Source organism: Cyprinodon tularosa, unplaced genomic scaffold, assembly GCF_016077235.1.
Source record: "Cyprinodon tularosa strain WSP-4 unplaced genomic scaffold, ASM1607723v1 ctg283, whole genome shotgun sequence".
Taxonomy (NCBI): Eukaryota; Metazoa; Chordata; class Actinopteri; order Cyprinodontiformes; family Cyprinodontidae; genus Cyprinodon; species Cyprinodon tularosa.
The window spans coordinates 898,365-1,042,543 of record NW_024038989.1 but is presented as its reverse complement, the minus strand read 5'-3'; the positions used below and the strand labels follow the sequence as shown (position 1 = coordinate 1,042,543).

Here is a 144,179-nt window from a genome sequence, read left to right as displayed (position 1 = left end):
GACCTGGTTTACTCTAACATGAAAGATGCATTAAGAGCAGCTCCCCGCCCCCACCTCGGGTCATCAGATCACCTCTCTGCCATGCTAAATCCTGCATACAGGCCCTAGCTGTTTAGAGCTAAGCCAACAGTTAAAGAGGTGCAAGTGTGGTCTGATGGTGTCATGGAGAAACTCTGATGGGAATATCTTCAAGGCTAAATCAGGTTATGACAATATAACAAATATAGATGAGTATGCAATGACTGTGTCAGCCTACGTCAACAAATGCACTAAGGACATCAGCATCACAAAGAACATCACCATCTGAGCAAACCAACAACCCTGGATGAATGGGGAGGTTCATAGATCGCTAAAAGCACGGAACTCAGCTTTCAAGTCTGGTGATAAAGAGGCATCGAGGAGAGCGTGTGCCAACTTAAACCATGCCATCAGAAACAGAACTACAACCAGAAAATCCAGGATCTTTTCCACAACACCAGCAACACCAGATGGATGTGGCAAGGCATACGGGTGATCCCCCCAGTAGATGCAGCTAACGCTGACTTCCTAAATGAATTTAAGAAATTCTTTGGAAGGTTTGAGGTACTAAACAGCACAGCACCATTGAAAGCCATTACACACCGGGGGAGGAGGCACTCAACCTTGACATAGCTGAAGTGAGAAAAACTCAGGGGGGAAGTCAACCCCAGAAAGACCCCAGGTAATGATAATATACCTGGGCGGTTGTACAAGGAGTCTGCAGGTGAGTTGGCTGGTGTTCTCGCAGACATTTTCACCACCTCGCTGGACCAATCTATAGTGCCAGCATGCTTCAAGTCTGCCACCATAATTCTGGTCCCAAAAAAGCCTCAGGTCACCTCACTCAATAACTAGTGGCCTTTCACACTGATTCCTTATCATGATGAATTGCTGGTTAAAGATTACATCATCTCCAGTCTCCCCCCAACATTCGATCCCATTCAAGTTCGCCTACCGACGAAACTGCTCCAATGAAGATGCCATTTCCTCTGCTGACATGACCCTAGCACACCTTGAGGAGAAAAACACCAACCCGCAAATGCTCTACCTCGACTTCAATTCCGCTTTCAAAAACACCATCCCACAGCATCTGATAGGAAAACTGGAACAGCTGGGCTTCAGTGCACCCCTCTGCAATTGGCTATTAGACAACCTCACAAACCGATCGCCATCAGTCCGAGTCGGACAGGCACCTCTGTTGTCATCACCCTAAACACAGGCTCCCCACAGGGCTGCATTCTGAGCCCCTTGCTGTTCACCCTGATGACACATGACTGCCTCCCAGCTTCACCACCAATCCCTTTGTGAAGTTCGCCGATGACACCACTGTGAATGTTGAAAAAAAAACTGTAAATCATGTCACAGTCTCTGCATCAAACTGACCATATCAATGCATTTTTTGCACCATTTTTCCCCGTTTTGTATACACTCTGTCTATACAAAATGAAAAAGTTTTTCTAAGTCTAAGTTATACTGTGTAAATGTGAGAAAAATATTTTATGTTGCTGCACTGTAAAGCTAAAATTTGCAGAACCAAATAACAATTCACACATGATCTCAGAGAAAATACCATTTACTTTAGTTACATTGGCAGTTTTTTACAGTTCTATATACCATCTATAAAATATTGAATGAAACATAATCAGACTGTATCTTCACTTCAGCAATTACTAAATGGAGTCTTTGGGTTAAAGTTTTCACTTTCTTTAGTCTTGAATAATTTTTTTTTTGTTCCCTGAAGATGAGTCACTTTGAGTCCCTTGCCTCATATTTTATCAAATATTTCTGTTTGATCTCATTTTTATTTTGCACCTCCTGTGCTCCTGGCTTACCCACCATATGCAAATACAGATCTGTGGGAATAGTCTTCAAACAGAATCTTTCCTGTTTGTACCTTCATTTCCTATTGTGACATGAAATGCACTCCTTTATCTACCCTGCATTAAAGTACAAGCTCAGTCTTCTACTTAGTGGAAGTTTTCTTGTTAACTGATCTTCATAACAAAAATATCCAGCTTTAAAATAACTATCTTCAGAAACTAGCAGTTGAGAACCTAGAAGTACATGTATAATACAGTACTTTAGTGTTTGATGTGTGAATAAATTACATAATTAGTTTTTTTTTAACAACAAAAAAATATAAGAACATGTGATAACATTATATTTGCTATTCAAACAACACTCTCAAAGTATCTCATCTGATAATCTCCAATGTAATCTTAAATGGTGCTTCACTTCTGAATAAAAATATATTTTGATCTTATAAAGTTTGTATGTTTTGGTTGAAATGTACATTCAACGTTCAAATTAAAACTTATATAATTTGCGTACTTACTAGAAGAGTATACGGCACTAATTTCACAGGCAAAATCCTTGAAAGGAAAATATAAAATCAAATATAAATGGCTGGACAATCATCAGTGAAACTAAACAATTGCAAGAAACAAAGCAAATACCTCTGGTGTCACAAGTGTTATCTATAAATATTCTGCAAGCAAATCAAATGATAGATTTACTAGGAAAAGGAGGAGTTAACAAGAAGCAGGTGAATGGTCATTACTTTTTACTAATCTTAGTATTTTCCCAAATATTAAAAAAAAACTTCTCAGGTATTTTATAAAAGACTATCCATTTAATTATTGTTGGGGAATATGCAGCAAAATCAGTGCTAAGATTACAGTTTTCTGTGCTAAAAGTAGAAATGTCTCTCTTTTAGCATCCTCTTAGAAAAATAATTAATATTCCTTAAAATTTTAGTCAGGTTGATTTGCAGCTTTTTTTTCACTCATTAGTTTTGCCTTGATTGATTTTCCCTTTAAAACGAACAGTGATGCACTATTAAATATTGAAGAATTTCACAAATAATGATTTTCTTATTAGTAGAGGTGATCTTTATTTGCTGGACAACATGGAAAAATAGAATATCCTAATTGCATTTTAGGCTATGCTCTCTGTGATATAGTCACTTTTATATTTGTTGGAAAGAAGTTGACCAAGTAAACATCTGTAGTATATTCAGTAATAGAATGAACAATACCCGAAGTGGCACTAACATTGCACATGGGTTACTATTATTCTGAAAGCCAAAGTGTTGTAAGAAACTGTTTACGTGTCTTGATCATTTTACCTAAACGGTCTGTATGTTAATACCAGGGGATCTGGTTATGAGTCTATAGACACATATTTAAGTGAGGTTTGTAAATGGCTCACAATATTTGAATTCCTGGACATTTTAGAATTAAATAAATATTGTAAGCCAATTGTGACAGATGGGCTTTTTTTATGTTTTGCCCTTTCACCTTTAAGTTTTACCTACTCCATTACAAACAACTATTCATTTACTCTTCGGCTGTATCTATCTGTATCTGCTCTGCTTGACTGACAGCTGACTGACAGCTACAGAAACAAAGGGAGGGGTTAAAGGGCTTGGCTCTCTTCAGCTGAGAGCTGAACCCTTACCTAAATATTTCATCATCACGGCCAAAAATCTAAAAAATGTATTATAACCAAGCAGTTTGGTGATAGAGCCACTCTCAAAGTTAATAACACTTGACAGCGCCTTTATCGTGCAGTATGCATGCCTAATAATAGTGTATGCACATTTTCCACACTGCACATGAATTTATACTTAACGAGGGTCCATAATTTAATGTATCATAACGTGTAAATTATATCTCAAATCATAGCTGAGAAAATTATGCATAATTCTATAGTACATTTTTTTTTCTTAGGTGAATTAACCAAAGCTAACTTGTTACACTTCTTTCAAAATATGAAGGCCAAGTTGTGCTAAATCAGTTGTGCTAAATCAGTCAGATGTTCAGTATGTTTAATGATTTAAAGTAACATCTTCTAGACACAAAATAAACTATGCAAACTACAACATTAAATTTATTCATAGATAGGTTTTTTTATATATTCTATTCCATTTTGCTTTTGCTGTTTTTCCACATCTGCACCCTCATTCCCCTCTGCTAGTCAGTCCTATTTTCTGTAGCTCAAAATTCTTACTTGCCATCTTGCACCTCAAATGGTGCAAAGACCTTTCTTCATCTACTCCGCCTCCCCACAGAACAGACAGTTATGTGCCCTCACAGCGCACAGTACAGAGGAGCGTTTATGTGTAAGTTCAGCACACACAGGGATACACACACAGAGCTTTCTATAACTGTGTGAAAAATATTTTCCTCACAAAATGCCCAGTTGTGAGCTATATAGTCAGCCAGCATAGTGTGCATAAAAGTACACACACACAAACCAATGAGTCATTTATATGAGCAGCCAAATGGACTAGAGGGTGCTGCTTCACCTCCCATAAAGCTGCGATAAACTCTCCATGCCTCTGAGAGCTGACTGATTGGTGTTATAACAAGGCAGGTATGTGTGTGAATGTGGTGGTTTATCTGTGTGGCTATTTACAAATATTGAGGAAAACGACCAACATCACTGCCCTACTATATTAACAGACATTATGTGGGTCATACACCACAATGAAAACATAAAATATGACATCATACTACATATTTAGATCTTTAGTAAGAAATATTCACGTCACTTAGAGAAAAAAACGTTTAATTTTATTCATCACATCACCGGTTCTTTGATTCGGGAGGAAATGTTCTCAGAGTATGCAAAAAAGGGAATAAACATGGTTAAGTATTAATAAAATTTATTCTCGTCATGTTTAACAAAATAATTCATATAAGCACAAATTACAGAGGAAGTTTTACGTGCTTTGTTTTAGGCATCCCACCACTGCTAGTAAAACAGCAGAATAGCCTAACCTAACCTAAAGGCAAGGCAAGGCAAGGCAAGGCAAATTTATTTGTATAGCACAATTCAGTACAAAGACAATGCAAAGTGCTTTACATGATTAAAATACAGGAAGATAAAACAGAATCAAAGCAAGTAGGAAAAAATAAAAAACAAATAAAATAAAATAAACAAAAAAAGAATATTAAAAACAGTTGGAATAAAGAAAACATGTTTTTGTTGGATTGTTTAACTAGAACAGTCGAAGGCAATCCTAAACAAATGTGTTTTTAGTCTTGATTTACACCCTCTACACCCTCTATGGATATACGTCTCTGAAAGAGTCAAGATGCAGCTTCCTGCATCAACCCCCACCCCACAGACTATGCAAATTCACAGATCATCTTGCCCCAAACCACACCAGTCCAAAACAGATAACAAGGAATTTCACAACCCTTCTTACATCTAACAGAGCACACAGTTAGCATTACTAACTTCTATCTCTAAGAACACAAACTAAAAGTTAGAGCACCTTACCTCATTCTAGTTACTTTTGCCCCATTGGATTGAAACGGCTACAGTGAGATACTTCTAGTAGCCAGCCAGCCTTCAACATCATCCTCAGGAAGTTGGACCTACTCCTATTTGCTGTCAGTTATTTGAAAACTGCTGCTTCTGTCTCCTTAAACCCCAGTCAGCCTCGGCAGATGGCCGCTCACACTGAGCCTGGTTTTGGTGGAGGTTTCTTCCTATTAAAAAGGATTTTTCCTCTCCACTGTCGCTACATGTATGCTTGGTGTGAGGGATTGCACACAATCAATGATTCCTTGAAATCATCTGGTTTCCCTTAGATTGAAAAATTTTGAACAATTTGTCTGTGTTACCTGTACAAATAAATTGAATTGAATAAACTTTTCTAATGGAAGCTATTCTCTGTCTCAGTCGCTCCAGGTTGAATTGTTTTATTTATAAATGTTTTTTAAGAATTTAAAAACAAAATGTTTGGTTTGGAAGATACTTTGAAACAATACAAGCTAGATAAAGCCCATACTGTTTATAAATACCTAAGGAAACCTTTTTGACTGATATAGTGTGGATATTTTTTCATGCCCAGTGCCCATTTCTTATATTCTTGCAAATCATTATGCTGTAATGTTAAAATCCAAATAAATTAAAAAATATATATATACACTGGTATTATTTCTTCATGATCATCTTTATTCTAAAGTAATTATTTTTACTTTAAAGGTTGGAAAAAACTTCAAAAATGTATTATCTACTCATTAAGTGAGAAACTCCATAATCTAAAAAGTGCAAGAGAGAACATGTTACCCCCAGATCCCACATCCCCCATAACTGTTCTGCAGTGGTCACGGACGTCAGGCGTTTGATGTCATTATCCACGCATGTTTTCTCCATCCTTCATAGTCAAAATATGGAGCAAAGCTATTTTGCTCTGCTTTGGTCTGTTTGGCAATAACCCAGGTCAAGATCCAGAATTGGAATTGTATTAAAACCGGAAAAATGTTGACAAGATACGGTTTGCAGGTCTTTAACTGTACCTATTCCTCTCACCATCAACAACAAATCCTGTGGGTTTGGTCATATTTACTCTTTATTTGCAAAAATTAAAGGAGGGGAACCATATATTTCAGCTTACTGAAATAATCTGTTGTTGGTGGTGAGAGGAATAAACACAGTTAAAGACTTGCAGGTGATTTAATTTCTTCCCATGTTATGGAGGGGAACAGATTATTTCAGTAAACTGTAAACTATAATAATCTGTTCCTCCCCTTTAATTTTGCAAATAAAGAGTAAATATGACCAAATCCACAAGATTTGTTGTTGATGGTGAGAGGAATAAGCACAGTTAAAGACCTGCAGGTACATTTACTTCTTCCCATGTTATGGAGGGGAACAGATTATTTCAGTCAACTGAATCATCCATTCTCTCCTCTCCTCCTCCCACATCTTTGGGAAATAAAGAGCAACTGTTTCCAATTTCTCTAAAATTGATATGTGTGATATGTTATACTAGAAATGTCCTTAATCCAGTAATATTTCATATTATACATTAGAGGGGGATTAAAAAGAAATTCTAATTTGTGTGCCCTGCTATCAGCCAGTTCCCATCCTCTTATATCAGCAATATCAGTATATTTCTGTCGGGCTGAAGGGACAAAAGTTAGAGAAATACCGATTCTCTTGGCGTTTAAAAAAACACAAAACAGCTTAAGAAGACCTCGTTAATGTATTTATTTTACACATTTGTAAAAAGAGCAACCGATTAAACTGTATGTTACAAATTTGACATGATTATATGAGCTGTTTTCCCCGAAAAATGATCAGGAGCGCCTTGAAAATGGTCAGATCCGCCTCTCTGGCTGCAATGCGCGCTCCCGACCCAGGGGGAAAAGATTTTCTAAGGGAAAAAGAATTTTGCACAAGACATCTATCATTCAGTTTGCTTTTCAGAGACCTCAAGCTGATGTGTACATCATGTAAACATGACATCATGTCTACGATTACAGCGTACGAGTGACCCTCATTAAAATAATGTATGCACTGCTGCAGCATATCTGGTTCTTCCGTCTGTTCTGTACCATTTAAAAACTCCAAGGACTGACCACAGGAAAAACAAAACCGCGTTAAACTGCTCATATGAGTGCCGCAGAACGGGCAAAACGCAACTAGATTAGCTTCCATCTTGGGTCATCATGAACGCTCCGGTTATCACTTCCGGGTAAGCTTCGAAGACAGTCCCTCCCTTTCCGTCAGATTTTGTCAGTTGTAAGTGTTTTCTGAAATGTAAATTTGTTTTATGATTTGTAAAAGGGTTTCGTTTGTTGTAATTTTGTTTTCTGAAATGTAAATTTGTTTTCTGATTTGTAAAAGTGTTTCGTTTGTTGTAAATTTGTTTTCTCAAATGTAAAGTTGTTTCAAGATTTGCAAAAGTGTTTCAGATTTTTTATTATTGGTTTGCACTTCCCGCCCACTGTATGAAAGGCTTAAATAAAAAAAAAACTTCCAAGAGCACACCTCACAACTTAAAGTGCAACTTCTTTTCACAGGCATGACAGGAAGAGACGCTGACATTGGAAGCTGAGAAAAAAAACAGTTTGTATGAGCCTAAGCGTCTTTATTACAAAGAACCACAATGAAAAGAAAAGATTTGGGCTGAAACTGAATGTGTGCTGGATGCCAGTAGTGAGTTTTAATTATGTCAAAGTTCTATCCATGTAATTTGCCATCATCAGTGTGTATGGGTGTGCATGAATGGGAGAATGACTGAATGTAATGTAAAGTGCTTTGGTCAAGTGTCCTGACTTGAAAAAGCACTATATATGAACATTTACCATTTATTAAATTAAAAATTCATAACCTGGTATTTTGCTCCTATGAATTAACAATAATGATAATATTGTATGTGCTCTCCTTGAGCTTTGATTCTTTTGAAATCTAAATTGCTCATCCACTGTGCTAGAAATAAATTGAAAAAGGTTTTTGAAGTTATTTCTGTCTTTTTCAGCAATAAAATTCACTTTGAAGTAGTGAAATACCTTAGGAAGAAGTTGGCCTTTCTTGCTCATAAAGAAGCAGCTAAGAGGTCAAGATTGCTATTGAAGCAGCCCTAGTCCCGCCTACTGAGTAATTAGGGAAAGGTTTTCAGTTTAAATAATTTCAAGATGAGTCTGCTGCACAGACATCTTGAAAAAGATGTACAGAGTTAAATATTGAAATATATATGAACATCAATTTATTAAAACAGAAAGAAGCATAATAATCTTATGTCACCATTTGAAATGTACAACTACCAGTTACCATGGCAGTGCTCCAAGGCAGCTGACAAGAACAGCTCCTCTCAACAATTTCATAAAATATGCCACTTAAAATGATATAAACTAGACATAAAACCTGCATCTATGATTGCCAACGCCTGCTGGATCTACGGTCACAAAATGTTTTAAATATTGACATTTTTGGGTGTTTTTTGTTGTTTTTTTTTTTTTAGTTTTTTTTTTTTTTTTTTTTTTAGAAAGAGACGGAATGAGCAACTGACATCTCGCGAGGGCTGTGCGTAAGTAAAATGCAGACATTCATGTAGTTCAAAACAAATCCACTCAGGTAAATACAAGGCAATATTTGTAAATTAAACAAAGTCAGATTTTTCGAGGGAAAAAAACTGGACGATGAGACCTTGACGAGCCTGGAGAGCTACCTGGATGAGTGTTTTTTACAACATCGTAATGGGGAAGCCTAGGAATCCCGCATCCTCAGCAACACCTTCTACCAAACTTTATTGGTCTAGCTCAACCAGTGCTGCTTCTTCTACTTTTTCTCCAGAGAGGAGCTACAGTCATGTCCTGGAATCCATTGACATAAAAGCTAACCTGCCTAGATGCAGGGAGGGAAAACAGGTGAAAGGAATGACTAATTAAGGGAGAGCAAACAGGCCAGATCGTGACATTTCTCAATTCACTGTCCTCCTTTATCTTATTTGTCTGCTTCTTCCATGTGGTCCAGACAATCACAAGCACGCTGTTTGATGCCACGCGGGTGTAAGTATAACTATTTATTCAGAGGCATGTACTTTTCAGCTTCTCACTCACACCTACGGTGAATGTAGGGTTTGTGACATGGAATGCACATGGAGTTTGCAAAGCATTTTAACCAGCTTAAAATATTAAAGGCAGATGATGTCTTATTGCAAGAAACCCATAAATCAGCAACAACTTTAAGTGATCTTAACTCACCTGGGTTCCCTGATGTGTTTGCAGCCTGCTAAAACTCTAGACAGAGAGGAGTAGCAATTTTAATCCACAAAAACATCAGTTTTACAATATTAGACAGAATTATAGATCCCTAAGGCAGATTCATCACAATTAAAATATCTATTCATAACCTAAAGCTATGTATTGTTAACATATATGATCCAAATATTGACGACCCCTCATTCTTCCACAAACTTTTCCTTGCCCTTTCAAATCATGGGGACTGTTCTCTAATTATTGGGGGTGACCTCAACTTTGGTCTAAATGGAGAAATAGGTTAAATACAACAGGGACTCAGAGCAGTTGACAATCATTAAATATAGTCAAACAATACATGAGTGATTTTGGACTTTGTGATGCATGGCGATCTCTTCATCCTAACAGTAAGGAATACACTTTCTTTTCTAATGTCCATCATTCCTATTCTCGTTTGGACTATTCCTTAATAATCTAGCTGCTAACTGACATCTCGGATGCTGTAATCCATCCTATTGCTGTCAGCGATCATGCTCCTGTTACTTTAACCCTAATAAATAAAAAATAGCCCTACAAAACAAGAGCTGGAGATTCAATACATCACTGCTAAAGATGAAGATTTTTTTTTTTTTTTTTCAAGGAAGAATGGGCCTCATACTTGTAGTGCAATGATTTACCAGGAACATCAGCATCTATACTATGGGAAGCAGCAAAAGCAGTGATGAGAGATGAAATAATTTCATTCTCATCTCATAAAAGAAGTTAGAACAAAAACGATCCAGGAATTACAGGGAAAAATGTAGTTACTAGAAAGCTCCCAAGATGAGGAAAAATTGGATAAAATCCATAAAATAAAACTAGAATTAAAGGGATGTATTGAAAAACAAAACAATTTTCTAATACAAAGACTTTGAATAGAAAACTTTGAACATAGCAATAAGTCAGGAAGTATCTTAGCTAATCAGCTAAAAAAAAAAAAAAAAAAACGGCTATATTTGCAGTTACAGACTCAACTGGTAATACATTACAGGATCAGGAGGGTATTAACAACGTCTCCGAGATTTCTATAAATCTGTATACACATCACAGTTCAGTGTTCATTATCAGCTAATATGAATTCTGCCACCATTAGTCTCCTGCTTAAGCCAGGCAAATATCTTATGTTTCCACCAGCTATCGTGCCATATCCTTAATAAATGTGGATATTAAAATAATCTGTAAAGCTTTAGCAAAACGATTAGAAAAAGTCACTCCTCTTCTAATCCATCCTGATCAAACTGGTTTCATTAAAGGAAGGCAGTCAGCTGCTAACACACGCGGACTGCTGAATTTAATAGATTATTCCTACAGTACAAATATAAAATCCAACATATTGTCTTTAGATGCAGAAAAGTCTTTGATAGAATAAATTGGAATTTTGTACTCACTACTCTACATAAATTTGGTTTTGGCAATTTCTCTATAAATTGGTTAAAAATCTTATACAGCTTCCCAACACCCTGTGTTACGACAAATAATCAAATATCTACCAGCTTTTGTCTCCAGAGGGGCACTAGGCAGGGATGCCCGCTCTCCCCCTCACTTTTTGCCATTTTCATTGAGCCTCTAGCTGCAACATTTAGATATACTAATGTGATTAAAGGTTTAAAATACTTGAAAACAGAGCATACAATTAGTCTTTATGCAGATGATGTATTACTTTATCTCCAGCACTCAAACACTTCCCTTTCTCATTAGATTACTAGAATCTTTCCCAAAAGTCTCAGATTACTCTATAAATCAGTCTAAATCTAGAGTACTATCAATAAATTGATCTCTACAGAATCCCCTAGGTTTACAACTGCACATTTACAACTGTAAGACCCTTAACCCCACACTGCTCCCCGGACGCCCCACGATGGCAGCCCACTGCTCCCCAAGGGGATTGGTTAAATGCAGAGGTAAATGTCTCCAATGTGAGATCAATAAAGTTCAGTTATTATTATTATCATGTTGATCATCGTATGGTTTCTGTTGCTTAGTGGGAAGAGAAGTTGATGGTTTAACTACCAATTTCTCTTGTCACATGATAAGCTGCCCATTTGAATAGAATAGAATAGAAAACCCTATTATTGTCCCATATTGGGGAAATTCTAGTGTTTATAGCAGCAAAAAGATTACTGAAAAAAATTGTTACACAGATATGGACCTTGAAAAAACGTATAAGGATAACATAATAGTGAAGAGTTAAAAGATAAACAATAAAATACTGTACTGTGAAGTGTTTAAAACCGTGCGCCTTGAGAATAAATAACCATTATACAGATATGGACAATTTTACAGTAATGGATATTTGAAAAATGACATCAACAACAGAGATGTGCCAAATGACAGAGGCATGTTTATTAACTTACTAAGATAGAAAGTGTGCAAAAACAGAATGAATGTAACATCATATTGAGGTTGTTGGGAACAGTGGTGGTTATAGAGTCTTGCAGCTGTCCAGAAGGCATCGAATCACAGAGCTGGCCTTCCCGATTAGCTCATCCAAACACTTTTTCTCAGCTACAGTTAAGCCACAGCTCAAAGGGACATCTCCAAAGATGGCTGATGCCACAACAGAGTCATAGGATGTCTTTAGGAGAGACCCCTGCCCTCCAAAAGTTCCAAGGCACTAGCAACCAATCAAGGCAAAATTAATTCCTATTGAAACATTACTGGTGTATACGTGATTACATTTGTGAGTGCAATGCAATGTCACAAAAATCCTAAGTTTGTGAATAACTTTATATTTATTTTCTATGTTTGTCCTTTACTGGCTTCAATCATTCATTAAGAGTTTTTACTCATATCTTTGTTTCTCAAGGTTGAAAATTTTGTATTTTTTCTCTGTTCTGGGTTCAGGCAATTAATTTTTAGTTTCTGTCACTGAACACATACTCTATTCACTCTGCCTGAAAATTCATCCTCTATTTATTATGACAACAAGAAAGGACAGTCCTTAATTTTAAAACAACCTTTTCCAAATTATCAAAAAACATATATAGGTAATAGTGAATAGTCCAAATTTTTGTCCAAGGATGTTCTGTTTTCTAATGGGCTACATAACCACATTTGAAGGCAGCTGGTAACAAAGTCCACAAAAAAATCATTTAAAAAAGGGAGAATGCAAGGCCCAATTATGTGAAGGGTTTCCTTAGGAACACAAGAAAGGAATGATATCTTCTTGGGAATTAGAAGGTCTAAAATACTTTCTTTAAAATCAATGACGAGTTCAAGAGCAGAACATTTCAGAGATAAAGAGTGATCTGAAGCAGGTTGTTCATCAAGGTGATATAATTATAATTATATAATTGAATTATAATAATACATTTTAAAATTAAACGTTTAAAACAATTACCACAAAGCACACAAGAGCTTTCCATGGGAACATTGTCACAGAAATTAGTTGAAAATATTAAGAAATTAAGGTTTGTGAAAGCAAATAAAAACATTTTTAAACAGAATATTTTATTTTGTAGCCTACACAGAGTTCTGATATTCTGGAATGAAATTCACAGGAACCATAAAATCCCCTACTTTTTCTGAGATTAAAAGATACTTGTGTCTCAGAGCACAACTGGCTTCATACAGCCAAGGTTGATGGAATGATTTAATGAGTTTCATCCTGATTTGGGCAACAGAATCATTAATACCACAGTATGTTAAATTTATATTAAGTAGTTCTTAATTTCAAACATAAGCAATACAAGCCACTATTCCAGAATGATACAGCCTTTTTTTCATTGCTACCTTTTTTTCATTGCTTTCATTGCTACACCTTTAATCATGGACTGATTTTCAAATCCATAAGTTTTATTAGGTATTTAACCAATTCAGACCCACAACATGTAGTGATGTTGAAATAATCTAGAAATAGGACATACCCAAATAATTAATACAGTTGGAAGCAGGGAGAACAGTCAATGGTGGGGGTGTGAGGGGTCATTGATGTAATGGGCTCTGTACACACAGCACTGGGATGAAATGCCTTTTATGGAGGAAAGAGCAGCCTTGATGATCGTCTCTGCAGTTTTCTCCTCATCCTCCGTTGGAAGAACATGCACTTTTGTGCCCTTTTGACAAGTGAGGTGGTATACAGTCTAGGTGAGATTTTCTGTGATGTGTACCCCCAGGAATTTCTCCACATTCAGGATCAGGTTGTTGTCTCTGCAGCAGCCCACCAGCTGCTCCACCTCCTCTCTGTAGTCCTGGTCGTGGTCTCTGACGAGGATTTCATTTTGGAAGAGGGTATACCACAGCTCTGACAATATCGGAGTGACATGAGCTCAGATGGAACAAAATATGGAGCTTATTTAACAGCAAAAAAAAATAAATTATTAAGTATATATTTAAATATTTAAGTTATCCCACCATTTGGGGGGGTAACAGCTCACACCTCTCTATGTCACATTTTAGGAATTATCTATATTTCTCATTAAACAGGGACAAAAGGGCTTACCCGGGTTCTCTGGTCTTTTGCCAAATGTCTCCTCCCCTCTCTCCCCTCCCTCTTTCCTGCCATCCGCTAGGTAAAACCTAAAAAAAAAAAAAAAAAAAAACAGGGATATATCTTGTTAAGCATTTGGTTGCCCTCCTTATGTTAGGTCCTCTCGTAAAATGAGTGTAAATTTTTATGAGAGTTGGATCTGAAATAATACCACCCATTTATCTTCTCCCATTTATCAGAGTCACGGTGGGGTTGTTGTCCATCTCCAGAAATGTAAAGGCAAAAGGGAGGGTAAACCCTGGAAAGGTTGCCAGCTTATCTTAGAGCAACACAAAAACTTGCAACCTCACTCACATCACATCTAGGGGTAATTCAGTGACACCAATTAACCTAACAGTAATGTTTCTGGACTGTAGGAAGAAGCTGGAGTACCCGGAGAAAACCCACACAGGAAGACCCTAGTCTGGGAATTAAACTCATAATCTTCTTGCTGCAAAGCAACAGTGCTAGAATCTACAGCACAATACAGCCAGCTGAATGTTTAGTTCTATGTTTTGTGTATCATAAATTTGTGAAAGCTAAACTGTCTTTAGGAAGAAAAAAATACAGAAACAAAATTAGGGGATTCATATTTTTCTTGTATTGTTTTGCTTGAAATTGTCTATTTGTTCTCGTAAATCCATTAACATGTTATCTTATCTCACGAGCTGATTGCATTCGTACAGCCCAACAGAATTTAAGTAGATTTAGAGCATATCAGAAAATAATTTTCATAGTAAATGCAGCACAATTACTATCTAATATCTCTCATAAAACTGGAAAAACAAAGAATGATTGTGATTAGGTTTGACTAAAATGTTTAGCTTAAATTTACTGGCAGTTGTTAAACCATTCTGAGCAGCAGAAAAAGCCTCACACATTTTTTTTTATTCATTATCCGGCCGCAAATGGAACAGCATTCCCTCTGGTTCATATTCTCCCTCCTATGCTCACATTTTAAATTGGTACACTCACTCTTTCCACCTCCCACTCTCTCGCTATCACACAAATGTAGAAACACTCACACAGCAATACACTTTTAGCGGCCCACAGCAGTTGTGGTGCTCTCCCAGTGCGGACAGCTCCATCCATTGTGAGTGAATAATGTCCAAGGTCAGCATGTACGCGGAGGGTGATCATAAAAACCATACCGCTGCTAACCACAGGCGAATACCTGAATTAGACAGATGCTGTTTGAAAAAGAGAGAGAGGATGGAGCACACGAAGACTGTGTAGCAGGCCACGAGAGAAGGAAGATAGAGATATGGAAACAGGTTGGAAAGCTGTAGACGGACTAAAAGCAATGATGTTTGACAACGCAAGCAAAGAAAGGTGAAGATCAGGATAGCTAACGTGAAAGAGGACTAACTTTATCATTATGCCATTAAATTCCATATTGTGCCACTGCCCAGATGTGGTAAACAGATTTGACCAAGACTCGCAAGCTGTTGTTGCTTTTTTAAATTCTGATTTCTATGTTTCCAGTGGTCTATATACCTTTTCTGTGATTAAATGAAACGTTATGGCTGAACTTCTGTATTCTTGTGTGTAAATGTTTTGTCTTTAAATTAAATGTAAAAAAACAATATGAATGTATAATGTATGTTTCATGATATATATCTATGTTTAGTATTCACAAGAATACAGTTGAAATAACTAACATTTATTTCACAAGTCCGACTGTGTAGGAAATCTGGGAGCTGACCTATAGTAGCCATACATCTGTAAGCCCAGTTAATGATAATCCTTTTCTTGTCCTATATACAAGTTTTTTTCACATCCCAGTTAAATGAAAATGGTCCTAACAATATCGGGGTGTAATTGCTAAAGATATCAGTCATACAACTGTAACTGTGAAGTGTCAGGTCAGGAGTACAGAATAACAGAATGAGGGTAACATATACTGTCATGGTTTCTGTTCTGTTTAAGTTTTCTCTTTAAGTTGTCGTTGGTTTTATTTCCATTTTGTGTTATTCTAGTTATTTTTTATTGTATATGATTGCTTATATATTTCTTTTTTGCCCTCTGTTGCCCTCTTGTGTCAGTCTCCTTCCCCTAGCACCCTTCTAGATTCCTCTGTCAATACCTGCTCCCAGTATGCTGATTAACGTGTTCATTGCTCATATGTGCACCTCCTGTTCAGTCACTGTTTGCTGGTTCCTCATGATCATTTCTTGGCTCCTCGTATGAGTTTTTCGTATATTTTTTCAAAATATACCAAAATCTCAACGATTTTGGTATATTTTGTTAGTTTGGATTTTGCTTTTGTTTCCATTTTTAAAATCAAATCTGCAAGAAACAACCTTCATCTTCAGTCTCTGCATTTGGGTCCTCTTAAAACCTCCACCCAACCTGACATACACACTTGAACAATATTTTCGGTAACCCTTGTTTATTGAAAGAAAAACACAGAAAGGTTATATAATATTACCGTATTTTCACGACTATAAGGCGCACTTAAACGTCTTTTTTTTCCCTCAAAATGTGCGGTGCGCCCTTTGGTGCGGTGCGCCCTATGTGTGTTGTAACTGCGACTTTTGAGACCACCTCATTGAGGAGATGATGAAAGAGTGGCTGAATGTAAGGAGACCAGGTGTTTTTTTTTCACTCATCACCATCGCTGTTAATATGTGACTCCATGCGTGCCCATCTCACAGCTGATGTGAAAAACATGGGGAAGCAAATTAACGCTGTGCTCGCTGTTCAACCGCTCGACATCGGTGTGAACCGGACCCAGTAGGTGCAGCAGAAGCAGCGAGTTTACATGCAAAGTCAATGGTTGACGCGCGTATAGGCGCAGCAAAAGGTCCCGCAGCGCGTTTTGAGCAGCAGGCGCTGCGTCGGGAGCGTTTAAGCATCTGACGCACCGCCAACGCGCTGCTGCTGCTCGAGATGGAAAAATTGAAGTTTTGCTGCTGGACGCGCCGCATCAACCAATCAGAGAAGCTGATCTGGGAGCTGACAGCGAGACAGACACAGCGCTCTGATGACATATGATATTAACACAAATGAAAAGGGCTGGATGGATGAGGAGATGATGAAAGCGTGGCTGAGGCAGGTGTATGTGAGGAGAACAGGTGTTTTTTTCCACGCATCACCATCGCAGTTAATCTGTGACTCCATGCGTGCCCATCTCACAGCTGATGAGAAAAACATGGTGAATCAAATGGATGCCGTGCTCGCCGTTATCCCGGGAGGTCTGACAAAGGAACTTCAACCGCTCGACATCGGTGTGAAGCGGCCGTTCAAAGTAAGGCTGCGAGCGGCGTGGGAGCGATGGATGACAGACAGAGACCACAGTTTCAGGATAAGTGGAAGGCAGCGCTGGGCAAGTTACGCCACAGTTTGCGGATGGATTGCAGATGCTTGGACTAACGTGTCTGCTGGCTCTGTTGTTCAAGCTTTCGCAAAAGCAGGCATTATTTCTGAGGAGCTGCGCTGCACGGAAAGTGACTCTGACAGCGAAGAAGGGGAAATTGGCATGTCTGATTTAGCGCAGCTGTTTAATTCAGAAACAGAGGATGATGACTTTCATGGGTTTGATCAATACTTTGTAATAAATACATTAATAAAGCACAAACATACTCAGTTTTGCTCCCGCTCTATTTTTCTACCTGAAAACTTAATTCAACAGCAGCCTCTGGGCGCGTCTCCTCCTCTTCAGCGCGGTGGCTGGCAGGTGTTTTTTCATCTAAATAATCTAAATCTTGCAGCTATATTTGCTGTGATCAGTGGGAATAAAGTAGTTTTAATATGTTTTTAAGTGTGAAAGTCCACCTGAAAACTTCATAATTGCAGTCAGTTCATCCAGATTATCTATTTCTGTCGGAGGCGCTCAGACCCCCACATACCAGCGGTGCACCGACAGCAGAAATCCCTTCAACAGCAGCCTCTAGGCTGGGCAGCCTCCAGGTTCACCGCGGCTGCTGGCAGGTGTTTTTCATCTAAATAATTTTAGCTGCACGCACCAGGATACTGGTAATAAAAGCGAACAAATTCCGTCGGCAGGTTTCAGGATTTTAAGTTAATTTAGGAGTAATCACAGCGCTGTGTCATCTGCGATGTGTCTGTCTCACGGCCAGCTGCCAGGTTTGATTAATAGTTTGTAATAAATACATGAATAAAGCACAGTCATACTCAGTTTTGCCCCCGCTGTATTTTTAAATACGCAGTAGAGGTATTTAAAGGTAGTAGAGGACATGTACCTGTATATAAAAAATGCGCCCTATAGTCCGGTAAGCCTTATGTGTTTTAAATACAGAAATGGGACACATAACTGAGAGTGCGCCTTTTAGTACGGTGAGCCTTATGGTCGTGAAAATACGGTAAATGAAATATAAACAAATTAATAATAAATAGCAATTATATGAAAATTACCAAATGAAAGCTAGACATCTCTTCAACCATGCCTCCAAAGAAAGATTTTAAGAAATAAATCACTAATACAAGGTAAGTTTATTTGTATAGCACAATCAGTACATTGGCAATTCAAGGTGCTTTAAATTAATTAGACAATAAAAGAGGAGAAACATAACAGCAGGGTAAAAGCAAACAAAGATAAAAACACAAAAAACAGGTAGTAAAACAAAAACAGTTGGAACACAACTTTCAACCAATGATACTTCAGTTAACAGTTTAATTTCAACAGGCAAAGCCAGTTCTAAACAAATGGGTTTTAACTTTGACCTTAAAGAACACAGACTTTCAGCACTTTTACAGTTTTTGGGAAATTTGTTCCAGATAAGTGGAGCATAGGACCTAAATGCTGTTTCTACATGTTTGGTTCTAGTTCTGGGTGTACAGAGTAGTGTGAAATTAAATATTAGAATGTGTCTTTTCTCGGCCAAATTGAAGTACTCTTAGGGAAATCTTGTACCAGTCTCTATGCTTGAATGTTATGCAGGGATATAAAAATGGGGATAACAGAGTGAAGTTGCCTCCTCACTCTAGACAAGGGTGAAATATAGATACATGCTATTTAAGGTGCCTAAGACTCCCTCATGAACAAAAGACAGCTGTTGTGAAATGTTTATCTGGCCAGTAAAAGACATATTAACCTAACTGGTTGTCCTTGATGAACTGAAGTTGTTTTTTCTCAAAATGTTTGTTTTGAGAATTTTTTTTTTGTATGCTGTGGTGGGTTGGTTTCCCCTAGGAGTGTATGTGTGTGTGTTGGGAGTTGTATAAATTTATGTACTGAGCTTGCCCCAATTAGAGCTCAGCTCACTCACAGAAGTGCTGGCTCTCCGGCTGCAGACGTAAAAATAAATTAAAGCCTTCCTGAATTGCGTGAAGTCTGAGTTTCTCCACAACTTCCCACATTGGCGTCAACAAAGAGGATCCATCGTTGATTCGTCCAAACGATGAGCTAAGAAGAAGACTGGCCATTGGAACCCTTTGGGTTTCTCTCCTACCTCCAGTAGGCATTATTGGGAGACGGGGGACTTCAGAACTGCACCGATGTGCTCTGCTTTCTTAGTTCTAGTGAGAACACGGGAAGCAGCATTTTTCATAAATTTTTAGGTAAACTTATGAAGACACTGTTTCAATAAACAATAACTACTAAAGATAAATGCATGAATTAGTTTTTCTAGATCCTGCTTGGACATCCTGGAAATGTTCTTAAGGTGATTAACGGCTGAACTGGTAACTGCCTTTATGTGCCTCTGAAGATTCAGGTCTTAGTCAATCATGGCAGAAAGATTTCAGCCCTAATCATAATAAGGAAAAAAAAGAAAAAATCAAACATTTATGATTTTCCTGATGAAGCAGAAGGCTGCTTTTTAGACTTGCCCTCTTTTTAGGCAGTTGAACCGTATTTGACAAATCATTTCCAGAGGCTTTCATGTGTTCATACTGTAGATAGCTTTCCCCCATCTGTCTTAGACAGTCATTCATCACTTTTGTCAGCCTTTAAAGGGGGAAGATTCTGAATTTATGGACCTAACCATTGCAATTTTTTTGCTTATGCCATACAACAGAAGAAACATGATGGACAAGGGATTATTAAAGTCCTTAGAAAGACACTCATTTCAGCCTTGCAATGCTCCTAGCAATGAGGAGGATCATGCTTTCAAATTATTGATCCTGAACAATCTCCATGACAGTATTCAATATGAGATCACTGTGTATCGCAAGTATGTCATCATGGAAAGATCAGAAGGTATTCTCAGATTGCATGTGATATGTGTGTCCATCCAAGTAGAAAAACTGATAGTGGAGATAGAATTTTGGGCTATGTCACTGTAAGAAGAAGATAGGCCTTTAATTAGAACCAGAGCTGTCAACATGATGAGGAGACTGAATAGTTTTGGTCCCCAGGATGGGGAAAAGAATGAACAGCAATAGAAATCAATCTGACAAGTCAACCAAACGTCAAACAGGTGAGCATATTCTGTCCTATTATTTCAATTCTTTCTATGGTGTACGTTTTAGGACATCCTCAGTTCTCAGGGAAAAAGTTGTCGATTCTCAGGTATCTGGAAAAACGTTGTTTCAGGAAAATAGTTGTCAGTTTTCAGGCCTATCAGAAGAAAAAACGTCAGTTCTCAGGTATAGCGAAAAAAATCTCAGTTTTCCGATATCAGGAAAAAAGTCAGTTTGCAAGTCTCAGGAAACGATTGAGCTCATTTTTTTAAAATCCAGTGAAATTGTGAAGAACCCAGCAGGTACTTGAGTTTAATAAAAAAAAATTCTAACTCAATAAAATATATTAAGGCCTATAACTACACCCATGATGAGTTAAGAGATAAGTTGCTTGTATATATGTTTTTTTTTTCTTCTTCTTCAAGACAGAAGTGAAGCAGGAACTTGGTCTGCATTGCCAGATTGCCAGTATGCTGGTGAAGATTTTCAGTCATAGTCATTGACTATGGTCATAGTTATTCCAAAAAAAGTAAAAAAAAAAAAAAAAACAACAAGGCTTTGTTTTTGTTCCACTCTATAAAGCCTCAAACTCTTCTGACATTTTGAATTGAAAAAGCTTTGTCGATGGGAAGCACAACTTCTTCAAACTTGGAAACAAAGTCCAGTGGATTTTTTTTTTTACTTTTTTGGAACAGATTACCAGTAGTAACTCTGACCTGTTTCCAGATCATGTTGGACTCTGGCAAGGCTTCCCACTGTCACCGGTCATGTTCATAACCTTAATAGACAATCTCAAAAGACTGTAGTTTAATGGAAACATCTCCAACTGCTTTTAGTCAACCGTCAGTGGGCGAGATTAGAATATATAACATTTTCGATAAAATTATTACTATTTGTCAAGGTTCGGTTGAGGTTTTGAGGTCCCAAATGCAGAGGTGACGAGGCAGAGGTGAATTCTAGTAGATTTAATGAAATATCTGAGGAAAAAAAATCCAAAAAACAAAGTACAAAATACAAGAAACCAAAAACCGGGAAAAACTGTTTCCTGAGTGCTGTATCAAGGCACCTGAGTGGGAAGTATGTGGGAAGGAAAAAGTGTGGCAGAAAACGCTGCGCAACGAAAAGAGGTATCCGGACCCTGAGGAAGATTGGGGAGAAGGGCGAATTCCAGACCTTGGGGGACCTGCAGAAGCAGTGGACTGTCTGGGTATCACAATAGATGTCTGGAGTAGAAACATCCAGAGCCACCGTGGACAGGTGTGTGCAGAACTGGGCTACAGGTGCTGCATTCCCCTGGTCTAGCCTCTGTTCAACCAGAAACAGTTGCAGAGGCACCTGACCTGGGCCTCAGAGAAGCAGCACTGGACTGTTGCCCAGTTTTGCATGTCATTTGTAAATCAAGGCACCAGAGTCTGGAGGAAGACTGGGGAGAAGGAAATGCCAAAATGGCAGAAGTCCATTGTCAAGTACCCACAATCAGTGATGGTCTGGGGTGCCATGTCAGCTGCTGGTGTTGGTCTACTGTGTTTTATCAAGGGCAAGGTCAATGCAGCTAGCTATCAGGAGATTTTGGAGCATTTCATGAGCACTTCAGAGACGCAAGACCCAACACCCTGGATGAGCTAAAGGCCACTATCGAAGCATCCTGCACCTCCACAACACCTCAGCAGTGCCACAGGCTGATTGACTCAATGACACGCCGCATTGAAGCCGTAATATTCTACAAAAGGATTCCCGAACAAGTATTGAGTGCATAACTGTACATATTTATTGAAGGTTGACTTTTTTGTATTAAGAACACTTTTCTTTTATTGGTCAGATGAAATATTCTAATTTTGTGAGATAGGAATTTTGGGTGTTCATGAGCTGTATGCTAAAATCATCCGTATTAAGACAATAAAAGATCTGAAATATTTCAATTAGAGTTGTCAAGTTTTATCATTACATTATGGAAAATTATTAACTTTATCACAATATAGCTGGAAGCAGGTCTGAACAGAGCATTCCAGAAAGGAGCATAGGGAAAAGTAGACCAATACAAGAGGGGAACAGAGGGCAATCAAGACATACCTAAAAACTCAAATACAACCAGAAAACGCCACAAAATAGAAATTAAACTAATAAAACTAAAAAACTAAGAAAAACATGGATCAAGGTGAAACTGAAAACTCATAAGAAAACGTAAAAAGAACCAAGACCGTGACAACTATGTTCTGACAACTTCATTCAGTTTTACTTGAAAAAAGATAAATATCTATGAAAAAAGAAAAAAAACACACACACATGCAGTTTCCTGGTTGTTCGTGTTAAACAGCTGGGGATATACAGATTTTTCATTTTAAGTAAATCCTTATTGTCTAAATAGTTCTTCACAAAAACGAGGAAAGCAATAATATGTGAAGAATTACAGAGTAGAAAAAAGGATAGAAAATACAAATAAAATCAATATTATCAAGCAAGAGTAACTTAATAAAAAGTGCCCTTATGTAATAATGATGAGGTTTCCAGGCAGCTAATGTCAACAGGCCACCCAGGACTGCATCAACATATTGGCTTGTGAGAGGATCTAAAAATATTGAAAGTGACCTTGTCAATAAACAAGTTATGAAAAAGAAAGCAAGAAGCAATAATGAAAACTTTTGGATTTGATTCAAAATAGGTTTACTTCTTATGTATGTGCATCTCTTTTGCATGTTATTGGTAAGAATTCTCAAACTGGGACATATTTTCTGTTGTTTGTGGTGAAATTCTGATGTTTTTATTTTAAATGGATATATAATTACAAACAAGTGTACATTTATTCATTTGTTTCTCATTTGTTTATTTATTAAGTAGCTTAGTAAGTTAACTACATAGCTTTGTCTTATTTTTGCTGGGGTGTGCAGCGATTGCGTTGTCTTTCATACTTGACCCCAAAAAGAGATGGTAATGGTGAATGTTTGGGTTGGATGTGTGTGTTGGGGGGGACGGCTGTCCCTCAGCTCCCTGTGCAACTATGTAATTGGGGCATCTTTGCAATGCAGTCTAATGGCTTTACAGGAACACTCAAACACTGATGAACATCAGTTTGGCAGAAACCCAACAGCCACATACATGATGAACCTGAAAAGAACAGGCGTGTTCAGAAATCCACTATGGCTGCATTACAGAAGACACAAAGGCAGTAAATCATATTTAGACTACCCTTAAATCCTAAAGTCACAGGGATACGGCTGCTCCAACTGTTGCATTTCCGAATTCTCATGAGTGGTGCCCGAGTTTAAACAACTGAATCACTGAATGTGAATCCTTTAGCTGCAACATACGGATCAAGATGCAATGACCGAAAAATTTTGATTGACAGATGACCATTGATATATGATTAGCCGATTTTAGGTTTACAGGCTGACATATAACTAACTGGCCTGCTTAAGATGACAGCAAAAAAAAAAAACGCTGATTTTAAGACAGGATGTTTTTTTTAATAGAAATTTTCTAACTTTTGGGACAATATTGTCCGATTAAGAGTACATTTATATAAATTTTTAAGCCAGAATGATTTGACATTTAAATATGTCTTCCCTACGACTTTAAAATATAAGAAAAAACAGAATACTTATAGTTTTTCTCTGAAACTAAACTAATACCTAAAGACATAATACCTACTTACATCCACATGCTAGAGAGTAAATGTTTGGACAGCAGTTCAAATGTGGTCCACAGAAAATAAAAAAATAAAATAAGGTCACCTGAGGCAACGTGATTATTTAAAACGTTCTGTCTGCTTTGGTTTTCTTTTTTAATGTTGGGAGCAGAAAGGATATCTATACATTAAAAATCAGATTCAGCTGCTTCTACTAGAATAGTGAATTTCTCCATTGTAAGATCAATAAAGTTGTATTTGTTTTGGATTGTGACCACATTTTTTCCAAAGGTTTTATGATGTTTCACTTGCTGTTTTGAAAAAAGGGAAAAAGTACTTAATGATTCAATAAAACAAGGTGAATCAGAGATGTGACTGTTCTTTATCTGCCATAACCAGAAATGCACCTTGAAAAAATTCTGTTATCTATGTTACAAATAAAATTAAAATTTCTTAAACCGTTGCTTTTCTAGAGACACATTTTTTTCTGTGCCAATTTCTCTTCATTCAAGATTTCAGCCGTCAGCCGTTGCATTGTCTGGTAAGATGGTAACATCATCAGGTGGAATTAAAAATGACAAGCTATATCTTAAAAAAACCAAAGCAGCGCAAACAAAAGTGTAACCTGCCCCAATCTACACTAAATTAACTCTAAAACCAGTAGGCCTATTTGGTTCAGTTTGGAATACAATGGGGGATGGTGAATTCTAGACTATCTAAAAGATAATCTTCAATATCTCTAAAATGAAAGTAGCACAAATGATCATTCGAACTACACAAACCTGCACAAATGAAGCACTAACCGTTCAATATATTTACATCCGAAATGCACAGCGGTGAAGTCCCAGCAGTGCTTATGGAGAGTACCAAAGACACTCGAAGAGTTTGTTCTACGGTAGAAGGATGACCCTTATGTATTTACTCCTTTCATTTGCCCACAAATTCTGCTCATCTTCAAAATCCCTGCTATAGAAAAACATCTGCATAGCAGATAGGGGCCATCGCCACATTTATTGGGGATGTTGTGTTCAAGGCTATGCGTAATCTTACATTTACCCACATACAAGATTTGCTTTCATGACAGATCTGATCAAAACACCTTCTTGCACATATATGTTCCCTAAATGGCCTGTAAGAAGATGCAAACTGGGAATACTTACAGGTTACTTTTAACATTGTATGTTACAATCTGTCTTATAACCTTTGAAGTAGATTAAATACCATAACAGTGATATGGTATTTAATGCTTGAAAATTCAATGTGTTGCTGTATGTATTTCAATGATTGCTGTGATCAAACTGATGTGAATGTAATCAAGTAACCTTACCATCACTGTTTCTATTTTTTCGTAAAAGCACCAATGTGCACATTCAGCCTTGAAGCCAGCATAGTCAGCTGCTTTGAGATAAATGGCATTAACGTACCAAATTTAAAACAGGTCAGTGAGAACATGGACCTTTACTTTACATGACAAAAGGTGGCATTTAATGTGGGTATCCCTGTGAGAGCTAAACAATTTGCTGCTACCACCAAGGTCAGAGAAGATCATAGTAAACAGCTGGGGAGGGAGCAGGCCTCCTTGCGAAAGTGTCATTGCTTCCCTATGTTTGCCAGCTGGCGGGGTACCAACCTGCTATCAGTATCACCTCTTCACATTGGGACAGATCCACTGCCTCGTTGGGAATATACACAGAGAATACGACTGCTCTCTCTTGCTCCCTACCTCCTCATCCTCCTCATGCCTATATTATTTCCATCACTCAAAGTTGCTGCACTTAAGTCAACTGATAAAATGTTGTGGTTAAAAACAAACGAAAAGACACACAAAAGACTAACTATGCCAATAGTGTGAGTGCACAACAGTTGTAAAATGTTCCATATTTGCCTGATTAGATAACATCATATCTAAAACCCAACCTTCAGCATCCTGAGGCGCATCCTCTGACGATTAAAAAAAAAGCTACATCTATTGTGATACCCTAAGACTGACAGCCATTTACTTCTAACTCTAACATCACGGGTGGACAGATAAGGGGACAGCGGGGGGGTTCAGTGATGAATAAGAAGAGGTACCACAAGGCGAGGGGAACCATGTGAAGACTGCAGCTTAAACAAGCTTCCTAATTGGCCACAAGAGGCTTTACAAGTTTTGGCGGTAGAACAGTTCCTCTCCCTTATAACAGCGAGTCAAGCAAAAGTGCTGCATATAATTACACATGATTGGAAAAAGCACTCCAATGATGATGAGTGAATGCAGTGAAGAACTGGTAAGAAAATTAAGTCATGAACTTGGATGTAATGAAGTGTGTTCTGAACACAAGAAGCACACTCTCACACATAAACTGCATAAACATTAAGAACAAGTAAAAATAACTCCAGGAGCTGAGGCTTTGTGTCCTCCAATGACACGTGTACAAGTGTAAGCTTTCTAACATCCAAAGACAGACACACACACAAGCTTAATATAATAGGATACTCTCAGATCCCAAAGCAGTTGCATTATTTAACAGCAGTACTAGGATAGCCTGTGGTGTCTTTGATTGTGTGTGTGAGAGAGACTCTCCTCTCCCAGCTATAAATATACCTGCATCTAAGAATCCCCTTGTTTTCTTACTGTTTTCCAATATCTTAACTTTCTTCCTTTTGTCACTTCTCATCTATACTAAACTCCTTTACAGCCAAACAATTTAGCTTTTTTTTTTATTGCTTTGTTATCTGAAATGGAAGGTAGACTTTAGTGCGTGTCTTGAATCGTGGCTACTGTTTCCATTCAAGGCCTGGAATCAGGAGGAATGTAGGGATTCTCCCACCGGGATGTGATTTCACCTCTGTTTCTCAAAAAATCGATTGTCTGTATTTTACAGACAACTGAGCTGCTTTGAGAAACCATGAATGTCATTGATAATCTTTTACATTGAGGTGCAAAAAAGAATCCCCAGACCTATGTTTTTCAGACTCAAAGATTTTAAGTCAATTCGGCATAAATTATCAGTTTTCAATGGAAAAGTACAATTATTTAATCTCTTCACCATTTCGTGCCATATCCATGTTTTTTTTTTTCATCACTATTTTGTGTACTGCTGGACATTTGATTTTGCATCTCCCCAATCATTCAGCCTGTCATTGTTGAAACATTTATGTAACACATAGATAAATGTGAACTAACATTAGTATATGCTTCTGGGCTTCCTATCACCTCTAAATAGAAAGGCTATTTTACCAATTATTGAATCTTGTTGGAATTACTAAGACTTTAGTTCAAACTTTGCCATACTATGATATTATTTATATATTTATAATATTTAGTTAATCTCAACAAGATAAATTTAAACTCAAAAGAGATTTTTCAAAACAAATTTTTAGATTTGTCATATATTTATCTCACTAGCAAATAACATTTATTTTACAGTTTTTGTTTAATTTTACTCTACAGTTTCTTACTTATTCTTAATTTAACTACCTTAAAGTTGTTGAAATAATTTCAAATATAGTTAAAGCCCAAAACTCTCATGTCACTGCTAGATTCCTGGACTGGGTTGCCAGGGATACCATGACTTCCCTTTCCCCAGACACCTCCTCCAGCTCTTCTAGGAAAAGCTGGAGATGTTCCAGGGCCAGTCAGCAGCATAGTTTATCCACGTGTCTAAGCCATTCCAAGGACCTACCGCTGTAAGTATGTGCCTGCAACATCTAATCAGGGAGGTGTGAAGAGAAAACTGAAACAGATGTCCTTACCCTATCTTTGAGGGAGTGCCTGGACGCCTACATAGGGAGCTCATTTTAGCCAATTGTATCTGGGACCCTTTACTTTTGGTTATGATGCACATGTCATGACCACAGATGAGTATACACAACATAGACCAGCCAAATAAGAGCTTAATATTGTGGCTGAGCTCCCTCTTCTTCAAAACAGGCCAGTGCAGTGATTGATACTGCAGCAGCCAAATTGATCCATCTGTCAGTAAACTGCTCCATTCTCCACTCACTGAACATGAAACCAAGACACACAAACTCCTCCACTTGTGGCAGGAGCTCTCCTCCAACCTAAAGAGGGAGAACTATGACCTCGAATTAGAGAAGCTGACCTTCATCGTGGAACTTAGCACTTAGCTTAGACCTCAGCTTGTTTCTGCTGGCTACAACCTGCTCATGCTGCAGGTCTTGGCAGGAAGGCGATAGCATAAGATCATAGTGGAAAAGCAGACATAATCCACTGGTCCCCAAACCAGACACCTTCCACACCTAGGCTGTGCCTAGAAATTGGTAAAAGGCAAAGAGCTTTTAAAACTTAAAGACTCTGCTGTCATCTCTAAAAGTGAATTGTCAAAATAACAGTGATATTGTCCAAAGCAGTTACATTACAGGTTCAGCTGCTTTAATGCACTATTCGCCTTTATTTTTGAGCGAAGATAGGAAATTGGATTTAAGAGAGGGGGAAGACTTACAGTAAATGTCAGCTGGTCAAGACTTCAACCCATGACAGCAGCGTTGAGGACTCTATACATGGGTTGCATACTTAAGACATTTTCTTTTTTTATGACTATCCTTTTACATGGTTTTATCTTTTATTAGGTTGCCTGCATTGATATGTTTTTCAGAAGCAAACTTCTTGACTAAATTATATGATGGATATAAGGGATCTAAGCAAATAATCAACTTATAATACATTATTAATGATTTAATGGTTTTAAATTTGTGCAATCCCATTAATTGATAATATCTCCTTTGGATGTGATCAACCATTAAACTGCCGTTATTAGTGATTATTAGTCCCTTAGAATGTCTTCACACTGCGCCTCCTCTACCTTCTAGTAGGTTTCTTATAGCTGATAATATGCAGCTTATCGTTGATAACGGCTGCTTAAGCCACATCTAAAACCTTAAGTATGATTTTCTATTTACCTACTTTCTATTTTTTATCTACCTTATTTACTGCCTACCTTCTAAAAAAAATTGTGTTTTAATGCTTGCCTTTAAATGAATTCCATATGTTTCAGTCACATGCATTTAATGTGTTGTTTAAAAACAACTCAGTTGACAGAATATTAGATTTTTTGGGGGGAAAGGTTGTTCGATATGAGCGACACGCCAATCAACTTTTTTTTAACGATAGAAGAACGTCTAAAATTATGTTCAGATTACTCATAAATACTTTAAAGCTATAGAGGACGATCTTGTATTTCTGGGTGGATCATCTAAATAAATGGTCCTCCTAATTGTTAATCATTCTGGTGATTGTTTACATAAGGTGGTCCTACCTGCTCATCCCTAGTTAGCTATCTTTTTCTGCGCATGTGCACTTTCAGGCATATATGTGGTGAGCTACAGTTTTAGACAGTCATTAAAGGTCAATTTTTTTCACCGTGGTTCTTTGAATGGCCAAGGGTTGTAAGAGAAAAAGTGGTTACGAAGTGTATGAGAAGAAAAGAAAGGTCTCATAAGAGGAATGTTGGGATCTGGAGGTCTGTCCACTTTCTCCACCAGAGGGCGTACGAGATCTCCTGGAGCCGGAGCTGATTGCAACCACCTGTCGCTCATCTGCTCATCAGGAGATCCGTATTTAAGGAGGCAGAGGACGTCTCTCCAGTGCCAGAGTGTTTGCCAGTAACGGTTAGCAAGCCTGAGCCAACCAGCCTGTCTGAACCTCTGACTCCCTGATAACCTGAACCTGATCTGTTCTCTCTTCTCTGCTTCCTAGATTTAACCTGCCTGAAACCTGAAATCCTGAAGAGTTTCTCTGCCAGTTACCTGCCTGTCCATTCTCAGAAGAACCCTGGAGAATAATTCCTGTCAAAGCCCTGCCTGCCCATTCTAAGAAGATTCTGGAAGGAAACTCAGATCAGTTATCTGCCAACACTCAAATTAAGCTCTGCCACTGCCTAGCCCTCAGCCTGCCAACAGCCTCTGGACCCTCAAGGTTCCCCCCTCAGCCGCTCTGCTCAACTCCAGAACAGGTACAGCCTCGCTCTCTCTCAACCTGCAAATTACCTGGATCTCCACTAACTCCTATGTCCCCCTCTGCAGTGAACCCACTCGTGACCAGTCCTGGATCTTATAACTCTGTGTGTTTTCAGAACCCACTCGTGACCAGACGAGTTCCCCTCTGGATCTGTTCATTTATTGTGTTCAATCACTTCAATAAACTGTTAAACTTTTCTCCTGCCTCTAAGTGTTCTGCATGTGGGTAAGGCACCTTAAACCAAACATGACAAGGAAGATATATCCTGGAATATTTTGCTTGGAGAGCTCTCCTCGCAAAGTATTATGGGATTGCTGTCGTTACCCAACAACGGAGACTAATAACAAAGATGCTGCAGTCACGATGCAGTGGCGTGGGAATTATGTAACCAACGGGGAGGAAAACGTAGTGATAATCTGTCCAAATGATCAGTTAACTGAATTCACTATAAAGTCCACCATATAGTCCCCACTCTATATAGTGATTGAGGGATTTAGAGGTCAGGGCGGAAGTTCTGACACTGTAAGCTTGTATAAGGTATGAGAACATCAACCTCTTAAACAGACAGTGCACGAAGAGAAATGGGCTTGTGCATGCTCTCGCATGTGTTCAATAGGTGTTCCCTCTCTAAAGCAGGGTGGTGCATGTGCATATATTTTTAAGGTGGAGAGGGCGGGTCTTTTAAAATACTCGTAAAAATCCTCCACAATACCTTTAATTGATTTTTGTGGGTAAAGGAATTACATTAGCCTTAGGATTCATTCGGTGATACTCAGTCTACTGGAAGGTAGGAGACATAATCTGAAGCAATTCTAGGGGAGTGATAACTGCTAATAACTTTCATATAGTAGAATGATAACATCCAAAGCAGCTGGCTTAAAAAGAGTAACTTTAAGTGTTATGTTACTGCCATCCACTGCATGGTGTCACAGTTCATTCCTAAGAGAAGCATAGCTGATATTCGCAAGCAAATTAAATGCCAGATTGGAGACATTGTAGCCCACAAACATAAGTTGATCCAGAGTCTGGAGTAAAGTTATTAACACTCTTAAATGCACCTTATGTAGTTTCGAAAAAATCTTTAGGTTATCAACTAAGTAGCTCCCTTAATTTCTGCTGTACTCGAAAGGTGAGATGTGCTGATATACAGTAAAAGTGGAGGACATTACAAAAAACATTTGGAACTGAGAACAATCAGAAACCCCTGTTTAAAAGCACTGTTAATTCACAAAGTCACTTCGAGCACAGAATGCTGGATTACACTAAAAAAGAGAGTTAGATCACAGTTAGTGCAACTCCATTAAAATGAAGCAGCAAGTAATCTGACAGAATTTCAGAGCAACATATCCTGTCCAGTGATAGTTTTACCTTGGAACTGGGGGGTAATCCAAAGCCAGAGTCGTAGCAGAACCAAGTTTCCAGGCCTGAAGATCTGAGAGCCAAAAAGGTGCCAGAGAGGAATCCAAGCCGAGGTCAGAAGACAGATCCAAGTTCGGTAGGCAAGCAGAATCTACGAATCAGTCCAAAACAGATCAGGCTAGCAGAGTAAAACAGGGGTAAGCAAACTCGGAATTCCAACACCAGAAAATGGCCAGGATCAGAAAATAAGAATGTAACAGAACTGCGAGAGTTACTCTCACAATCAGCTCGAGTAATCTGGCGCCGATAGCAGAAAAATGGGGAGCCTAAATAGCAGCTGAAAACAGGTGGAACAGATGAACGGTGATGAGCAACCAGGAAGAGTAGGCAGGTGAATGCAATGAGCAATTAAGCCAGCCATCAGGGCCAAGATCATGAAAGTTTATTTTTACAGTAAAAAATAAAAATAAAATAATGCCTATATATTATGATAAGCATCTCTTGATACAAGAGAAAACTTTTTAAGAAATGGCTGCTTATCAGTACAGTTTTAGTCAGTCGATGTTAGATTAATTTGCTAATCCATAACTTGCATCCCAAATATATAACATTTTCTACATCAACTTGAAGAGGAGAACAATCCTGGGCTTAACAGTTTGGGATTCTTGTCCCGTGAGCTTCATATAATAAAAGAAACTTTTGTTTTCCCTCTTTTTCACTGAAGCTTCTGTGTTAGTTCGGTATAAAGCAGGCTAGAGCATTCCCTAAATGGCTTCTCAATCTCACGTCCAGGGAGCTTGTTAAAATCATACTATATTGACTACAGAAGCTGTTTGCTGTGACAATCAGCTTTTTTCGTGTTAGGAATTGACTTGGAGCCACACATTCATCCCCTGACAGGTCTGTTCCCACAAGGAATCAAGATTTGCTATAGGCTGGCTACTCATTGGTCCGATGGGTTACAAAAAGGTTTCGCATTTTTTAAACATCTGCACCAAAATATTACAGCAATCCATCTGAAAGTTGTAACAGCAAAAACTAGCAGACACATCAAGACAGACCTCTTGGTGGTGCTAGAGGAACCCTCAAGGGATATCTAATGTCAAAAGAAATCATCATCTGTGCTTCATTAATGGCTCCAAAATAAGTTTCATAGGAATCCACTTGACAGCTGCTGAGACAAAGCCCAAAAAAGTTTATGATTGACAGTCCTCACCTCTGAAAACTATTTTTTCCTTCTAATTTGACATTGCTTATAAAATTAAGAAAATGGTTACCAAAAAAGTTACATTTTGTTTTTTGTCAGTCTTATTGTTTATATTAATTTTTAATTACTTGTTGACTTGTTACCTGTGAGCCAATATTTGTGGCTACTTACTGTCTGGAAATAGCTAAGTGCATTAGCATCATGGGCTGTTTTCCATTTCTTTGACACTTGCAAGCAAATTGATTATATTTAATCATTACACACAGACTGGTGTCTGTGACAGTGGGGCCAATTATTTTACTTCTTTCTGATGTTGTGAGTTTAAAAAGAGTAGTATAATTTCAAATTATTTTTTTAATTTGAATGAGAATGGACAAAATATTATCTAGGAAATTCAGAACAAAATCAATACTGTACATGACTTAAAAATGTATATTTTTCTATATTTCAGCATGTTAAGCAAAAAAAGAAGTGTTTGATTAGCTCCAGTCAAGCCAATATTCCGATTTTGATTCTTTGCTCCTACACACACACATTACAATGAGTTCAACATATTTTCAGAATGCAGAATTGGGACAATGGATTGAGGTAATCTCAGGGGTGTTTACTCTCCAGCTTCCAGCTGTTCTCATTGTTGTTTGTATGTGGTCACAATGGCCATAGCTAAAACCATAACAATGAGAAAACACCATCTTACATTTTCTAATGAATAATGGAAAGCAGCATGTGTAGGACTGACTACAAATCATGTCAATAAGAAAGCTGTTTAAAATATCAAAAGTAAGAATTACTACTCTTGATGTATATAGCAGCCATTATGAATGTCTATGAATGTTCTCAGGACTTTAGGGCCCTGTCACAACTTGAGAACTTAGACAGCATATGGCTGACATCCCATGATCTTCTAAAATGCTGTCATAAGCTGAACTTTCTATGTATTTTTTTATTTTTTTGGGCGGATTCATAGCGAATTCATAACTACTCCAGAGCGTATGTCCAACGACAGCCTAACTTGGGTAACGCACAGCAGCGTAATGCCCATGAGATGATGCACAAGCCAGTATCCTGAGGGGGCAGCAATGCGCCCGGAGGCACCCAGCCTGCATAAAATTAGGCCTTTAATCATGGTATTAACCTAGCTGCTGTTTAATCGTCCACCAAAACAAAAGAATAATTTTAAAAAAAGGAAAAAGAAAGAAAGGTTTGGAGTCGCAGCAGATTCAGTGTCAAGGAACGCAAGGAAGATCCATCACACTTAGCACACCCTATGATGGGGACGAACTGTGGAGAAGAACTGACGGTTTCCTCCTGTGAACCCCTTTTCACACCAAAACGCTGGCAATACACCATTAAACAGTAGCTGTAAGTTAGAAACACGTTCAACGGCCGTCTGGAACACGTCAAATTCGTTGGTATGTGTGGAGATAAGTTCTTGATAAGTTATGCATAACTTACGCGCACTTTATTCATAGGTTTTGGATAAGCTGGACACTGCAACTTATGAGTAAAGTATGTCAACTCTCAGATAACTTCCCTGTAACTTATGCCCCACATATGAGCATATGCTGGAATACGTCGGGAAATTTCTCGACGTACTTGCCGCGTGCCGCCGTCTTTCAGTGTACTTCAGCGTACTTACATCTTATACAAAACGTACCGATAACTTATCCAACATATTGCCAGCATTTTTGTCAGATTTGCCATACATCAGGCATCCGGTGGTCTAAATCATCAAGGTGTCACAAGGGCATTATAACTTTAACAATCTAATAATCAGCAGCATTTGAGTTTAAATTAGCAACTTGAAGGTTCGAAATTCAAACTTAGGTGCAGTCCTTTTGATACATAAAAAAAATTTCAATTAATTACTTCCAATCTGGAGCTGCATACAAGTTTGGATTCAGAAAAAGTTTGATTGCTAAGTAGTGTTTGCAAGTATGAAGTTGCATTCACAACGAACGTGGTGTCCACTGTGATTTCCGCAAATAGGAAGTTCACTGCTGTGCATTTCATGTGCAAAGTACTTTAAGCATGGACTACGTCATTAAATAGGAGGAGCTTGAGCTGATAACCCATCTGCATGACAAAACTAAGCAAATAGGCAAAATGGTTACTTCTTCTTTAGTGCAGGTTTTTGCAGCTAAAATTATCAAATTTTTTTTTTTTAAGTTATAATTTGTGCTACTTTGGTTTCAAATATATTGAAGATACTATTCAGTTTATCCAAAGGTCAACCCTTCCCCCCATTAAGCTCTGAATGCAACCAAAGTCATTCCTTTTTTAGTGCTAATTTAGTTCAGATCTGATTGGGAAAAACTTTTGTTTGTGATATTTTGGTTTTTTAAAGGGATAGTTAAGGTTTATGGACATGAAGTTGTGAAACCCTCCGCATCTGTAGCTGAGATGAAACAGTGTCCCTACTGTTACCAAGCCTCCTGCTCTGAGAAAGGGCCAGTAACACTAGCCTGGGTGCCATTCCGAACTTAGTCCCGCCCACAAGGTTTGAGGTCGGGAAGTTCGGTCTGGCTCTGCTCCATAGTAGCGCGAGTATGATCGCCCACTCTCTGGCGATCCAATCAAATTGTCAGGGCGGGCATTATACAATGATGGACAGATGATCAACAGTAACGTAATCAACCATGGGACCAAAGCGCGCATGGGTGACAACAACAATGGCTGCCGCTGGAGAGTTTAGGTGATTAGATTCTGCTATTAGGTCTGTTCTAGAAGATATCGACAGCAAATTAATTTTAAAAGAGGAACAGAGAAACGCAATCAAGGCTCATCTTCTTATTCTAGACGTGCAACTGCACGCTTTGATTTTTGTTGACAACAACTATGCGTCGCTTAACATACGTCAAGCACTCCGTTGCTCTTATTGGTTGTAGGTCTATCCAATTGAGTACAGAGGCATTTTTTTTCTTGGTTCGTTCAAAACACGCCCTATAATCACAGCTCTATGGAGCAGTATCAGACTCATATTCTGACTAGAATTGAGTAGGACTATGTCAGGCTACAGTAACACAGCAGAGAAAGGGGAGTTCCAGTACTATACAGAGGCACAAATAATCAAAGGTTTTTAAGCTATAAAAACTGTGCATGTGTTTTATCAGACTATTTCAACATTTATAAAACATCCCAGAGCTATGGCAGATCTGGATATCAATTAGGACTTTTTTTGGCCACTATCACTCTACCACGTTGGTATGGAAGACTATTCCTGCAAACAGATAACTGAACAGCTCATCATCAGCTGGCAGATGATCCATTAGAGACAATGAAGGGAAGGTGATACAGTATTCTGGTGCTAAGTTTGAGCGGATGTTTTACCTTCTCTATGTTGTCAGGAGTGGTTTCTTCCACCAGCCATGCGAATTGCTCTCAACACACTGAATAGTTAAAAATTGTTTATAAATGTTAGGTATTAAGCCCAAAAATAGTGATGAAAAATATGCATCAGCCATGCATACTCTATAGTATGTAATAAATACATAACATATTATGTTTATACTGTATATAACTACAGTGCAAACACCTGCTGAGGCTCAAGATACAACCTCTGTTCTCTGCTGTTATTAACAAGTAGAAAAGCTTTTTTTTATCAAAATGGAAGACAGAGGAAATAACATAACAAAGGATGAAGCCGAAAATGTGTGGCTTTTAAAGAAGCCATTTCAATTTAGCCTTAGAAGGACTGCTTCATGGTCCTACCTCCAGGAGAGACAGATGCAGCACATCTCATCTGCTCTGACTCGCTGTCTGCCCAGCAGGCTTCTACAATCTACTGCTTTTCTCCTTCATTCTCCTCCTGAACTAGCATCGGCAAAACTCTGCCCCTTGTCTGCTTGTGCTCAACTTGACCTTAAAATAAATGGAAATTGAATTTAACCTGGAGTGACTGACACAGAAAAAAGTTGCAATTAGAATAGTTTTGTTCAATTAATTTACAGTGCCAATGCACAACACGTGCCACCTGAAGGCAGAGACAACCCAACCAGATCATACAGTCAGATCAGTTCAAAGTTTTCTCACATGCAACATACAAGAAGCAACAGTGAAAAAAAACTTTCTTTTACCAAGAAGAAACCTCTAGCTGAACCTGGTACAGTGTGAGCGGCCATCTGCAGAGGCTGACTAGGGTTCAAGGAAATGGTAGCAGGCATACAGCTATAGACATAAATGAAATAAGTTCATTGGCATTTAGGCCCTATCCACTTGAATGAGTAACTTCAGGGGGGCTTTGACACTGGTGGTGGAATAAGCCAGATTTTGAACGGGAATCAATCTGAGAATAGTCTGAGAGTGAGGGAGGAGATGGGGCAGAAGATGATAAGCTAGGCCATTAGCTAAAAAGGAAGATAATCTTGAAAAATTATTGGTTTCAGAGGACAGAGGCATTCCCAATGTTGATTGGGTGAAGCTAAATGAGGGACAGGTATTGAGTCTTACAGGTACAATTTTCGCTTGAGCTTCATTGAGGAATGATGTTTTTTTGATCTGTGATTAGGAAAGGTAATTATAATCAGACATATGCATTTTAATAAATCTCCATTTTGAAATAGTATATAAAAAAAAAATCAAATGATTCTATCCTATTTAACTATTCAATTTAAAATTTGCAATTAGAAAATGTTTTTCAAATTGGATTTCAAATCACATGATTTAAATGTTAAATTTGATGTTGCTGGGTTTTTTTTTCAGTGACTCTCTACGTCCTCCACAATAAGGACACTTTACTTTTGCCATAGATAAAGAATTCAAATGTTCAGAGATCCATCATGTAACAAGCAAGCAATTGGGGTTAAAGGGAAAATAGAGTAAAAGGTTCTTTTGAGGAGCACAACAGCACTTAAGCTGTACAATCATTCTGTTTGTAGCTTATTATTAAGAGGACAGAAAACAGTGAACGAGGTTAGTTCTGTTTTTTTTGTTGTTAAGCTCAATTATAGCAAAATCAAGGAGAAGTATGTGAGGGAGAATAGAGCAAATATTATGTTTTTTTTTTGTTTTGTTTTTTGCTTTTTATGCTGTGGCAACAACTTGCCAAACAACAATTAATTTGAAAACAATTAGATTAAACTTTATTTTTCTTAATCAGAGCCATTTCACTCAATTATTGAATTCGGTTGACTGCCTCATACATTGACAAATTGACTATTCCAAAAGCAGAAAACATATAGATGCTTTAATTTTTTTTTTAATACTTAAAATTACTTTTTTTCTTTTCCATCTATAGTACCTCACCTCAATTTATTGATGTTTCATTTTATGTTCCTGTCATTAACCTTTTTTTAATCACTTTTTAACTCACTAAGGCATGGGACGAAAAAGGTGCATCATATTCACTTACAATATATGTCTTTTGTATTAATTAAAATTCCAGTTCTGGCTCCTCTTCACCTGAAGCTTTTATTTTAATGTCTGCGATAAAAAGTTTTTCCTTCTAAAGTATAATTTTGTTAAAAAGAGAGCCATATAATGAAGTGTTATTTGCAAATTGTGGTTCTTGGATCTTCTGAACAGACACTTAATAAAAAATAAAGCAGTTCATGTTTTAAAAAAATGAAATAAAATTAAAATACAACTTACTTTGCTTTGTACTAATACAAATATACAAAGTACAAATGACTGAAATGTTAATTTTATTGTTTTTTATTTTTATTTTTTTTTTTAAATAGCAAAACAATAAAACAAAAAATACACTGTCATATTCTGGCATCCATACAGCCCAAACTATTAGCATTTCCTTCACCCTGTGAATATATCACCCAAATATGGTAGGTGAATGTTTTTGACCAAAGGGAATTCCTTGAATTCACTCCTTGGTTCTGAGAGCAGCTCTCGACAATTACACACTGTCTGAAAGCTGTATAAACAAAACTTTGTTTTGTATGCAATCTATGTATACAAAATGACAAAGTTAATCTAAGTCTAAGAAATACGAAAATGAATGGATAATGGTATAGTCTCTAGGTAAGGGGAAATAAAAATAAATAACAAGGGGTGTATGATGTTTTCTCTTATATTTGGAATTTAGAATTGCACTTTTATAATTTTGGCCTGACTGATCACATATACACTAAAAATATTTTCAATAGCGTGTATGAAAACTTTTCAGTAGTATTTATGAAAGATTTTCAGTAGTGTATTTTCAGTAGTATATGAAAGCTTTTTAGTAGTGAATATAAAAAGGTAAAGCTTTTCGCCAGTTTATATGAACAGTTCTTACTACTGTGTAAGAAAGCTTTTGAGTAGGTTATGTAAGAGGTAAAAGTTTTGACTAGTTTAAGTGAGAGCTTTTCACTAGTGTTTCAGCACAATTTTCAGTACATAATATGGAAGAGTTTTATTTATTATGTGTAAATGGATGTTAATTCTGAGTTATTTCCCTGGGGGCAACCCATACCTCCCTTCCTTCTTCCCTCGCTTACTTCCTGATTACATCTTTTTCTGTTTCCTGTTTTCTCGTCTCACGTTGCCCTTACTGGATTGTCTTCCCTGCTCTTTGATATTCTGGACCACGACCCTGTGTCTAACTACTGACTACCTGCCTTAAGCCTTAGCTCTTTGGATTTATTTGCTAGAATTTACCTTCATGGTTCTGACTGTATTGTCTCTGTGAAGAGACCCAGTCTGTCTTACTTTCTCTTCACATGTGCTGATGTCATCACATTTAGTTATATATGTGAAGATCAACTGTTTTGCTAAGGTTTAACCTGGTAATATAAAGTTTTACTTAAAGGTGCTTAACTGTTATATGCTTACATTGCCAAAGTTGGAATAGACTTAATACAGGTTTCATGTATGGCCCTGTCTATAAAACCAAATATACCAACTTATTATATCAAACTTGATAATTCTACCAGGTATGCTTACAGAATAAAATTTAAAATAAAAAGTGTGGAAAGAGTATACCAGTTTAGCACCTACAGTGATATAATAGCTTAAATTTTGGAGAATTTACAGGTATGCCTTTTTATTGGTTATAACTGAAGTCAGGTACCTGACTTGCAATGGTAATTTTATTTTTTTAATATAGATTTCTTACCAGATACAGTGTTACTTTTTTAATGTTGCTTAAACAAAAGTGAATATTCTGCAATGAAACTAGAATACATTCACTTTAAGGTTTCCTTTTCAAACGAAGGTGTCATTTTCAAAGTAAAATCCTGCAATTAAGAAATGAGGTATATTTTCTGATTTATTGATGGTACTTTGATTTGAAAAGGGGGAAATTAAGATTGTTCTCAAATATAGCCGGTAACTGTTGGTATATAGATGGTTGAATAATCACAGACCATAAGATTGGTTTAAAGAAAAAGAAAACTACTTGAAAATATTTATTGTCAGAGGAAAACCTTAGAATAAAGTCCTAGTTGTGTTGCTAGAAAGGATAAAACAAGAAATATTTTGAGTATTTATCCTTATTCAAGCCTGGGAAAATGTTTAAATTGTAACCCAGAATATGAATTAAAAGCTATTAAAAAAATGTTGGGGGCCGTGGTGATGGTGCAGTGTTTGGCTCTCTAGTCCCATTGTATATCTGTCTAATATAAAAAATAAAGGCTATTAGTTCCCTTAAATTCATCTAAAAAACAATTATAAAGCTATTTCTTAAAAAAAAAAAAAAAAAAACATACAGCTACTTTAATCTAAAATCATAACCTGCAAAAGGTTGTTTTGATTATTCTGAAATCAAATTTTCATTGATTAAAGTTTCTTGTTTGTTTGTGATACCTTCGCTTTGTAAAAACTAAAACTAGAATTGTTAGTATTTACATAATTATATAGTATTAAAAACTTGGTCTTGACATGTTCATATGGACCAAATAGGACCTATCATTTCATTTAAGAGGCTAGATGCATCATTAAAATCTCAGTTGAAATACAGCTCATCGAGGATGGTGAGATGCAGGTTGCCCTCTTACTCAAAGAAATAAATTCGAAAATTTAGCAGAAAAGGAATATATGTTTTTTTTATGTCTTTATAATGAGCATTGTATAAAAGGATGGATCAATAAATGGAATAATACAAAAAAAACCTGTAAAATCAATGATAAATGGAAGGCAGTTTGCCAAAGCAGCCAGGGTTTCATTTGAAATTCAGAAGCCACAGGCATTAGGCTTTCTTACCCTAGAGCAAAAATATGTTCATGAATCTCATTTTGTTCAGGATTTTCTTAAATGAAATTTGCTGAGACTCACTGCCTGACACTTTAAGACAATTTTAGGGGAATTTCTTAATTTCTTTTTTTTAATGGCAACATAAAATGAGGGTGGGGGGGTATTGTCATGTAATACATGTTGGATGTATTACATAATTTGTAGTCTTAGAGCATTTAAAAGCTGCATGCTTTTCAACTTTTAATCTGTCTTTTGCAATGTTAAAGAAGCAACAAAAATTGAGGTTGATGTGCAATCAGGTTTAAAGATGCAGGTCTGTTCGTCATCATTGTTCCAGCTTTATGCTGGTAACCTGTTTTGGGTGTTCCACACATCTAATCCTATCCTTGCTGGAATTGTCTCAAGTTATTTGTAATGAGCTTAGAATAAAGAGGTAACTAATGACAGTGAATTATTTGGGTTTTATTGATTTAAAAAGACTTTAAACATTGACACTGTGTCTAACTGATAGAATTAATGAATTTAGAGTTTTACAATGAAACCTAATAAGATTGCATCAATGTTTAATATTTGCCCCTGCCAGCAAATATTAACAAGTCACTAAATAGAATCCCTTCTTATTTTTTTATAACTTGTACCTAGACAATACATTTTTGTAGAGATTATTAACAGAATTTCATCAGTCTGTGCTTCTGACTAGAGATAGCCCTATCTTTCCATGTATAATGAGGCAAAAAAAAATCCCTTTTAGAACTGTTTTATCAATTTAACAATTTGCTGTTGTTCAACTAATTTTATTTGCTCCATTTACTTGTAGTTTCTTTGTTGTGTCTCATAAAAAATGTCCTCCAACAGTCAGCCTGTTACTGAGCTGTTTTTCTCTATTGTTACTAATTTATTGACAAGTTTAATTGTGTGTGATTTACCAGCTTTCAGTAAAAAAGGTATGAAAAAGGAAAGTGAAAAGAAAAGCTGTCTGACTGAAAGGGCACTTTGAGGAGATGCATATCTGTCGAAAATAATTTAGAAAATTAATCAAATGAATCAGATTGAATTATTTTGGAGTCTTGAAGCATATACATGTATGTAGGCATTAATTAGTTGATAAACCACTGGTCTAGGACACTAACAAATAGGGAATTTCTACACTGATAAACATAAACTGTCTCCCAAATGTATCTGTATATAAATGAGCATTGCTTTCAAAAAATATTCAGCAAGCCAAAAATATTTAATAACCAATTTGTTCAAAATTGAGCCCCCTTTTATCTTTGCTTTTGCCACATTACCTCTGTCATCTAAGCAGCAGGCACCACATGATATTGTGTATAACCTGGTTATCACATGCACCATACATCACAGAGAGCTTGTGTTTTGTTGTTAAGTTGGTTTGTTAGCAGACCCCCTTTTGTTTTTGGGTCACTGTGTTCCATTGATGCGCAGTATGGATGAAACTAAAACAAACGTGACACTGCCAGACTAACCAAACAGAGGCTTGGCACCCTGCTGAATTATAAGGCAAGTACGAGGTCGAATAGTCCACTAGCTGAAAAAAGCTGACCCAAATGTGACTCTTTGGGTGTGTATTATAGCTGAGATATTCAATCTGTTGGACAATATGTTTGTGACTTTTCTTCGTCATGTCATTTCCGAGCATATTAATTCGTGCTTGTTAAAAATTGTCCTTTTCAAGTGACTCAAAATCACTCTGCCACCTACTACATCAAACTCAGTCAGCCCTTTTTTATTCTGTCCTCATAACACCCTTGCCTGATAATTATCTGCAAGACTGCACTTTGCTCTCCTTAGATTTGAAACAGAATGACAAAGAGCACGTTTGTTAAACAGTAAGGAAACTTTGTTAGCCAGGAAAAGGTGGGGGAAAGAAAAAAAGTGTCTGTTGGATGGGTAGGGGTGGGGAGCTTCAAGAGAGGGGGCAGGCAGTGTAGAAGACATTCGGAAGGAGGAATGATAATGATGAGTGTAGAGAGACAGACAGAATTGAATCTTTTAATCTCCCAAAGTGGCAAGAAAGCGACCACAGGCATTTGTGATTGGATTTCCTTTAGGTCCACAAATAGGTCAATATACCTAGCATTGCTCATTAGCCAAAAGGGGGGGAGAGAAAGGGAAAAGTTTTGTGTCGATATACTCTGCATCATTCAGTTGCCCTTTCTTCAGTAGGAGAGGAGGGGGAAATAGATTGTGCAAAACGAATACTATCGGATGTGTGTTTGTGAGACTTCGGCTACTGAACAGGGTAGTGGAAGCAGTAATAATAAAGCACTGTAGTGCACACAAGCACCTCAAATTTGACCTTTCTCTGACAAGAGCTACTTCCCTCTTTGGACTTAAGATCTAGATAAAATACGTTTCTCTCACCTCCTCGCATCTTAAAGTCTTACAAAATCTGTAGCATATGATATCATCGAGTAAGTTAAATCTATGTTTTTGTAAGCAATCATGTTCAACTAATTTAGAAATTCAGAAACATGTCAAATAATGCTTTATTTGCCACAAGATTAAGTATTGAATGTAACTAATGAGTGAAACCTCACATTTGAGCCACTTTTACTCAGTATAATCATTCAAAAAAATCTTATGTGAAAAAAGTATGTTATCAATTATTATGTGTGAAGAACTAGTATGATGAATTATGGTGAACCTACATGGGTCTAACTGTCAAAAGAAAGTGTTACAAAAATTAGCTGCCTAATGTGATTTATCTCTCATATTACCCGAAGTCCACTTCTGATTGTCTACTTGTGATGACTCCTCCAACTCATAAGTGCTGCATTCCATTTGTCCTTGGAAGTCGAACTTTCAAACGTCCAAGTCATAAATTTCAACTGGCACACAACAGAAAGTCAGAATTACGGGTCAGTAATAGTAACAGGAATACCGATTAGACAAGTGTTTTTGTTACTGTTATGGTCGTAACAGTGGCTGTAGTGGCTATGGAGAAATGGAGAGTCTACAAGTGGAAACTGCGACACATTTACCTCAGAGATCATGTTATTACAACTGGTTAACCTCTAGTTCTGATTAAATCTTAAATTTCAACTTTAATGCTTTGCACAACTGAGTAAAGCCAACCTAAGTAAGGCCCCAAGCCGCAACAACATACCTCGGTGGGTGTACAAGGAGTGTGCAGGTCAGCTGGCTGGTGTCCTTACAGACATTTTTAACACCCCGCTGGACCAATCCACAGCGTCAGCATGCTATCACGATGAAGTGCTTTGAAAGGCTGGTTAAAGAACACATTGTATCCATTCTGCCGCCTATATCTGACCCGTTCCAGTTTGCCTTCCTACAAAACTGCTGCACTTAAGATACCATTTCCTCTGCTCTTCGCCGGAGCCTAGCACAACTGGAAGAGAAGAACACCCACATGCAATGCTGTTCCTGGACTTCAGTCCAGCGTTCAACATCATCATCCCACAGCATCTGATAGGAAAACTGGAACAGCTTGGTTTCAATACACCCCTCTGCAATTGACTGTTAGACTTCCTCACAAACAGACCTCGGTCAGCCCGGGTCGGACAGAACACCTCTGATGTCATCAACCCAAGCATTGGCTCCCCTCAGGGCTGCATCCTGAGCCCCCTGCAGTTCACCCTGATGACACGACTGCGTCCCCAGGTTCATCACCAGTCACATCGAGAAGTTTGCAGATGACACTATGGTGGTGGGCCTCATCAGAGACGACAATCACGCTCCACTGCTCATCAACAGCTCAGCTTTAGCAGTGGTCAGCAGCACCAAATTCCTGGGGGTGCACATCACAGACACCCTCAATTGGACAGTAAACACCAACGCACTGGTCAAATGAGCACAAAAGCACATGTACTTCCTGCGGAGGATGAGAAGAGTCCACCTTTCCCCACCCAGCCTCACGACCTTCTACAGAGGCACCATAGAGAGCATTCTCACCAGCTCTCTCATTGTGTGGTGTGGAGGCTGCAGTGCCTCAGACTGGAAGAAGGTGAGAAGAGTGGTGAGGAAAGCAGAGAAGATCATTTGGGCTCTTCGCTCCATAAAAGACATTTCATCCCAGTGCTGCATGTCCCGAGCAGGAGTGGCGGCCTAGTGGTTAGGGCATAGGGCTTGGAATCTTGAGGTTGTGAGTTCCAAACCCACTCCCACAGACTGCCGCTCTGCTCCCCAAGGGGATGGGTTAAATGCAGAGTTAAATTTCTCCAATGTGAGATCAATAAAACTCTGATAAACTATTCATGGCTGGCTAGCTCAGTAAGTCACCCGTCCTGCAAACAGGAAGCCTGGGTTCGTATCCCAGCTGCAGGATGAGCTGCCACTGTGGGTCCTTAGGAAACAGCTTCATTCCTACTGCCATTAGACAGCTGAACTGTTGAGAAAACTCTAAATAATGTCACAGACTCTGCATCACACTGACAACACCAAAACACTGCATAATTGCACCATTTAATGCTCCAAACTTCCATATCAATGCATTTTTTGTACCATGGTTTTCTTCCCACACTGTTTACATTTGATCACTGCTGCACTTTAAGAAATAGAAATGTGATGAAAGCTGTACAAAATAAAATTCTTGTTTCATATAAAATATGTGTATACAAAATGACAATAACATTTGTCTAAGTCTAACTGCTCAAGGCAGAAAGACGATGGTCAGTCTTTCAAGACCTGGTGTAATATTTGTGTTTTTGCCACTTTTGTTCGGTAAAATCACAAAATGGTCTGTGAAAAAAGTCTGTTATCAATTATTATGTCTGAAGAACTAATATGATGAATTATGGAGAAACTACATGGGTCTAACTGTCAAAAGAATGTGTTAGAAAAATTAGCTGCCTAATGTGATTTATCTCTCATATAACCCAAAGTCCACTTCAGATTTTCTAACAGGTCCATTGGTCCACTTATAGTCAAACTTTCAAAATTCCAAGTCATAAATTTTAATTCTGTGTACACTCTATGTATACAAAATGATGATAAAAGTTGTCTAAGTCTAACTCTTCAAGGCAGAAATACAACTGGTCAATCTTTTAGACCTGGTGTAATATTTGTGTTTGTCCATCCATACAACCATTCAGTCATCTTCTTCTGCTTATCAGAGGTCAGGTCGCGGGGTTTCAGCTTCAGTAGGGAGGCCCAGACGTCCCTCTCCCCAGTCACTTGGGCCAGCTCCTCCGGGGAATCCTAACGTGCTTCCGAATGACTGAGCTCCTCACCCTATCTCTAAGGGAGAGCCCAAACTACGGAGAAAAAGTCATTTCAGCTGCATGTATCCGGGATCTCATTCTTTCAGTCAAGACCCAAAGCTCATGACCATAGATGAGAGTAGGAGCGTAGATCGACCGGTAAAACGAGAGCTTTGCCTCTTGGCTCAGCTCTCTCTTCACCACAACAGACCAGTACAGCATACGCCGCACCAGTCTGCCAATCAATCTCCCACTCCATCTTCCCCTCATTTATGAACAAGACCCCAAGACACTTAAACTCCTCCACTAGGGGCAGTACGTCCTCCCCAACCCAGAGAAGGCACTCTACCCTTTTCTGGCTCAAGACCATGGTCTCAGATTTGGAGGCACTGATCCTCATCCCGCCCACTTCACACTCGGCTGCGAACCACTCCATTGAGAGCTGTAGATCACGCCCCGATAAAGCCAATAGAACCAAATCATCTGAGAATAATATAGACGCAATCCTAAGGCCATTAAAACAGATCCCCTCAACACCTTGGCTGTGCCTAGAAATTCTGTCCTTTGTGGACAGAATTTCAAAAGTTATGAACAGAATCAGTGACAAGGAGCAACCTTGGCGGAGTCCAGCACTCACTGGAAACGAGTCCAACTTACTGCCAGCACTGCGGACCAGGCTCTTACACCGGTCATACAGAGACCTAAAAGCCCTTATCAAAGGTATTACATACTCCCGGAGTACCCCCACAGGATCCCCCGAGGGACACGGTCAAGTGCCTTCTCTTGTTCCACAAAACAGATGTAGACTGGTTGGACAAACGCCCATGCACCCTCCAGAATCCTGCCGAGGGTGTAGAGCGGATCCAGTGTTCCACAGCCAGGGCGAAAACCACACTGCTCCTCCTGAATCTGAGATTCGACTATTCAACGGACCCTCCTTTCCAGAATCCGGGAATAGACCTTACCAGGGAGGCTTATTTCTGTTTGTTTGCATATAAAAAAAAATGGTTTATGCTGATTCATTTTTATGCAACCTTCCAGCTAAATTTTACTTTTTTTTGCTTTGATATGCAGTGTTTATCCTGGGTACCTGAAGAAGTCCAGACAGTTGTATCGAAGTAATAAACTCCTTAATTTAGGTCAGAATAGGACACTTTTTGTCTGCTTCCATTATGATTGTAATGTAGAATTGTTCTTTATCTTTGTCATCTACAGTGGTAGCCTTCTCAGATAAGAGTTAGTTACAAGTATACTAAGAAAACTGTAAAAGAACTTTATACATTTTCAGAAAGCTATTTGGATTTCAAAGGCATCACTGAAGTTAAGGAAATCACACTCCTTCTAGAAAGGTGACCGAATGTTTCATTTATGATATGGTGAAAACATATATCTGGAAAGAAAAGTTAACCATTATCTGCTTTGGAAAACCAAATTACCAAGATACTACATTTAGAATAAACAGAAATATTTCTGCACGTTATGAAGAAAACAGTTTGGATAATCTGCATAAGAATGCATGATGGATAATGAATAATTCATCCCCCATAATCACCAAAGAGATTGCTATTTCATAAAGGGAATGATTAATCATAATCACATTTGAGAATATGTCCTAAAATAACTGTAGATGAGATACCAACATGTCATCTTTGAAAGTATGGTTTGAAGTGTGTTAACATAGCTTTGCAACCATTGAATTGCAACTGGTAGAAATCAGCAAAATATTTTTTACATCTAACCAAGCTACACCTTAAACAAGTAATAATCTACTAATAAAAGGTAATTTTTTTCATGTTTAATTGTCAAATTATGTAAAATTGAGAACACAAAGTCCATATGTCTGTCCTATGGACAGATACAAAAGACAACTGTCAAACAGCTCCACAGGCAACCCCGTGCAGAAAAGACACGGCCAGGCAGACAAGCTTCAAGCCAGCTCCCATGTCAGAGGATGAAAGAGACCAGACACAGTTTGTCGGAGTAAGAGAAACAGGACCAGACTGAAAAACAGGCCAAGCTCCAACGTCTATAAACAAAGGTGTTGATGGCAGCAGCACAGCTAAAATTTCTCACCAGGATTGAGTTACAGCCAAACAGGAACAGACCAGATGAAACTACTATTATGAAGAGGCCCTATGTCCTCCAGCGGTCTAAGCCTACAGCAGCATAACTATAGAGAAAGCTCAGGATAAACTGAGCAACTCAAACTAAAAGCTTTATCAAAAGGGAACGTTTTAAGCCTGTCATAAAAGTGGGCAGGCTGTCTGCCTCACTGACTAAAACTAGTAATTAGTTCCACTTCTACCTTTAGAAAAACCAAGTACCACCAAGGTTTTTTTTTTTTAGTTCACTATCTTAAAGTCTATATATGAATTGATTTTTATACTTTTTCAAGGACACTGAATGACCTTTAATGATAATTCATCCCAAGCAGAGAGTCAGATGGCAAAAACAAAAATCACTGACTGCTAAATTCCCACAAAAAGCTTCTTTTTCTTTTCCTATTTTGGACCAAAACTATATTCAAGTACGTTTTTGTATAAAGATGAACACAAAGCACAAATGCAAAAGCCTGATGACTATTTATACCATCTGTGGTTTCCATGCCTGTAATGTAAAATGGGTTTATGTTGATGAAGCAATGGTAGCCTTTGGGCTGAGACGGCTTGGAAGAAGCTTCGAAGCATCCAATGCAGGTCATGCAGATTCCATAACAGTTTCCCCACTGCTGACTGCTGAATGTTGTGTAAATGTTTTTATTTATAAAAAAAAAGATTAATGTTAGAACTGTAAATATACAGTCATATGTTTATATTACTATTTTTTTTTTTTTTATTATTTATTACTGCTTTCAAGGCTGTTTTAAAAGCTTTCAAAGCTGTTTTAGACAAAATTTCTTTTTGTTTACACTCGTGCATACAAAATGACAAAATAAATCTGTCTAAGTCTAAGACAGATGATGGATGGAAGGAGTTAAATGACTGTGTTGGGTGGTTTCTTGTTCCTTTTTTGTTTCCCCTCTTTCCGCCATATTCCTACAACATCCCTCTCTTTGTCTTTTGTTCCTATTATTCTTTCTTACTTTCTCCAATCTTGTTTCAAACCCACCTCAGTCTCCTTTACCTTCTCCGGAATTAGATGATGGCAGTGGGTAGGGGAAATCTCTTTCTCTCCTGCTGCTAAGGGAGTCAACATCTCCTACGTCCTCTGGTCTTTGGCCATGAACAAATTCCACAATCACTGTTGGATAGAAAAGGCAGTTGGCCAACAAGACAGAGAAACAAGCAGACATTGAGTTAGATGGTTAAAAAGGGAAAGAAATATGATGCATTGGGAGGTGGTGGAATAGACTGAGAATAAAGAAGACGAAGCCCTGGATAAATAAAAGGATTTGGTAATTAAAACTAACATTTCAAATAAATCACTGTGTGTTTTAATAGATTAAGCTTCCATCATGAGTCTGCCTCAGACTGTTCAAGTCAAACCACAGCGACACCACGGTCATAAAATGACAACTGGTTACACTGTCTAAGATGGTTATTAGGATTAGCAAAGAGTGATTAAGTGTTAATAAAATAATAAATAATGAGCTTCCACTCTGTCTCATTAGCAAGTAGTTAATAACCATACAGCGGGCCACTATCAGCCAAAACAAGCAGGAGGGGAAGAACGAAGGGTGGGAAAAAATTTTAATGAAAAATATCTCAGTTGAAAGGCTTAAGAAGCAGGCACAGGGGGCATAATGCCATTTAATTGTGATTTCTTGTTTAGTTCCCAAGATGAACATTTTAATCCAAAGTCAAACAGACTCGCCTTGGTACTTTCTGACACTTAGTATGTAGCCTCGAAAAAGACTGTTGAGCTCTGCAGCTGTTTGCTGAGCCCAAAACCTTTCTCATTTCCTCAAAAAATTCCCTGAAACCGTAAACAGCACTGATAACAAAAGTAATCTTTTAAAAAACAGGATTTTAATGGGGGGTTAGATCCTGTTTTTTACAAGCATGTACAATTTTTTTGTGTGAATAACATATTTATTCATTTCATTTTCTTCTTGCCCATTTGTCAGTTCTGGGGATGTGGGTAATTTTGTGTAACAAGAGCGCCCCCATGAGGCATTAAGTCATACCAGCTGGCTGTCCAGAGGGATGAGCACCACTTGAGGGACTGGGCTGCAGCACGCCGGAGTAGATTAAGGAGGGAAATTATTTATAAATTCCCCCTCAATAATTTATCGAGCAATTCCTTCCAGTGTTTACTCAGGGGTTATTAAATATTATGCTTCAAAAGCTGCTCAAAATACAGAATTGTCAGAGGACATGCTAGGATACTTTTAATTCGTGCACACACAGAACTTGCAGTTCGTAGAACCAGTATTCAACAAGCAATTAAAGAAGAGCCAAATTTCTCTACATTTCAACTTAATATCTGCACATCTCTTTCTTACCACTTTATTGCTCTTTAGGAATCCTTTAGCTTAGCATCAAAGTTTTTATATGTGTGTAGGAAGTGGGTGTGTGAGAGAAAGAGTATGTACTTTATACTTGTGCATGTGTGGGTGAGAAGAGGTAATGGAATAACTGCAGCTTGCCTAATCCGATATTTCTCCCCTCCATCTCAGGCCACATCCCCCTCTCTAACACAGAGGCTCAGTACAGAGAGTGACAAACCTCTGTCTCTTGGCTTAGAGACTGCAGCTAGTTTATCCATATAGTGGCAGCCAGCTTAGCTAGAGAGAAGAAATATAACCTTGAGGCTTTTGCCCCCTTGTTTTGGCTTATAGCACAACACTAACCAGATAGCTCTGCTGAACTAGGTTTAAGGTAAAAGATACATTTCTCAAATATTTTTTTCCACAAACAAAATGTTGAAAGGTGTGGCATGCATTCGTGGTCATCCATCCTTTACATAAATTACTTGTAGTAAAACCTCTTTTTGCTGCGGCTACTAGATAAAGTATTTTGGATTAATTTTGGTTTTCGATAGTCAGTTTTTCCCATACTATCTAAAATAGCTCAAAAATAATTAAACTGAATAGTAGTGGAGGGTTTTTTCACATATCCCATAACATTTTTATTTCTGAACCTTGACTGGGCTATTCTAACACTGAAAACTGTAGTTAAATTAGATAGAGCTTCATTTTGACCTTCTTTTAATTCTGAAAAGGACATCTTTTTATAGCCTCATCAAACTAACATGACATCAAATGAACATTGCAATCCCGATGCAAGCTAAATTGTACTGGCAGGCAATATGGAAATGAGGACTTCGATGGTGCAAAAAAAAAAAGAACGGCTATAGATTCATCCTTCGGAAATGTTTGTGTCTGACATTTCTTCAGCTTCTCACCCAACTTGTTGCCCTTTGTTAGGACTCCCTCCATCTGTTCTGTGTCCCCCCCCCTCCTGTGAGGAAAGAAAAAGAAAGCAGCACATGTCTTTGTGTGTGTTCGTTTGATCTGGTTCAAAGGGAGCAAAAGGGGGTAGAAACACAAACCATGGCTATCGCCGCTTTCCAGTCTCTTCCACACTCACAGCCTGTCTCCTTTGCTCTGCTATGTTATGGAGGGAATTTTTTTGAAAGTGTGTGCAGCAGGGAAAACAATTAACAAAGCAGAAAAGAAAACACCAATAAACTGCTTGAGGGAAAACAAGAGCAGGGATTAGAGTGAAGCAGAAGATTCCTCTGCATGATAGTCAAAGAAATTATAAGATTTGCTTAAAAGGCACATATATATATATATATGTCTGCAGCTCATCACCACATGATGGTTGAGGCAGATGGTGGAACATGGTTCCATGGAGCAACACTGACCCCTACAGCAAGAACCTCTAGCATCCGATTCACTGTGATGGTCAAAGAGTTTCATACATCTTAGAACACAGTGGCTTTCTCTAAAGAGCGATTTTAAGAAACATGTGTTGCCAGTAATAGCAAAGTAGTGATGTGTAACAGCCAGTTTGTCCTTGAAAGAATAAAGGAAGTTTTCAGAAAATAGTCATTTCAGAAAGATTTTTGAAGAGCTATTCATGTTCAGTAAAAAGCAAACTAATTAGAAACATCTGCAATTGTATCAAACTGATTTACCCCTAATAATTAGGTGAGGTTTGGTTAAAAGATCTGAATGCAAGAAACAGTGAAAGCACTGCTGCTATTTCCTGTCTTTTTTTTAAGGTAATAATCATCATCTTTGACTTCAAAGTTATAAAGTTTTAATCACCTCCATCTTAGCTCTATTCAAAAGTAGTGGTTTTTATGGAGCACAGTTCAATATTTCTCTCCAGCGGCTTTCAAGGAATACTGATGAGAATTTGAAATGGTAGTTTGGGCATCCAGCTGTAATCCCATGGCTGATTAAACCTCATTGTGCTTTTAAGTGTGTGGTGACAAGTGAGAACAAGGCTGAAGTCTGACAGGAAGACAGGTTTGCTAAAATACCAATAAAACTGATGTGTGAACATGCCTGCTTTATATAAAATATTCTGATATATTTTCAGTATTCATAGCACATGGCTATCCTGATTCAACTCATGCTAATTTTATGTGGCACTGAAGAAAAATATCACTAGTGTCTAAAAGCATTGTTTAATTATTGCATAGTCCAATTGAAAAAGGTGAGACTTGTGATCTTTGGATGCCAAAAAGCTCCAAGAATGTGTTAATATTAAATGAAAATAACTGTGTTGCTCCTGTTGGTTTTTCTGGATACGCTGCACAGGTTTTGATATCCTAATTACTGAAGGTACGCTTAGACATGTTTTTAATTAAACCATTTTTTGTAATTTTATTATGCTTTTACAGAGGACAGCTTCTGCATAAAATTACACAACAGGAACCTCTTGATACTAATTTCATTTGTTCAAAAAGATAACCTTTATGTTAGGAAACAAAAAGGACAAAAAAATAACTAAAAATAATGTATTTCTTCCAATGCCTCCAATGTCTACACTGCAGAGTCACTATTAAAACTGTTTTTGAACAATAGAACATTATTCCAGTTTAATTACACTACAAAATGCACTTTTGGTGAAGTATTTGTTAAATGATTTATAAAGACAACAAACATGGCATCTGGGATATTTATATGAGGAGTTTCTAGTGTTTTTTGCGCAAGACTCATAACCCAATAATAGAGGCAGTTCTCACAGCAATAGGACTGTAGACACTTGAACCCACATGTGCTTCTATTTACACTGAATGAAATAGCACATCTGTTTAGATGTCAGTGAGGGCAGAACTGTTTCTCCATGTAGCAGCATAAACATCTTTGATTCCTCTGGAAGGTGAAAACTGTATCTCCCCCCCCATCTGCTTTCTTTTTAATAGCATTTGATCTTACAGGTAATGTTGTTAAAACACAGAGGACTTACTACACATACTGTAGTGTAGCAACACTTGCAGCGCCGTGGTGAAAAAAGTTAAAATCTAAACCGGGATGATAGCATATTTTGAAGACAGTTTGTATTTTGGAATTTACTTGCATTTTTTTTTTTTTTTTTTTTTTTAAGAAAACATCTAAAATGTGCATTTTATAATCAAAAGTGTACTCATGTTTAGACTGTATCAGTGTACTTTCTATCAATAATGGTAGATCCATTGCACACCATAATAGTCAGTTTGGTGTTTATCTGTTTTGTTACCACACCTTTAGATTGGATTGTCTTGATTGGGTCATGTCGTACTCAATTGCAGGCAAGGTTGTGATTCTGGAGCTTTTTTTAGAAGTAAAAATCTAAAATGTTGCAATTTTAAACATGTGATCACAGCAGAAAACAAACAGAGGAAGCTACCACAACATTTTTGAAATAATGTAACAAAATTCAGGAGGAAAATAAAGGTCAAAGAAAAAGGATGTGAAAATAAGTTATTTGGCGAGGATGATTGCTGGAGGACTAACAGGTAAGCTAACCCCTAGCTTCCTATGAAGGGATCTTTATTTTTATTTTTATTTTTTTTTTTTTTACAGTGTCCTTTCTGGCAAGGTGGCAATAAGAATAATTGTCTTGATGCCAAAAGGAGCCCAACAGATTTTACTTTCACAAGTGTAGTGGTATGGCAATTGCCATACTGCTCCACTTGTTTGATGCATATAAATTGCTTTATTATAATTATGCAGGGAGTTTTACAGTTCATATGGACACTGCAATGTAAGTAGAGCAGAAACACAGAAGAAGAAAAAGGAAAAAGAAAAAGAAAAAAAAGGAAAAAAGATGAAAGAAAGAGGAGATAGAAAGGAGACAATGACAAAACATTTTCAGTCTGCTTCATCACCTGTAACAAGATGAAAAAAGAACAGCACAACCAAAAGACACGGTACGAGATACACAATAAAGCAACACCTTGAAACTATCGCTAAAGTAATATTATATATAGGATCTTTAAAGTAGTGAGACTAGTATAGATTACACTGATCCACTGTCTATACTTACTGCTGTGGTTATTATTGCCTTTCTTAAGAATGAGAGAAGGGGTACAACCTAGACAGGCTGCCAGTCAAATACAGTTACCTCACTAGTAGCCATGCATCCACTCACACATACATATGGACAATTTAGAATAATCATTTTACCCAAAAGTCACATTGTTGGCCTATGGATTGAAATTGGAGTAATCAACAGATTCCATGTTTGTAAAGGGAGAACATGCAAATTCAATGTGGAAAGACTCTCAAGTCAAAATTGGAAGAGCCTGAACTTATTGCTTGTAATGTTATTGCCAACTCCTGGAAATACTCAGGATAAATAGAAGAATATGGTGTTTGAACTGTGCTATGTTCGTTACGAGCTAAAACAAAGATATGTAAATAAATTAAGTAAATTATTATTAATTATGATTTATAAAAAATAAAAAAATTCAGTAAATAAAAGAAAAAAATAAGTAGATAAAGATATGAGAGTGTGCAAAATTATCACAAGTGTAAAGGACGTAGAAGATAAACAAATAGAATATAACTTCACACTGTAGCAATCTACATATTTTTTGCAACAGAAAGAGACAACATAAAACTAACTTACATGGCTTATCAATGGTATATCAAGTTGCTAAAGGAATTTAGAAACATATCAAGGTTAAAACGTCAATGAACCGTGCCTTCAAAAGGAACAAAATGCATTTTTGTATTAATATTTTTCCATATGTACACTATTTTGATAAATTACTAAAAGAGTAAGATTACTAATATTTAGCATAGGTTTTCCTGAAAATATTCTAAATTTTTGTGATTAATACCCATCATAATGAAAACTCCACCAAAAAATAAGCTACATGTTTCCAATGTTTGTAGGCATGGTTGAGAAACAAGAGTTAAATAGCAGTATGTTAAAGCTGTCTATTTAGGCATTTGGTACCATTTTTTTATTCTTTAAGTTCTATGTAAATGATGACACACAACAGCTAATTTTATCTCCATGATATGGTGACACAGAATGTAATTAGGCTGTATAATTAAACAGCTGCACTGAGTGATGATGGTGGTAACTGGAGCAGCAGCGTTTTCAGTGTGGGTGGGCATTTGCCTACAGCTAAACAAGGACAACTGTTAAATCAGTAGATGCTTTTTCTACCATTGCAACAATACCTCGCCAGGCTGTGGGTGAAGGAACATGTGGAAGGGTGATGGAAGAGGAGGCCGCAGGTCAAGAGATGAGGATTGGAAAATAAGGACAGTGGGAGGACTAAACTAATCACATGCTGAGTGTAAAGGATAGCCATATAGCCTCTGAGTCTAAAAAGTGTAACCAATGTACAAGTTGTTTATTTTTTTATTGCCAGAAGTGGAATACTTTGAACTTGTCTTTTTACCAGAGTAAACATTTTTCATACAGTTTAGAGTCTAAATAGTTGGTTTTAAGTCTTCGTAGCTCTGTATTAATTCTCAAAACATCTTCCTAATTGGGTTAGATTTTTAATAAAGTAGAATATGACTGACTTTAGCCAAAAAGTCAATAAATGATTGTATGAGTAAAATGATATATCTATATTTAACTTGTATGATTAGTTCTGAGGATAAAAAAGAGACAAAGATATACAACATGGACAATCAGATAAACAAAAGCAAAAAAAAATAAAGTTTATCTTTCTGGAACACCTGTCATTACAAGGATATGGACAGATGCACATTAGGCAGAGTTTTGATAATCACTGACAATCCCTATTTGGACTTTGAGCTCTTTGAAAAGCAACATGCAGCTCTGCAAAACAATGAACAATCAATCCTCATTTTGCCAGGGAATGATCTGTGAAAATGAAGTATCATTTTTGTGTCAGATGCCTAAAATGTGCAAATACAGTGTCCATGGCAACATGAAGAAATCAGCCTCAGTAAAAAAAACAAAAAAAACTGGATTAACAACAGCTTTATTACTGGCTTCGGAACTAATACAAAATCTCTCAAAGTCAGACAAATTTATAGACACACTTTAGAGTAATGAAAATCTTATTTTTAGTGATGAGACAAGGAATATATCCATTAAAGATACAATGTTAACTACATAGGTATGTATTCTAGCCTGGGTTATGTGTGTAAAAACAATATGAAAATGAGTTTTTTAGCTGCTGTTATGAAACAATATTTAAACTTATAGGTAAAGTGGAGGATTTTTTGTGAAAAGACCCACCCTCTTGTCATCCGTGGTCACCCTGTACCCGCTCCCGAGAGGGAATGTCTATTAAATAAGTGCGAGAGCATTCACAAGCCCATTTCTCCTTGTGCACACTCTGTTTAAAAGTTGCTGTTTGCATCGTTCATACAAGCTTACTTTCTAAAAGAAGATTTGCAATTTTTCCACTATGTCAGACTCACCTCCGGAAAGTAAAAATGTGGACGAACAGGACGCCCTTACGTAAACATATCAGCAAAATGATTACCAATTTGACGGACCACTTATTTTGATGATCCACCTGGAAAAAGAACATCCTCCACTATACCTTTAAATCCAAATTGTATATATTGTATAAATTATATATATAGCATATATATAGTAAAGAGAATTGATCCTAGCTCTGTCCCTGTGGTACTCCACAAGTAACCCCTGAGCTTAAGGAAGATTTTTCATTAAATTGAAAAAACTGATATTGATCAGATAGATAAGATTTAAACCATTCTAGTGCTGTTCCTTTAATTCTTTAAAAAACATATAAATGTTTCTAAAAGAATATTATGATCAACTGTATCAAACGCAGCACCGAGATCTAACAGGACAAGTACAGATACAAATCCATTATCTGAGGCCATGAGAATATCATTAGCGACTTTCACCAGAACTGTTTCAGTGCTATGATGAGCTCTAAAGCCAGACTGAAACTCTTCAAAAAGTTTATTATGGTGTAAGCGGTTGCACACTTGTTTGGCATCTATTTGCTCAAGAATTTTAGATAAGAAAGGAAGATTGGATATAGGTCTATAATTGACCAAGTCATCTGGGTCAAGAGTTTCTTAAGTAAAGATTTGTAGCAACCTTAAAAGCCTTTTGTACATATCCCTGTAACAGGGAGAGGTTAATCACATCTAAAGGGCAGATTAGACTACTGCACCACACACATCAAATGTTGCTTGGGTTTGGTTGCGAACCAGTTTTGCTGGTATGCTTCTGCACCATCGGTCTGGAATTTCTAGGGACGCACAGCAGTTTCCCGCCAAAGCTCAAGGGAGAGGCTAATCGAGAACTCACAAGAACTACGGCAGTTGGTCACAAGAAGTTTGTTTTGGCAGAGACCTTGGCATCTTTATGTAATTTGTCTGAGGTATCTTACAAGTGATTGTACTTCCGTATCTCTTCGATTAATCTTTTGTCATAGCTGTCCATTCTAGTTGTTCCTCGGTTTTTAAAAATGATGCGCCCCGGCACCGAATCGAGAAGGACGACCACAGAGACAGCCGGTAAGGCATACCAAGGACCAATCACAGCTGCTTTTTGTCTGCACACTGCTTGAGGTCTGCGCAAGGTTGCGACCATCCGGCGCGTAGTCAGGATTTTTTTGAGGTTCCCGGCGACGGTTGCAGAACCTCTGCACAGGGTGGGTGGTCATGCAGAGAGAACGATTTGACGTTGTAGAGGCTATGCGTCAAAAGCATAAATTGGCCTTCAAATGGAGGACGAGATCAAAGGAAACACTTCCTTAAATAACCTAGTTGGGACTTAATCTAACATATAAGTTGAAGGCTTAGATGAAGACAATAGTTTTGCTAACTCTGAAAGTCCAATTGGATCAAAGCAGACCAAACACGTATCAGATTCTATGGCTACCTCAGATACTGCGTCACCTTCCAGAGATAAACCAATCATAGTTAGAGGATTGCTAATGATCTTAGTTTTAATAAGATAAATCTTATTTATAAAGAATCCCATAAAATCATTACTGCTAAACGCAGGTGGGAGGGACGGTTCAACAGAGCTATGGCCTTAGGTGAGTTTGGCAACTGTATTAAAAAGACATCTGGGATTATTCTTATTCTCCTCCATTAATGACGAGAAATATGCTGCTCTTGCTTACCAAAGGTCCTCTTATACAGCAGTAAACTATTTTTCCAGACTAGGTAGGATTCCCGTAGGCCTGTGGGGCACAATCTTCTCTCCAGTTTCCTAGCATTTTGCTTTTGAGTGCCCAGCTCTGCATTAAACCAGGGAACCAGCTTTTGCCCTCTGCAGCACTGCTTAGTGACATAGAGGAGAGAGAAAGTGAAACAGATTCTTTAGAATTTATTACTGCATGTCATGACTTGCTGCTAAAGGAAATACTGTTATTTCTTTACATTCTATGCCATATGTCAGCACAAGGTCCAAAGTATGCAGATGAGAATGTGTGGGACTATTCACATTTTGACAGCATTAAAGACTGCACGTAAGCTATCACCTTCAATGTCAGCATGCATGTTTTCTTGCTTTCAAATTTGGATGAGGGAAACTAAGGTTTAAATTTTCTTAAAAAAGATTGTAATTATTAACTGCCTTTGCAGTAATCAGTAAGTCAGACTAAAAGATTGTTGCAGTATTTTTTTTAACCATCTTTAAAAAATCGAGGTTTTAAGATTTGGAAAGATCGCTAGATGCGCTCCAGCACTACATCCATGTTCCGTAAACACGAAGCATGCTGGCTTGTGACGTCATTGCGTCCTCTACGCATGCAGGACACTTAAGCTATGAATGCAGTGTATACAGTAGATCACATACAAGTTGCATATATTTAGAAATGTGAACGGCAACACAAAAAAATCGGATTTCACAAAAAATTCGGAACTGAGCATCAGGGCCTACAGTGTGAAGGTAGCCTTAGATATGTCCCTGGTCCAAGAGCTGAATTACCTCCTCAGCATGCAGTTAAGTTCTCCAGATTTCTACTAATGACCTGATTATTAGACTTAGGCGTGAAAGCAGAGACACATCTAAAAGTTCCAGGACACCTGCACTCTAGGACTCGACATCTGGGATTACAGCCAGAGAAGCTAGTAGATGAAACAAACCAAGCTTATTTGCCATTTAGGCACTTGTATGAAGAAGGTTCCACCAAAAAAGGGCAAATAAATTTTGCAGTGTTCATAAAGATAAACATTATATACATCTAAATATTGTTTGAGCTTTTGTTTTATTTCCATTAAACTCCTTATATTTATAATGTACCTAATGTTTGTACACTCTGAGTTCATGATATCTAACCATCAAAATGTAAAGCTTGCCTGTAGTGCCTTCACACTCAATCAGTTGTGTGTTTGTGTATTTTCTCAGAGCATTTCGGGATGATTCATAGATAGGGCCTGACCCTCTTCACTGTGTGATGTGTACTACTGGCAGATGTGTCAAGCTTAGCCCATTCAACCTCCTTCACTCCCACTCTACCTCCAAGTACACCCTTCACCTCATCTCTAACGCCCAGCCCACACAATCACAGTTGATACAGAGTCTTGTTACCAGGCGTGATAAAGTGACTGCTTTTGTTTTCCCCTTTTCAGTACCTGTGAGAGATGTTCCATGAATGCAGTAATGGATCCTTTGGCAGGTGTTTATATGCTTCTATATAAGTGCCAACCAGTTTTCTTAACACATTTTTTGAGAAGAAAAAAAACATCAGTCACTTCCAACATTTTCTATAGACAGACAGAAAGAGACACAAAAAACAAATCTGAATGGTTCACCTTCAATATCTAGTTCTTTAAGTGACTTTAAATCAGCGCTTATTGCCCACTGAAATACACTTTATTAATATTAAATCAATCTGACAGCATATTTCTGCACAAACGTTCAACCAGTTTGGTCTTTAAAATATATTGAGATTATTTTTTTTTACCATTAATTCATGATGAAAATTAACTGTATTTACTGTAAAAGTGGACAAGAGGAGTTTGTTTCTTTACTTCAATAAGGGATGTTCATGCTACATGTTATGTCAAAATGTTGGCTATTTCAGCCATTCAAAAGAAGTTTGTGTGGTTTAATCATGCCCTGTTAATAATATACTATAATTTTATATTCACAGGCATACACTATCAGGAAAAAGTTAATTATTATTTTAATAACTAAATTCAGTAAGTGAAACATCTTAATCAAATTGAGATTAATAACACAGGCTGTTGTTTTATTAAGTCTTTCTTTAAGTAATTATAATGAAACATGACTTCTAAAATTAGGAAATTACATTGCATAAATATATATAGTTCTAATAAGGAATCGTAGCCCCAACATTTGTAATGTAAATCCCTTTATTGTCCCACAATGGGGAAATTCACTCTCTGCCCTTGACCCATCCCCAGTGGGCTACCATTGTGTGGCGCCCAGGGAGCAGTGTGGGGTTAATGGTCTTTTGCTCAGAAAGCCTGAGTGGAGGCTGTGGGGATCAAACTGGGTACTTGCAACCTTCTCAGAGCACAAGCGCACTGCTCTAACCCACTGGGCCAACACTCCTCCAGTAGAGCAGGTATTAAACATCCTTTTTTTTAAATGCATTATTTCGAAGAGGTACTTTTGATCAGATATGGAGGTTCGTTTTGTGGGTGGTTTTTCACCAACCATCCATTCAGGTTTAAATAGAAAACATAAAAGAAATAAGGAAAACCTTTTATTAATATTTTCCATAACAAACAGGTATCAGTGACAGAAAATTTTTTATTTCTAATAAGACATTACTTTATGATTCTTCATAACTTGGAGGTGTCTGGAGAGAGGGAAGTCTGGGAAGATCTACTGAGACTGCTGCCCCTACAACTTGGTCCCAGATAATCAGAAGATCACGATTAAATAATTATTGTTTTGATAAACAAGATAAAGACCATACAGCTTGCATTAATTGGAAGTGGCTAACATCTATTTAAGTATGTGTGCTTGAAAAAATATTTCAGGAGATATACTTTATAAGTAACTAAATACATTTATTGTACAGCGTACTGTAGCTATTGGGCTAATTTTTCATTAATTTCAATATAAAACAAACAACCTGAGAGAAACGAAAAATACTTTTCAAACTATTGAATTTATCAATAGAAAAACAGTCACCTAGACCAACCTGAACCTATGTGTAAAATTAAAGATCCCCCAAACAGCCTGCTGAAAAGTTAATCATTGTAATGTCCAACCACCTGGGAGCAAATAAAGTCAGTTGATCATGAACATAAAAAATAAACATAAGATGACATTAAAGTAATAGTAATGTACCTGTTCCAGTGAATTAGCTGCTGAGAAATAAACTCTCCATCAAATACTGAAAGCCGAAGCGCATTGAAAACAAACAACATTTCTCAAAGAAGCCACGGGATTTGATGTTAACCTAATTTAGTGCCGTCGAGATGTGTATAACACACGCCTTTAAAAATGTCAACATATTTGGCAAGCTGGGAAACAGCGTGGCAGCAGTGTACTGTCAAAGTTAAAGAAGCAGCCAGATACTTGTTCAGAATGTCTCTGTTCATATGAAAAAACTAGCTGTAGTGTTTAAATAAAGATAAGGTCATATTTGAAAGCACATCTTTCCTTGGTTCTCTATAGTTTATGAGACTGCTAATGTACCATGTGTACAAGAGACAGAAGACACCAGAATATTACTCAGACAAAAAGTCCCTCTGCTTTTGTATCCTAACGGGCATGTTAGGAAGGATCTTGTTAATGAGAATATCTGTGTCACTTGTCGGTGCTGCGCTGGTTAGAACAGTTTGCATATCTTAATAATGGCCAGTGGCGGCCGGCCCATAGGGGGCACTGGGGCACCGCCCTCCCTGATAAGAAGAGAGAAACGTAAAATATATTTTTAGAAATTAACTCATGTCAGTTTTACTCTCTAGACTGTGTACCTATAAGCAAAACAAATTATATAAACTACATTTCCCTATCTACTGTCATTAATTTGTGGATTTCCACAGACAGACTCCTACCGTCTCTGTTCTGGGGGCGCTGATCAGACAGACCCACATTTGCAGAGAATCTGTCAATCATGTACTATTGCTAGGTGAATTTAATGGCCAATCAGCGTCTCGGAACTTTATGGTCTTGGGGCGCTGAAAATACTGCGCTTTAACAGGCTTCTGAACCCAAGCGCAGGTGCAGACAGTTAGAGGGAAGATGGCGAATGTAACGACCGAGATGCAGCTTCCACCAAATTCAGTGAGATCCTTATTTATCTACCCGTTTGCCAGAAGAATATCCCTGTTGTAGGATATGAACATTTCATGTCATGGTTATTGTGACTGTGACGAATCCACCTCGTCGCTTAAAACAACCTCTCTAACTTTGCGCGCCACACACACATTCCTGTTATACTGTGTTTGTGAGGACCAATACACTCGCGCTGAGACCAGTAGCTCCATGAACTTAAAACACACAAGCTGTTCCTGGTTACCTGCTGGCGTATTGAGGGTGCACACTTAATATTTCAGTGGGGTTAGCCGTGTGTGTGTGTGTGTGTGTGTGTGTGTGTGTGTGTGTGTGTGTGTGTGTGTGTGTGTGTGTGTGTGTGTGTGTGTGTGTGTGTGTGTGTGTGTGTGTGTGTGTGCTACGGGGACTTGTCATCTTCAGTCTGGCTGCGTCTTTGCTGGGTTCAAACCCAGTTTGGTGTAATTGAATAAGTCAATGAATCTGTGTAAAAGAATTAAGTTGTAAAAATTATTTGTTTTTGTACATCAATTGTTTGTGGAGGTAATATATGGACAAAACGGATTAATGAGAAGAAATCAGAAATAAGAGAGCCTGAGGTGAGGGGCTTAAACTATTTAATGAGGGCTGTGGGAAGAAAAGCGGCAATTTTTGTTTTCTATTTCTTTGTTACATTGCTGGTAACTGGAGGGAGGCTGAGGCCCAGAGTATCTTGTATGTTTAGTTTCTTTTGCACCCTGTTTTGAGTTTTTGAGCTCAATAAATCACCAACACCGGTAACCCGACTGAGACTGGATTCTTGGAGGCCAAAGAACCCCGTCACAGTGACCCAAATCATCACTGTTACTGTTATTATATAGTAAATTAAATCATTACTGTTAAATTGTATGTATTGTCCAATTGTTTATTTGAATTCTTATTCCGGATTAGTTGGAGACATACACTAGGCTATATCAGCCCCACCAAAAATATTTTTCACCAGCCGCCACTGATAATGGCCATAAACCTCTTAGTCTGTTCTCAGTTTTAATAATATATTGAAGCTATACAGGGTCCCCACACCTTAACATCAAATTTAAGGACGTTTCAAAGACATTTAAGGACCAATTTTCTGAAATTCAAGGACAAGTGCAGCTGCACTTTCTTAGTGCTAGTGTTTCACTAATTAACTATTTTTATACAATTGAAATTAAATAAAAAGTAAGTTGTTGGTAAAGATGAATAATAAATTGGATTGAATGCATAACTGGCAAAGATACAGATAATATTTGTAACCTAAATTTATATCGACAGTACATGAACATAGTGATGGAGAGGTGAGGCTTTGTTGAAGCTTAAAGCTTTTCAGCAAATATGTCAACATGGTTCATTTCTCAAAGCCTCATATAAGCTTTAAATGCTCATTGGGGACATGTAGGGGTGAGCAGAAATGTTCCAAGTCTAAGAGTCTCAAATGAATAAAATGGAGGAATTGATGGAAATTATCTAAACACATTAACGCACTGCTGAGAGCAAAGGTGAGTACGGAAAGTGACTGTGATAAAAAAGTAGCACTTGCCTCAGGAGCTTTTGCAACTGGGTCTCAGTTTGATAAACATCTTATTGAGAGAAATCTGACTGAAATGCCCCTGAACAGGTGTAAACATGCTTTTTGTATGTTGGTGTTTAAAGCAAAAAAAAAAAAAAAACTCTGCTTACAAAATCTTAAAAGATCCCAACCAAAAAGCCTCTGATGCATTTTGGCAAAATCAAACCCGTTTTTGAAGGATTACCTCTTCAAATAAAGTTTCAGATGCCACATTACCTTTAACACAGAGCCTTAGCTAAAGTATGTGACCTATCTGACTCAAAGGCTTCAACAAAATATGGACTTGTCTATGCAAAATGCATTAAGGATTCTTAAATAATTAGTATTTAATAATAAATTAATAGCTCGTGATGTAGATATTGGGGCTAGGTAAACTAGGTTCCAATCTTTAAGAGGCATTCAACACCATGCAATTTCTGAGTAAACCCAGTAATGTCATGGTAACAGTAGGACACTTTAAATACTTAGAAATTTAAATGTAGACCACAGATAGAAACTAACAGTAATAACAAGCTGAAAAAGTACTGAGCTAAGAAAAAAAAATGACAATATCATGTATTTTCTATGAGAAAGTAACCTGGAAGGCAGATCTATTATAGAGTTTGAGACCCTTTTAGAATACAAACTGCATACTTTAATGTTTTATGTCCATGATATTGCAATGCATGGTATAATGCAGTTAAAGTTTAAAAATACTACATTTTTGACTCTGAAAGATTTTTTTTTCTTTATAAGGATTTACTTTAAGGATTCACCATAATTATATGCTAATCATGTATGAGACAACATAGACAGGTCTGATGTGCAGCCGACAAATGCCGCAAATTAAAGAGCTACCATCATACAGGACATTATTCGTAATGTTAGCGACCTGTACAGAAGTGTTCGGTAGAGTAAAATTAAGAAAACGCATCCATGCTTTTAATTTGAAAAGCACATTTTAATGAAGAGCTGGACAATGCAGCTTCACTTTGATCAATTTTCAGCAAGCTCAGCACCTGCCATGATGTTCTCTTTGGGTCTTTTGACAACCACTCAGCTTAGTGTAGCTGTCTTTGGCATGCCATGCATCCTGAAATTTACATTTTCCATGCGTTGCATTACTTTGCATGACTGTGAGTCAAAGTGACTGGCATTTGCACACAAAGATGCATCTAGTTTGAGGCACATGGTATCTGTGCTGATTGCAAGAACACAAGAAAGCAGCGACAAACCTCAGATATTGATGACAGTGTCCGTCATCGGAAATCAAGGACTTATATATATATATATATACATGTATTAAGTATGCTTTATATATAGTATCTTTCCTCAGAATTGGTTACACTATCCTTATTAATATGAAAAGTATTTGGGTCTTTTGCAGGTATTATTTAAACTCATCAAAAATAGAAAACTAAGTAAAAACATTTAAATTAGCTTCCACAGCCTTTGTTACAAATCTTACAAGTTGAAATGTATCTATATCTTAAATAGAGTGGCAAACTCAGCTGGTTTGACATAATTAGGAGAGGCACAAGTCTATTAGACAGCCTCATAATGGGGCAATGTGTGTAGAAGAGAACATGGTATGAAACATGTGAGGATGTAGCATACCAAATTTCTTAAACCTCATCTTTGTTCAATACATAGTTAAAAACAGACAGCTGCTCACAAAGACAAGGTTCTAAACACACATCATAAACTATTTTTTAAATAAGTATAGCAAGATATTATTATGCTTTTAGGACAGCCCAAATCATAACCATAATAAAATGTGTAGATTATCAATGAAAGCTTGGGATCTATGAGGTCACCAGGCAACTTACATGAAGGCTAAAAAAGAAGAATGGTCAAGGCTAAAAAAAAAAAGTGCTCCAGATAAGATGCTAAATGACAAACTAATGGTTTAGGAATGCATGTACTTTATTTAACTTTTTCTGTATAATTTTAACACTTTGTAGAACGGAGAACGCTTATTTTGAACTCAAGCTTATGCAAACTGTTTTGGTTTTGGAAAAAAACCTTCTGAGAATGTGTGCTGTATTATCACACTGAAAAGAAATAAGGAATAAAGGTAGCATTCTGTTATTATGAAATAAGATTATCAATAAAAAAAAATACATTGTAGTTAATGTTCATTAGAAAGTTTAATAAGAACTTGTTGAAGATTCTAAAATATCTTTTGTCCACAATAGGTGGGTAAACACACAGCTTTTATGATTGCTGAGGCTTCAGCCAACTTCAAGGACAAACATGTACCTAACTGTGGGACTGGCACAGGAACAAGGCTTTCAAAGTTATTTTGAAATTTTACACACACTGATGAAAGTCGTTGACAGTGGGAGCCTCAGTGCACGCATGACTTCTTCCCTTTGTAAAAGAGAAAAAAAAAAGAAAACTTATTTCATAAGCAATTAACACCCAGTTTTATTTTTACAATGGGTCAGGAAAATGGCCTTCTGTACCAAGATACAGTGCTGAGGAAAAATTCCATCAAAACAAAAGCTCTTAGTGAAAAGAAAAAAAAAGTAATCAAAATGAAAGAAAGGATAGTACTGTTCACAGTGTTTGACAGGCTAAGAGGATGACCCTGAAAAAACATTCTAGTAATTACTTCTTTTTAACTAAATAACCAAAAACCTTCAGTGCTTTAAAAACTTTGTTCTACATGAAATGACTCATGTCAAGACGATGTCGGTTTTAGCAGTTCAATATTCTGTTTTTCAAGTGTAAGACTATCTTAACTAGCATTATGTCCCTATTTAGGTGTCATTAAACTGAAGCCAAATGCAAATTGCTTTGGCTAAGTGTGTTAAAAGTAATTGGAAATAATAATTATTATAAAAAGAAACATATTGTGATTATGTCTGATCCAACAATTAAGCAGTAACATGAAATTTGTGTAAGGCCAGACAACTGCTGCAAATTGAAAAGTGATTGGATGTCCAAATTGATCATATTATCTTAAAGTACAGATGAATGCCCCTCATTAAACATTAATTATATTTTTATTTAATATGACATTGGGGAAAAGGTCATCAGTGTGAACAGCCTTACTCGGTTAAGCTCCCCCTCCTCTCTTAGTATTTAAACCTGCCTAATCCTTTCACTTTCATGGAGCTTTTGAAATACTGGTGCAACCAGTGGATGAGGGCCTTGAGTACTATCTCCACGAGTCCCAAAAATAATTGAGTTTTCAAATGTTGCCAAAGTACCAACTTTCTACAATAAGGTTTAATCATAAAAAAAAATCTAAATTCAAATAACATAACTACAAGAAGCAACAATTTACCTTGCTTTAATTTGAACTAGAAGAAGGATTCTAGAACACCAATGAACTAAAAAAATTTAAAAAAAGATTTGTTGCCTGAGTTTTTAGATACTGCTGTTGAGATATTTTTTATGTTAACGTTTTAAATAATTATTAGAAAGCTTTAGAGTTTGACATCAAAGTCAAAAGTAGTACGTTATAAAGTATTGTGGAAACATAGCTCATTTATTATAAATTTTAGCAAGATATAAAGATCTCCAAGATGTTTATATTACAAAATTTCATGACAGAAAACCCAAAAAATTTATAAAATGAAAAACTTTGATTCCTTTTGATCTGACATCCATTAGCAATTAACCATTGATTGCATTTTAGTTCCTCAAAAAAAAGAGTTTATGGTTGTTTTTGTTCCTTTTTTTCCTTTTTGGGGTGGGTTGGGGTTGGGGTGGATTTATACAACATATAAATAGACAATTTACAGTTTCAAATATACAAAGTATGAAATTGACCACTTTTTGGTTCAGTTGACTTTTTATCCTATGTTATGCCATTTTGGGTATTAGAGATAGGCTGCTTCATTCCACAGGATTCATGACTTTTGACAATGCATGTACTTCTTCTTCTTGTCTAATAATATACAATTTGTTCATTGATACACTAGTTTTAATATCTTTTTCCACTGTGCCTCACATAGTTTTTCAAATGGATAATTGTCACCATTTCACTAAGGTTTATGGTTTTAATTTTTGCCTAGGTTTAGCTGGTGCTTCATTTGCTGGTCATTCGCAAATGACAAAAAGCTCCTTGAGAGACCAAGGATAATAAAAGACCAGCAGAAGGAAAATTTCCAAGTAGTAAAGAAAATAGACTTATAGGGCACTTCATATTTGTTCCTTTTCACTGATATTTGGGCTTGTCGTATTTATGTTTATTACCCTCTCTGCAGACCAATAAGCAAAAAGAAAAGGCAAAAGAATAAATGAGAACAAAGCCATGTAATGTAAAAGAGCAACATAGAGCATTGTCATACATTATATTTTTTATAAACATATAAATTACTTATAACCAGTGATAGCAACCTCTACAGCTCAATTTTTTTTCTTCCTTGTCAATTTTCCGGAGCAGCAAATCCTACTTTTGAAAAACAAAATTACTAGAAAAATACTTGACTCCTGGCAAAAGTAATGAAAGCAAATTAATTTCTACTACAGGTCCACTTTAATCTGATGTGCACACGTGCAAAGAATCATGACATCAATATGCAGTGAGTGTGTTAAACATTACAGGTGAATGGCAGTAGCTGTTAAGATGTGGATTTTTAAGACATCACCTTTTAAACAACTCAAGTTTGCAATAATTAGTCACTATGGCTTCTATTATTAATCATCTTTACTGTGATTAGGAGGAAAACCACTGGGAAAGTGGAATAAATGTTTGTGACTACATCTCCAAGACGAAGCAAATGCACCAACATTTAAATTTGATATTAGTTTGGGTCTGGCAATCTGAAAACATCAACAACTGTTTAGCTGGTTTAGCTGTGGCCCACTTGTAAGATGTTCAGTCACGTAACCTTCAGGGGAATGGTTGCAAAGTGCAGGGGGCATTGCACTTAAAATTCAGAGGTTCTGAGTTCAAGCCCCACTCCCATAGACTGCCACTCTGAGCAAAAAACATTAACCCCACACTGCTCCCCGGGCCCCGCACAATGGCAGCCCACTGCTCCCCAATGGGATGAGTTGAATGCAGAGAGTTCATTTCAATTCAATTCAGTTTATTTATATAGCGCCAAATTCACAACACATGTCATCTCAAGGCACTTTACAGTTCAACCAGATCATACAGTCAAATTGATTTAAAGTTTTCTATCTAAGGAAAACCAGTTGATTGCATTGACTCATTGACTCAAATACAATCCCTCACACTAAGCATGCTTGTAGCGACAGTGGAGAGGAAAAACTCCCTTTCAACAGGAAGAAACCTCCAGCAGAACCAGGCTCAGTGTGAGCGGCCATCTGCTGAGGCCCACTGGGGTTCAAGGAGACAGAAGCAGAGATACAAAAAGCAGCTGCAAAAGGCGGCCCCGTCCAGGAAACACACAACCAGGCAGACGAGCTCTGAGCCAGCTCCCATGCCAGAGGACGAAGAGAGCACATCCAGCCAGCCACAATCAGAGAAACAGGACCACACTGGAAAACAGGCTGAGCTCCAACATCTATAAACAAGGGTGTTGATGGAAGCAGCACAGCTGATGTTTCTTTCCAGGATGACGTCACAGCCAAACAGGAACAGACGAGGCAAAGCTACTCTGAGGAAAAGCAGAGAGAGCATAAAGTTAGAGATTGAACTAACAGATTCTGTAGAATAGGAGAACAGAGAGAGAATGAAGCAGAATGATGAAATAGGGGTCCCTATGTCCTCCAGAAGTCTAAGCCTATAGCAGCATAACTATAGAGATAGCTCAGGATAACCTGAGCCACCCTAACTATAAGCTTTATCAAAAAGGAAAGTTTTAATTCTAGCCTTAAAAGTAGACAGGGTGTCTGCCTCACGGACTAAAACTGGTAGTTGGTTCCACAGGAGAGGAGCCTGATAACTAAAAGATCTGCCTCCCATTCTACTTTTAGAAATTCTAGGAACCACTAGTAAACCTGCAGATTGAGAGCGAAGTGCTCTGTTAGGAACATAAGGAACAATCAGATCTCTGATATAAGATGGAGCTTAGCCATTTAAGGCTTTATATGTGAGAAGGAGGATTTTCAATTCTATTATTGACTTAACAGGAAGCCAATGAAGAGAAGCTAGGATAGGGGAGATATGATCTCTCTTTTTAATTTTCATTAGAACTCTGGCTGCAGCATTTTGGATCAGCTGAAGGCTTTTAACTACAGTTTATGGACTTCCTGATAGTAAAGTATTACAAGAGTCCAGCCTTGAAGTAACAAATGCATGGACTAGTTTCTCAGCATCACCCCTGGACAGGAGATTTCTAATTTTTGCAATATTCCTCAGATGAAAGGAGGAAATTCTAGAAACCTCTTTGATATGGGATTTAAATGACAGGTCATGATCAAAAACAACACCAAGATATTTTACTTTATTATCTGAAATCAGTTTAATTCCATCCAAATGAAGTGACTGACTAATCAGCTTCTTTTTCAAAGACTCTGGTCCAAAGACTATAACTTCTGTTTTGTTTGCATTCAGAAGCAGAAAGTTAAGAGTCATCCAGGATTTTATGTCTTCAAGACATGCCTGTAATCTATATAATGGGTTAGTTCATCTGGATTAATAGACAGATATAGCTGGGTATCATCAGCATGAGAGTGAAAATTAATCCCATGCTGTCTAATAACTTTACCGATTAGGAGCATATATAAAGTAAAGAGAATCGGTCCTAGCACTGATCCCTGTGGTACTCCACAGGTAACCTTTGAGCATGTTGAGGATCTGTCATTAACATGAACAAACTGAATTCGATCAGATAGATAAGATTTAAACCAGTCTAGTGCTGTTCCTTTAATTCCAACAAAATATTCAAGTTTTTCTAAAAGAATATTATGGTCAACTGTATCAAATGCAGCACTGAGATCCAACAGGACAAGCACAGATACAAGTCCATTATCTGAGGTCTTGATCATTGCTCTGTACGTATAATGCAACTTGTAATGTAGTGTAATGACAATAAAAGATGAAAAAAAAAATAACCTAAGGTCATTTAAGCTGATGTTAGGAGACTCATTAGGAGTTAGGAGGAGTCAGTGTGGGTGATTCAGTCATTCACCCACACTGATGGTGGTTAGCTACTGTAGCCACAGCTGTGTGGGACTCACTCTCAGTGAGAAGCAAAGCTCTGATACCCAGGGGCCAGTGGGCCCTCTGACCACCAGGCAATGCATATGAAATGACCACTGGGACAGAGAGCGGGCGTTCCTGTGGTTGCAGGACAAACTCCTGATGGCTATGCCACCGTCTCCTGTGAGACGGATGAACACATCAGCACATGTTGGAATGAAACAGTACACATGTTAAATTGGCCATTTATATAAACTCAGTATTTACATGCATTCTGTTCATTTAGCTGCGAGGAGACAGCAGTTTTACTATCGCCCTTGAACAGCAAACACAATCTTCTCTGCAGACTGCTGATTCAGCTAAGTAGCTATTTCCCCATTCTTCTTAACAGATAACTTATTCTTGTTATTGAGTTTCAACTTGAAAAGGGAAAGATAACATCCAGAACAGAAGCCCTGCTTTAATTTACCCCCTCAAACATGACCACGCACTGACAGAGTTTAGCCTCTGCTAGCTTTTTCCACATCTTGAAAATAAGATTAAAATGTTATCGTTTGTACCACCTGCACAAAGCTGCTCCGTCTCCTGACACAGATAAACCATCAGGCTTAATCCTGAGCTCAAGCAACACACACCAGATTGGGCACAAAGATTGGCAAAAAAAGCACCAAAAGATGCTTGTTACCACAAATTCTTTCGCTGATGGATTGCTTTTTCTTTTTCAAAAAGAGGCTTTGTATTTCATTATTACAGTGAAAGTTAAACAAAGAGATAAGCAATCAGCTGAGGAGCAACACTAACTTATTGTTGGATCAAATCAGCAGCAAAGGCTGACATCTAGTGTCCAAAAATAGATGGTGCAGCATAACTGAAAAACCAAGTTTAATTTAAATCTTTTCTTTAAAAATAGATTAAATTAGTCCAATCAACACTGTGAGACAACTAAGGTATTTCTGTTTTTTTCCCCCTAAGAAATGAGTGGAAATTAGACGTCACACAAAGTATACACAATGAAAACAGTCCACATGTCAAAAAAATCACAATTTGATTGTAAGAAAAATAACATTTTCAACAAAACTATAAAGTAGAATGCCTTTAGGTTATTTTCACTTTCAAATCAAACAGGAAAACATTATAACAAAACGAAAGTTAACTATAGTAATACATCTCTCGAGGCTTTTTTTTTTTTAAATAATTCGAATTGTAGCTTACAGCTACAATGGATTCATATTACAGACCGAAAATGGGAAAATAATGTGATTCAGTACAGAAATGTCATGTAGGCAGTGGTCCAGCACCATTGTTAGCGACAAAATGTCACTTCCCAAGAATGTGACATGTTAAGTAGACATTTTTCATAAACTAAGCCCAAAAACCTACAACTATTATTCCCACAAGAGGCATATTTCTTGGGTTGCCAACTCTGTTTCTCAGTATGGGGCAGTTACTTTTTTAAGAGACAGTTGGCACCTACCCATTTCCCCCAAATATTGTTCATAAATCTCTGTCTCACTGGTGTGGCATATAAAGACTGATTAAAGGACATTGTTGAACAGGCGTTCCACAAAAATAGTATTTCTCAAATACAGAAAAAACATTCAGAGTTTTGAAGAGGGGGTGTAATTTGCATGCTGACTGCAGGAATGTTCAAAAGAGCTATCGCTGCTAATGCATTAATTGCTTTGTATTCTCTATGAGTCATCTTCAGAGGCATTTTAGAGAATTTGGCAGAGGATACCTCAATGGCCTCACACTCGTAGACCTCACTAGTCGAGGACCTCCACATCCAACATCTTTGAAGATGAAATTGAAGATGTTGGACCTCCACATCCAACATCTTCAAATTCAATGATGTCTTAGACCAGCTATCCAGACAGCTGCTACAGCAAGTTAGAATAAGGAAAGAAAAAAACTAGCTGTGATAAAAACACAGTAGAGAACCTTATCTTGACACTCGTCTTTGTCGGGTTTTTACCCTGAGTGCAGTTTGCCGTCATTACCAATTAAAATGGGCTTTGAAGAGGTGCTATGAATCCTGGTTGTTGCTGTGCAGAGCAGAGGGAAGGCAGCATGTGGGGAGGGGTTTGCTGCTGTGTATTTTGAGTTGCCCATGGTTGTGGTTCATAGTGTTAGCAGCCGTATGTACTACAAAGACAGGAGCAATTTATTGATGGCATTTTGAATGCACAAAAACTGAGTTGAGGTCTTTAAGGGCATTAAAGAAGTGGAGAAATATTCCACAGGCTACACTCAGTATCCTGATCAACTTCATGTGAAGGTGACTTTTTTGCACTGCATTAGGCAAATGATAACGACACCCGATAACTGTTTTTGGAGCCAATTAAAAACATCTGAGCAGTAATCAATGTTATGCTAATTAGCATTTTGATGTCCAACACCTGTGAGGTGGATGAATTACCTAAAAAAGAATGGATCACTGACATAAATTTAAAAGGATTTGAGAGCAATGTTTGAGACAAATAGGTCTTTTAAGTACAAAGAATGTGTTTTTTAAATTTTGGGTTCAGTTCAGAAAAAAAAGGAGTAACAACGAAATGTAATGTGTTGCTCCTTTTTTTTTGTTTCATGTATTAATGAAAATTTTAATGAAAGGCTATTGGGGAAAAAAACCCAAAATGTTCACATGAAAAGAGGGGGAAACACAATCTTGACATGATTTTCCGGTAAAGTCAACACAATAGTTTGAATGAGATTCAAACGAAGTGGACTCTGGTTGGAGAAGGGTCTTTGAGAAACACCAAACAGAAATAGTTCTAGGTAAAGAGCAATAACTGTTTTCTCAGTTAAGCCACTCCTGATGTGGAGTTGATATCAGATATGTCTTATCTGGGCAAAGGAGAACATGGAGATACTGTTGTTTCCTATAATATAATATATATATTTTTTTTTGTTTAGTACCGGAAAAGTGTGAAGACACACCAGAGAGCCACAGAATCCAGATAGTTTGAAATCTGATATAGTTTCTACAATCAGAGATGAAGCCATGCCATGTAATCATGGGCCATAAATAAATAAAAAAAAATCTGAAAAACTTATATCACACAACCAAAATGCCCACAGATGCCTACCAACCATTCAATCTGACTCAAAAATGTGTTTTAGAAAATTATTTAATATTGGAGGTGCATACTTACCTACCTACATTTTAACATCTGTTTTGTTTTTTTAGCATAATTAAACAGCAAAAACATTTGAAATTAATAATACGTGTAAATTGTGTGTGTATATGTATGTATATATATATATATGTATATATATATATATATTGGCCTAATTCATTTATAATCAAAGCGAGCTGAGATTTTCTAAGGGGTGTGCAGCTACTGCACAAGTTTAACCTCTCAAATGAATTTATGTAAAAAAAAAAAAAGTTAAAACAGTCTTAAAACAAAGATACAATTGATCTGTGTTTTCCTACTTACACGGAAACTGCTTTTCAAGGCAGCCTGCCAACACAAAAACATTAGTTTATTTAATAGAAAATCAGAAAATGTGGAGCAATTGTTCAATATTTTCACTTTAATGATTAGAATTGAATAAACACATTATACTGTTAGACAGACGAAGAAACCATTTTATATCATGTAGCAATGCTGGGATTTATAATAAGGATAAAAAAAGACTCTGCTCTTTTAAATTAGTTTTTACCAAGAATAAATAAACCTGTGACAGAAACTGAGCTCGTCCTCATGACTGCTGCAGTAATGCAATGACCATGGAGATAAAAAAAAACTGTTTTTAAAAAGTTGGTTTACACTTAAGAATAACCATCATAACAATTATCTATAAATGATAAAGAGACTATTTGTCATTAACAGAATAGTTATAATGTATAAACTGCACCTTAATCATTTATAAATGTAAATAGCTCATATTGCCCTGCATTATTACCCAAACATCAGTGGCTTAAGATCTGAATCTAGCCTTTATTTTTACTTTCATTTGCCCTGTCATGTTAGACTTACCCTTACCCCAGCATCAGTGGGCTAAATACATTAATAAATGATCGTTTTACCTTGCATAAATGATTTAGATGTAGTTAATAAATGATTATCAAACATTAATAAACCATCTGTTAATCATTTATAAATGGTTTCTTATGATATATAAATGATGGTTAAGTGTAACCGCCTTTTTAAGGACTAACTTTGCATTCTTTTTTTCTGAGAACAAATTTCATTTTTTTGTTTTTTTCCCCCAACATTTTGAACAAAAGCGATTTTTCTAATAATGATTTAATGTCAGAAGGCATCAAACCTGGGCCTAAATGAACAGGTTTCACTCAAACACCACCCTTTGATGGAGATAAGCACCAATTAGTCAAAGCTGTAGTGGATCTGTAGGCCCCTCTTAATCGTGGAATTGCTTTAATATTGCTTTCAGTCAGGGTTTTTTAAAACACTGATGACCTGTTTATGTGGTAATAAAGTATCTGAGTCAGATTTGGTACAAGACTTTGATTAGGTCACCCCAAAATCCTTACTTTGCTATTTTGAGGCGTTCTGATTTGGATCTCATGGTGCATCATGGGTGATTGCCCTCCTACATGAATGCACTCTTTCTATTTTAAGGGGCAGAGTTCATAGATCCATCATGTGCAGGTTTATTGATGATAAAGCACCTGATAAAAATTTTCAGAATATTTTCCCAAAACTCTTCTTTCATACAAATGAGACGATTGTTTCTGTTCTTTTTGTCAACAACAGTTTTGGTCCTGGGATTCTCCCAATGATCATTCTCTAGTGACATGTTTCCTATGTTCTTTAATCCAACCCGTCTTTCCTCTTATATGAATTGTGTGAAATAAATGAAAATGCATTTTTTTTTCTTTTTTTAAGTGCTTAATAAACTACATCCTCAGATATTCTCTTGCGTTATTTTTGTGACGTCCAAGAATCATATCCAAACAAAAAATGTTATTCCACACTGTTTATTTTTGGATAAAGAGCCAGATGAGAAGAAGCATAGGTCTTTGAATATTTCTCTCATTGTTCTCTTTTCTATCTACTTAAATATAATGTAAAAGTTTCCTTGAATTGTCATTGAAACATTTCTTATGTTTCCTTCGAATATTTCAACATTTTAGTTAGCATATTCATTCACTATAGGTCTTTACTGCCATGGTGTTACAAGGCAATTATGTAGGGTCTCTCTGTATTTTTTTTTATATCAAGACCCTTTGAATTTAAATCTAGTTTGACCCCTGAGCAGCGGTAACTAAGGGGCAAATTCTCAGAAATAAAGCCAAAATTGCCAAAGTAGAAAGATGAATGCTTTTGTTCTTTGCTTTTTTTGAGCAACAAAGATTTTATTGATCTGTTACTGATGCATAATTCAAAGTAGATTAGGAGGTGTTTGTTTTATGTCTAAAACCTTTCCTTTATTGCACAGTTTGTTAGCTTGTCTGTCTGCTATATTAACCAATATGATGTGTTGAACTCTATCTGCTATTTTCACAATTTTTGTGAGACACTTTTTTATAAAGTAGGGCATTAATTCATAAAAAAGTTTATATGAATTCTATAAATCAAAGTTTTCTGCCCAACAGCAATGATGAACTGCACTGCAGCATTCTATACCCAGCAGTCGGAAGAGATGTCAGTCTGGTAAAGAATCTGGCTGTTATTCGAAATTGTAAAGTTTACGGGGTTTTTTGCAACATAAAGCTGACTAGAACCTTTTTAAGTTTTAGTCGACTAAAACTGATTTAAACTATCACATATCGTAATGACTGAAATGTAAATAAACTAATAATAGTTTTTATCCTGAAGACTAAGACTAAATCTAAGATGGCTGTCAAAAAAAGCAGATACATTTTGAAAATTTGTGAACATTTCTTAAAATATGTATATAGGAGGGTGATATGTTGCTTTTTGACATCCTTAAAGCTGCAGTCTGTAACATTAAGAGAAGAGCAGACTTCGACTGAAAATTTGAAGAAAAACAGGTTTCACGCCACTCCCCCACCCTCTCTGCTTCACTCATGCCCCACCTCCAAGCTCCACCCCTCTCACAGCATCTGCGCGGCTACCGCATGCGACCAAGCAGCGTACGCAGCATGGAGTGTGAACCGGTAACCCCTTGCTCACACTGGCTCCGGTGCAGTTACCGAGCCGTCGGAGACCGCAACTCCCGCACACCCCCTCTCACACCGCCCTTTTGACTACGGTGCGGTGCGGCTCTGCGGCTCCGGCAACAGGTCCGGAGATTTAACAGAAGTTCACTTGAGTTCACGTAACTTCACGCGATAACACGGCCCAAATAAAGGATTTTTGCGAGAGCTTGTTGCGGAGGGCTCCGGCACGCCGCAAGGATAGCTTTCTTGCGGAATTTTCTGCAGCGCCGGAGTGTCTCGGTAACCGCAGCCGGACAGCTCAGCAGCCGGTGAGAGAGGTTTACGTCTTTTTAATGACTTGGAATCACTGCGGCGCGCACCCACCGCACCGCAACGGTAAGACCGGAGTCGGTGTGAGCCTGGGGTAAGAGCGATGACACTCATCTCCAAGCAGCTAGATATAAGATGGTGGTTATACCGAAGTTTGCCGTGTAAGCAGTTGTCGGCAGGGGCAGTAAGGGCAGTTTCTCTTTCGCTGGTGGCTGTCGCTCCGCCATGACTTCCATGCGCGTCCTCCTGACTGCAGCAGCCGGGCGGCAGCAGCCGGTTCAGCGGTGAGAGGGAGGGGGCGGGATTCAGCGTGTGTGAGCTGTGATTGACACTCCATCAGACGCTCCTCTGGCTGTGATTGGTTGTTTTGACTCGTCCTGAATTATTCTTTCCAGATTGAAATACAGGCAGTATGCGGGACCAATTGAAGCAGTTTTTTTCACAGGTTACATATCACATGTACTGCTGTCTGGGCATAGGGACAGTTTTAGCCAATATGACAAAAAAGTGATTTTTAAAAACTTACAGACTTCAGCTTTAAGCCTACTTAATTTTAGCAGAGGACAGAATTAACAGATTGTTTAGATTGTAGAGGTCTGGCAGTAATAGAATAGAAATACCTTGTATTGCCCAATGGAAAGAAAGTGTAGGCATGTGGAAAAGCAAACCAACCAAAACCAAAGTTGTTCTGGACTGACTCACCGTCTCACCGACTCAGGCACCGTGTGGGGTAGGAGGAGTTACGTGACCAACCGGGACCAAAAAGCAGAGATCATCTGTCCGGTCAGTTAACTGAGTTCACTATAAAGTCCACTATATAGTCCCCGCTCTATATAATAATTGAGGGATTTAGCAGTTAGGGTGGATGTTCGGTCCCAGTATGCTTGCGAGTTTACGATGAGCTATGAGAACAGCAACTTTTAAAAAGAGCGTGCACGAGGAGAAATGGGCTAGCACGTGTTTAATAGGCGTTCCCTCTCAGTAGCGGGTACAGGGTTCTCTATGTAGATTTTTCTTTTAAGTGGATAGGGCGGGTCTTCTAAAACATTTGCAAAAAACCTCCACAATACCTTTAAGTGCCAATATTTTTATGAATTTTGTAAATGTATTACAGTCGACATAATAACTAAACAAAATAACTAAACGTTCACATTGATGTATAACTTACAGCTGGCCCATCAAACAGCATGATACTTACAGCAGTGTCTCTCATCCTACAGTAAGCCTTGCACAACTTTAGCAAATGAGCCTTGTAGGAATGAGACAAACTATTCAAATTCAGATATGCAGTCATCTGATGCAGCACACAAACTGTAACATAGGCCTTAAAGCCTCCTAATCTATGACACACACCCACATTTTTCTTATTCCTTTAAATTTCCACAGTCAAACATCAAGATGGATCCTCTGGTGGCGTTTCAGGTTACATTTCTGGGTGAAGCGTTTGCCACATGCCAAGCAGCAGTACGGTCTCTCCCCTGTGTGGACGCGCCGGTGGGCTTTGAGGTTGCTCAGCTTAGTAAAAGTGTGGCCACAGAGAGGACAACGGAAAGGCCGCTCGCCTGTGTGAATCTGCATGTGGGCTTTCAACCTGCTGGGATGAGGAAAGCTTTTGTCACACTCCTCACATTGTAGGAAGGGCCTGAAGGGCTGGGAATCAGAAAGGGAGGCAGCAGAGGGAAGAGACTGATTGTAGGATTTGATGCCAACCAATGAGGCATTGGATCGGTTCAGAGCTAAGGTCTGTTTGTGAACACACTGCACTGACAGTGTGGAGGGAGTGCTTTTAGATGGTGGGGAGCCTCTAGTGGGGGTTAATTAAGTGTACAACCTGAGAGTGAGCATCAGAGTGCGCTGTTGTCGTCATGTGGGACAGTTTGTGTGTGGCTTTCTTAAGGGGCCGGTGGAGGTGCTGCATAGATGTCTGTAGCCTGAGTCCTGAACCCTTGTGAGAATGAAGCTTCACTCCCTCCTGTACCAAGGATCTGTGGTAAATATGATTTGGTTTGTGTGTTTCTGAGTGCACCCTCTGTTCCTGTGACAAACAGGTGAATGGTTCTTTACCAGCCTTTGATGGTGGTTTTTCTGCAGCCCCACTTTCCTTAAACTCATCAGAATCAACCATGACCTCCTCTTTAACTGTCACCCCCAGGGTGTTGCTGGGTTGCAGTCTGGCTTTAGGAGATTTAGAGCAAGATGCTTGATCTTTAACTAAAGTAAACTGAACATCTGCTCTGACTGGGCTGGATAGCTCATGTTCCATATAATTCACAGACCCTTTATCAAATCCACCTTCTTGGGCCAGCTTGTGGTTATGCAGAAGTCCAGCTGCTGTGGCCGACAGGTCAGCCCACCTTGAATGGAGTCCAAAACCTAAAACACTGGTTTTCTCTGCAGCAATGTCCGTCTCCTCGTGGTTGTCAGGAAACACGCATACAGTAGACATCTGTGGGTCTCTCTTAACAACATTCCTCAGTAACTCTTCTGTGTTTCCCTGGGTTGGTGTTGGCTGTGCTTCTACCACCTCACCTGGGGTCTCTGATTCAGCTTCACCTGGGAGAATTTAAAAAGAGCCTCATTGTACAACCAAAGATGTGTTAACAGTCAAGGATAAAAACAAACTGCATACTTTTCTTAGATGCAATATATTAAAAATATATAAATAAATTATCATTTATTACTCTCTTAATAAGAACTCACAGCAAAACCCCACCCAGCTTTCGCTTAAAAATCCGCAAAGTCATCTGATTATATAATGCAACAGAATTGTTTTATGATTTCAATAGTTTTAATTGTTTATAAAAAAAAAAACAATGTCATGTTGTAACGATGCACTACCAGGTCTGACATCAGGACCTGTAGTGTGGGGTCCCCCCAGGGAACGATCTTAGCGCCCTTCCTTTTCACCCTCTACACTGCAGACTTCAGACACAACACGGACAGCTGCGTCCTGCAGAAGTTCTCCGATGACTCCGCCCTTATTGGCCTCATCACAGATGATGACGACGCGGAGTACAGAGGACTTATTCAGGACTTTGTGGACTGGTGTCAGCTGAACTACCTCCTCATAAATGCGGGAAAAGCCAAGGAGATGGTGGTGGACTTCAGAGGCCGTCCCACCGTCCCTCCCCCAGTGAACATCCAGGGAAAGGACATTGAGAGGGTGGACACTTACAAGTACCTGGGTGTTCATCTCAACAACAAACTGGACTGGACTCACAACACGGAGGCTCTGTACAGGAAGGGCCAGAGCCGGCTCTACCTCTTGAGGAAGCTCAGGTCTTTTGGGGTGAGATGGCCACTCGTGAAGACCTTCTACGACTCTGTGGTGGCATCAGCCATCCTGTACAGTGTGGCCTGCTGGGGCAACAGCATCACGGAGAGGGACAGAAAAAGACTAGACAAGATCATCAAGAGGTCCAGCTCAGTCCTGGGCAGTCCTCTGGACTCTGTACAGCAGGTGGGGGACAGGAGGGCCCTGTCCAAACTCATGTCTATGCTGGACCATGAGGACCACCCCCTGAAGGACACTCTCTCTGCTCTGGAGAGCAGCTTCAGTGAAAGACTGATACACCCTCGCTGTATAAAGGAGAGATTCCGCAGATCCTTTCTTCCTGCTGCTGTCAGACTGTACAACCAACAATGCTAGCTCCGTATCAACCATATGTCTACTGTCACTTTACCTGTTATTATTGCATATCTATTGTATACTTCACTCATATCTATTTAACTCTGCAATAATTTAATACAATCAATCATTTGCACAGAACTTTACTGTTGTCACTTTATACCAGTGTTGCCTTGTCTGTATATACTTAATGTATATTTTTTATATATTTTTAAATATTTCTATACTTTGTATTCTTCTTTTTTCCTACTGTACTGTTCACTGTGATGCAACGCTGCAATTTCCCCACTGTGGGACAAATAAAGGATTATCTTATCTTATCTCTTATCTTGTCTACTCTTGTTTCCCTTGGTCAACACAATAATTGAGTTATGCACTTTTGTTCATAACTTTTGTTCATAACACATTTGTTCTGACCTTTACCTGGCTATTATATATATATATATATATATATATATATATATATATATATATACACTATATTGCCAAAAGTATTTGCTCACCTGCCTTGACTCACATATGAGCTTAAGTGACATCCCGTTCCTAATCCATAGGGTTCAATATGACGTCGGTCCACCCTTTGCAGCTAGAACAGCTTCAACTCTTCTGGGAAGGCTGTCCACAAGGTTTAGGAGTGTGTTTATGGGAATTTTTGACCATTCTTCCAGAAGCGCATTTGTGAGGTTGCACACTGATGTTGGACGAGAAGGCCTGGCTCTCAGTCTCCGCTCTAATTCATCCCAAAGGTGTTCTATCGGGTTGAGGTCAGGACTCTGTGCAGGCCAGTCAAGTTCATCCACACCAGACTCTGTCATCCATGTCTTTATGGACCTTGCTTTGTGCACTGGTGCACAGTCATGTTGGAAGAGGAAGGGGCCAGCTCCAAACTGTTCCCACAAAGTTGGGAGCATGGAATTGTCCAAAATGTCTTGGTATGCTGAAGCATTCAGAGTTCCTTTCACTGGAACTAAGGGGCCAAGCCCAGCTCCTGAAAAACAACCCCACACCATAATCCCCCTCCACCAAACTTTACACTTGGCACAATGCAGTCAGACAAGTACCGTTCTCCTGGCAACCGCCAAACCCAGACCCGTCCATCAGATTGCCAGATGGAGAAGCGCGATTCGTCACTCCAGAGAACGCGTCTCCACTGCTCTAGAGTCCAGTGGCGGCGTGCTTTACACCACCGCATCCGACGCTTTGCATTGCACTTGGTGATGTATGGCTTGGATGCAGCTGCTCGACCATGGAAACCCATTCCATGAAGCTCTCTGCGCACTGTTCTTGAGCTAATCTGAAGGCCACATGAAGTTTGGAGGTCTGTAGTGATTGACTCTGCAGAAAGTTGGCGACCTCTTCGCACTATGCGCGTCAGCATCCGCTGACCCCGCTCCGTCAGTTTACGTGGCCTACCACTTCGTGGCTGAGTTGCTGTCGTTCCCAAACACTTCCATTTTCTTATAATACAGCTGACAGTTGACTGTGGAATATTTAGGAGCGAGGAAATTTCACGACTGGATTTGTTGCACAGGTGGCATCCTATCACAGTTCCACGCTGGAATTCACTGAGCTCCTGAGAGCGACCCATTCTTTCACAAATGTTTGTAAAAACAGTCTGCATGCCTAGGTGCTTGAATTTATACACCTGTGGCCATGGAAGTGATTGGAACACCTGATTCCAATAATTTGGATGGGTGAGCAAATACTTTTGGCAATATAGTGTATATATATATATATATATATATATATATATATATATATATATATATGTATATATATATATATATATATATATATATATATATATATATCTCCTGTTTGGTACCTTACCGGCTTGTTTTGTTTGTATGACCGCGATTACAGAAAACGACTTATGAAGTCAGACCAGCTAGAAGAGCAAGGTGCTCGAGAACGCTGGGACCCATTTCCACCTGGATCCCCGCTCATTTTCGCCCTCATATCCCTCCGTTGTTGGTCAAACTTGCCCCCACTTCCTCACCGCCTCGGCCTTATCTAGACCCACAGTTTGTTCCTGATTGTCCCTCTTGTGTTGGGGCGTTGAGTAACATATTGCAAACCACGCTTCAAAATTGAGCATAAATCAAAAATGTCTGCGTCATACCTGCGACAGCCTCACTGCGACACACTGCTGAGGGAGTATAACCAACCCTTTAGTCAAACAACTGGACACGGCTCACAAAAAGACATTTATCTTGACATTTACAGATTGTGTTGCTTTTCAAATGTTCTTTCCAATTGTTAAATCAGTTACTTACAATCTGGAGTCTTGCACCACTGTCTCATATGCAGGGAAGAACAAGATGGTTTCTTTACTTCTTCCTCTTTCATTTCCAAAGTTGAAATGATTTCGTTCCCTTCTGTTAACTGAACAAAGAATGACATGTGATGAGAACCAAATCACAAGGCAATCTGAATTTTATTCTGACACTCTCACTGGTGATTGAAACTAAACAAGTTGTCTAAATCTAGTTGAAGCACTAAATCAAGCTCAACTAGTTCTCCAATAGACATAAACACAACCACCTAAAAAAAAACACCTCACAGTATCATATAAATTAAATAGTAGAAGTATGATTCTATGACATTTTCACTCTCTTACATCATTGTGAAAGTTTTTTCCCCCACATTTTTTTCAAAAATTGTGACAGTTTATTCTGTTTTCTAGGGTTCTCGTCAGCTCTGTCAGGCTGAGGTGTGTTGATGTCTTGCAACACCTTGGTTTTCTTTTTTTTCTTTTGCAGTAATACTTCTATTGATTTGCTGCCGCCTTTAAAAATCACTGGTATGTATTGTGTGGTCCAGAGGAGTGTGCAGGTTGCTCAGTGATTGCAGGTTTCTTTTATGTGGTCTGTTTGACTTTCTCCAGACACGCTGCTGTCAATAAAAGCCAAACCGCACCACTTAAAAAGCCTCGTTGTGTGTTCTGAAGAAAATCTGAAAAACAGTGCTCTCATGTTGTTATCTGGAGAAGTGGCACACATATCTGTATATATAATTTCTTTTAATGCACACAGGGCAAGGACAATATGGGCCAATTGATTATTTTATGTAGTACCGGCAAGAATAAAAAACTATGTTCACCAGAGCGTACACAGTACCTGCTTCATTTTGCATATTATTTTCACTTTTTTAATTTTCACCTTTGTCTACACAGGTTGTCTCATTGAGATCTAAGATCTCATTTAGAAAGGAGACCTATGCCAGCCTTTGTTTTTTCTCTGTTGTACACCAATATTCATAGCAGGATGGATTTCCAAATAATGTTTAGAATCTTCCAGTATTCTAGCTTGAATAAAAATATCACAGTTCCAATGTTTTAACAAAGTTAAAAAATAAATAAATAAAAGAGATAGGCAATCATGAAGACAGACTACTGCTTAAATATACTGAATGTTAGAGTTTTAATAAGTGATTCTATTATGATTATTTGCAAGACTTTTGAATTAGACATGCACACCAAAGATGAAATTAGATGTTCTCTAATTTTAGAAGTTCATATTTAGTAAACAACCCTTTAGAATATTATACTTTTTAAACATTTACTTTTAGTAACTTTTAAATCATTAAAAGGCAATTTGCCTGCAGCCATAGCCTGCAGGATACTGAACGGACAGTGTTACTTTCACAAAAGCATTATGTCACTCATATTTCTATACCATGTTAGCTTGTTTTTCAAAGTTGGAAGCTTTTCTGAACACTAAAATTAGTTTTTCCTGGAAGCAAGTTGAAAGACAAAATCCTCGCTTTCAAAGCAGCTGGTCAGCACTTTCAGGTATAGTTAGAATAGAATTCAACTTAATTGTAATTACACTGTCACAAGTACAAAGCTGCCAAATGAACTCTCTGCATTTAACCCATCACTTTGAGTAGAAGTGGGCTGCCATTGTGTTTCGCCTGAGGAGCAGTGTGGGGTTAAGCGTCTCGCTCAGAGACCCAGAGTGGCAGTCTGTGGGAGTGGGGCTTAAACTCAAAAGCGCAATGTTCTAAGAACTAGGCCACACCTCCACTAAAGGACGGTTTATACTCAGAAACCAGGTCGTCTGCGTGTGTGTTGCAGTTTACGCAGGTGACCGCACAGTGCTACAGACAGGAAGCCTCTGATTGGTCAAATCTACATCCGCTCCACACTATGCCTATTTCCTGTCTGATACCTTATCGGCTTGTTTTGTATGTATGACCGCCATTGTAGAAAACGACTCGTTATGATGGACCAGCTAGAAGAGCGATGTGTGAGAGAACGCTGGGACCCTTTTTCCACCTGGATCTCAGCTCTTTTTTGCCCTCATGTCCCTCCGTTGCCCCTAGCCTTTTTCCACTTCCTCACCCCCTCGAACGTAGCTAGACCCACAGCTAGTTCCTGAGTGTCCCTCTTGTGTTGTGGCATGGAATAACATACCGTAAACCATGCTTCAAAATCGGGCATAAATCAAAAACATCTGCGTCATCCCTGCGACAAGCTCACTGCGGCACACTGCTGAGGGTGTATAACCTGCCCTTTAGTCCCCTAGGTAGAGAAAGGAGCACAACTGCTATATACTATTCTTCATACAGCAGTTCCCTCTAGCATTTTCTAGCAGTTAAAAATCCCAGGAACTATAACAGCATACATTTTAGAACTTTTAGAACAATTTTTTTAAAAACCTTTAATACGGGAACCTTGTGAGGGGTTTTAAAAAAGGGACCAGCAGGTGCCAGTGCCCCTGTAGAGCAGGTCTTGCCCCTGGTTATACCCCCCTCTATCATACACTGAAAAAAAATGTAATCTTAGTAAATTAATTGTTCTTCAATTAAATGTATTTTCCATTGATTTAAGCAGGAATACAGATTGCCTTTGGAATAAAATAATGAAAAAATAACAAATCGGTTGTATTATTTTAAGTGCATCATATCTTATCATGAGATACGATGCATCATATATTATAGGAGGAAAAATACAAATACCTTTGAGAGATTGTTTTTTCACCTGCTCGAATTAAGGTCAAATACACATTCTTACTTATTTAAATCTGTTACTGCAGTTTAATATCTATTAGAACGGTTAGTTCAGGGGTCTGCAACCTAAAATACTAAAGAATGTGCTCTTGCTTTGTTTTTCTTTATCTATATTTACATTTTTTGTGCTATTATTTTTTTCTGTATCCTGGTGGAAAATAAAACACTGCCTCGCTTGGTAAACTTCTTTCAGAACCACCACTGAGTTCCCTATCTAAACAGGGTAAGTCCTTCTGCAGGCCTATATCTGCTCTGGCAGTCATGTGACTCACCTTTGACCCTTTTAGGGGGCTCTGAAGGATTTCTGGATTTTCTGCAGACCCTGTTTTGCATTCTTGCCCTTGATTTGACAACCATTGTTCAACCACATCCCCTGGATTGGTCATGTCACCCATGGAGTCTGAAAAAAACAAACAAACAAAACTACATTACTGGAATATAGAAACAGCCATGCCCTGTTCTACAACCCATGTCATTTGTTTTTTACCATCATGTCGCTCCTCTACTTTTAAAGTTTCAGGACTCTGATCGGCGTCACTCCCCACAGACTGGTCGCTGTGTTGTGAGTCCCCTCCGTGTTTGCCCTCAGTCCACTGCAGCTGCAGCCTCAGAGACTCCACCTGCTGTTTGCTGCGCTTCACCTCCACCATGAAGACATCCTCCACCAGCCTGCTCACCTCAAACATCGCCGTTTTCAACAGAGCCTCCATCACATCAGAGAGCTGGCTCTGAAAGGTGACAATGAGGCTGTCCAGGTCCGACATGATCCACTGCACCTATAACCGTCCGCCCCTTAGTGAACTCAACACTTTCACAACTGTTTGGGGAAAATCTTCAAAGTGCCGCCAGTTTGGATCAGCGACTTTCTCTTTAGCGATACATCCATTTATAATAATCACCTGTCAGCAGTATTGTAACAACAAAGGTTATAAAAGGCTTATTGCTTACATGAGATGTCAACCTCGTGATGTTAGCATGCCGCCTAGCATCGGTAGCTAAATCTCTTCAACTGAACAGCGGTAAACCATGGAGCGCGTGCTCTGAACGCAACCAATCACAATTAATCAGATCATCGATATAAATTAACAGATATTGTGATAAAGTGGCTCAACCTAAACTTGTTTTTGTTTTGAATTATTGGTAATTAACATCTACTTTGTGGAGCTTCCTTTTTTTGCTAATGACATCATGAATGACGCAGTACGGTGGCCCCAACGGCCAGAAAATAAAGCTTTTGGTATTCTTTTTCTTTGCAATAATAATCTTGAATACGAATTTAAATGTGTTTTATGGATTGAAATAAAAATAAATATATAGTCCAGTTTATAACAGGATTACATGGTGGGTTTGGTTGTTGTTGTTTTTTACTTGACCTCTTCTTAAATGTCTTAAATCTTTTTTCAGTTTTTGAACTTTCATATTAAGTGATAAAACAACAAAAGGCAACTGATTCTTTGAATGTTAAGAACCTAATTTTGCTGTTATTTCCAGGGTCCCAGCCTTCCATATAAACAAAAACCTACTCATTTTAGGACTGAAACTGTTAATATAATTTATCTTGAGTGATTTTTAAAATAATAACCAACTAAATTAATAATCAAATATTTGGTAGCTGCAGTGTGCTCCAGTGGACTTTGAAACATTATATTTGATAAAACCAATTGAGTATGCATTGTTTCATTTATTTTCTTTGGTGCCCCTGATTACTTGATTGTTTTTTGTTGACGTTTGTTTTATTTATATTTCTTTGTTTTGTTTTGTGGTTGTTGTTTATTATGCCAGACTTGAATGTTTCTGTGCACTATCAGTGCGTCCCTGTTGTTTCTGCTTTGCAAGAAAAAGTGTAATTAAAAAAAAAGAAGGAAAAGCAAGAGCAGTTATTAATTAGGCAAAACCTGTTAAAAAAAATTATGAATAAACTTTTTATTATAAAAATCCTTTATTAATGCAAGGTGTACAGTGCAACTGCAAACCTACTTAGACAGGACCATCTACCTTAAACGGACGGCTTGGAAAAGGAGACGAGAAACAGCTAAGGAGCTGCAGGAGCAGCACAGACCAACACAGTTGAGAGAATCTGTCAACAGGAAAAATATTTTGTACTCTAAAAATTTGACCTTTAAAGGAGAGTAGCAGAAGTTACTGAAATAACCCTGTATAATTTCCAATTAGCATTTTGAAGGAGCACATTCAACATTCTGTGGGCGCAGGTAGCCAAAGTTCTGGTTTCTGTAGTTTAGATAGAACACCTTAAGTCCTTCTCAAATAGTGGTGCATGAGTGCCCCCTGGTGGTTTAAAATTATTGGATCTTTTGTTTGTAAAAAAAAAAAAAAAATTTTTAAAGTGTGTTTGTCTGATTTTGCATGATTTTACTTTATTTCCATTTATTTTAACTTTGTCCTGAAGCTTTACTCTGAAGCTCACCACACTATACAGCAACAGTTGGCAGACAAACAATGTTGGACTGCTGGATGGAGAGTAAGTCCAAAGTCCAAAGTAAGCACGCCTGAAAAGTTTAGCTCTTTGTGTTGACTTTTACAACAACGTCTATGTTAAAGAAAAGCATCTGATCCCTCAGCCTCACTAAATGTAAACACATAATAGGCTAGTGGCAAAAGATGAGCTGTCATCTTTTAAGCCAGACATTATAAATATATGGTCACCATCATGCCACCCATCTTCTTAGCTAATGATGAATAAAATATTCCTTTCTAATACATATTGAGCTGATACTATTGTTCTAATAGCTGGCAAAGACTCAATTCAAGTGCAGTTCTTATTACTACAATTACTAATATTTGTTCACTGAAGTCGTTTTCCACAGAGCAGTTCAGATTATTATGTGTAGTGCATACCGGTATGTTAAGGCCTTTTGTTCTTGTTTTTTTTCCGCTTGCAAATACTTCTATGCACAATATATACCTTAACATAAACAACATTCAAACAATATATAATAAAAGGCTTTGTCAAACATTTTTTGGGGGATGGCAGAATAGGTATAGTGAAGAAATGTATCATTCAACATTATAATGGTACTTTAAGATCCAACTTAGGTGTGAAGTGATATTCAGGTTGGGTTTGAGAACCCCTGACCTAGAGTTACAACAACACCATGGCTGCATTTGCAGACTATATAAAGACAAACAAAGCACCAATAGTTGTTGTCCTTCCCAGAGAGACGCAGTTCAAATTACAGAAATACGAAGAGGAAATAAAACTTTCTCAATAAAAAATTAAACATGGTGGCAGCATGAAAGAGACAATACTAGCATGGGAAAGGATTGCTGACTACGTAAACGCTCAAGTTACATCTCAGGGACTTAAAAAAAAAAAAAACTGCATCCACTCCCTGTACTGCATGTTAATCGTGTTTCCCACTGGAGTGAAGAGGGCTTGGGAGCTGATAAAAGTAAAAAAAAAAAAAGTTTAATCTGGATAGTTGGACATTTTAATTCCATAATATATGGGCTATAAAAAAGGTAGAAGCTGATTCCACAATTGCATAATATTAATACAGGAAATGGTTTGAGTGAAATCAGCCTATTTTTGAGATGTCAAACCTCAGTGGGACAAATGTAAAATCTGCTCTGCTTTTAAAATGGTGAAAGCCCTCAAATTCTGTCCTAAATCTAAAGCAATACCTTAATGTCTTTTCCAATGAAATGAAGCTTCATACCATTGCTGTTTCAGTCACATATAGACGCTTTTTTCTACATGGTCAATGTTCAGTTTCATAATAGGAGCCTGCTTATTATTATTTTTATTTACCTGGTGTTTTACTATTAATCCCCCATGCAGCATCAGTGGAACATTTCCCATTCTCACTTATACCGTTACATGAAAAAGAATATATATATATATATATACATATATGCCAACCTCTATATTTAACAGCCCAGTTTTCATAATGTGGTGAAGAAGACATTTTACAGAAATCCAGGTAATGACTCTTAAATCCTTACGTGTACAGCCAAGGGGCCAACACATGGTACTAGGACCTGGCATATAAAGGCCAGTCTGCCCCATGATAACCTGTATCAATCACATTTTCATAGTGATCCACAGGATCTTTTCACAATTTGCGTTTAGATTTTTATTTTCTTACTTTTTTTTTTGTTAGCTTCCTATAACAATTATACAAGAAACAAGTTAATGCCAGGGTTATATAAGGACATTACAGAGGAGAAAACAAACACAGAATAGTGAAAGACTGGTATGTCAAAAAGGAGGAAAAAGAAAACAAAATTAATAAATTGAAAACTGTCAAGAACATCTTTTGTTTAAACTGCTTTCTGTTTTTCAAGTTCCTTTATTTTGATGATGGGTTTTTGCAAGTTTTTATCTCCCCTCTGAATTAAATTAGGCCTTCAATGAAAGGACACAATTATTTTTTGAACAGCTGATTGGTTGCTGAATGGAGCATTTTCAAGAGTTCAGATCAATCCTGAAAGCTAGCCTGCTCCGGAGCAGGCTTGCTGTTCAGAGTACGTTTCCATTGTGACTAGCCTTGCTAAGAATTAATCCAGCATCATGGTACCGGAAAGTCAGGGTTAAACCTGAAACCTTGATTCGCTAACCCGGCAATTCTGCTTATAGGCATCTGCACTTCATGCAGTTTTATTTGTAATCATCTCTAGATACAGATATCCATTTCCTTCCTCTGCACAATTATGCCCCTTTTTGTTTTTGGTACCTTGTTTATGAAATTGTTATAAAATTTATCAAGGTCTTTAGTTCTGTCACAAAATGTAAAAAAAAATAGTGACAGATAATGTTACTTCAAACCGTGTATTCTGCTGGACTGATGTAGAAGCTGAATTTTTGGTCTTTTTATGCAAAATGTCACCTGAGATGAGTATTAAGTTCCACATAATACATCAAAGTCGAAAATATACATTTGCAAAGAAAGGTCAGGTTCAGTTAATCCTGATATGAAAACCCCAGCACACCTTTAAGTCATTTTTGATTGAAAACAACTAGTAGATCACCAAAAACGGCTAATCAGAAATATGTACATCTATAGCACATAAATTAAGCTTACCTAAATCAAATAATTAAAACTGTTCATCCTTCAGTTTTGCTGTCTGTACCACTGACTATTTGATGACTTTATCCTAAATTTTACAAAACAGACCCCTTATTTTGCAGAATTTTTAAAGGCTAGAAGCTATCAAAGTAACTTTGATTCCTTGCAATGAGCAAATAATCTAAATATCCCTTAAATATGTTGAACCATAACAGTAGTAAAAGCCATTAGGTTCAGAAAACACATCTGATGAGATAATAAATCTGTTGGATAAAGAAAACAGTTGCAACAAACTGATATTAACTGTAGAGAAAGCTTTGCATCATTGCCTGGTATATCTCAGTTTGTTTATTCGAATTTGGAAGGAAGAAGATGAGATTAACCACATAATAACATTAAAAGCCAATTTTATTTAGATCCTGTGAAGAAATCAAACACATTTAATCAAATACAGTGAATTAAACCTACAAAGTATGCAGATGCAATAAAGCAGATGACAATAATTTAATAACACGTAGATTTGATCAAATCTTTGTTTTCTTAATACCAAAAATATTTACATTTTTTAAATAACTGCATCAAATGTAGGCAATCAATCAAGTTAGATACTTATTCCTATCAATGTTCACTTGATACAAAGGTTATAAAAAGCCCCATTAAATAACACACTCTTTAGTCCTACAGATCTGTCACATGCTTGCGCTGATGGGACTTCAGGTGATCCAGGCGTTTGAAGCTGAGCCCACAGACTGCGCAGCAGTAGGGTCTTTCCCCTGTGTGGGTGCGCTGGTGGACCTTCAGAATATCCGCCCTGGTGAAGCTTTTGTCACACATGCTGCACCTGTGAGGTTTTTCCTGCGTGTGAATCCTTTGGTGCAGCTTCAGGTTCCACAGACGGCTGAACTTGTTCCCACAAACAGCACAGCAATAAGGTTTGTTGCCGTTTTGGCCACATTTATGTGCTTTTAAGTTTGCGATGGAAGGGAATCCTTTTCCACAGTGGCTGCAGAGATGGAGGCCCTGCTCCAGGTGGATCCTCTGATGGACTTTCAGATTACAGGCTTGAGTGAATGTCTTTCCACACTGGTTGCAGACATAGGGGGACCCTTGCGCTGTACCTTTATGGGACTGTTTGTGGGGCTTAAAAGAAGCAGAATTGGGTAAGGATGTAAAACAATGGCTGATGGTGCTGTTTCTTGCTTCATTATCTCCATTTTGATGCTGCAGCCTTTGTTCTAATTGGACTGTATCACTGTATGCAGATGAGAGTTCATATGTAGCAGTGGGGAAATTAATTCCCTGGCCTCGGAAACTGACTCTGCTCCCCATATCACTGGATACCTGATCTGTGTATCGGACGTTTGGTTCCTGAAGATATCCTTCTTCATCTATAAGCAGGCAGCTTAACTCCCCACTCACATCATTGTTTGTCCTAACAGGGGAACTCTCCTCAGGCCCCGTGTTCGGTGGAGACCCAGCCGTGTAACATTGATGCTCAGCTTCTTCAGGGAGTTTCCTGTTATAATGATCCACATAACTAAGGTCATCAGGAAGCTGGGTTGGAGAACCTTGTAGCCCATCAAAGTTACCCATTTCTCCATATCCAGATTTGCCAAAGCTACCCAACTCGTTCAAGACAAACCTGTTCTGGAAATTAGATCCAGAAATGATCTCTGATTGTCCCTCTTGGCTCAACTGTGGTCTCTGGTCAAAATCTGGGTCCCAGTTTACATGGCAAGCTGCGTTACTCTGCTCACTGAAATGCTTACTTGGTCCTGGTAGATTTGGTGCATCTGTTTCTGAGACAATGAGATAAATGGACTGTCAAGCTGGTGTCAATACCACATTAATAAAGCAACAAAAAGTTAGCCTTTAATCCATTCTATCTTGAATTTTGAATTCATAGGGCCGAAATTATCAAGATCCAATTTTGCGTGCAGTAATTTGCGCTCGCAAACTGGAATTTTGCGCGAGGGGCTAAACCATGGTTTGCGGGTGATTTAATAAGAGTGATTGCGTAACTGGTGGCAGGTGCAAAACTGTTGGAGACGCCCTATTTAAATGATGGTTTTGCGCGTCTTGTGGTTTGCGGCAAAGTAGTTTGTAGTCTGTACAAACTAGTGCATTAAGAAATTTAAATCTTACAGTGACCCCCCCCAAAAAAAAAAAAAAAAAAAAAAAAAAAAAAAAAATTAGGGATTACCACCTTATATATATATATATATATATATATATATATATATATATATAAAGAAAAAACTTTGGTAACCTTTAATCCCTAAGGTGGTATGTGGCTGAATTTCTACTTCACTGCAGTAAAAAAAAAAAAACAGGTGTTTTGTATTGGCCTGTAGAAAAATGCACATACCAAATGGCTCACAAGAACTGACTGTGGATGAGATTACTGCGCGTATGATCCCTGCAGCATTGGCATGTTGCTCCACAGGCGCAGGGGGAGAACCCCGACCCCGTCGGACAGCACTTCTGAAAAACGAGATTGGGAGATCCCAGCTCTCGCTGCAACCGTACGCTGGAATGACCCAGATGCAAAAAAGTGCAATGTTGCAAGGAGTTTTGTGATATCTGGTATTGCGTGGATCCTCCTTGTGGCTGGCTCCAAATCCATTCGGAGTTCCCCCAACAGCTCCAAAATGGCAATGCTGGATAAACGATATGTTTTGATGATCGTTTCCTCCTTCATTGCAAAAATATTCACACGGAGTGAAAAAATGCGTTCTCTGCGTCTCCTTGCTTCATTTCGATGTCTCCTTCTTGCGACAATAGCCATGTGTGCGCAATTACGCATACGGACCATTTGCACCTTCTTTTGAAACGTGTTAAATATAGAGTCAGATACCGTTAGCAAAATTGCTTTCAGGTTTGATAAATCACTTTGCGAGTGCTAAATTAATATATTTACATGTTCTCCTCCCACAAGACGCACTTTAGCGTGTAAACGCCCCATATTGCATATTCATTGCAGAAAAAGTACTAAATGGATCAGAGGCGCTATTTAGCACGTTTTAAAGACCAAATCCTTTTAGCACGCTGTTGATAGATCAGTTTGTACATTTTTTAGCGTGCGCAGTGAAATAGCTCACGTTTTTATACACGCAAACCTTTGATAGATCCGGCCCCAAATCCTTTTAGCACGCTGTTGATAGATCAGTTTGTACATTTTTTAGCGTGCGCAGTGAAATAGCTCACGTTTTTATACACGCAAACCTTTGATAGATCCGGCCCATAGTCTTTAAAACAGGTTTCTCTCAACACGTTTAGTCTTTAAAGGAATGATGAATACCCTTTCATTTCATTACCAATTGGCTTAAAAAAAAACACTGACCTTCTTTGCTGACACCCCATCCATGTGATTCGTCGTCCTGTGGTGGTTCGCTCGGAGGCGTTTCCTCTTTAAGTTGTCGGTTACATGTATTCTCTTGTACATCTTCACTCTGCAAAATAAGCAAGATCACAAAAAATTTACATTAATGGTCCTTCTTTTGTAATTTGCCAGAAGTTTGCCACCATTTCAAAATGTTTTCAAATGAACCCTTTTAAACTGTATCAAATGTACATATTTTGAAGTTTCTTTTACAATTTGTTTAGATGTATTTATGGATTAAGACAGAAACTACTACTATAAAATGGATTTTTTTTATTGTATGATGCACTGCTTTGTTGAAAGCCTCTCCAAGATGAGAACTGCATGCATTTCTCTCATAAGCGCATGATAATATGCACATATAGACAAATATGGCTACCTAACTCAAAATATTCCTATTTAACCAGATGTTTTTTACCTTTCTAAGATGTGTTTCATTTTTCTCTCCTAATTGGTGTGTTTTCTGTCTACCTATATGTTTGCCAATATCATGCCTGAATTTCCCCAGCATGTGAAATAAAAGGTATTTCCAAGCAAATAAGATATTTCGTTATATACCCAGTCCCTCCCCTTTTCACTCAGAGGAAGCAGACTTTAAAGCAGCTCGCTAAATCACATCAAACGTTGCCTTTTATCTATGGTAGAATGTTAGGATTTCACTGTGATGAGAAGTTAAATTCTCTTACATGTACCGTATTTTCACGACCATAAGGCGCACCGGACTAAAAGGCGCAGTCTCAGTTATGTGTGCCATTTCTGTATTTAACACACACATAAGGCGCACCGGACTATAGGGCGCGTTTTTTATATACAGGTACATGTCCTCTCAGGTGGATTTTCCCACTTAAAAACATATTAAAACTACTTTATTCCCACTGATCACAGCAAATAAAGCTGCAAGGTGTATTTATTACAACGTATTATTCAAACCTGGGAACCAGCCGTGAGAGACACATCGCTGATGACACAGGGCTGTGATTACTCCTCTGATACAGTTTATTGACGCATAAATTACCTTAAAACATAGGCAGGATAATAATCTGGATGAACTGACTGCAATGATTAAATTTTCAGGTGGACTTTCTCACTCAAAAAGATTTAGATTATTTAGATGAAAAAACACCTGCCGAGGTGAGTCCTGATGCGCCGCGGCCCAGAGGCAGCTGTTGAATTAAGTTTTCAGGTAGAAAAATAGAGCGGGAGCAAAACTGAGTATGATTGTGCTTTATTCAAGTATTTATTACAGAGTATTAATCAAACCCCTCAAAGTCCTCATCCTCTGTTTCTGAATTAAACAGCTGCGCTAAATCCGACATGCCAGTTTCCCCTTCTTCTTCGTTTATTGATGCATAAATTAACTTAAAACATAGGCAGGATAATAATCTGGATGAACTGACTGCAATGATTAAATTTTCAGGTGGACTTTCTCACTTAAAAAGATTTAGATTAGCCTATTTAGATGAAAAAACACCTGCCGAGGTGAGCCCTGATGCGCCGCGGCCCAGAGGCTGCTGTTGAATTAAGTTTTCAGGTAGAAAAATAGAGCGGGAGCAAAACTGAGTATGATTGTGCTTTATTCATGTATTTATTACAAAGTATTAATCAAACCCCTCAAAGTCCTCATCCTCTGTTTCTGAATTAAACAGCTGCGCTAAATCCGACATGCCAGTTTCCCCTTCTTCTTCGCTGTCAGAGTCACTTTCCGTGCCGGGCGGCTCCTTGGAAATGATGCCGGCTTTTGCGAAAGCCTCTTTAGGCAAAGTCTTTCTTTTAAAAATCACCATAGGCGGCAGTTTCTGTCCATTTGCGTGGCAGCCAAGCACAACAGTAAACGACGCCTTTTCATACCCCGTCGTGTGTATCGCTACAGTGCTGGTCCCCTTCTTCTCCACCGTGTGATTCACCGGGATGTCGAAAGTGAGCGGCACCTCGTCCATGTTGGTGATGTGGCTTGGCGGGATGACTTTGTCAGCGATGTGTTTGCTGCAGAAGGAGTGGAAGCTCACCAGCTTTTCATCATAATCCGCCGGACATCGCTGAGCAACTGTAGTCCTGGTCCGGATGGAAAAATTGCACCGTTTCATAAAACGGAAGCACCACGATGGACCTCCTTTAAAATTTTAAATTTTCATTTCTTCCGCCAGCTTTACTGCTTTTAGTCGAACAGTGACCGTTGAAACGCTGGCCCCACTCGTTCTATGCTCCACGATCCACCGCTCGAGTCTTTCCTCCAACTCGGGCCACCTCGCCTTATGTCCGCGGAAACTCTTCACCAGTCGGAGTTTGTTATCCAGCTTCCTCCACTTGCGAACCATCGATTCATTTATATTGAATTCTCTCGCAGCTGCTCGATTTCCATGTTCCTCTGCGTAGCTGATAGCCTTCAGTTTAAACTGGGCTTCATAGGCGTGTCTCTTTGCCAATTTCAGGGTTGTTAAGACAACAATGTTCTGCATAAAGCACATACCTGTTCTTTTATACACAAGCCACGCCCACACTTCCCCCTTTAAGGTTCTCACATACTCATGGTGGTCTCAACAACGTCCGCAGATAGGGCGCACCCCACATTTTGAGGGGAAAAAAAAGACGTTTAGGTGCGCCTTATAGTCGTGAAAATACGGTAGTAGAATGAAGGAATAATGTGAAATCAATGAAGCCGAGATTGCATAACTTTTTTCCTGCCAGTCTGATTCAACTTTAAGAACTGGGAGCTCATATCGTCTGATTTGTTTTTTGTAAATTCTCATTGAAATATTGCAAAATGAGACTTCATTTGCTAATAAATTATTTCTTAAATCATGTTGCAAGTCTGACTGATCCTTCCCACCTACCAAAATAGTAGATACTGCAAACTTGTTCCCAAGACCTATGCATGATCCCCAGCTGCAAGCACACACACCAATCCCTCAGACTTGTAATCCATCATCATGACATTTTAGTGATTTTTTTAAAACAAAGTTGGAATCTCAATGGTCCTGTTGTGAATAGTGATTTATATCTCAGAAATGCAGTTTTAATCAGGAACGTGTTTGAAACAACTAAGGTGGAGGTATATTTGATTTGTAATATAATCCTAATTTTAAAGCAACACTTCATACAGTTTAGGCTCCAACTAGAATTTTGTATATTAAAGTATAAAAAATATGATTAAGTAAATAAATAAAAATGTATTTTTATAGCACATTTCAGCTGCAATGCAATTCAAAGTGCTTCACATGACGGCTAGGAAATGAATCATATTTGCAATATAGCAAATAGATTACCTAAGCACACCCATCATGATTCAACAGACCAATCACAGAGCCCATGAACAACAAAAGGCCCCAACAATCCAGAAGAACCAATGTATAAACGGACCTCCATGCTGCCTAAATACATCAGCGCTCCAACTACAGACTGTTCTGGTGCGAGCCGACAGAATTGACAAAGACTCCTGGATAGTTGGCCAAAGCATGAGGGTCCATCTTCCTGCACATTCCAGGTCAGATGCAATTAAATAGTGTTAGGATAATTACACCATGGTATGGGCTGCCTGATACACGTCAGAACTGATCTTTTAATCTAATTATGGCAGTTCCTCTGTGTGGATATACAGTTATAATCTTCATTCTGTATGTGGCAAAGATTTGGAAATGGAATGAGAGCGGTGTCCTTCAGCTAAGAACGAAGTGTAATATTTAAATAAGGCTGGTGCCATGGAAGTCTACTCATCTGCTAACATGTATGATGTAAAATATGAAAATCTGGCAGAATGGAGATGTATAAAATGCCTCTTTAACTGTTAATCTGGGTCACTTCCTGATAGGTCAGACCGGACAGGAACAGCTGCCTTCTGTATATTCTAAGCAATTTCTCTGATCTGAGTAAGATTACAATTTCTATCAGAATCTGTTGTCATGTCTCCTGATTATTTAAAACACATAAGTTATAAAGTAATACTTAAAGAATTTGTCTTCTTTTCCCTCATTTCAGGGAAAAGAAGCGGAGAGATAGAGCATCAGGGTGCATACATAGAACCTTTAACAATAGCTTCCCTTTGTTCTTCTGGATTTTTGTGCCTTTTGTTGTGCATGCGCTCTGATTGGTCTTATGAATCATAATTTGTTTTTGAACTGAATTAAGTGGTTAATAGCTCTTCATCCTTTTCCAAATAGGAAGCTACAGATTTCAGCTTCAGGCACACAACTCCATTAGATTTAAATTATGTACTTACATCATTTATAATAGTTGTCAGTTCTATTATTATTTTTTTTTTATTATTTGGATTTTTTTTTTCTATTATTATTTTTAGCTGTTTATCCCAGTCAGCTTATAGTCAGTGGGGAAGCTGTTCAGTGGGAACACTCAGGGGATGTGGGGTGTTCTGAGGTTGAATGCTGTCCTTAAATCTGCAAGGGGCTCCAAGGGGGAGATAACAACTGACTGACTGATGAGACTGACCATCTAAAGCTCTGAAGCTTAAAAGCAATCTTAACATTATATGGCAGGCAAAGTTCTGTTTGAGAAAGTCAAACATTTCTAAGAGGAGTTCTGGACTACAATGAAGACCAGTCAGCTGTTCCTTTTGAGATGAGCAAACAGGCCGTTAAAATAGTCTGTGTGGAGAAACGCATAAATAATCTAAAATATCTGTTGTTTCTTGGTTAATGAGATCAAATTTACGTTTTTGAATCTTTAATTACAAACAAACTGTCAGACTGAGTTTGGACCATATATGAGTTCTAACCATTAATACCAATGCAATTTAACCCAATCGTCATACCTGCAGACAGAACCACAGTTAAAGGAATCATTTAAACTTTCAATACAAGCATTTTGATTACTTAAAGACCCATAGAAGGCTTTAATTCAAATACTCCTCCTTAGCCTTTAACAACATCCAGCCACACATCTAATGTTAAAAACCGGTCTTTGTAATCTTGATATCGACATGCTGTGTTGTTTTTAAAGAACCTCTCATATTTTGCTTCTCCACTTCAAAGTTTTCTGTCTCCAGTTGACTGCCAGAGCCACCACCCTGATGGGCATTTCCTGAATTTCCCTCATGACACATTTAACGTCCGTTTGCTGCAGGATGGAAAAATGAGTAATGGGAAGTTATGTGGGATGTGCAACAGTCACTCCTTTCAGCCTACTGTTCAGATGACAGGGAAAATATATTAAGAGGCTCAACACCCTTCACTCAACTATGGAGATGGTAGATTTTTTTAAGTCAGTGGTCCCCAAGCCTGGTCCTCAGGGACCACTGCACTGCATATTAAAAAAAATCTGTGTCCAGCACACCTCATTCAAATTAGGTCTCAAAAGCCTATGTTGAAGCCAAAAGGGTCTTCAACGTTTTCCAGGCCAAGGACCCCGAACTGATGGTGAGATGGAGCGGGGGATCCCCGTATTATATATATGGTATGAAATAGTGTTCTATCAAACTGATCCTATAGTCACTCTATTACAAATGGAGTAATGTAACTAAAGTAATCCCTCCCTGGGATTATTAAAGTATTTCTGATTCCTGGTTGATGGGACAGGTGTTGTGAATGAAATGGTGCCCAGCCTAAAAGAGCTCCTGTGTGTCACTGAATGTGTGCATTGATGACTGAAAGACATCTTCTGCCTCCATTTATCTGTTTACTACAGTGTGTTGAATTCATGTTCATTTGGATTTAAAGACATTTCAATTAGTGGAAAAAAATGCAGGGGGGATATAAAAAAAACATCTAATCAACCAAAACTTTCACGACCCCCATGCAGTACTGTCGCGGACCCCCTAGGGGTCGCGGACCCCCTGTTGAAGACCTCTGCTGTAGATCATTCATTCTTTTTTGGTGTGACGCAACAAGTTAAGACCTAAAGCGAGCAGGACAGATGTCTCTGAGGAACAGGGTTGAAATATGGTGACTGACCGAAAGTCACATGATCACCATAACACTGCCAACTGCAAAAGATCTCTTTTCACTGAACGTCTTTCCTGCAGCAGCTGAAAATGTTTAACACTGTAAAGAGAGAAAGGATTTTATTCTGAAGATCTTCATATTAGACAGTTAGCCAGATTTTATTCCAACATTTCTGTACCAAACAAAACTGCTTTCTTCAAAAGTTAGAATGGAGCTGTTATGTCATACAATGATGGACAAGTTTAGGTGGACGATGAGCTGCCAATAACCACAATAAAGGGTTGCTATACGCATTAAATTACATTTGCAAGCTTGTTAGTTTTCCTTGAGTCTCCTCCTCATTTTATAATAGAGACACAAAGACAGAGGTTGACGCCACAGCTGCAGGGTGGAAGCACTTCTCAAGCTGAATGATCGTGATGTATGTCACATTTGTTATCAACCAGAAGTGATTAAACTTAGCAATACAAACAAACTTGCCTCTACTCCTACTATATAACACTGTCCTGCAGGTTTGGGGTTTTCCCAGCTGCAATAGCAGAGGTAATAACTTCTGCTGTGAAAAAAAACAATACAACCAAAGGGTTCATCTCGGTCTTACTATGGATGGAGTGTTCAATTTAAAAAAAACAAAAGACAAAAAGGGCAGCACTCAATGGAACACACTCCCAGATATTGTACTTCACTTGCCCTTTAAAAGCCGGCAATTCAAAAAATGTTGCAATCAGTTGACACCCAACGCCTGCTCTCGTTGCAATGGAGCGCTTAGTTAAGTTAGTTTGCACTTGTTTATAACACTGGTTGTTTTGCTTGTTATGACGTAAATTGAGACATTATAATTACTTTCATTTATTGTTTCAGATATGTTTTATTTATTGTTTTTAGTTGTTTTTGTTTTACTTAAGATATTTAAAATGATTCCAGTTCCTGAATTAAATATTCTTCAGAAATGAAAGTGTATTTTTTTCTGATGGGTTGTAACAACATCAATAATATATTTTATCTGCAATAATTTCTGGGACACTTTACTGTTTATTCATTGCAAAATGTGTTACCATGACAGATCTACTACAGTGCTGGATCATCTTCTTCTTTTTAAAGAATTTATCTACTTTCTTTTAGAAGTAGAACCAGTTCATTCCCTCTAGAACCAGAACCAAGAGACTAATTCTTGTCCAGCGATAATATGCATTCTTAGCGATCCAACCAAGTAGAGCCAGAATTAAAAACAAGTTTGTATGCATTAAGAAGATTTAAATCTCACCACCATCTGTGTTTGGTTGGCGGTCTGAATATAACCTAAATTTCTCTTGATGTTTGGTTTATTTTTATGTTGATCCGACCTGTTTAACAAACACAGTAAACTGATCCATGTAAGCATAAAACCTCAATTATTTTGTAATATTAGGGCATTTTTACAAAGCACTGAACGTATAGACATTTTAATTTTTTCTGTCTTGTTTTAATTTTTCCTTGCTTAAATGTTTAGTGGAGGATGTTCTTTTTCCAGGTGGATCATCAAAATAAGTGGTCCTCATAATTGTCAATCATACTTGTGATATACTTACTTGAGGTTGTCCTGAGTCTGACAAAGTGAATAATTGCAAATCTTCTTTTGGAAAGTAAGCTTGTCTGAGCGATGCAAACAGCAGCTTTTAAACAAAGCGTGCATGAGGAGAAATGGGTTCTTGCATGCTCTTGCACACGTTTAATAAGCGGTCCCTCTCGGGAGCGGATATAGCGTGGTGCAGAGGTAAGGAGGGTGGGTCTTTTCAAACATTTGCAAAAATCCTCCACTATACCTTTAATCTGGACTTTATCTACACGCTTCAAACCTAATTTCCCTATTGAAAAATAATAAAAACTCTTATTATGGACTCCCCATCTGCACCTCAAACTCCAACATTTTCCTAATTTCTGTGATATTCCCCCATAATGCCTAAATTATAGCTTGAAAATGGTAAAAACTTGGCAGAAACAAAAACAACAATGTTCATTTTGAAAAAAAATAAATAAAATTAACCCACCTGGACACCCCTGTCAGTCACTTGCGTTTCCTCGTCGCCGTTTTCACTGGATCCTTCTCCAGCAGTGTCCTGGTAAACCTGCTGTTCTTCTTGTGACACACATTCCTGTTTCAGGCTTTTGTCTGAGGGGTAAATAGAAAAGATACGTCTCACTATATGCACAAAGGATCAAACAGCTTCGAGGCTGGTTGTCTAATTAAAAGTTATTTTAACACTTTAAAATCAAGTATTAATCTTAGTCTTTTGCATATCTTTGACTTGGGCTTGCATTCCCACATGAGGCTTACTGAAAACACAGAGCCACAGACACAGTGCTACCACATGGTAACATCTGAGCTATAACCCCTCTATGAGCCAAAATTACGCTAATAATATCTGAACAATTAGTTTTGCATAGCTTTTTGAAAATGCAAGTTCAGCTTTCTCAAGCAGGGTTTTTTTTTATAGGCAGCACAAGTACAGGTGAAAAAGTGTCAGTCTGGGTGTTGTGAATGCCTTTGCAACCTAAAATTCTACCTCACCTACATCCAAAGCCAATCTTATACCAAAACAGCATCACAAGCTATTTAATAAGAGCTTATGTTTTAAAGATTAATACTAACAGAAATAAGAAAAAAAGTTGAATGCGTTACATTATTAAATTAAATCCGTTTATTTACATAGCAATGCTTCCTGAAACGCCATATAAAGGCACTTTGTGGACATAATTCTATGAAAGCATACAAACAGACTGGTTTAAAGGTTTCTATCCAAGGAGACCTGTAGATTGCATCAAGTCATTGACTTGCAGAATTCGCTCTTCCTGGATGAGCGTAGAGCTGCAGTAGAGGTTTTCTTGCAGGTGTGGTTGACTTTGCAGCAATTCCTCAAACCGAGAATGTATTCAGAAACAGTGGGAAGAAAAAACTTAACAGGAGGAAACCTCCAGCAGAACCAGGCTTAGTGTGAATATATGAGATGGAAGGTGATGGAAAAGGCTGTTGTCCTAATCTGAGGCCTGGGTTTCTCTCATGGAGATTGCTGATGAAGATTCTCAGTCATCCAGGTCATAGACACTCCAAAAAAAAGGTTACAAAACAATCCACTGGACCTTTTTTTTTCCAAGTTTGAAGATGCTTCGCTCCCATCCAGGAAGCTTTTTAATTTAAAAGTCAAAGCCTTGTTTTGGCTTAGACTTTTATCGCTCCATTGTAGGTTTTTGAAAGCTGCACTCTGAGTCTACCTCCTCTGTTTAAGGTTGGTTATTCTTAACATAGATAGCTTTCTTTACGCCCCTCTCAAACCATCTGTCTTCGGAGGTTTCACAAATCCGACATCTGATTTTAATTCTTCTACAAGTAGTTTAGAATAATCTAGTCCAGGTTTGATATGTGTAGGTGTTGTAGTATTTTAATTAGAATGGATTAAAGATGCTGAAGGTAGGAGGAAATGAAGTGGAATCGCCCTTTACCTATTTCTCCTATCAGAAGCCAGTCAGCACTAAATGAATAGCAGATGGAGGACACCACCCACCTGTCACTGTGGATGGGAGCCCTCCGGTTAGCCTCGCTCTCCCGCAGTCCACGCATATCTCCTTCCCGCTGTCTTGCCTGTCTTTTCGGCGGCACTCTGCAGACCTCAGCCTCTTCTCCAAGGAATCCACCTGCTCCCTGCACCGCAGAACTTCCTCAATAAAGCTTTCCTCTACCAGCCGGGTGATCTCATAGATGGCGGCCTTAAACACTGTCTCCATCACCCCGGAAAGCTGGGACTGGAAGGACTGGATGGTCTCCGCCATCGCTCATCAAAAGGCTGATCGACTTAAACTTTGAGGCTCACTGGCTAATGCTGCCGGTGTATATAGTAAAAAAAAGTGTTTTATATGTATAGCTAAACGAATAGTCAGGATATATTTTAAGCCTCCGTTAGCCACTTAGCTTTTCCCACTAACTTTAGTTACCACACAACCATCTTCTTAAATATTGATCGCCCTACCCATTTATATCGCCTCCGTTTAAACAATAACATTGATAAACATGTCCCCTTCCAACTAAACTAGATTAACAGTAGTAAGAAAGTATTCATAACCGCAAAGTCTGAGTTTTTCTGAAGGCTTTAGGATTCGGCTTTCCAGCATTGAGACTTCCTGTCTTCTTCTTCTTCTTCTTATGAGATTTTATGGCGGTTGGCAGACTTGTGAATTGTGCATTACCGCCACCAACTGATATGGAGTAAAGCAAGAAAACAGGAAACGATTCACCCCCCCCCCAAAAAAAAAAAAAAAAAAAAAAAAAAAAAACCTGTGTAACTTAAACCAACATAATACTAAATCACATTTGCCCATATAATTTTAATTTACTCTAGGTCATCGTAATTCTGCCAGTTTCTGATGGTCCCATCGGTCCTCCCATCATGCTTCCAACCATCTCCCAGTTCAAATCTTTAATGTCCAGATATTTTTCTGCAGCCTTCACTATTATTTTGATTTTTTCAGTTTTTTTTGTTGTCTGTGCAGTACAATTAATCACTTCTACCATGAAAAGAACAAAATTTGTCTTTTTAACAATTAGTGAGTCTTCATCAATTTTTGGAGATTTCTCTAGAGGTTTGGAATTTGCTGTGTGTTGAACTGTAGGTTTGGGTTTTTCTGACTGAGATGGGATCCTTTTTGCAGCTTCAGCGTAGGTTATTCCGAGCTCAAATTTCATTTTTTTAATTTCCTCAGACCTTTTGCTTGCTTCACAGCCGCGATAAGCAGCAGTATGTTCTCCACCACAATTACAGCATTTTATTTTAGCTTCTTTTCCACATTTTCCGTACTCATGTTCTCCTGCACACCTTCCACACCTCTGTTTCCCTTTACAAACTGCTGCAATGTGACCGAATTTTTGGCATTTGAAACATCTCAATGGTGGAGGATTGTAGATTTTGACATTATAGCTTATGTAACCGATGAATACTTTGCTTGGTAATTGCTCTTCTTCGAATTTAATTAACACCGATAAACTATCAGATCTTTCTCCGTTTCTTGTTGTTTTTAACCGTTTTACTTCTTTTACTTTTGCACCGCTTATGTTTTCCAGAATCTCTTTTTCAGAAATTTTTAGAGGAACTCCTCCAATGACTCCCCTGCTGATCTTTTTGTTCTCCATTAGGCTGCACTGAACTCTTATCCCGTCAATTTTGTTGATACGTATTGCTTTGCCTTGCTGGGCGCTGTCTCTGCAGTTAATTAGCAGGTCTCCACTGTACAGAATTCTGGCACCTCTGACTTCTCCGACAAGTTTATTGATGGTTTTTGTTAAGTGAACCGGATTCCAATTTGTAAAAGAGTCTGCCTGATTAACGACTTTGAATATGACTTTGAATTCATTTTGTTGTGCTGTGGAATGTATGGATTGATCATCACTGGATTGTTCTGAACTAGATTCCCCTTTAACTGATCTCTGTTTTTTCCGCTTTTTCTCATTTTTTGATGTTGCTATCTTCCAACCTTCATTGTCACTATTTCCTTCTTCCATCCCACAAGAATCGCTTCCTGTTTCCTCACTACTCACGGCCCAGGACATCTCTCCACAAGCAGCTTCAAAACACGCGCCATGCACCACCGGCCTGGTTCCGTGGTTGTCTCAAAACTAAATCTTCTTCTTCTTCTCTTCTAGTGGAATGTTGCCTGTCATTAGTCGACCGAGACTTCCTGTCTGAAAATACGGATGCGGAAATAGGACAATCTCTGACACAAATTGGCGGAAGAAAAAATAAACGTTTGCCTTTGCGCCCCCTGGTGGTTTTGCACGAATTAAATATTTGTTTCCAATTTCCCATCGTTTCATTAGAAATTACTGCAGCGTTTATTCATTTGGACATTTATGTGATCTTATTTATTTTTCGTAAACACAGGGACATGGCGTTGGAAGTATTTCATGCCAAATATATATATATATAGATAGATAGATAGATAGTAAGCGCGTCACAATCACACCATTAATAGTATTTATCAGTTGACAAACCTTGAACATCGGTCATGAAGTTCCTAATCCACTTGTTTGTATGACCACTCCAATGAACCCATCTGCTTTTTTATGAGCTTATATTTTAAATTTCAGTAACTAAAATTTTATATATATATATATATATATATATATATATATACACACACACACACACAGGTCTAGATCCACGCTCCACTCCAGTTGGTGGCAGTAGTGCATCCGAGCGTCGTTTTTCAATCGGAATTACACAGGCAGAAGAAGAAATAAGCGGAAGTAGGCATATTTTAGCCACAAATGTGGCATTGCGTGTCACGGTATGGTGCGTTTTTAGTATCGGATGTTTACGTTAACTCGGAAATAATTTGTGACGAGCTCATGTTTTGGTTTATTCCAGTGGTTTAGGTTATACAAAATTGCAGCTTAAGACAAGAGTTCGTGACCGAAAATTCGGTCACATTGCAGCAGTTTGTAAAGGGAAACAGAGGTGTGGAAGGTGTGCAGGAGAACATGAGTACGGAAAATGTGGAAAAGAAGCTAAAATAAAATGCTGTAATTGTGGTGGAGAACATACTGCTGCCTATCGCGGCTGTGAAGCAAGCAAAAGGTCTGAGGAAATTAAAAAAATGAAATTTGAGCTCGGAATAACCTACGCTGAAGCTGCAAAAAGGATCCCATCTCAGTCAGAAAAACCCAAACCTACAGTTCAACACACGGCAAATTCCAAACCTCTAGAGAATCAAAAAATTGATGAAGACTCACTTATTGTTAAAAAGACAAATTTTGTTCTTTTCATGGTAGAAGTAATTAATTGTACTGCACAGACAACAAAAAAAACGGAAAAAATCAAAATAATAGTGAAGGCTGCAGAAAAATATCTGGACATTAAAGATTTGAACTGGGAGATGGTTGGAAGTATGATGGGAGGACCGATGGGACCATCAGAAACTGGCAGAGTTAAGATGACCTAGAGTAAATTAAAAATTATATGGGCAAATGTGATTTAGTATTATGTTGGTTTAAGTTACACAGGTTTTTTTTTTTTTTTTTTTTTTTTTTTTTTTTTTTTTTTTTTTTTTTTTTTTTGGGGGGGGGGGGGGGGGGGGTGAATCGTTTTCTGTTTTCTTGCTTTACTCCATATCAGTTGGTGGCGGTAATGCACAATTCACAAGTCTGCCAACCGCCATAAAACCCCATAAGAAGAAGAAGAAGAAGAGTTCGTGACCGGATATTAGCTCAAGAAAAATCGTCATTTGGTGTGCGTCACACAAAGCAGAGAAGACGTCCTGTCCGTGGGAAGAAGCCATATTGGGTTAGCCGCTAATACCTTGTGTGAAATGCTTTCATTTTGAGAAGTGAGCTCTTCTAGAGATAAACGGGAGAAATTCGGCTTATATCAAGATGTCGGCGGACGACTTTCAGTCAAAGTATGCCTCCGTTATGGAGAGCATGTTAAAGAGCGCCATTGCAGAGACCACCAAACTTTTTGAAAACATGGTGGACGAGCTGAAGGCAGAAATATCTAAAATCAAGAAGGAAAACGAGGACCTGAAAACAAAATGTTTTCAGTATGAGACCGCCAAGGCTGCACCGTCGGCTCAAAGAGGAGGCGAAGCTGGCAATGCCTCTGAGAAATGCGACACGGCTGTTCAGTGTGGTGAGTGGCTATCCGTATTTTATTAAATAGAATTAGAAATAAGCACCGGTTCTCTGTTTTTCTGAGTTGTTGACAGTTTGTAATACACCTTAACAGCATTTAACATTTTTCTGTTCGCTCAGTTAATGGCTGTTGCGTAACATGTAGGCCAGGCTTAGGGCGGGATACGTAAAGCGAGGGAAACCATACTGAGGTCCTCCGGTGTAAGTAACGGTTGGGATCAGCAACGGCTTTGGACTTCTATGGCGGATTACACCAAATATGTCCTCCAAATGTCACACTTTAAATAATTATTTTTGATCTCTTTGCACTAGCGAACCAGATCACAATTATTTGGGAAATGGTGCATTTAACGCTGCTCATTTTCCTTTTAATTTTTTAAGAGTAATATTGCCAGTAATAACACGGCACTGCATAGAGCAGCTTGGTGGACATTCTGTACTCACTCTTACCCAACTAACGTTTAAAGGTTTACTACTAGACCGACCTAGAATCAATACAAATTAAAAAAAAAATGTTATTTGTGCAGAATAGTTATTAATTGCATGATTGAGTTTTCTCTAAATTTTTCTTCTATTCATCTAAGAGCGTGGAACGTTAATTTGATCTGTGTGTATCTGATTGACTCGTGGTGCTTTATTAATTAAAATATTTTGAAGGAATAACTTAGAAGTGTCTATAAAGCTTATTCGGCACAAGTTTAATTAGCGGTACAATTTTAAATATATTTGCTTCTATTCCAGTTCACACAGATTTTGTTTTCTGCATGCTCCCGTCAATACTTCCTCCTTTCTTGTCAAGAACAGACTCTGTACGGACGTTCTTGTGTCACTACCATTGCCGCCAATCCTGCTATGAGAAAGCTTGTTTCCTGTGCTGGAAAAGGAGTAGTTCCAGTTATGTATTGGGGCAAAAGTAATCAAAGGTTGTTTTTTTTGTTAAAGGTCGAAAACCAACTTTTAATCGAGTTAGCCACAGGGTCTATAAATCTGATCTAACAAAGAAAATTGGGATTGAGTAAGGTAGGGCAATTGGATTGGGGCAATCGACGACGGTATCACCCATTCAACAAGCCTTTTCTATTTTTTGGGGGGGGGTCTGCAGGTTTAGAGGCAGCCCATAGGGAAAAAAATGCTGTTTTTTATGGTACACACAGACTCCCTCTAGCTGCAGCTTTTTTTCCCAGTGCCACTCTGCAGCAGCGATTTATCTACTTGAACTTGAGACAGAAAGCAGGAACCAATCCAAGCAAGAGACTTGTCATTAAAAAAATAAAATTATGCAACCAAACAGCCAAAGAGAGGCCTTTTTTGTGTGGGTGTCAGAGGTCACTCTGTCTGTTATGGGTTTGACTTGCACACTAATATGAAATTGCACAACAGCAAAAAAAGTAAAACAGGAAAATTCTCTTTTCAGGTGAAGCTGGCCGCTTTCCATAAAAAAAAAGAAAAAACTGTATTTCATTCTGAACATTCAAATGAAGAACTGGAAAAAAGGAAACTATTCCCACATTTTTTTGAAAAGGAGATGAGCATCGTGGATTTTTGACAAAATGACTGTAGCTATAATTCAATTCAGTTTATTTATATAGTGCCAATTCACATCACAAGTCATCTCAAGGCACTTTACAGTTCAGCCAGATCATACAGTCCAATTGATTCTATAAATGCATCTTCCTACACCACCTGCTTTATTTTGGTATGGCCATGGGCTATACAGCAGCTATAGGTCCTGTATTAAACTGATACTGGAAACGCATTTGGTCAGCCTGCTTTGGGTATAACTAGAATGATTTAAAGGCACATAGTGTAATTTTTGTCCGCTAGACCTGTAACCTTTATGTCTAGCGCCCCTAGTAGCTTTTGTTTGAAGCCTGCTAGCCTTTATTGCCTGTATTTTAGCTTCAGCTAGACATAAAAATATGACTATATACTAGAAGCAAAGTGTTAACTTACCAGTCTAATAATAAATGTAAGAAAAGATCAGTTTTACATCCAGCTTCTTCATTCTGCCTGCACCAACGATTAAACTAAGCTTGACTCTCGTTTTTTCCTCGCTCACGATCCTTTTCACCTTTTCTCTTTTCAGCATCCTCAGAAGATTTCGATTTATTTCCTTGCCTCAGCCGTGGCCAGTGGTCGAGCAGGCGTAGCAAAATATAGTAACGCAAAAGCCTCAACTCTGTGACTATAAAGCAATACATTCTTCCAGGTCACTTGACCTGGCCTACCATGGTGCATCTTCTCCCAAATTACATAGGCAGTATTTAGACGGCTTTTCTCTATGAAGCTTTGAACTCAATGCTAATCCAGACATTTTGAATTGGGAAACGTCTTCAAACTTGGAAAATATAGTCCAGTGGTTGGTTTTTAACTTTTTTTGGAATGGCTGAGAAACTTCACCAGCTTAAAGCCAATCACGTTTTCTCTCCTAATTTAGTCAGGAGAGTTTTATCATACGTTTGTGCAGATTTACAAAGTTGAAAAGAGCTGGACCTTTCTTTGAAATCATGACATAGTAACTAATCAGGGACATGTAAGTGATTTTTTTTTTCACTTAAAATGGAATACGGAGGTAATGTTAACAAAAGTAGGGATAAGGAATGGTCTCAAGATGTCTTTAGGTGGCTTAAAAAAGGACCTTTTAATTTAGTCCTGGACGGATTTAATTGTCTTCACTTACCTCCAGCACAGATCCCGCTCCGTCACTGCCCACTGCTTAGCATCAATGCTTTCCGTAGGGATAGATTTACATGGAAATGCCGCAGAATCCGATGGTCAACCAGACGCAGCTGTAAATCAACCAAAACGGCCTTTTCATTGAGGACTCGTTTAGCATTAGTGTTAGATATTAAGTTTCACCTGTGCTTTTATTGTGAAATGTCAGATCTGGGAGGCTGTTGATTAACTAAATATTAAACAATAATTCCAGCCACTAAATAAGGTAAAGATGCCCACTTTTATATTCAATGCCAGCACAGGAATGACATTTGATGTTTTGCAGATACTTGTAATTGATAGTTTCGATGGTAGATTTATCCGCACAAACGGAGTAGCGCTGAAAAATATTTTCTCTTCTCTCTCAAATCTTTTTCTTCTCTCAGATTTAATGCTTCTTGCACAGATATTTTCTCCTCTCGCTTGCCTCCTTCTCTTCGCGCACAAACTGCGCTCTGCTCAAGTCTCAGATGCGCTCGCAAAACCGTAGGCTCTGCTTGCGGACTTTTTTTGCTCTCTCTGATTGGATCGGATCGTCGCCTAGCAACCTTTCCAGCCAATAGAACGACAGCCTCGGAAAGGGTGCTTAGACTTAGACTTAGACTTAGACTTCTTTATTTGTCATTTTGTATGCACAGGGTGCATACAGAACGAAATTGCGTTACATACAGCTTATGAACGTTGCATTGATATTTCAAATGGCACGAGTTATAGAAAAATACAAAAAGTGCAGCAGTGGTCAAAGTGTGAACAGTGCAGAGGATAAGAGACAGTGTGCAAGTTGCAGTGGTTCAGTGCAAAATGGCATTTGTGCAAAAAATGCGTTATTGAAAAATACAATGAGATGAACAATTTAAAGGGCTAAAAGTTAAAAGTTCAGCAGCATTTGATGCCCGATAATGTGCGCTTGTCTAGCTTCACACAGATGAATGTCATCCAATTTAACCTGGGTCCAGTGTGTAAATACTGCATCTGAAATGCTACCGATTTACCTCCCAATCATTCACATACACCAGACCTTATCCGTACTCACATTCGCAGCATTGCACAGACTTCTTTTAACAAATATTTAACAGAACTTGATATCAGTAAAAACGCATTTTGTGTTGTATTGGCATAGACAAAAGCTGCACAAACAGCCACTCCGTATTTACTGTAAAGATGGGATCAAAATGAGGAGGAATCCCATGACGTTATGCACAGCTCCTACTTGTTAGAATGTTTTATACTTTATCTTCACCTGCTCCCAGTTGTGCTCATGCCCAGTGGGATTGAACCTACATAGAATACATTGATCCACTACCATTTAAGTAGTAAAGTAGTTTGCCCCCATAATGTTGTTGTGGTTACAACAGACATTGGTGGGTCATTTTGATATGTATTAGTTTTTCTTAATATGTGTTTCTGATATCTGGAAATTTCCTCATCAAAGTGTATATGTCAAACAAAATGACATTTTTTATATCTAGAATAAGTCTGCTGGATGTTTAGAAATTAATTTCAGATCTCTATTTTCCTTCTGTTTAAAAAGCGTATTAGGTCTAATTTAAAGTCTGAACAACTGTTGCGTTTCCTCCATCCTGCTTAAGTTTTTTTCCATCGTGCTTAATGCAGGTATTTTTTTCACATGGGGCCGTCGTGGTTATATTCTTTCTTGTACAAACTAAAGAAGTTATTTTTTTTTCATCACTTAATGCAACATTCAAGTCTTTAACATAAGTATCTCTAAGATATAATGTCGGAATTAATGTAATTAGAAAATGTTAAAGTCTGAGGTATTGATTGTTTTACATCAGTCTACAAAAAAGCAATTGTGACTTTAAAAGCCAGTGTTATATGTTAACTTTATCAAACTTGTCCAAATGTTCATATTCATCTCTTGAGTTTAAAATGTATGGATTTTTGCTGATAAACACTTGTTTTGCTTCATTCTTTTAATTTGCAGATCTTGTTCCTTTCCGGACAGTTGTGGTGGAGCAATGTCAGCCATTAATACCCACAGGGCCAGTAAGGCAAAGTCAGGAATACGGCTATGGGTATAAAGACCACAGTTTACAGGAGCACGACTACGTCTGTTTTCAAGACATACCTACTCCGATGGAATTGGTAGCTGTTAAAAAAGAGGTGCGTTGAAAACTTAATTTCATGAAATAATTCCCTTATTTTTTTTATTGTAAATGTATTACTTGTTACCTTGCTTCAACAAGCTCTGATGCTCCTCTACAGTCTGAACTAAAGCGAGAAGATGATACTGATTTCGCTTGTAAAGAAGTTGTGGATGGTGAAAAAGGTGAGATGGGGATTTTAGATGGGGAAGGGGTGTCTCCAGATGTTAATTCTATAAATCCCTATTTTTTAACTTTGTTATAACGTTTCAATAATTTTCCCCCCTTTGTCTTTCATTGGGCCAGGTTCACGTGGGGCTTCTGATGGTCAAGATAAAATTGGAGCACAATGCATAAGCGACACTTCAACTGAACACATTACAGTACCTCAAGAAAATACAAGCCCAGAGGTTTTACAGTTATTCAGTTTAGACACTGGTAATTCACAGATAGCCCAGAAGCAATCCACTGAAATGCAGTGTTCCTTGGTTATTTCACTTAAAGATGCTCTGAGGGATGATTTAAAGGAAGAGTCTGAAATGATAGAAGTTTCAAAACCTAGTAGCTCCGGATGCAAGCAAATGTTTCTTCAAGTATGTAACATAGAGAGTGCAACTACACCTAATAGGAAAACTGCTTTAGATTCTGCATCAGTCGGCGCAGAAATGGCAGGTGATGAATTAACTAATAAAGTCTCAGAAAGTGGAGCCAGTTCACAGCCAGTGTCATCATCAGGTCGCAGAAGAGGACGACCTCCAAAAAAATCAAACAAAGAATGTGACAAAGGTTCAAAACATATGGACTTAACGGATTCATCAGCAGAAAAAAAATCACCAGATCCATCACCTCCTTTGGTGATGCAGACTTCTCACATCATCAATTCATCAATCAAAGAGAGTAAAAATACTCCCTTGAAAGGCAAAAACATAGATGTTGAATATTTGAAAAGCAGTTTATTCTCTAGAGAGCAGCCTGCACTTCAAGATAATGATCCTGGGAAGAAAAAATCTGCAACTGTTGATAAAACACCTAAAAACGCTAACGGGTCATCAGATATACCACCACCAGCTACTTCGGGTTTGCTTAAAGCTGACGAGACCTCTGTCAGCCTTCAGGATGCCTTGTTGCTTGTTGAAGCAATGAATCAGCCAAGTGTGGAAAAGAGCATTCCCCCATTAAAGGTCCCATCACAGCCTAAGGTGATGTCTGGATCTGCTTCATCTGTGGGTTCCCTTAAAACTTCTGAGACCACAATATCGAAATATGCTGCTACTGTTAAATCTTTTCTCTTGTCAAATCAAACCCCAGTCGTACCTGTCATTTTGACAGACAGACCTCCAGATAAACAGGCAGATGTTGAAAAATGTAACGCGCTGCAACCATCACATTTATCTACACAGCTGAAGAGTAGTGCCTCATCAGCTGCTTCAACTCAGGCTGACGTAAAGTCTCTTCCACTTTCTCGGAATTTGCCTGTACCTAATAAGGTACCTCGTAAAATCATTATTCTCCCAAGACCTTCTCACACATCTGATAATGCCAAAGCATTGTCTCAAACCATTTGCTCTGCAGTTAAGTCTGCCACTCTGAAAAAAAGTAATCTACCTCTTTCATCTACAGCAGCAAATATATTGCCTTGTGAAACACCCGCGCTTTCCCCAGTTCCACAAAAAACTGTTTTCTCCAGAGAGGATCCTGACACTCCTTCACAGTTTTACGGCATCCAAAATGATCATCAGTATGTGCTTCCCCAACCAATAACTATTGTTTCAAAACAGTTGTCATCTGGTTTCTCCAAAGAACCTGGGCCTATAGCTCTTACAGCACAGGAGAACAACAACGAACCAGCAGTTCCTGTTCCCCCAGACACTTCAAATCAGTGGATATCTGACACACAAGAATTAACCTTATACCTTTCAGATGATGAAACATCTGAAAAGCTAAATTCAACAGACAATCCTAATTCTTCTGGGGAAATTACCTCTACTGCTGAAAGTATGATTCCTGGACAAAAGTATTTAGTTTCGGTCAGATTAACCCGCCTCCCATTATCCATTTCAACCAAAGAGTCAGTCTTAATCTCAGAGCTTTTATCAAAAGGTATCATCCAAGAAAAGCCATCCACTGCTCATCTCTTAGAAGAGGAACCTGTTGATGTTGATCTTCAGTCACCAGGGCCCACCACTCCCGGTCGACTAACTCCTGATTTGGAGCTACACAAAGATGCTAACGTAATACAGAAGGATACAGGTGATCCTCAAGCTCGGATGGATAACGTTCAGTTCCTGGCCAATCTCTCTGTGTCACCCTTGGAAAATGAGGTAAAGCACAAAGTTGCATAAAAGTAGTAAACCTTTTTTTCAGTAAATATTTTCTAAATTCATGTTTTCTTCTATTTACAGTCTAAAGTTAATGAAAATTCAAACTCCAAAGACACCAAATCCGTTGTCTCACGACCGCAAAGTCATCTACACGCTCATTCTGGAGCAAAAGAAAGTTCATCTAAAAAAGCAATGGAAACTGAAAGGAAGACGGACAACACAACCAAGAAAAAATGGCTCATTGATCAAGACTCAACTGAAGAGCAAGAACAAACAGTTATTGGTGATTCTCTAAATAAGATATCTGGTACTCATGAATCACGACTTGGAGGTGAACCAGACAATTCTACAATCTCTGGAGCTACAAATGACGCAAGAGATGTAGGTTTTAAGATGCCCAGATCTGGTAGACAGGGTGCTGGATCAGAAAATATAAATGATTCTACCTCTAATAGTTCATTGAGTCCTAAGATGTGTACCAAAGTAGTTTCAAGCCCTGAAAAAGCTAATTCTTCTGAAGATGACAGTGGCTCAACAACTGAAATGTGTGCCACCCCAAGTTGCTCTACATCTAAATCTAAGCCCAGAATGAAATCGATAAAAAGAAAATCCTATTTTTGTAGTCCTAGGGATGATACAGAAAGTTCAGAGGGATCCATTACTGAAACGACTGAGAGTGAACCTGAATTCCCCAGTCCCAAGCAGTTTAAATCGGCAGAGAATAGCAGGACCCTAATCGCTGGTGAATCAACCCCGAAGAAACAAAAATGTGTTTGTCCTGGTCAGAAAAAAGCCCACAAATATGTAAATGACAAGGGGAACTCAAAGAGTAAAAGGGTTGGGAAGAAAAGAGGTAGCTATAAAAAAAGGGAATTTAAGTTACCAGTGATTCAGTCAGGGGTTGCGAAGAAGTGGCAAGCTAAAGTATGGTATCCTCCAACACTACCACCCAATGAAAAGCCCATAACGGAAATAATACGACCACCACCTCCGAAAGCCGAATATAGAATTCCTGATATACCTTTCAGAGCTCCACCAGTTGTATCACCTTTACAGCCGTTGGCTGTCATCGGCAGGCATTTGTTAAGGAACCAGTGCGGAGAATGCGGTCGCGTTTTTAGCAACAGCAATGCCCTGGAAAGCCACGTCAGCCTCCATAAAGTGTATCGGCCTTACTCATGCAAACTCTGTGGGAAGTACTTCCCAGATTCACCGAGTTTTAAACGTCATGGCCGGGTACATCGTAACGGCAGGATTCACGTCTGCCAGCAGTGTGGAAAGGGCTTTGTTTACCGTTTCGGTCTTAGCAAGCACATCCAGTTGGTCCATAGCAGAATAAGACCTTTTATCTGCCAGGTGTGTGGCAATGGCTTTTACACAAAGCGTGATGTAGAAGTCCACATACGGATTCACACTGGAGAGAAACCTTTCCAATGCCACATCTGTGAAAGGAGATTTACACGGAAAGTTGAGTTGAACGTCCATTTGCGGTGGCACAATGGAGAAAAGAGACACTGGTGTCAATATTGTGGAAAAGGATTTTTGGATTATAATAATTTAAAAAGACACAGATATATCCACACTGGGGAGAGACCATATTCCTGCCCCCACTGCCCAAAGAAATTCAATCAGACCGGTCACCTCAAAAAGCATGTTAGAAATTTGCATAAGAGTGAATAGGAATAATTTAAAAACTGGGTATTTTCCTCAGTAAAGAGATGTTTTTAGTTGCTTTAAGCAGCACATCTGTAAATATTTAATTTTTTTTCCTTTCTGATTCCTATTTCTGTTTAAAATTAGTAGAGACTATGGCAAACGGTGTCTACAAAGTTTACAAAATTTAGGGAATGGCTTTATTCCCCTCTAATAAAGAATTCATTATTTATGAATGTGAGGGATCAGGGAAAATGGGTGGTTGCAGGTATAGAATGCGACTATAGATGCACTGCCAATCCCTAAACTTCCAATAGAATTTGCACAAAATAGATGCAACTTAAAAAAGTTTTTTTTTTTTTTTTTTTTTGTGGAATTCAAATGTTTTTCTCTGTTTGCAATGAGGGGGGAAATCTTAAGATAAATGTAAGCCAAGCTGCTTTCCTTTTTTTATTTTGAGGAATAATTGGTTCTTTGCATTTTTTGCTATCTAGGAATAAGCTACCAGATTTGTGCTTAACCATAATTCTGCATATCAAACTCTGTTAAAGGTGATGACGCAGGAAAATTATCCGAAAAATGTGTCTAATGTAAAGTAAATTGCCATGAAATCTGCACGTTGAAGCTCTGTGCCATTCTGATCTTAAGTTCTTAGGTGATACGATTTGTCCCGTTAAAAAAATATATATATTGGACAATTTTGAACAGGAATCTAGATTGACATTGGAATTTTGACCAGAATATATTCTTTATGCAAGCTTTTTGTAATTTAGAAAATTTTAATATTGCAGTTTTCATTGACCAAAGTTTTTTTAGACATAGTTTTGTTTGAGAGCAGTTATTCCACATATGTAAGCATTTACTAATGAACTTATATAGGAGCTGTGGAATTAAATTGCTTTGTTTACCTTCTAGTAACCCTGCCTTTGGCTGGAATATAAAGGTCTTGTAATGATCTTTATTGACAAGATGTTTACACAGAAAGTATGTTTTTATTTTGACATAAAAGGATTATCTTTATGTTTTAATTTTATTGTCAATGTCATTTTATTTTTTGGTTAAATATTTTTTTTTTTTTTTATCTAGCATTGCTTTAGTGCAGGCATCTGCTGCAGGTTTTGGAGGCTTCCTTTCTCCAGCACAGCTGATTTTCATTGACTGATTAACAGACTTTTGTTGAACTACACTCATCAGAATCAGCTGTGCTAAAGCAGGGGAACCTCTACCTGCAGGGGACCGACTTAGGGCATGCCTGCTTTAGTTTGCAGTGATTTATTTTAAAAAGCTCTGGAAATGCTGTTTAATGCCTATCTTGGTTGCATTTTAAAAGCAATACGTGGATTATTTTATCCTGCAATGTTAAAAAAGGGGAACATCACAGGCTCTAAATATGTAACTTATTGAATTCATTTGTACATATTGTAAATTATCCAATTTGTCATTTTCAGATTGATATTTTGTTGATTTAACAATAAATGATGTAAAAAAAAAAAAAAATCTTTTTGGGTGTATGTTGAAATTCATAAGCATCTATTTATGGTATTAGGGATTTTGACCCAGTATGAGCTGTGAAATGGCTTTAGAAAGCATATGAGGTGTTTGGGACAAGACTAATGATAAAACCCGAGGGAAGCCAAAACTTACCATTGGTACTTTAGGTCAGGCATCTCCGTCCTCGAGGGCCGCTGTCTTGCAGGTTTTAGAGGTTTCCTTGCTTCAGCACAGGTGATTTAAATTGACAGCTGATTAACAGGCTTTTGGTCTACTGCAATCATTATAATCAGCTGTGCCAAAGCAGGTAAACCTCTAAAACCTGCAGGACAGCGGGTCTCGAGGACCGAGGTTGGGGATGCCTGCTTTAGGTGATCCCAGAATATGCTGAAGACTTGTGCTGGACCTCATAACCCATTGGCCTCACATGTTTAAGACAGGCGGCGGGGGACTACCTTAGTTTTCCCGAGCTTGTGTTTTACATTTCTTTTTAATTTTGGTTTAGAGAACTTGATAACATGTGACTTCCAAACCTTGACAAGGCAACACTAGGGATATGGACTTAAAACATTGGAATTTGTGCCTTTCTGTATTTTGAAGCATAAATGGAACCCAAACCTTTAAAAATAAATAATTTCTTACATTGAGATCAATAACGTTCAATTTCTCCCACACATTGGGGCTGCTCAGTGGTGCAGTGGGTAGCACCGCTGCCTTGCAGACTGTCCCGGAGGCATTCTGCATGGAGTTTGCATGTTCTCCCTGAGCATGTGTGCATTCTCTCTGGGTACTCTGGTTTCCTCCACCAGTCCAAAAACATGACTGTTTGGTTAATTGGCTTCTCTAAATTCTCCTTAGGTGTGAGTGTGTGTGTGTGAATGGTTGTTTGTCTCTGTGTTGCCCTGCGATGGACTGGCGACCTGTCCAGGATGAACCCGCCTCTCGCCCGTAGACAGCTGGAGATAAACACCGGCACCCCTCGCGACCCCACTCAGGATAAAGCGTGTCAGAAAATGGATGATCTCACATTGGAAATATTTACATCTGCATTTTACCCATCCCCTTTTGCAATTGGGAGTTCAGGGTCTTGCTCAGAGACCCAGAGTGGCAGTCTGTGGGAGTCGGCTCGAACTCAGGATTCCAAGCTCAACCTGTAGGCTGCAGCTCTCCATATTGATATAAAAATTATCTGCAAAATACATCACAGCTCCTCTAGGGCGGGAAGTCGTAAATCTCTCCTTCCTTTACATGAAGGAGATATGTCTGAACATTCAAAGAATCACTTGGATGTGTATTTTTTGTAACATACTGCTGTCATTTTGCACATCTCTGATGTTGCTGCTATTTTCACATGTCCATCCATAACTGTAAAATGTCCATAGCTGTATATGCATTATTATTCTCCAGATGCACAGTATTTATATTGTAAAAATACTTTACAGTACAGTATTTCTTTTTTTTAACTCTTCACTATGTTATTCTTTTACACTTTTCTAAGGTCCACATTTGTGTGACCACTTTTGCTATAATCTTTTGCTGCTGTAATACCACACAAAGGGATGTTCTATTCTATTGTATGTAAATTTGGACTCCATGTTTTATAATTCCGCTAAAACTTAAAGGAACCTTTTAAAATGTGTTCTTTTGTGACAGAGGTTTAAACAAGACCTGTTTTGACCTACTTTCCAATATGCTGTAGTCCTAATATTTAGTAATATTTAGGCCATGGGGATTTATTTAATTGAAGGTGCTGTTTCAGGATTTAAAACATGTAATGGATGTTATAATGCTATCTAAATAAGGTGGAGGCACATGCTTTAAGTTAGCAGTTTTACACATGAGTTAAACTCAGAAAACGGAAATATGTCTCCCACCTTATATTGGTTCTAAATTATTACCATCTAAGTATGCTGATGAAGATTCTCAGTCATCCAGGTCATAGTCATCCTGTAAAAGTTTTAAAAAACAACCCACATCTAAGTATTTGCTAAATTCTTTAACCAAAGAAATCCAAAATGCAAAGCCACACAGGCAGCGACAGAGTTGTTTCAGGGATACTGAACAAATGATTAAGTAGCAGCATTTTTGCCACTTTGCCATCCTTAAACACAGCTACCATTTGCTATATGTGAACAGCAGGTGGGGTTGTAAGCTTTGGCAATGGAGGTATTAAGAGCACGTTGGGTAAAAGTTCCATAGCTTTCATACAAGGAAATGAAGGAAAGTTAGGTTGAGAACTTTCACCGGAAAACTCTGTTTTTAAACCAAAAATGCTCTGCAAAAAATCTATAGGGGAATAAAATGCCACCACACACTTTGGTGGAATAAATTCTGGCAATGGTTAAATATAGACAAATTAAATCTTTACATACAGTTGGCCTATTTCGCCATTAACCATAGAAGACACACATTTGAGTGATCATTTTACGTGCTCTTTTAGTAATATATTTTTTAAATTGATAAACTTCATTACAGAGAAAACTCTAAACAGAAACCATAACTTTAAAAATTAAAATAAAAGGTGATACTTCAAGTTCACTATGAGAATTAAAGGAAACAAATAGCTAATTAAAAGATAAAATGAGCCAATAAGGCTCAAAGAGAAGATTTTTATTAAGAGCTTAACAACTTAAAAAAAAATGAAAGGTACAAAAATTATATTGTATACTCCCCTTCTTTAATTACTGCTGCTAGTGGCACAAAGTACTGCAGGATATCTTGCTGTACAAAGGTCTTCCCCTTCGATAATCCCAGGGAATGTTTAAAAACACTACTGCAGGAATGCCCTTGAAATTTAAATCTCATTTGGAAACTTTTGACGGGCCTGGACATGTACTGACTTAAGCAGTGGAACGAGACTGACATTACAGGATTTTAGTCCCTCTGGGTGTAGTGGGTTACAGATGGAGCTCTTTGTAACGTTTGGCTCAGCTCTCTGCAGGTCATTCATCAGGTCCCTTCATGTAGACTTTTACTCATCGTTCTCACAATCATTTCTACTTCAGAGGATGAGATCTTGCCTGGGGGCCCAGATCGAGCAAGATTATACCTGGTGCAGGTCTACAATATTCTTCCTGGTGTCCCTTTGCAGTTCTTTGGTCTTAGCATTAATACAGTTAATGAGTGGAGGACAGAAGAGCTTCTTAAAGGATTACTGATCTGTGAGGGTCAGGCATCTCGCTTGTTCATCGGTAAATAAAAACGTATATTCCACCATTATCTATTAATGAATTTATAAAAATCATGGGTGATTTCCTGGATTTTTTTTGTTTTTCAATTTCTCTTTCATAGTTAAAGCGTACGTACATTTGATGAAATAACAGACCTGTCTCATCTTTCTAAGTAGGAGAACTTGCACAATCAGTGGCTGACACACATACAGGCATTTGGATGCCTCACACAATGCAGAGCCTCATTTTGACCCGTTTTAAGGACATCGTATCAAAGTTGGATCAGCCTGTAGTATGTTTTCCACTCCATCGATTCCCCCATTGGTTAATACATTTGATTTTTATTGATGATTTTGTTTTCATCACATTCAACTCTGAACATACTTCATTCACATCTAGGATGTGTTATGTTAGTGTGCTTTTTATTTTTTTGAGCAGTGTATATTTTTTTTCTGCTTTTTATTGTCATTACATTGTCAAAAGTACAGAGCAACAAAATTCACTTTCTGCATTTAACCCATCCCCTTGGGGAGCAGTGGGCTGCCATTGTGTGGCACCCGGGGAGCAGTGTGGGGTTTAAGGGTCTCTGGATTCCAAGCGCAATGCCCTAACCACTTGGCCACACTCCGCCATTCCCCCCCAATTTGGTATGCACATCAGCAGGCTGGACTGTTTCCTGGCACAATATATTTTAATTTGTTCTGCTTATCCTCCTCCTCTTCTTTCATAACGTTCCCCTCAATCTCCACTACTATGACTAGTATAACGCTGTCCTGCTTCAACACCTCCAAGAATTGATTGACACTACCTTTAAGCTACAAATAACACTAACATCAACAATAATAAACAATATGAATTTATTTGTATTTTTCCTAAATTGGTAGCAGTAGTTATATATTGTAGAAATGCTTGTGAAATGGTTATTCATTAATCCGATTAATCAAGTATACACAACTGTGTACCCTCGATAAAGGTTAATTTTGTACTCTGTAATTTTCTTTCTTTCTTTCTCTCTCTTTTTTTCTCTCTCTGTCTCTCTACAAATATGCATGCAGCCGATAGAAACTGGGCCATCAATCCATTGCTGCGGGAAATATAGATTTTTTTTTACAATCCTTAACTTCTAGTCCCAAAAGTTTTGTGCACCTACAATCTCCTCTTCCTTGCCGCTCTTTTATTTTTCTAACTAGCACAGCTAGTGTTAGCACTTTGCTGAGATCAAACACCCACCAACCCAGGCAGTGCAGTGCAGATGTGCTGATCCAAATAGCAAAATATTGCATTACAGTTTGTTCTTACAGTGCTGAAACAGTACAATACCTGGCAGTTCACCATCTTTCTGTTGTCATGGAGATTCAAACAAGACGATAACTTTGAGGACATAAATTTAACTTAACACCCAATATAACATAAATAAAAACAGATGCAATCACAAAGAGATAGTCACCTGTCAGTGGTGCAATTAATGCAATGTGATTTAAATTATCTGCAACTGTGGACTTGTTACAATACTGTGGCTACCATAGAAGTGATGTGATATTGTTCCATCAAGCTGTGGCTTATGGAGAGGAGAGAATTAGGGACATCTGCTGCTTATTTTCAAGATTATCAGTTGATATAACAGGCACTGGTTGATATTCCTTTCTTAAATTTTATTTCTCAATAAAACGCTGAACAATAAAAACAAATGTATACATTCTGAGCTCCTAGTGTTTATAGATGCACTGTATTTTTCAAACAGACTTATCCTTAATGGTGTTTGAACCTGGAGAGACTCACAAGGAGAAAAGGATGTAATTAGAGAATTTATTGACATAAATTAATATTCATTTATTTGCGCTCAGGAAGTAGAGCTGAGCATTGCAGATGATGATAGATTGGGCACCTATATGAGACTGGAGATCTCTTACACCTTGTCCCACTGGTGGAGGAATGGATGATGAAGGAGAAAGAAATTGAATGGAGTAGAAGGTAGACCTGGGTGGTTTTTTTTTTTTAAGAGTCTTGGATGCCAATAGCTGCTTAGGAGGCTTAGAGAACAGAAATTTGGCAGAGATAGATCAGGAGGATGTGGCATTGTTGTAGTTTAAGGTAAATTTTATTTCTATTTTATTTTATTTTGAATATTGTCCTAAACACCTTGTGTATCATTAAGATTGTGTTTGTGTTGGCACGTGTGACTACCTGCTTTTATCGTGTTTTATCTTTCATTTATTTTATTCTGCTTTTACCATCCTTCTTTTTAATTGTTTAATTCCTGTAAAGCACTTTGAATATTCTTTCTGCAGAATTGTGCTATTGAAATAAACTTGACTTGCCATCACAGCACCATAAAATAGAAAAACTTTAAATATATTTAAAATCAACATGCTGTCTTGACTAAAGACACAAATCCTTTTAGTCTGACTTTTAAAGCACTTATAGAGAACAACAATTTTATTTGAAAGGAGGAAAAATGTATTTTCATTACCTAGAGTCGAGCTTTGGATCCTTTAAGTCTAAGAGGTATACTTATAGGAAATCCATTGAGGAAGAAATTTTGTGAAAGTCTTACATGCCATAGCATTGCTTTACTATATAAGTCGTGATAAATTCAAATTGCATCCTCAATGACATTTACGGAGACAGGAAAACTATTTTTTCTGAGAACACTTGTCAGTCTGATGGATGAAATTTCTTTAAAACAGAACTGCAACTGTCAGCTGCATCAAGTTCAGACAAGCCCTCTATGTTAGGATTTTCAGTGGCACAGGACAGACATTAGGACAACACAGAACGGCTATTATAACTCAGTTATTTACCTTTTTACACAGTTTTGCATGTTCTCTTTCCTCTGCCTCTCCCCCAATGCTGCCCGCATTGAAATATCAGTCTAATTTGCATCTGTGAGGCTTCTAGCACTTTTTTGAAGTGATCAGTTTCCTCTGGGTGGAGACAACTGAGGTATGTGCATCTGTGTGTGAATCAGAGGGTGTCTCCAACACAAAGAGCAACAGCAACAGACAGAAGTGGAGAGATGAGACCGTTGGGAATGAAAAGAAAAAGAAGAAATCGCACAAGAGGATTTAATGAACAAATGAATTTTTCCGTTTAACCAACAGCCTGGTGAGTGTCAAGTTACATAAAAGAGAGGAACGTTTGATAGAGTGGTTGCAACTTTAAATACAGCTGTTGGTATAAATCTAATAATGTAGTGTAACAGTCATCTACGAGATCTCTTCCTCTGTCATTAAATGTTTTAGTAAATGTGTATACTTTTGTATTTCAGCATTTACCGTTTTAAAACAGCTGAGTGAAAAGTACTCATTCTTAAGTTAAAATATGATACCTGTGTAAAAATGACTCTAGAAACTAGAAAAGTAAAATAAATTAATTGCCTTAAATTGTAATTCTTAATAAGGCTTTGCTATACACAACAAATTGATTGTTTCCCTATTTTGCCCACTGTGTCTGTAAAAGAGAACAGGGGAAGTGCAGACTTAATCTATATCAAAATTGCAGACAATATAATATAGATTGAACTGCATAAGCAGTTAAATACGTTTAGGTTCTCGCAGCTGTAAGACAGCTATATGCAAAACAATGATGGCTTCTCATTTTTTCAGGAAAGCAAGGAGCTGCTGCTCAGAGAGCCAAATTCAGAATTACTCAGATGTAAATGAGTCAAGCAAAAAAAGATAGATAAATTAGATAGATTTCATTTCTTTATGCAACAAGGTCCAAATGTGCCTAGTAAAATGAATCCTGCTTTGTACACCTTTGATTTCCTTGTTTATTTATTCCAGCTCTCAGGCTGAAATAGTAAAATTAAATATAAATCTTTTGCTATTACAGATTTTCACAAGATCAAGAAGTCACATCTGCTCCCATTTAATCTATTTACTCAAGTCGTTTGTCAGTTGCAGACATTGAGCTGTTTGTGATGTATGGGGCGATATACTGGTAACAGTGGTAAGCAGTCCAAAGGGGATGTGACTCAGCAGGGAACATGGTTGAGGGGAATATTCAGGAAATACCACATATCAAATATTAAAAATTGAATAGAATCACAGAAGTGTTAGTGTGTGTCATCCTGTTTATTGGTCGAATCTTTAATTTACCCCATGATTATTCATATGCCTTGCAGGTTTGAATTTAAAGCTCTGTCTCCATCTGTCTCAGTTTTTGTGTCTTTGGGGAAGACGCTCATCGCCTGCTGTTGGCGGTTAGAGACTCTGGTGGTGCTGATGTATGGCAGCCTAGCTTCTATCAGTTTTCTACACGGAAGCTGTGGCTACAGTGCAGCTTACCACCTTCAGCGTTCGAATATGCTTTGAGGTCCTGCTATATAAGGCCAATTTGCATTTAAAAGATATAGCTATGCATTTTTAATCAAAACTATAGTTTTTTAAGTGATATATCCACAGAACATATAGAGTGGTGTATATAATAAGTCTAGATTTTAGTGAAAATAATAAAATAGTATGCAAACAATTAATTTATGATTGTCGACAGATTTAAAATATATAAATACTTAATTCTGGTTATGATGCAAACATCAACACCAAAGAACTGCACCAATAGGAATAGTAGACAAAGCTTTAGTATGCTGGTGTTAATTTAAGGAAGCAAAGGGGCTCAGAAGGCTTGCAGAGGTTGACACTTATTTTCTAGTTGGTTAAGTAAATAATTGGTTTGGTTAGCATTAGCAGACCTTGCAATTTCCTGGCAAACAATACACAGGAGTGGCAGAGCTAGAGTTCACCACTTGCTGGCTGGGAGGAGTTAAACTTATAGGTATCACCTTCAGTTATTTCCTTTTATCCAAGAAGCTTGTTGCAATAGAAAATCTGTCATCTTATTGAAACAAAGCATTTTAAAGAAAAAGCATGCTGTTTCCTTTTTTTATATAAAAAGACTAAGCTGTAAAACCACATTTATACCCTCATTGATAATCACTGGAACAGCTTTAGTGGCATTGCAGCACTGGGAAACGTTCAGTAACTACTGTTCATCTTTTTTATATCCCTCTTTCAACTGGAATTTAATCATTTAGCTTTGGTAATAACTTCAAAATCTTTTAGGTAAAAAAAAAAAAAAAAAGACTCTGTTCTCATCTGTGAATGCAATGTCTAAACAGGTTAAACGGGATAGAATCTACTTGCTACCGGCTGGCCAGTGACCTCAGTCACAACAAAGATGGCCACCAATGATAAGGACACATTGACAGGGATGCTCAGCTGTCTGCCAAACTCCACAACAGAAACTCACTGCATCGGGAGCGCTCATTCAGCATGATGAGCATATTCAGTGGCCATCTAATTTTCAACCTTACAAATGTGTAAATTATGTTTGACTTTTGTTTTAAGGTGAAAGCGGCTGAAACCTCAATGTTCAGTTAGTACGTTACAACGGAAAATGACACTTATTGTTCTCTTGTTAAACCTGATCATTTCAACTTATCGAGATTATTTTCTATGAAAATAATCAACTCTGTTTAAAGTGAATTCATATGAACATTAATCAATTTCCTGGAAATTAAATGGCTGGCATCATTTCCAGAGGTCTGACAAAAATACCCACTCTGACTAACTCATCTCTAGAGGCTCTGGCTTAAAACCAATCTTCCTGAGAACATTACTGGAACCAGCTGTCTGCTCAATGATAAAATACATTTTTCCTTCTAGATAGACCCACAATAATAGATCATAAGGATAAAATGTGATAAATGAAGCACTGGGTGCCACCTAAACTTCAAACAAACTGTGGCAGAGATTTTAAGAGATTTTCATTCAATCAATCAGGTTAAGGTTAAGGCACTTTAAATTGAGCTCAGTCAGTCATCATTTGCTTGCTGTCGGCTTCAAACATTACACCAATTGTAATATATATATTTGCACATTGGCCCTTTGAAAGACCCTTAACCCCTGATTGGTCCCCGGGTGCCGCACAGTGGCAGCCCCTGCTCCCCAAGGGGATGTAGAGATACATTTATCCAGTGTGAGATTAATTAAGTTCAATTAGTAAGGATTTTTGACTTGTTAGGTAAAAAATTACTATTTACATAAATACACGACTGAAGAAAATAAAAGGGATAATACATACTGTAGACTTTGACCATGGCATGTTAACACATCCAACGTGTTATTCCCTTTCTACTTGCCATATTTGTTGCTCAATAGATGGAATGTGGATAAACAACATTTACAGGCTTTAACACGATGCAAGTGTCAAATTCAGGAAATAAACACAAAAGACCGTAAGCGATTTATAAATGACTTAATATATATATTTATATATATATATTATTTTTAGATTGAAATCCTTTAAGTAAAATGCTTTTCTGTGTTCTATTGCAAACAACTGTTAAATCTGTTGGTTAAAGAGCTAAAGAAGGCCTTCAGTCTCCTCCAATGGTAATCTAAACCTTACTGACTGTTGTTGAAAACAAGTCAGAGCAGAACACTGAATGGTTCTACTTCAAATAATACTGTTGCTAACAGCTGCAGGATTTGTTTGCTTATTTAAGATCTTTTAATGTCTGCTTAATTAGACTAATAAATTTTGTTTTCCTTTTTTATGATAGCTATGAAGGGTTTTAATATGTCATTAGAATTACAAACAGAGTATGGTATGAACACTATTTGTTTAGAAAAAGCTTACTTTTTTTTACAAGCATTACTCGCTTATCTAATCAGCTCTTTCTGAGGTTGTTAATCCTAAAACAAATTGCTGCAGCAATTTAGAACATGGTTCTCTCATTTACAGGGCATTGAACTGGAAACCAATGAGATTTTTTTAAGCTATCTTAACTCAAGTCAGAAGAAAGATTTTGGTTTGAATTATTGTTTTTACTTTAACTTAATTTTACTTCTGACAGAAATAAAACGTAATGTTTTTCGATGCTCCAGTAGCACTCCCAACATGGATCTAATAGAGAATCTTTGGCAGGGGCTAAAGATAAGGGAGGCTATCAACCTTCAAAGATCATAAAATACCAGTTGGAACATAGATAAAGCTGGGTGTGATCGTTGGACTGTTAAAATTGTAATGAAATACTTGTTGTTATGTAAACTTATTGTTTGTAAATTACCACAATATGTGGATTTTTTAAAATATATTTTGGTTTCATTAAAATGTCAAAGTGATCAGTGATACAGAGCATTTTATATGACGTATTGGTAATATTTAAACAAAGCTAGCCATTGATGTAGTTCATTACTTTTTAATAATACTACACTGAAAACATTTTTATATTGGCCGATCCTACCATTTGTATAGTAATCTTTTTGGAACTGGCTCAACGGGAAAATGTTAATTGGGGTTAATTGAACACAGGAAAAAGTTAAGTACCTCAAATAACATTTTCCTGATGAGCCAATTATAATATTCACATGTAAAAGATTACTATACAAATGTAAGGTTAAGCCAATGTTTACATTTTTCATTGTATAAAATATTTTAATATGTTATTAATAAATCTCACTTTCTTATGCCTATTTGTTTTTTTCAGCCCTCTGACATTCAACATGGTTTCAAACTCCAGTGTCTCTGAGGAGCCCTTCTGCCCACTGCTCCAACTGATGAGAGAAGACAACTCCAACAACAACACACGGGTCAATCTGGTTGTTGTTTGCATCCATGGCATTTTCTCCTGCCTGGGGATTTTAGAAAATGCCCTGATCATTTGGGTTTTGGGTTTTCGCCTCAGGCGTCGGACCGTGGCCTCCGTCTGGATGCTCAACCTGGCCATGTCTGATTTCCTGGCCACCCTGACTCTCCCACTCTTCACCTTCTACCTTAACTCCCGCCACAGCTGGGAGATTGGACTTCCACTCTGTATAGCGCAATCTTCCATCTTTTTCCTCAACATGTTTGTTTCAGCCTTTTTGCTGGCAGCCATTTCTCTGGACCGCCTGCTCCTTGTGGCCAAGCCAGTGTGGAGTCAGAATCACAGGTCGGTGGCAGGAGCTTGGAAGGTGTGTGCATTGGGCTGGCTGTGGGCAGCATTAAATACTCTGCCTTACTCTGTGTTTCGTTCAGTGATTCCGAAGACTGATGGGAGAAATTTATGCTATCATAATTTTGCTTTGTTTTTATCCACTGAAGACTCATTGGAGACAGACTGCAAAGTGAGGCAGGAGACAACAGCTATTTCCAAGTTACTGTTAGCATTCCTGCTCCCTCTAGTGGTGATTGTAGGGAGCTACATCAAGATAGCACTCAGGCTCAGAAGCAGAGAAAGGAGACGAAAGCAAAGTACCTGCAGACTGACTGATACAGTGACTTTGCCAGCCTGCGATGGACATCCACAAATGTTTAAAACCAACGGCATCAAACCTTTGAACACTGGTTTAACATTTAAGTCAAATGTAAACAGCTTGTCCCCTGTCATCCCCAGTCCATCATTTCAGAGCCAGCTTTCTCCGAGTTTTACAAAAATGGTAACGTCTGTGATTGCAGTGTTTGGACTGTGCTGGGCTCCATATCACATCTTTTGTATCTTAGAACTGAAAGCCCAGGAAAACATGAAAATTCTCAAACTGGTTGAAGTTGGCCTTCCCCTGACAGCAACGTTAGCATTTTTGAATCCAGTTTTGAACCCTGTTCTGTATGTCTTCAGCTGCCCCCACTTTTGTGTGAGAATAAGACAGAGTCTGGGGGCGGTGTTTGATGGACTTGTGGAGGAGGGAGGGGGGTTACTGATGGCTCCAGCCAAGAGCTTGCGAGCTCACATCAGGAGGAGGAGTAGTCGAGATGTTAGCTTTGCAACACCGGGGTCACCAAAGTCTTCAACTCCTTCCAGTCACTCTCCCAGCGCCCAGCCGTTCCTGCCATTAAATCTGCTGTCTCAAGGCCTTAGAGACAGGCAAACAGAACAAGAGTTGAAAAACGGTGCATCACAGGGTTCTTTCTAAATTGTATTTAATTATGTGCATAATCCCATGACTCTCATTAAGGCTGAATTCTGTTTTGCCCATTGGCTTTTGTATTTACCTCTCAAGTAGGTGTACGTTCTCTTAGAGGTATAGTGTAGGATGTTCTTTTTCCAGGTAGATCATCAAAATAAGTGGTTCTTCTAATTGTCAATTATTATAGTGCTATGTTTACGTAAGGCCGTCCTATGTGTTCGTCGCCATTTTCACTTACCGGTGGCGAGTCTGACATAGTGAAAAATTGCAAATCTTCTTTTGGAGAGTAAGCCTTTATTAGCGATGCAAACAGCGACTTTTAAACACAGCGTGCACAAGGAGAAATGGGCCTGTCCATGCTCTCACATATGTTTAATAGGCGTTCCTTCTTGGGAGCAGGTGTAGAGTTATGCATGTGCATTTGTTTTTAATTGGAGAGGGTAATTCTTTTCAAAAATTCCCGAAGATCCTCCACTATAGCTTTAATGAGAAGAGCATCCAAATTATTTCTAAATTAAAAAATAAATCATTCAGCCTTTAAAAGCAAGACCTTTTTAGGGATTCTGTACAACTTTTTTTTTTTTCTTTTCTTGGTTGACGTGTTTTAGTTGTTTCATAATGGCCATCAGATCCTCTGGAGATGATTTCACAGACAGAATTCCTCATAAAATGAAGAAAATGAAGAGCATCGTGGACAATGGGGTGTCTTCGGTGAAACAGTTTTCCATATCTGGTGCAAGACACACTTTGACAGATCTTCCTTGGCTAGAAATATCAACATATATAAGAACTCCTTGAAGAAAGGCTGAGTTACTTTAATATGTAATTTTCCTTCACGATTAATAAAGTATTTTCTAATTTAAATCAATTTAATTGCATTGTCTAGTTGTCCTTTTCGTAAAGTAAGCATAAAGAATAACATTTCAATTTGAAATGTTTTAAAATCTTTAGCCGTTATCCTCTTATAACTGTTATCCTATTGCAATATAGGAAAGCCTTTTTGTATGTGTATGTTCTCCTGAATAAAGAAAGGCCTTTAATTTGATTTAGGAAAAAATAGTAAGCTATAATAATTATAACTTCAGCTGCTGGGTTTGTTAAAGTGCTTCAAATGTGATAATGGGTTTTTATTCAAGTTGCATCAATTGGCATTAGTGGTATATCCACACCACCTGCATTGCATGATATTTGACGTGATTTTGTGACTGCTGTCTTCTTGTTAAGATGTGTTGATTGAAGCATTCAATTTGATTTATCAGAAACCAATCTCAGTTCTTAAAACTGCTCAAAAGACTAATTTAATGTACGCTGCTGGATCTTCTTTTCAGCAATTATCGATACTAGAACTGTTAAAGTGGTCTTTCAAACCCAACTAAGTATTATCTGTCTAAAACTTACCGTAAAGCAAGATGAAGCGATGGTAAGTGAAAGTATACTACAGAAAGTGTCAAGTCATCTTGTTGATATTTTTATTTGATATATATTTTTCTACCACTTTGTTGTACTTTCTTCTCTATGTTTCTATATAATGAATAATAAACCACAGCCCAAAAACAAATAATTTTATGAGTATGTGATAATTACTGAAAAAGCCTACATAGAAAAAAAAAACATTCTACTTCGTTTTAGGTCAACAACTGGATATTTGTCCGTTTGAATTCAGCATGTAATGCCTCCTGAAAAAAAAAAACTTAATGTAAGTAGATTAAACTGGGATTAAGCAGTTTAATCTGTCTACATTGTTCAAGTTTCCACCACAAACTTCAATGATTTTCCTAAAAACAGATATGAGAGTTCAGATCTAACACTCAAACACATAATGTGGATTCATATTAGAGCGCTAAAGGGAAACTGATAAGTAAAGGTATTTGACGTTTGATCAATTAAGTCGCTATTTTTTCCGCTTTTTGACACAGCTTTTCCTTGTTAAATTTGACCTGTGAGTGCTGCGGTTATTTAGCTAATTTTGAAAGGCTTGGGGTCCAAGGGGTGTGACTGTTCGCAGAGTTTTCATGGGTTTGAATTTAGGTGGGGCCAAAACTGACAAAACCACAATTTCCAAATCATGACAAGGACAACACTGGGAAGCAGTTATTTTAATCTTATTTTTTTTCTTTTTAAATTTTAATAGCAGTGTTGATTTACTGCAGTGCAACAGCTGGAAAAAGATAGTCAGGGGAATAGTTAGAGGGGTGCTGAAAGATAAGGGGTGCCCAGGAAGAATGGTTTAGGAACCACTGCCTTAAGAATTAGTTCTCAGATTTCAACATTTTAACAAGTTTACAAAACATAATGATCTTGACATTAGATTTTTCAGGGGTGTATATCTTTAATGATATAATCTACAGGGATATACAGTCAGAAATGTAATATATTATACATAACTATGTCATTTATCATCATCTAAAGTGTTTGGTGTGTCTTTGAAACTTGAATTGATCATTTACTACCCATGAAGTGAAATGCTGTGTAAATTACAGGGCTGATGCATTTAAAGCTACAGTGTGTAATTTTGGGAACCACTGCTTTAAGAGGTTGATGATTAATCTTAAACTTGCTTAAAGGGGCCCTAAAAATTAATTCCTCTATAAAGCAGGGTCAAAGAACTTTAAAAAAAAACTTTACAAATATTTTATTAATTTAGTGTAGTGTTAATCTTTAGTGCGAATTTAGTTTGTTATTGAGTAGGTAGGATGCTGTTTCAGGATCAACAAGAATGGTGAATGTAAAACAGACATAACAATGAATTGGAGACACACAGCTTTAAGTTAATACAGCAGTTTTTAATCAAATTAAAAAGCATGGCACATAAACTGCCACGTGTTTATGTCCATATATTCCCAAATCAGATACCATTTTGAGAATCTGCAAACTTCTTCAAAACCTTACTACAAAAACAGATACCAAAAAGCAAAGCCACACAGGCATTGATAGAGTTGTTGCAGGAAAACCAGCTGAACGAATAATTGAGTGGTAGCATGTGCCCACATTGCCAACCTCATCCACAGCAACAATCTCTACGATCTGTGAACAGCATGAGGCGTTGTAGTACGCATTGACAACGGAAGCATCAAGAGTAGTATGGGTAAAGGTCCCATTCCCTTGATTCAAGGAAACACTCTTTATCCCAGAGCCGTTTCCATCAGTGAGATTGGCTGAGAGCTCCCATCGGAAAGGTCCACACTGCAAGACATCTTTCGGGCAATTATCTGCCAACACACTCATCTCACACTTTGGTGGAATAAAATCTGTGATCTGGGCAAAAATACAGAATAATATGATTACAATCCGTCATTTTACTTTTGCTTTTATTAATTAGATTGTTAATTTTATTTTTTATTTATTTTCAAAAAAGATAAAACAAATGCTATGTTCAGATGAGCCAATAACACTTTAATTGATGGTAGGTGTTAATTAAAAGAGACTAGCATTAAATGAAAAGTTCCTCAACAAAGTTTCGTATGTATACTTTAACCACCAATCAAGCCTTTTCATTTGTAATCTTTTTCATTTTTGTATTTCAATTAAATTGTGTTTGATAAACACCACATAAGCTTTACAAAAGAATTGGGAATAGAGTTTTTCAACTTCACAAACATCTAATCAGCATTGCAAATATAAATCAGAATAAAAACCTGTTTGATGTTCTTTCATACAGATTATAATGAGTGTATTATTTTACCTTAGTAATAACAGACAACCTCAGAACAGCATAATTGGAGTCAACACCACTCTCAGACTTGGCTTCAATAGTCAGAGTGACATCAGTGCCTGACTCTGTGGCGGAAGATGGTGTAATAGTCAGTGTAGAGTTAACATACTGGCCAGTGGACAAGCTGAGGCTGTTGAGAGATGAGAAAAAAATTGGGGGAGATGAGAAAACTTTAAAAATGTCAGCCTTGTGGTTAGAGCAGTGTGCTTGTGCTCTGAGAAGGTTGCAAGTACAGGTTCGATCCCCACAGCCTGCACTCTGGTTCCCTGAGTAAGACTATTGAAGTGAAATTTTCCATTGTAAGATTAATAATGTTCAATTATATATTCACCTTTTTCAACAAGTTACTTGCCAATTTTTCCGTAGCACTCTCCAGCCTTGTGGAAGTGTACAATTTTGCCTCTTCTGTCTTTGGACAGCTCTTTGGTCTTGGCCTTGTTCATAGTTGGATTCTTACAGATTGCATTGGGTGGACAGGTGTCTTTATGCAACTAACAACCTCAAACAGGTGCATCTAATTAAGGATAATAAATGAAGTGAAGGTGGACATCTTGAAGGCAATCTAACCGGTCTTTGATAGAAAGGGGGTTCACATACGTATTTGCAGCTGTATTACACAAATAAACATAAAAAAAATCAGATATTCATATATTGTGTTTTCTGGATTTTTGTTTTCTCTCACAATGGACATGCACCTACAAGGACAATTTCAGACCCTCCATGATTTTGAGATAGGGGAAATAGCAAAATAGCAGGGTTTTCAAGTATTTATTTTCCTCACTGTAAATATTTTACATAGATGCCACCTTAAACCTAATGTTTAAGTATTCTACAACAGCATTTGACAATAAACTATAATAGTTTTTACCAACCTGTTTGGGTAGGTCATTGGAAAGTCTCTGTCATTCCGGGCGTTGATGGTGTATTTACCCCCAGCACCCATGCTCATTATACTGAAGGGAAGTTTAAAGGCTTCTCCTGGCTCAGCACTGCTGTCCACTGCAGCCTTGAAAAAGCAAGATGGGGAAAGGGCAAGGATGACCATTTTTATTGTTTTACACCTGTACATTTTTCAAAGTTTGTATGACACTATGTAAACAATGAAACATTCTTTCAGTTTTAAAAAACTGGCATTTTGGTGGTCCTATGTAAACTCTTTTTTTAAAGACATGGAAATATCCTCAGAAACCCCTGGGATTACCCTTCTGGGCCCTGAGCATAACTGCTTTAAAGCATTTCAACAGAACTTCCACTTAGGTTAAAGTTAAATAAATAGAGGGCGATATTTTATTTTCAGGGTGAATCATCAAAATAAGTTTTCCTCCTAATTGTAAATCATTCTGGTGATATATTAATGTGCACGTCCCGACAGCTATATTTTTCCGGCATACACACTTATCTGTGGTGAGCTATGGTTTCAGCCAGTCATTTAAGCTCACCTTTCTCACTGCGATTCTTTAAAAATGGCTGAGGGTCGAAAGAGAAAATGTGGCTCTGTTCGAAAACCTAGGACGGGTCCTCCAAGGACGAGGTCTACCTAGACTGGATCCTTCGAAGTCCTTGAAAATAAGGAGACCGGAAGAGTTTTGGCTGTAAATTCGACCAGGTCTACCCTTTGGCGGGTTTTACCGCCGTATGCTCTGTTGCTTAGCAACCGTGAACGTTGACACACAAAGCAGGAAAAGAATGAATACAGAAGTTTTCAAAACTGTTTATTTATTTATTTTTTATTGTGAGGTGAACAAAGACTACACTCACAAGAATCCAGAGTGGAATAAATGTTCCAACAGCCGGGAGCAGGAACAAATAAAATCAAATGTAATGATAGAAACCTTAGTCAGTTAAATAACCTGCTGCTGTCATTCTGCACATCTCTGATGTTGCTGCTATTTTCGAATATCCATTACTGTAAAAATGTCCATAGCTGCATATTGGTTATTAATTCTCCAGTTTTATATTGTTAAAACACTTTACAGTATTTTATTGTTTATATTTTAACTCTTCCCTATTATGTTATTCTTATACATTTTTCTAAGGTCCACATTTGTGTGACCACTTTCAATAATCTTTCTGCTGCTGTAAATTTTCCCATTGTGGGAAAATAAAGGGATTTTCTATTCTATTCTATAAAAGGGGTAGAAAGATATAAGTAAATCTAAACAATATATTTACAAAAAATATATTGCAAAATCTCTAATATTCAACAACAAAAAATACAAAGTTAAGCATATTGTGCAAAATAGCAATAAAAAGATAAAAGTACTATCAGATCTATAGTCCCCACCCTGCAAATATATTAGTATCTGTCCTTAAATTACAGCCAAACCCATTTACACAGTAACAGATTAAAACCTTTAGATAAACCAAACATTACCGCCACATATATGACTCAGTAACCATTAAAACAACTATTTTCATTCATTTCAGACGGAACTATTCACAGAGTTGTATTATATTAAACTGAACTTCCAATTTTCACCACTGTTCGGCGCCAAGTAACCTTTCCTCTGATCACAGCTTGCTTGGTCTCGCAATGAATCCTGGGATATCCAAGAATACTGAGGATACATCGGACCCGTCCTTCAAATCGAGCAAAAAGAAGGACGCATTTTAAGGCCGCATAACGAGGACTCTTGGAATCCGACCAGACCTCGGCGCCGCGCTATGACGTAATCGGCCTTCGAATCCGGTCTTCTAAGGATCCGTCCTAGGTTTTCGAACAGAGCCTGTGTCTACTAAGTGTATGAGAAGAAAAGAAAGGGCTCAGAAGAGGCAAATATTTCCCAGAATGCTTTGCGCAGGGAGCTCTCCACGCAAAGCATTATGGGATTTGTTGTTGCTACCCGACAGAGGCAACTGATAACAACGCAGTGAAGGAGCAGTTAGTTGAGCAACGGAGCAAAAACTAGTGATCATCTGTATGAACGGTCAGTTAACTGAGTTTGCTATATAGTCCACCATATATTTCCCACTCTATGTGGTGATTGAGGGATTTAGCGGTTAGAGCAGATCCAGAATCTGGATTTAAATTTTCTCTTTATTTATGTCATTATTAAAACAGGTGTAGTTAGAGGATATAAAGAGATACTACATGGACAGACCTGGATTATGACTTTGGAGACAGACATCTGGGTGGTTGACTGTCTCTGAAATTTAGTGTTGGACAATTTGTCTGTTCCTTTCAGAAAGAGCACAAACTCCCCCTCAGGAACAGCATCAACTGTGACCAGGAAGTCTCCATTGCCCATGTCCGTCATTGCACCATTGGTTACTGCCTCTGAACTGGACAATGTTATTAAGCCAGCCTCTTCAACAGTGATTGATGAGGGACCTTTTCTTCCTATTACTGATAGCATCAGAGTGGCAGGTTGGCCTATTTTTTGTATTGAAAAGAAAGTTGTTTTAGTCTTGTTTTTCAACTGTGCATGTATTTACAAATGTATTTCATAAAAAACCATTGTGAAATATTGTGCAATATAGAAATATGGTGGTAAAACTGTACTGTATACCTTCTTGCGGTCGCCCACTGAGTACTGCGTAGCCTGAGTGAGGTCCAGTGAACTTTTCCACAAAGTCATAGACAAAGGTAATTGTGCTCTGGCCTGAATTAAACAACCAAACCATTAAGAACACACCAACAACATATGTGCCCCCGCTGCAAACACTGCAGCATACACATACATACTCTACCTAAATGCATTTTCTGAAGAGCAACTATCTACATGCATGTTTCAGACTAGAGGAAGTCATAGTAACCAAGAACATGCAAAGTCCATATTGATAGGTCCTGGGTGGGATTCTAACAGTGTTTGAAACACAGGTGGAACAGGTAAATGAGGAACATAACTGTTCTCTCAAATCTACTAAAAGTACATAATTCTATGTCAATCTGAGACCCACATTGCCCTACTAGAAAATATCTGACCTGTGACTTTGAGTGTGTATGGCTGACTGGATTTGATTTCAATCTTCCAGGTTCCTGACTGTGTGTCAGCATTTAGACGGATTCTCCACAGGTTTCCCACAGTCTGGATGGTTCCCAGTTTACCACTAGTTTCACTGTTACTCTGGGTAGCCCCTGTAAATATAGATATTGCATCATTAGAAAGCATTATTACTCACAGAGAAAATCAGGAATTCTTTCAATATTATCTGCAATTCTATTTAAAATTGTATGTTACCAGCAGGATTAGTCAGTGTAAAAGTTAGGGATGTTCCTGTGATATAGATAGTTATGTTTTTCAGGGATTGATCCAGCAAATAGGGGAACGTTTCTTGCCCCCCAGCAATCCTAGCTCTTTGAAGAACTGTTACCTGATGGAAATTTAGATTAATCATCTCATAGATTCCTCAAACCACATCTTTCACCTGCAGTCTAATGCATGTAAGTGCTCTTACCAGGGCAGAAGTTGAAGTGTCAAGAACAATATCTGTAGCCTGAGGGAGTTCTGACTTAGACACCCTGATTGCCTGGCCTCCAGATGCCAAAGCCAAGTCCTTATAGTCTTCAAAGGAAGCAGCTGCTAAAGAACGTCGCTTCCTGCTTCCTGTCGCAGTCATAAAGAATGAAACCTAAGAAAGAGTTCATGCAGATACGTGAAACTAGAACCTCAACTTCCCTAATTTATAAAGACTTTTTATGCTTTGGTCACAGCTTTTCTATGTTTACCACAGATTTGGTGCTTCTCATGAGAGCAACAATTGTGTCTTTGAGAGCAATGTCTTTGGCTATTGCATCAGTGAAAACATAGATGTTAGATGAGGAAGGAGCTCCTGTGAGGGCCAGCTACAAAGCAAAAAATCTAATGTTAGGATTCACAGTGCCGTTATCATCAATATTTCCAGTTGAAATTAAAATGGTCATAATTAGTTACTGTACCTGCAGTCCAGACAGACACATCTCTGGGGTATCTCCACCACCTTGTGCTCTGAGCTTTGAGATTTCTGTTTTCATTTTATTAGGATCAGTTGTCCTTATCATTGGTCCAAAATCTAAACATATATGGAAAATTGAGATAAACATAAAGAATAACCAATAATCTATTTGATTAAACTCTAAATATAGTAATATATATAACGGCTTTTACCTGGGTCATTAAAGGGCACGAGTATGTATTCAGATGGTTCATCCTGTGTTCCCTTTTTGCTGTCAATGAGGTCATAAACAACTGACCTAGCTTCTTCAATGTCATCTGACATACTGCCAGTGGTGTCAATAACAAAGCACACTACTGATGAGCGAGCGATTCCCATCATTCTATGAGAAAACACAAGCAATAATGTTTTTAATTGAAGAATGTACCTCATGGCAGTTATGTGCAATAATCAGGTATTATGGCCATCTTTTGCTGCCAAAACAACTTTAAATAGCTAAGGTACGAACTCATCAAGAAGTCTAAAAGGAAAACTTTGATATTAGACTCTAAGATGTTAATAGCCAACCCTTTGAGTCTCTTAAGTTGCATGCTGAATGGCCAGACTCAGAAATTTTTGATTGCCTTAAAATGAGGTAAACAGGAAGTCAAAATTCCAGCTACTTCATGCCTAACCCTGGAATTTACCATAACTATTTCCAGTATATTCCCAACCCTATGTCATAAACTTGAAACTTTGGACCCAATATTTAAAGCAGACAGATCTGGATTAGTTCAAACAAGTTCTTTATTCGTCATCTGGTCCTAAATAGCCTATTTAGGACCTTGTTTGGTACGTCATGTTTGTTTACCTTTTTAAAATTATTATTTTCTTTATTTAAAATGGGTAACAAGTTACACATCTATGGAGTTCTCAGTATGACAGGTCATGGTCAAGTTTGAAAAGTTCAGTTTAGGCAACTGGATGCAAACTTTTAGAAGACTTCATGTCCGGTTACCTAAACTCGTCTTTTCAAGCAAGTTACACTTACCGACAAATATACAAATGTTGTGTTACCATCTTTTATGAGGCCTTTTCATTAACTTCCATTCATTTGTATGGCATAACGCAGACTTGAACCATTACCAAGATATCTTTAACCATGAACTAAACTTGATTGCCACCTTACATCTAAACCTAGTTCCAAACCCAAGGGAAGAAATTTTCCTCATAGAGACCAGTTGATTGGTTCTCACAAGTACTTTTAAGTCTGTATATTTATCAATATAAAGACACACGCACACGTCATGTCACACTATGCGTGTGGGGACATTCCATTAACTTCCAATCATTTCCGCCTCATTTCTATGGCCTAACCCAGAACCTTCCCCTAACCCTAACCATTACCAACACTTACCTAACCCAAAATCTAACCTGACCTCAATTCACACCTTCGTCCTTAACCTACACCCAACCTTAAGAAGACCACCTTTCCTCATGGGGAGCAGTCGTTGGTCCCTACAAGTACTTGTAAGTCCCATAAATGCAGCATATATTCCAAAATCGTCCCCACAATATGACAAAAACATGGCAACATTTTTTTTCGAAAACTTGTTGTTGTACCTTAAAAAGTCATGATCGCCTGATCTAACAGCTATATATATATATATATATATATATATGTATATATATGTATATATATATATATATATATATATATATATATGTATATATATGTATATATATATGTATATATATATGTATGTATATATATGTATATATATATGTATGTATATATATGTATATATATATATATGTATATATATGTATATATATATATGTATATATATATATATATATATATACTTGTTTGAGGTTTTTGTACACATTCCTTTTGTATACCGGTATTTGAAGTTATCAGAGGTATGCTATCTTTAATTGTCCCTTTTGTGTTTTTTTTTTTTAGTTTTATTTTCCTGTCTCACCTGTAACGTATGCAGGACTCTCCCCAATGTTTCCCTGGCAGCCTTGAAATTCTCCTTGCCAATGTTAGCCTTAATGGCAACCATGCCCTCAGTAATTAGTCCACGTCCCTCTAAGAAAGCCTCAGAGTTGAAGTGATGTGGAGCACTAGAATTTGCAGAAAAATGCAACTCAAAATATTGTATGTAATGGTTAAATCTTTATTTTTATCCCACTCTTTTATAGACGTTTTCCACTTTACCTGTTTACAAAGTCTCGGTCGACAAGACCATTCTGGGTGTAGATCTCTTGCAGAGCCGATTGGAATTTAGCACCAGAAACATCTCCAGGTGCCGTGGGACCCAGACAGGCTTGGACCAACTCCCCTGGAGAAGAACCCTGAAGTTCATAACAGGAAGAAAAAACAGAAATATTTTAGAGACTGAATGAAAACAACACAACGAGCCAGATGAATAAAATCTAGTGTTTAGGAGGTGCTTGCATTTTCTTTCCTTTTCCATTCCAAACATTTGCTAGGGTTTGTAATTTTATATTGAACTTTTAGGGCAGAAAAAAGAACAGTCTGTTACAGGATATATCTCCCCAACTATGTGTTTATACTACAATCAGTCATGATAAGAATTTGATTTTCCTTTATTAGCAAATGTAAGGTGTGTGTATATCTTATTTATATTTCTTTATTTCAGTTTGTTGCAACTAACATTAACATGCATATTTGCATATTCTATAAGGGCATTGACCTTTGAAGCACATTACTGCTGGTCTAGATTACAAATGAATCACCATTAATTCAGGATATCAAGATAATTCAGGTGTCATGATCTCGGCGCTGATGGTTTGGTTTTTTCCTTTGCTCCTTGCTTTCCTGTCTAATTGGTTCTGCGGCTGATTATCGCCGATCATTTCCACCTGGTTCCTCTACTATTTAAGTTGTGTGTTTGCCTCCCATCAGCGCCGGGTTATTCTTGTGTTTTTGAGATACGTTCCCCAGCAATCTGTAGTCTGCCTGTTTCCCTGATAGTGACCAGTTTCTGCCCTGAGGATTTAGAGTTTTTTGCCTTGCCCCTGTCTGCTCTGTTTGTCCTGTCTGATCCTGGAACTGTCGTCTTACTTCGGCCTTGGATTTCCCTTCTGGACTCTGTTGCTGCTCGGCGTCTGCTGCTCGCTCTCTAGGAACTCTGGGGGCGTCTCCCGCCGCACCTGCGGTCAAACCTCAGCAAACGGACTGAACTTTGAATCAGGTCAGTGACTTTGCTCCAAGTCGTGTTAAGCTCCATATCCAGTCACTGATCTGTATTCTCCCATTTCTGCAGAGAGCCGCCCCGCAGCAGACGAGCAGCCCCGCGCACCTGTTTTTGCTAAATAAACGCTTTGAACTTTCCCACTGCCTGTCTCGCCTCGAATTCTGGGTCCTACATTCTGAGAACATTACATCAGGTGAATGATACATAGAACTGAGTAGATCAAATGTTAATATTTGATCTGTAAGTGTGTAGGTGGAGTGAGGATGTGTGTGGGTCTCTATTACTTTCAAAATTGCAAGCTATAAAATTGAAGAAGGCTGACCTACATAACTTATCACCCATCCTACCGTAGGTTTGAACTCATGACCAGCGGCCTCAGCCACCGCCTTGCACGTCTCTGTAATCTTCTGTAGCAGGGCAGTCCCAGTAATGCTGACATGAGTGGATACCCCTCCTCCAATGGGAAAAAAGGCCATAGCGGGGGCAGACAGAGTCAAAGCCAGCAAGGTTACACCCAGCAATGAAACCATAATGACTGGAATGAGATAGATAACAAAATTCTAATTGTTATCTATAATTCAAAATAAAACGTTAGTGTACAGTATGTTTTGCATCCAGAGGAAGTAAAATGTTCTGGAGGAGTTCATATAACAGTTAAATTTAAATATGCAGAAGATTGGGACAGGAAAAACAAATATGAAAATAGATGTATATACATAAATACTAAATAGTTCATGGTTCATGTTATACAACATTATGAGCATAAGAAACAAAGGACAGACACACAACCTTTGTAATAAATAAAAAAAAAAAAATCAACATTGCATTGCTGTTTCTGCTTAAAGCTCACACAAATGTGGTCCTTTACCAATTTTATCCTGTATTACTGTCGCAAATATCCTGCTAAACATTGCTTTGAATAAAATGATAAACAAAATGCTGCCTTTCCAAAGTAATTATACAGTTTTGAAAATGCAGAGATTATTATCCATGCACTTGTGCCTTTGCATATTGATAATTGTGATGCTCTTCTGTCTGGGCTGCTCGCATCTTAACCAAAACTGTGAAAAATGAGCATAACACTCAAGTACCCTTCACTGGTTGCCTTGTCATGTTCAAGCTGATTTTAGGATCTTGCTGCTCAACTACAAGGCATTAAATGCTCTGGCATTGTCTTATCCATCCAACCTTTTAAAAAAAAAAACAGTATTTTTTTTTTTTACATTTTTTCCCTTACCTACAGTATCATTTAGCACTTTGTTTTAACGTGATATAATGAAGTCAGTGTTATTCTTATTTTTAAACACATATGAGAACCCCCCCAAAAAACAAAAACTAAACCTTTTTATAACACAGGAATTATTTCCTTTCATCTAAATAGTTAAGATGAGTAATGAATCTTAAACACAGTTTACTGCCTGTTCGACAAATAACTTTTGAGTACAAATAGAGTTTTAAATTGTTTTATAAAAAATACTTTCTTATTACTGTAATTGAAAGGAAAAAAGTAGTTAGTCAAAAGAACTGTAACAATAAAAATGTTGCTCATACCTGGATAATTTCCAACAACAAGAACTCAAGTTTCCCCCCTAACTCTAAGGAGTAAAGCACAGATCCACTTTCTACAGCTTTATATATTCAGTGCCTTGTTATAACGGGGTGGAGTGTCGCACACACCTTAACAAATGCAGTTAGATTTTAGTGGAGGTTTTTCTACTAAAAAGATTAGATTACCACAAAATATCTGTCACACCTTTAGAAAAAAAAGCAGTTTATTGTAACATAAATACAGATTGCAACATTTTTTTACCTGTAGATAAAATCGCTCTGCTGTAAATAAAAGCTTCTTTATTGCACAAGCTTAAACATAGGGCGTGTTGTTGACACGTTTCAAGGACATTAGAAGGCTGAATCATTGGTGCATTTTTTACTTCTTATTCTTTGAGTCGTTTAAGTAGAAGGAAGGAAGGAAGGAAGGAAGGAAGGAAGGAAG

The 144,179-nt window shown here is 38.0% G+C and overlaps 4 protein-coding genes across 8 annotated transcripts; 1 reads left to right on the top strand and 3 right to left on the bottom strand.

Moving 5' to 3' along the window:
• Window positions 1-78,523: 78,523 nt before the first annotated feature.
• On the bottom strand, window positions 78,524-87,309 carry LOC119786955. Its single transcript, XM_038290576.1, has 5 exons — window positions 87,042-87,309; window positions 86,581-86,869; window positions 86,366-86,493; window positions 83,357-83,465; window positions 78,524-80,005 (listed from the first exon to the last, which is right to left on the bottom strand). Exons 2-5 carry the CDS (start codon window positions 86,855-86,857, stop codon window positions 79,257-79,259), a joined length of 1,263 nt encoding a protein of 420 aa, XP_038146504.1. The 5' UTR covers window positions 86,858-86,869; window positions 87,042-87,309; the 3' UTR covers window positions 78,524-79,256.
• Window positions 87,310-91,510: 4,201 nt separating this feature from the next.
• On the bottom strand, window positions 91,511-104,545 carry si:ch73-109d9.2 (uncharacterized protein LOC565042 homolog). Its single transcript, XM_038290515.1, has 4 exons — window positions 103,933-104,545; window positions 102,421-102,542; window positions 94,464-94,572; window positions 91,511-92,919 (listed from the first exon to the last, which is right to left on the bottom strand). Exons 1-4 carry the CDS (start codon window positions 104,195-104,197, stop codon window positions 91,799-91,801), a joined length of 1,617 nt encoding a protein of 538 aa, XP_038146443.1. The 5' UTR covers window positions 104,198-104,545; the 3' UTR covers window positions 91,511-91,798.
• A 3,061-nt stretch (window positions 104,546-107,606) lies between these two features.
• Window positions 107,607-131,063, top strand: LOC119786942 (prostaglandin D2 receptor 2-like). Of its 5 annotated transcripts, XM_038290534.1 has the most exons (5): window positions 107,607-108,045; window positions 112,708-112,886; window positions 112,989-113,052; window positions 113,174-115,188; window positions 115,270-118,338. In XM_038290534.1, the coding sequence occupies exons 1-5, from the start codon at window positions 107,790-107,792 to the stop codon at window positions 116,866-116,868; spliced, it is 4,113 nt and encodes a 1,370-aa protein (XP_038146462.1). In that variant the 5' UTR covers window positions 107,607-107,789; the 3' UTR covers window positions 116,869-118,338. The 5 variants fall into 5 exon arrangements, with proteins under 5 accessions (XP_038146462.1, XP_038146467.1, XP_038146464.1 ...); XM_038290539.1 differs by lacking the exons at window positions 112,708-112,886; window positions 112,989-113,052; window positions 113,174-115,188; window positions 115,270-118,338 and adding an exon at window positions 128,995-129,134; XM_038290536.1 differs by lacking the exons at window positions 107,607-108,045; window positions 112,708-112,886; window positions 112,989-113,052; window positions 113,174-115,188; window positions 115,270-118,338 and adding exons at window positions 124,264-124,607; window positions 128,995-131,063.
• Window positions 131,064-133,155: 2,092 nt separating this feature from the next.
• On the bottom strand, window positions 133,156-143,871 carry vwa11 (von Willebrand factor A domain containing 11). Its single transcript, XM_038290583.1, has 16 exons — window positions 143,738-143,871; window positions 142,534-142,721; window positions 141,184-141,320; window positions 140,897-141,089; window positions 140,583-140,617; window positions 139,193-139,362; window positions 138,985-139,097; window positions 138,775-138,891; window positions 138,504-138,677; window positions 138,287-138,419; window positions 138,031-138,183; window positions 137,615-137,707; window positions 137,207-137,478; window positions 134,978-135,111; window positions 134,076-134,235; window positions 133,156-133,648 (listed from the first exon to the last, which is right to left on the bottom strand). Exons 2-16 carry the CDS (start codon window positions 142,714-142,716, stop codon window positions 133,271-133,273), a joined length of 2,445 nt encoding a protein of 814 aa, XP_038146511.1. The 5' UTR covers window positions 142,717-142,721; window positions 143,738-143,871; the 3' UTR covers window positions 133,156-133,270.
• Between the last annotated feature and the right edge of the window lie 308 nt (window positions 143,872-144,179).

Bases quoted from the DNA above. Each gene is read 5' to 3' on its own strand.
- LOC119786955 (XM_038290576.1), bottom strand. From the start codon at position 86,857: ATGTCGGACCTGGACAGCCTCATTGTCACCTTTCAGAGCCAGCTCTCT. The intron at 86,494-86,580 runs GTAAAAAACAAA...TGTTTTTTTCAG, and splicing joins AGTAGAGGAGCGACATGATG to ACTCCATGGGTGACATGACC. The intron at 83,466-86,365 runs GTGAGTCACATG...TTCTTTGTTCAG, and splicing joins GCCCCCTAAAAGGGTCAAAG to TTAACAGAAGGGAACGAAAT.
- si:ch73-109d9.2 (XM_038290515.1), bottom strand. From the start codon at position 104,197: ATGGCGGAGACCATCCAGTCCTTCCAGTCCCAGCTTTCCGGGGTGATG. The intron at 102,543-103,932 runs GTGGGTGGTGTC...TTTACCCCTCAG, and splicing joins GCTCCCATCCACAGTGACAG to ACAAAAGCCTGAAACAGGAA. The intron at 94,573-102,420 runs GTGGGTTAATTT...CTTATTTTGCAG, and splicing joins TGACTGACAGGGGTGTCCAG to AGTGAAGATGTACAAGAGAA.
- LOC119786942 (XM_038290534.1), top strand. From the start codon at position 107,790: ATGTCGGCGGACGACTTTCAGTCAAAGTATGCCTCCGTTATGGAGAGC. The intron at 108,046-112,707 runs GTGAGTGGCTAT...TTTAATTTGCAG, and splicing joins CGACACGGCTGTTCAGTGTG to ATCTTGTTCCTTTCCGGACA. The intron at 113,053-113,173 runs GTGAGATGGGGA...TCATTGGGCCAG, and splicing joins AGTTGTGGATGGTGAAAAAG to GTTCACGTGGGGCTTCTGAT.
- vwa11 (XM_038290583.1), bottom strand. From the start codon at position 142,716: ATGGTTTCATTGCTGGGTGTAACCTTGCTGGCTTTGACTCTGTCTGCC. The intron at 141,090-141,183 runs GTAAAGTGGAAA...TGCAAATTCTAG, and splicing joins GACCGAGACTTTGTAAACAG to TGCTCCACATCACTTCAACT. The intron at 137,479-137,614 runs GTATACAGTACA...TACAAAAAATAG, and splicing joins CAGTGGGCGACCGCAAGAAG to GCCAACCTGCCACTCTGATG.